Source organism: Enoplosus armatus, chromosome 10, assembly GCF_043641665.1.
Source record: "Enoplosus armatus isolate fEnoArm2 chromosome 10, fEnoArm2.hap1, whole genome shotgun sequence".
In the NCBI taxonomy this organism is placed as follows: Eukaryota; Metazoa; Chordata; class Actinopteri; order Centrarchiformes; family Enoplosidae; genus Enoplosus; species Enoplosus armatus.
This window is the reverse complement of record NC_092189.1, coordinates 8,915,285-9,059,463: the sequence shown is the minus strand read 5'-3', so window position 1 is coordinate 9,059,463 and position 144,179 is coordinate 8,915,285. Positions and strand designations below refer to the sequence as shown.

The following is a 144,179-nucleotide window of genomic DNA, read 5'->3' as shown; positions in this document are numbered from 1 at the left end:
AGAAAGTAATATACAGCACTACTACAAAAAAATGAGTGATGACTGAACCCTCCAGCTCCTGCAGGCCCTCTTCATCTGCACTTTAATGGACCACCTGACAATTTCGACCTACTGTACTTTGGAATACACTGCCCATGTCTGATAGCAAAGTGATTTATTGTTTACCTTTATGTCACTGGATTTAATGGATACAAATTCCAATACGCATACGCAATTTTCTGATGAATTGGATATATTCTTGAGCCAACTACAACAAGTCTGGGAAGGACTGAGTCGACAGTTGAATTACACATCATAGATTATCAGTCTTATGTCCACTGATAACTAAAAGGCCAGGCGGTAATGGAGGCGACATCCAATCAATTTTTGTTTAATGAAAGAAATTTCTTACAAAGCACCACAGATATTTACAAAACAGAAATGTTATGGTCAATAAATTAACTTGTAAGAGGATGACACAGGGTGACATTTGTTGTGTTATTGAAGGAACATCCAGCTAAGACAGTTAAGATGGCACAGCTGATATTTACCGGCACTGAGTTTCTGCTAAAGGTCAGTTTTGTTTCACTTAGGTATGGAAAGACATTGAAGAGATGCTAAAAGCCTTTATATAGACTGACCTTCATATGCTTTAGGCTGAAGTTACTGATGTTGCGTGGGTTTTTTGTAGGTGAAATGCAAACAAAGCGCTCCAATCTCAGCTTGGGTCCAGGAGGACAGAGGCGGGGGAGTTAACTCTGCGCGGTTTGGAGAAAAGGCTGCAGGGAAACAGTGATTAATCCTCCCTGCTCTCTCACTTCTGCCTTTGTCCCTCAGCCTGTTTGCAGTAATTCCCGTTATGGATCCATTCTTTCTCATGGTTTGATCATGTTTTAAAAAACTGACCAAGTTTCCACAATGTTCTGAACACTAGTGGGCTTAGTTTCCATAGAAAGAGGGGGATTTCCAAAGAAAATGTGTTGTTCATCATTTTATCAGTTACAAGAATCAGTTTGTATGCTATTACAAAGGCATTTCAGGTGCCATATCTGCTATGGTTGTAGTGATTTAAAATTAAAGACAAACATTTACTTACCCAGCTCTGTCAAGCGGTTGTTGTGGGTAAATAGGTGGAATGGAAATAACTTACTCACTTAATAACATGGTTGCATCAGTAGACTTTGGAAAAGTTTATGACCCACACATGTGGAGCTTTGCCTTTGGCTACTTGTGGCATATAAAAACACATAACAGATGTTAAACATATAGGCATCGTAATCATAACACATAGCAGACGTAAATAACACAGTCATCAGATATTTCAGTCCACATTGTATGAATATACAAATAAAAAAATAAATAAAAGGATAAAAATAAAAGTGTGTATTGTCAAGCAGGGATGTATATGCAGCTATATTGCACATCACAACTTTTGGGAATTCAAAAACTGCACTGCATTTTGGACAAAGACCTTGATTTCCTTAGTGGCTCTTGACACACTATATTACCTGCCTGAGGAGAACTATACAAACTGTGAGAAAAGAAGATATGTCATCAGTTTTTTTCCTGCTTTACTACTGGATGTGGGCTGCATACCAATTTGTGAGCTGTGAGACACAGGAGTGATCAAAGGGGATGTTTTATTAGACATCCATATTTAAAAAGATACTGTATGTAATGTACCATCAGTCTGACTGATGATATTAGAGCCATAAATGTTTAATAATCTGTGTGAGAGGTATCAGCAACTTACTGTTCAATAAAAATACAGTAATTTACACTGACATGGTTACAATTATAGACCTGATAATTCTTGTAATACATTACACTGTATTATCTCTCCACTGTATGTAGAACAGAAATTCTGAAGGGGAAATAAAAGCCCTGTCGCCTGTAGGGAACGAGCGTAGCGTCTCTCACCACGCTGGGCTTTTCTCATCTAAACACAGCATCATGGCTGACTGCCCATCGCCTTTTCACCAGGCACGCCAATGGAGAGGTGCGCCCATGTGTGGACGGTTGTGAATGGGGCGTAGGTTGGTGGGAGTCTTGAGGGTTGGGGGATGGAGGATGTCCCTTGAACCTATTAATAGCTCTCTGACAAAGCACCTCGGGGAGATATCACACGCTCTGCTGGCCTCCTGCACAGAGAATCCTCTGAGTGGCTCTCCAGAGATGGGCATTCCTTACGGACACACAGGAAACACAACCCAGTTGAAGGGCATCATATGGTCTTTGAGGAGAGCGAGTTGAGTGCGCCTGAGTGCAGTTCATAGCAAGTGTGAGGAGATGACTTGGTAGGAATATACTGTAAGCACATACCTACGAAGAGGCTTCAGATGTGACACAAACATTCCCTACATCTACTGTATTAGCTAAAGAGCAAAACGTGATTTTTATGGAGATTTTGAAAGAGTGATAGCCACGCTAGCGGCTCTGTGAGGAAATACACAGCGGTGCTTTGAGCCGAATTCAAAACATCAGCATGCTAACATGCTCACAATGACAATGCTAACATGCTGGTAAAATGTTTACCATGTTCACTGTCTTAGTTTAGCACATAAGCATGCTAACATTTGCCAAGTAGCACTAAACAGAAAGTACGCTGAGGCTGATGGGAATGTTATTAGTTTTGCAGGTAGTTTTAAGTCCAAAGTATTGGACAAATTTAAATTTTGACCTAATGATGGCGCTACAAGAAAAGTCACGGGATCATTAAAGTTCTCACGAGAAATGTCTGTTCCACATTTCATTGAAATCAATCCAACAGTTGAAATATGTCATTATAAACCATAAATCTTGACCTCACCGTTGAGTTCAAGGAAACTTCAGTGGATCACTAAATCAGTAGGCTTCATTTTATGGGAACAATTAATGTCTGTACAAATTTTTGTGTCAATCCATGTAGTAGATGTCACGATATGTAATTGAATGAGTGAAACCTTTGACATGTTCTTGCTGCTAGAAGAAAGGTCAAGGGATAATCAAAATCTTTAGGATTCATTCTCTCAGCAACATGGACAGCTGTATCAAATGTCATGGCAATCCACCCAATAGTTATTTTACAACAAACCAAAAATGTCAACTTCATGGTGGCACTAGAGAAAAAGTCAGGGGATCAACAAAGTTATTACAAGTCATCCCCGGGGGACCATGAATATCTGTACAAAATATTTCATGGCAGTGCATCCAATAGCTGTTAAGATATGTCAGTCTCCAACAAAGGGGTGGACCGACTGACTGACCGAGATTGACTTTGCCATCCATAGACACACTGCTAGCATGGCTAAAAACTGTATTTCTATGCTCAAATACAACAAAATACACTGTATGAAGCTATTTCAACCATGTGTTGTGTGAAACTTAACATCACATTGCAATTTTGTGGCTAAAAAATGAGGGAACAGTGGTCTATATGATCCAAGATTTTAGCTCTGGTCACTGAGCTACACAGCAGAAAAATTAAAAGGAAATTGGTGCAAATGTCGGTGAGGATTTAAAAAAGAGAGGAAACACAGGACATTTAAAATGCTACAAAGAAAGCTGCACTGAATTGGCAAGTGGGCTGTCAAACTGCTCTTAAATGATCTTAGGACAGATAACCTAACTAGATGTGAGTGAGTCAAGGACACCTTCATTAGCATTCAGATCCCCCTTCATCAATGTAAGACGTGTTGATGAGTTTGACCCGGGGCTGGTAGATGCCAATGATTTCCTTCATTTCTCAAGGAAAGCAGTCTCAAGTCTCTGGAGTTAGAAAAGAGAGTTGCTGTATGGTTCTTCTATTATTAATACATCTAAGAGGAAAAGTCTGTTTTCAAGCTTGTATAGTGAGGTGAAGTTTGCCAAATTATCCCCACTTGAAATTCAATGAATAACTTATGGCTCCATCAATATCCTCACTACTGAGCACCTCCTATTTTCTTTTCCAAAATAAGACTTGTTAAAGCAAACAAAAAGATATGAGGCATTAGCTATGTTTGAAATATTTAAAGAGAAATTCTGATAATTGAACAGATACTTGAGCTGAATGGGATGTTTTTGTGGAGAGAGGAAATGAGTGGACGGAGGATTCAACCTTTAACTGCTCTTTAATGAACTGGTTACACGTTGAACTCTGTCATGACCCCCATTTAATACTATCATAAATTTGATTGGACAGCCATCTTTTCCCATTATGACCCATTAGAGAGGTTTACAACAGCAGAGTGACCAGAGACCAGAATAATAGCTCAACTTCATACTAATAACAGCTAACTACATTTATCTTGTCATCTATAAAAATGTATCTGATAACATACTGGCGCTCTCAAGCCTGTAACAATGGGCTTACCAGTAAAAAACTCCTTATAGCTTTACAAGACTGTTATTAAAGGTGTAGGTGATGTTGGTGTTTAGGACAGAACATTTTGTCGTTCGAGTGTTTGGGACTGATTACACACTAATTTGATGCAAGATGGACAGCTTCTAATAAATCATCCATTTTATTATCATTGTAAAGTAGCTCTGGAAGTGGCCTTGTAAACTCTAAGCCCTGATTCGAGGGCCCTGACCATCTGGCCTGTGTGTCCTGCCTGTCAGCTCAGCAGAAACCAGGGGATAACTAGGAGCATTCAGGGGGCACAGAGCCACGGACTGCCACTGCGGCTTACACCATGCATGGGACTTTTAGCTAGACAGGTGTACACGCTAGCAGGCAGCAGCTGGTGATCATGGAAATTGTTCGCTGCGATAGTAGAAGTATGCTAATTATCCATATTCTTCCTCTTCTTGCGGTGCCATCACCAGTATGATCTGTTACTGTGCATGATGTCTGTAGCTTTCAAGCTATCAAAATGATTTCATGTGAACACAGACGCAGAGGAATAAAGAGAAACATAACAGAACATGTCAACGAAGATGTGATGAATTCAGATTCCATAGTGAGTCAATTATGAACCTGAAATTGCTCGAATCACAGCATAGCATACACTGTAGCAACTCAATCAGCCTGATCGACTCTAATTATTTAGCAGAAGCTGGTGCGTTATATTGCATTAACAAAGAATCTTAAAAAAAAATGTGATCTGCTTTTCTGAAATTATTCTCTCTAAGTTTCTGATGACAAATGCTGACATCTGCTGTTTGCTGTCATGTTTGGACCAGGTTACATTTTAGCAACAAATGTCCCGAATAGATAGGTTGTTACACTATAAAGGAACAACACTTGGGGAGGCCCTAGTAAAAAAAAGCATTATCAACTGATGGAATTTATCTATTTAAATTCCCTTATTGCCATTTTGTCTTTCATTAAAATCAACAACTCTTAGAGATACAGACTAAATCACAACGGCAGCATCTTGCAGTCGGCTAACAGACAGCCTGTGCTCTCTGCTTGCATGACCTCAAATTTAAACATGAATAATTCAAAGCTGCCCAAGTAGAGGTAACAATACAGATGTTACATTTCAAAGAACCATTTCTCTCTGTTTTTCTCAAGTCTTAAAAAATCTCTGTCAACAAAATTGATTTTTTTGTTATGGAATCACGGCACTGGTTGTTGGATTCAATAATGAAAAATGATCTAATTGTACCTGTCTCCTGAAGTTGCTGAAGCATCAGCTCCTGTACATGCTGTGGTTGAGTATAAATACAATCTGTACTCAATCAGTCACAACCCCCGGAGCCCCAACCAACACTGCTCAAGTTGTGCTGAGCATCTCTGGGCCGGGAGCCAGAGCTCTCTAGACACAACATTGACAGACAGCTCCAAACAATGCCACCCTGCATGGCAGCTGCCATACACTTGCCAAAATCCCAGTATAGCGAAGCCAAAGCCCACTAGATTTCATTCTCAGCATATCACCAAAGAAAAACATGCACAAAATGTTTGGTCTACACTATATCAGAGCAGTATTTTAGACCAACACCAAGTTAAGTCTATAGTCATGCATGACAACTCCAAGTCTCAAGTCTTCATTATCAAATTGTCAGTCAAAAAGTCTTATAGGTCTATTAATGTTGACTTTGCCAATTTTGCCCAGTACAATGTACAAAACCACCAAATACGTCTTTTTTTAGGTTAACAGTGGTGCATCGAACATCGTGTAGCAAGTGATGAATGAATGTATTTTTCTGTGTCAAGTTATTTTCTGAGAACACTGAAAGCAAATGTTTAAATATGTCTAATGGTGCAAAAAGCCCTGTGGTGTGTTTCTGTCTGTTTGGAACACAGCAGTGTGTAAACGTCAATGCTCCTGGGTTTACACCCCAACACATTCCCGCCTGGTCTATCCTGCACACCCTTAAAAATAAACATGCACGAAACCCATCCAGGCCTACGGCGCGTGTGTGCATATTAACTTCATGGCTAACTTCCAGCTCAGTACAACACACTAGTAGAGCTGAGCAACATGACTAAAATAACAACATGTTAATATTTGTAAGCCTTAATGGTATCAGGATTTTGTCAGCATAGGCTTTACTTGTTCAAATTCAATTTGATGAATGTAACGTTAGGCTTACACCTAGATGATGTATATTTTTGCTAGGCTATGTCTTCTTTTATGATTTGATTAGCTAAACTCAGCATTTTATGAAACATAATCCAACATCTACAACTGTGAACAAATATGAGTCTAAAGCCCTTCTCATGTCAGCGGACGTGCTAAATATCTATCTATCTATAATGCCATGATTTAAGACTGTACCTATATTATAGCGGAAATACATTAATAACATATAATCTAAGAAACATAAATAAAACCTCTATGAATACCTAAAAGGAGGAGGTGCCACATAAAGAAGAAATCTGTGCATCAGATTTCACTGCATGTTATGTATATAAGAGAGGAAAACTATTATGCTACTCAATTGCATGTAATTAATTTTATAGTGAGAGGCTAATTTATCTCATCTGAATTTAGAGTTGATGGCAGCTGGTGCGCATGCGACCATTTATTTTTAGGCTATGGAAACATTGGCGTGCCCATCCCCATTACAATATCAATTTTTCATGCACTGTTCATAACAGCAAAACTGCATGTGCAGCACTGTTTGATATTTGCTGCTCTGGGCTGCAAAATCTGATCAACTTTGTGGCTTCAAGTCAAGTGTCAAAGCCAAAAACTGGGCCAAGTCAAGTCCAATAAGTCCAAGTCTCAAGTCAAGTATCCAGCTCTGGTCTAAATGATACAGTATGTTCATGCAAAGACAAAAGAAACAACAGTAGATGATTTGATGGACTGACTAAAAGATGGACCCGCTGAATGATTGCAGGTTTCTGTTCATGCCCTGGTTGTCATGGATGTCTTACCATCGTAGACTCATAAGTCTTCCCTACACTCTGAATTATCATGGTAATAAAGCAATTAAAATGTAAAATAGTGGAATTTAATCATAGATGTGCGCGGCAATGTAGACTGCAATGTCAGAAGTAATGTCTCTAGATTAAGCATGCGACAGCCCTCAGGTCACAAGTCAAAATCAGACTCACTTTCCTTCAGCTCTCTCTTTTCTTTTTCAGTAATGTGTTGAAACATAGTGAATTGATGAAGATCTTCAAGCCCCCGGGGCTTCAATTGTGCCAATAGATTATTCTTCCTTACTCCTGGTCAATATGTAGTTAATCCAGCATGAAATTATATTTTGTTCGCGTTGAAAAAAAGAGAGTGCTTGTCATCATTTTTGAATGTTTGTTCCATCAAAATGTAAGGCTTTATAGATAAATACTTGCTCACAGCAGGGTTGGGTTTACTTTATTTCATAGCTGTCACCAAGCATTATGCACCCTTCCATCACCAACGCGGATATGTTAAAGCTAATGGATCAACACTATCTAACATTTGGGGCACTACACCATCCAAAACTCCCACCTATTTAACTGATTTAGTATCTTGGCCACATCTTATGGGAATTATTTAAACCTTATTATTATTATAAATGCTGGAAGAGGTAGTAGTCATTGTACTATATTGCATAATAAGCATGTACGCAGTATCATAGCAGTATCCATGTAAATATTAAGTGGAAAAGCCATTTTTATTTAAATGAAAACTACAAGCTGTCCTTAATTTTGATGGAACAAGCGTTTCTCTGTATCCTTGTTCGGTGAGCCCATGCAGTCATTAGCAGAACTGGAACACTCCAGGTGATTACATTATCCTTTTTACCCAGTATATTACACAACACTGGTAATTTAAGCATCCATGTACACGCTGCAGGATTATTAGTTTTTATCTAGAATAGGTATCTGAAATCAATTGAGAAAAACAATGCAGCTAAGTTTGTCCGTCCTGGGACTCTGACAGTTTTTAAACTGAGCTTTTGCAGTCTGTACAAGTTATCTGATAAGCTTCAGCAAACAGCCTAGAGAAGCCCAACGTGCCATTTTTCTGCATTAGCATTCTGTCCGCCACAACAATACTAACTGGCCAGAGACAGGAGAACAAGAAGGGACTTTCCAGTGCTTATTGTAACCCTTTGCCTTTTAATAACTAACAACCAAAGTCTGCACATCCATTCCAAAGTCTTCTGGCAATCTAGCTGGTGACACAGCACAATAGTGAAGTGGCAGGTGATAAATGGCTGGACTTTGCTGGACCCTATAGTACTATCTGAAGCTTGTATAGACCCAAGGTGCTGTAGGCTTTTTTATTTTTATTTTTTAGGGTTGAAACGAATGTTAATAAACAGCCTCACCTGAGCACACTCACCAATCCCGTTTAACATGTAGTGATTAGGCAAGCTTAGCTGGTTAAGCCTAATCCTCAGCGTTGTAATCCTTACTGTATTTCAACATATCACACATTTAATTTCCAGCATAGGGCAAGATGTTGTGCAGCAACAGAATATGCACTGGAAATTGTATTCAACAGAGGGAATTTATATTATTATTTGCTGATGTTGGCACAAGAAGCTCACAGGCAGGAGATTCTGCATGTGCTGTATGTTTAGTCCTCTTTACAAGCCCATGAATTTCTATGCATAGACTGAATTCATTTAGCTTTGTCAGTGTCCTCTCTCCCGTTATGACGAAGGACCATGTTAAAACAAATGTAGCCACATCAATAAGTAATTACACTGTTTCTTCGCCTACACTACAGGGTCCCTAAAGAACAATGAACAAGAAGAAACATTTCAGTGAATGGCTGTGAATAATATCTCAAGAGGTACAGTAATGTAGAAAATACACTTCAAATACACCATTACATAGAGGTTACATAGCTGTAACCATCCACTTTCCCTTTATATCAATTGTAAGAAACCAGAGTACACAGTTGGCTTTGTTGAGAGAAGCAAGAACAGGAGTGTTCAGGAGGCTCAACACGAAGCACCTGAAATCTCACACCCACAGCTTCTATACCGGCTTCTGGTACCGATCAATCCAATACTTATAGTACCTACAGCACACCACGATTACTTATAGCTACAGTCCACAGGATTGTAGTGAACTAGCAATCGCAGTTTAATGGGTCGGCCAACCCTCCTGGCTTGAACTCAAAACTTCAGAGACAGTATTTTACTGCCAATCACACATTAATGGAACAGATGGCTCGTTGACATAAAACAGACATTCAATAGTTCCAAAACAAAATTAACTGAGGCTGGGGGAGTATTTTGCATGAAGTGACCTGCTCAGCAGCAGAGAAAGTCAATATACAGAGAAAAGTAGAAAAGTGTTGCAGCAGGAGTGTACATATTTCATTGGAACTTGAATACTTGGTATTTTGAGCATGTATTGGTCGGCTCAGCAAGTATGAAGGACATCTGGGGGTTTTCAGCATGCTATAATTTGAACTGCAATTTTCCAAAAGTCACATCTATTTTAAACTAAACATCTTTCTTTGCACTCCTTCCCACTTCATCCATTGTCCCTGCTTAGTTTAGGAAGCTGGCACATCTTACTGTTTCCTCCACTGGTCTTGAATCACTGCCAATTTCCTTTTCTTGTATGGATGCTTCTTTGTTCCATTCTGGTTTGCTTATGCCAAGACCAAGGCCCCCATGACCTTGCAACACGTGCCCTATGATATACCATGTCTTAGTGCCAATTGTGCTTGCTGAGCCGCTTCTTATGGGTTCATTTCCTACTCTGTTAAGAGGATAGCTGCTGCTCTTAGTGGCCTTATGCAGTGCATGCGATGCAGAGAAGATCTGCAGCTGCACATCTGTTTATAAAAGCTGCGTGGTTGTCCCTTCAAGTAGAAACTGAAAGTCAACCCAATAAATCAAACGACAACGTCTTTAGCTCTCATTAATCTGTCTTGGAAATGCAAAGCAGTTAAGAAGTGCATGCCAACATACATGTCAGAAAATATTACCAATCTTTTTTGTCAAAGCAGATTAGTTCAACTCACGTCCCACGCTATCAAGGGAGGCCATCTTTCATTGTCTTTGATTCTGTAATCTGAGCTTTGAAGATAGACATCAGTAATAGACCAACAGGCAATAATTTTACACCACGTTCTTGAACTCTTATTGGAGGAAGAGTGTGTTGTAATAAATCTGAAATTCATTTCCAAGAAATGACATCCCTCAGTGTTACCTGTTAAGAAATTAAGTCATGCTAAGTGAGGGTTGGTATTCCCCAAGTGTATCCAACCTTGGTTTAAATGTGTTCTGGATTTATAGGGATGAATATTAAGTCTGATCTGACTTCTCTGTCCAGATACTGGGGGGAGACTGTAAGAGGAAGTACAGTAGCTCAGTGATAGATGTGAGATCAATGAGGTAAACTCTAATTGACTGTAATACGTAGTTAATGTTAAAAACAACTACAGTGCACTGATGGCAGTCCTCTGTGCTTTGTACAGTTTGCTGCCACTATGAATAGTTGCTATTTGAGGTTCTTGTAAAGGGTTGAGGTAAAGGACTTTAGCAATTAGGGGACAGTAAGAAGAAATATGTTCTGTTGCTTTATCTTGGAAGAGATGGGAGAACTGTTCTCCACTGAAAGGGCCAAAGCAATATGCTGCATCTCTAACAGCTGAACCCAAGAAGCCATTAACAAATATTCCTCCAACATGAAGCTTACACTGCAACATGGCCAGCCAACGATTAGCCATTGCCTGAAACATCTGCTGTTTACTGGAAAGTAAACCATCCATAGTATGTATGCCGTGTTCATGTCTGATCGTGTTTTTCATGAATATGGACTGCCGACTGGGGAAATCCTTTCAAACACAACCTCCCAATGGCAACAATTCAATTTTAACATGCTAATGTTACATGCTAAAGTCAGCTTGTTCACGTCCAGACATTCATGTTTACAGGCAATTTGAGATGGTGGCAGAGGAAGGTATTAAAAATCAAAGTTATTATTTATACTCACACTAACATTATATACATACAGTGATTTTTGAGGTGGGCGTTGCAATGAAAGAATGCTTTTATATTGAAACAATGAAATCTCATTCTTCTTTGACGTGAACATGCCAGAAAGCAGGTAGTCAAAGTAGACAATGAAGTGGGTGTGCAACACTTAAACCGTTAAATGTGATAACAGTTCAATCACAGCTATTCAAAGCTGTGGAACTCCAAAGTGAGTGTTTCATTGTGTTCAAAGAACATGCTTTAATTACTTAATCGGTCAGTGTTTGAAGATTGCCTCAGCTTTCAGTGTGTGATTGAGAGCATTGCACCTGGCAAACTAGAGCTGCATAAAGCCGATGCAGTTCAGAACAGAATCGTTGTCATGGCAAAACCCATGAAAATTAGGTCTTAAAAATCACCCTTTAAAAGGGGCCCTGTGGAGTTTTCTTGTAAACAAACAAATGTTATCTTTACATTTAGTGTTACTCAACAAACCTCAAACTGAGGTTTAACAAAAGCGTCACGGGCATTTCCCTCCTCATAAAACACTTGCAAAACCGATTAGCCGAAGTGTTTTAAATCCATCATTTTGAAATGATTAATCGATTATCTAAAGAGTTGCTGATTAATTTTCTGTCAAACGCCTAATTGATTAATCAACTTTAGCTCCAGTGTGGAATGTTTAGATCTGGGCTCTTCAAAATACAGTTGACTCAGATGAAGAAGTTGTTGCAAACGAAAACAAACCAATTCTTTGCAGGTGCTGGGTGACAATAATCTGCCCAAAAAGACGAATGGAATCTGGTTTCCAGTGCTTCTTTTATTCCACATGAACCTGACAACATTACGACTGAACACCTGAGGAGGACGGCTTGTGGTTGAAACATTGTGATGTCCTTGTACAATAAAAAAGAACTGGAAACAAGATTGCAGTATGCAGGTTCATTTTCCATCTCCATCAGACAAGACAGATCCAGACCAGAACGTGACAACATAACCCTTCAGAGTCCCCAGGGGCAGAGGGGCAGTGACTGAGCAGCAGAGGCAGCTGTTGATGATACACAACTGCTCAGCAACTGGACCACCCAGAGTCCATATCACAGAGTTATAATAATAAAGCTTTAAAGCTAAATCACGTTTCAAAGTTTGATGCTTATCCCATGCCCTGGGTTGAGGAAGTGGCTGTTATGATGACGAGGCCAAGTCTTTCAAGGAGAACCCTTCATTCACCAAACTGCAATTTCTTCAAATAAACCCTCCTAGCCATTGTCCAGAGACAATCGGCCGCCTTCGTGTTTTTGATTACTGTATTGCACTTCTCTCACCACCAACCCATTTCCACCCACAGTCTTTCAGCAAGATTGTAGCCTGTTGATTCACAGAAGATATGATGCAATTTCCTGCACCATGCCTCAACGTGCTCCTAAGATACGGCTACAAAACCCGTCTGACCGGCTCTGCCACTTCATGAGTAGTGCCAACATCTCCACCACCACTCTGTGCATGCCTGCCCTGGCATGTTGATAACACTGTGTAATAATCAAAACAGTAAAACCATGGTATCAATAATTCTACAATGTATGTACACCACAGGGGCCTATTTTCAACGTAGATTGAGTATGATCTTAAAAGCATTTTCTGTTACAAATCAGGAAAAGTAAATACAAAAACAGAACCTTTTTTACTTCTATGCCGGCTAATTCCTAAAAATATAACTGACCACATTTGCTTGGTTTATTTTTGTAAAAGGAGACTGATACCACTGGGCGGCACACAAGGGCTTGCAGCTGAACCCCCCCTCTCCCCCTTCCTCTGCCAGTCCTCCACCCCGCTATGGCTTAATACTCATTCTTACAGGAACACTGCGGCTCTTAGTGCCCAACCAGCCAGGCCAGGGTGGGGGTGCACTGCAGCACAGAACAATAGTGACTCAGATTTCCCTCTATTATCTTGGAGGAAGGACGACAATTTTGTTTTAAGCTTTTTCTTTGACATTGGATAGTGTACGACACTGCAGTATTCCACATATTAAATAATAATTTGACAGCTGAATTAAATTCACATGATAAATGTTACCTCTATTTTTTCTTAGCATATTTTAGATTATGGACAGTTGGGTACAGTACTTAAACTCACATTTTAAGACTATGAAAAAGATGCATGCTGCTATATGGTCACCGTTCTGTCCATGTGCTTGTCTATTTGTGTACGTCCATACAGGTATCTGGATTTACACGTCTGTCTGTCTCTGCTATCAAAACAAAATCATATTGCCTCTCCTTCTAGACATAAAGTTGCCCATGCAGTTTGCTGCTGAAAGAGGCCTTCCAGCTTGGAGGTTAATCTGGGATTTGTGCAACTGTATGAATCAGCATTAAGCCCCTGACATTGACATAATAGTGAGGTTGCGTTCTCAGACACAGTTTAACAGAGTAATGGAGATCTCATTGCTGATGTCCACGGAGCCCCGTCTGGAGGAGGCCAGATTGCTGCAGTACTCAGTCTGCTGTCCTCATCAGTCCTGCTATCAGGCTGGACTGTTGGAGCTGACCTCCATGCGATATCAGCCCCAGACGTACCACCGCCTCAATAACTGGTAGAGGAGAGGAGAGGATCTTACTTCTCCTTAAAAGTGAAAATAGAAATATATATGAGCCATTTTAGGGTTTGACACTAATGCCGTATTATTTCCTCAAAGAGAGATTTATGAATAGTGTAGATAAAAATGTACAATTATAGCAAAGACATTGCAAAGGGATTTACTAAGCAATAAATAGACACCAGACAGATGTTCTATCTTAGTATCGTAATACGTATATGTTTGCCTTTCCCTTTTTTCATTCACCATCTCTCCTATGATGATCCTATATGAAGACTTAGCATTCATGTGGCGAGAGAAATATGTATTTGATCAGTGTAAATCATGCCATGATGTACGCCACTGCATGTATTTGGAAGAAACTCCACTTAAAATGATGAACCGATGTGGCTGGAAAGGTCTTTCTGGGTGGGAGAGATCAAACTCAGAATTAATGCTGAGGTGGTTCAGTCAGGGAGTGCTATGTGGGAGGTGCAGCGATTTTCATTTCCAGAATCAATTCAGTCGGCACAGTAGAGGGATCATGAACTCGCGGACAATTATCCCGCTGATGACAAGAGTCCAGTCGTGGCTAGGTAATGGTGTTTGGTTTCATTCTCTGTGAAAAGCCTAAAAAATAAAAGCTATAATCGCTCTCACGCAATTACAGCCCAGCACCTCGTTTTCCTGAATGGTCTTCTAAATTTACCATCGAGGTTAAACTGGACATTCACCCTCTTATTGTTTTTATTTGTCATTTCTGTAAAAGGAACAGGAATCATTTTTTTTTAAATGGGGGAACTAAAGCATTAACAGACTTTAATTAAACTCTAGAAACACAGCTCACCATACAACACAAATTGGTTCAAAAGCAGAGGCGCTGGAGATATATCCTCTCCTAAAACTCTGACTGAAGTATACAGACTGAAAAACATGCTCATGTGATCTAAGTGGATTGCATCGAAAATCAAAACAGGGTCGGTGCCATATGGGAACTGCCAAAATTAAATTCTGTGCCTGCAACAAGATTTTTTCTAATTAAGCAGAAAATGTGTATTTAAAGGGAAATGTATTGCTGTAATTTTTTATGTTTAAAACAATTATGTCATGTGCAAATGTAATTGCTTAAACATTGTGTGTCTTGTATGTATTTGTGTTTTGGGTAGCATGCCAGGAGCAAGCAATCTGTGTGTCCGACTTTCAGGTTATAATAGCATGAAGCAGATCACTTGCTGACTGCTTATGTACTGAACAAGCTAATGTGTCTTAGTTGTGTGGCCAATCCGGGTCTATTAGCTGCAGATTAATGCACACAGCCCACAGTCTGTATTTACATTGTTGCTTTCAGTATTCTTTGGTGATGAGCTGCATAAGTGTGTTGTTGGAACAACAGGTGATGTGATTTTATCTTTTTTGTGATGTATGGGTTAGGGTTAGGGGTGGTTTGTGGTGTTTTGTGTGGTCTGTATTATCAGCTCTGGTTAGGTTTACGGCTGTTAATTACCTAGAGGGACCCTAACTTGTTGAATATCTTGATATTCATTCCTGTTCTGTCTTCAGTCTGTAAATCTACCTGTACTGTAGCTGTAGCTCTCATGCATTTTTTTTAAAGAGTCCACCCCCGTGTCAAACATCCACAGCCCACCCTTCAGAATGGTAGTGCGGACACATTTTAAGTTGGGGTTGAAAAAAACAAACAAAAAAAATGAAATAATGTGATTCACCCATCATTTGGGTGCATATTTCCACCTAAAACCAAGCGTAAAAACTCACAGCTACATTATTCAATTCATATTTGTCAGTCGCCAAATCCTCTTGACCAAGAGTTACCCCCAAGGGGCAGCCAACAAGAGTGAATCGTACTTTGTAAATAAAAGTAAAATGTGATTTGAAAAACTGAAAAAAAAGAGTCACTTTAGAGTATTTTGTAGACTAGTGGACATCTGCTATGGAGTTTGTGAGATCTGATAGCCAATGCCCCTAGCTTTAATTAGCTCACAACACTGGGCATGAACATTATACCAATTATCCTTCTTCAGGCATCCACTGGGAAGAAACGTTACCCATGGCAGGTTCTCTATAGGGGATGCTTTGGCAGCTGCACATCTAATTACACCTATGGGGAGAATATCTTGGATATCAGAATGGTCCAATTTATGCTCATACTGGGCAATTAACAGCCCCTGTATGCCCACGGCAAAGACTGAGCATTTAGTTTTTATTAAAAGTACACAATGTACATGTGTATTAGAAATTCAATCTGCGGTGAGTTACGCCTCCTATAGGAAGATTTCTGTGGACAAGTGTGACTGATGCATATGAGGCTTAACCTCCTCTCAACCCTGCATGTAGTTTAATTGCATGAATATTTCAACAGTTACTGCAAGTCCTTTCACATGTTGTATCAGCAAGATCGCAAGTTTTTAGATACCCGCTTGAATAATTCATTCACACACAATTTTGTGCAGTCCTCTCTGTTTCATGTAGTGCTTAGATATTGGACAGATCAATGGGCTTTTTCCTGTATTAATACCTCACGTTATCCACATTCTATCTATGAAGTTGATATCTTTTCTCTACTTCTCTTTGTAAAATATGAAACAGCACAAACAAAGACATACACTCATGCATATGCCAAAGTGAGTGGGCCATGCACAGATATCCACTCTCAAAGGTCAGTAGATCTGTCTATTAGACTTGTTTTCAAATTACCTATTTGGCCAAAACAACAGCATGGAAAATGTGAAACACAGTATGTCACATTTCCATACACCACAAGTAAAGCTGTGAGTTGAAATGTGAGCTGCAGATTAGACATATACACCGTTTTCAATATTTTCCCATTCAAAGTAATCAGAGATTAAATTTTCAAAAAGGTCAGCTAGAATAACACAGCCCACGGCAAACTTGAGGCACACCGTTTCAGAGGGTCTATGTTCAATAATGTATGAATGCATGCTGTTTCATTAAAGTATATCCCAATTCAGCGATGTCTTTGATGAATATCCCATTACTGAGATAACCCTTTTATGCAAATAAAATGTCAGTGTTTTGACTGTTTTCTGGCCAGAATTCAGAGTGAAATGATTCAGTGCCCATTTTTCAGCTGGGCGGCTTTGAGACCGATTGCACACCACAGTCAGCCTGCTCCTGTTTTAGCATTACTAATGATTATTCTGTGCTTTGTCATACACTTGCAAGCAAGATTGGACCAGTCACTAATTCATGATAAAGCTCATACATAATATATGTCTGTTTTTCTTTGATATAATAGATGACTGTCTAACTGCAGTTACTACAAGTCAGTACGACTAGATGGTAATAATCTTTATGGATTTCTAAAACATTTTTGGTTATTAAATAGCATTTATCAATATACAACTTACTTTTTACAGTGCACTATGATATGCCCCTGAGGATATTGATGTTTACCAAAATACTCCCATTGTAGTTTGCTTTAGGTCCAATGGTATGTCAGTATACCCATATGGATAAGCCTCATTTTTATTTAGCCTTTCAGCTGCCATGCTTCGGTGAATGGAAAGAAAAGCCTCTGGGAACTCAGAATACAAATGAGACTGAAAATGCTTCAACACATGCCGTGTCAGAAATGATAAGTTTTAATATTTTTCCCTTCCAGTTTCCCGGTGCCCTCCTACACTTCAGATTACTGACAGGCCACTTCATATTTCCAGATTTTGAGCAAGGTTGCAGGCTTCACCTATAGAAGATGACCAAAGGTGACATCCCTTTGATAGAGAGGGTCATGGTCTCACCTGTTTCCCCCCCTGCCACTTGGCAGCTTCCCTTTTTCAGCAGCATACTGTAGAGTTTTTGCACTCCTGTCTTGTGCGCGTAACCGCTGACACTGAGGCCACTGGCCCTTACTTGTTTGTTTTTAAAGCAGTTGCTGGAGTGAAGTCAACTCTAACCACTGAATAAACACAGAAGTAGATGCAGATGCTGTAAATATTATTAGCAAATATCAACATAAAACATACAGATGTTACTATACACTGAAACTTACTAGTACATTTATATTCCAGAAGTAGTGTGCAAAATAGTGTGTCTACTATAGAATAGTATCGCGTATTTAACACCGAGACATGTGAATTAACCTCAAGTTCGTCCAAGTAACTTTCTTGATTGGTCAACAAGGAATTGAAAATGCAAACCATACAATACCTGATTGCTTCATGGTCATTTAAGGCTTAGGGGGAAGGCAGATGAGATCAATGCTGTTCTTTCACAGGATTTAATGGAGAATTAAGACATGTTAAGAAATGTCCAACATCTCCCACCATTAAAAACTTTGGGGCTTGTGTAGGGAGTCTGTGTGTAAATAAAAGAGGGCAATAATAAGCTCCCTAGTCCTGATAATTGCAGTCAATTTAGCTATGAGTAGATGTGAGGGTGAATGGAGCTGGTGTTATCTACATGGGACCAGCCTGTGATAGTAACGCAGAGTCCCTGGGTCCTGGGAGACTAATAACACAGTAGGATTACTGAGCGCTCACTCTGCTTGCACCAAGGACATTTGCCAATAACAACTTTATCTGCCTCCTCCATGCGCCTTGGGTTCTGGCATTTGTAACTGCTGGAAATTAAGAATCGCTTTGTTTTGTCTCCAAGCTGGGGATTGCTGACTGTGGCTGTAATCAAGAAAAAAGAAAAAAAAACGATTCTTTCAAAAACCTTTTTTGATAAAACCTTGAGCAATTTCATCATGTCACTGTCATTTTGCCATGTCCTTATCAGTTGATTAATCAGGGACGGTTGTCAGCCGAAGACAACCATTTGAGGTTTGGAAGGATTTTCTGTATTTCAGACGACTGCAGTCCTCATCCCTCGCAGGGATGTCATTACTACACCACCTACTAGCTTATTAATGGGGGCTGACAAAGGCCTACAAATCCTGATTGCAGACATTTAGCAAAGCCATTTTAACCTCCATCATTTCATGCTTGTCTCTCATAAACCATTCCACATCTCTTCAAAATCTGCCATTGTAAAATACAGTACATAGTTATGATATGATGTGAATACTTTTTACAGTAGCATTAATCAACATGGCCTCCAATTTGAGCTGAAACAATTAGCTGATTACTTGATTGGTTCAACAGAACATTTATCAGCTACTATTTTGATACTTAATGGTTTCAGTCATTTTCCAAGCAAAAATCTCTGTGCTTCCAGCTGTATGATAATAAATCTATCATACGTATGTCATAAATTTTGGGGGGATTTGGACTGTTATTCAGACAGAACAAAGGGTGTGAAGATACCAACTTCAGTCTAGGAAATTATAATTGAATTTTTCACTATTTTCTGACTATTTTACAATACAATTAATACAATTAACCTATTAATCAATTAGTCAAGAAAATAATCGTCAGGTTAATCAATAACTAAGTTGCAGCCCTAACATCCATCTCAGACATTCAGCACTCTGAAGATTATTTCCATCATGCTGTCTTAACCCACTAAACAATCTACTCTAATAGCTATACACGTCAGGTCTTCAATTGAAATAAGCACACTGACAATTTAACGTTAAACAATGGCAACAACCTGATCACATTTCCTGTGTGTAATACATGTACATCTTCGCTCTTGTTGCAAAGTGTGTCTCTTTTCCACGTTCTGCTACTCATCATGATCCATATTGCATACTGGTGCCAAACAACTCAGGCTATTCCCTCTACCTCCCATACCTAAGGTAAAAATGCAGATGTCCCCCCTTTAATTTGTGCCATTGTGCCACACTGCATGTTAAGAAAAATGTTGCCTCTCTTCCCTGAAATGAGCCAGATGCTCCTGACATTGCTGCACCATAGGGAACACCTGACATTAACACAGTGTTCTTCAGGGCTGTGTTTAATATGTATAGGAGCCCTTTTCTCTTTTAGCAGACAGACCCCCTCAACGGTGTGCCTCACCGTCTCACTAGCTTGAAGAGATGAATTCAAACGCTGACCCCCATCCAGTAGCTAGCATGCACACGCCTGAGGTGAGGAAGTATAGCACAGACAGAAATGTTTTGAAATGCTGTCAGATGGATTTAAAATTGTTTAAACACAGTCATCTCTCACATGTCAATTGTTGGTGTAGAGTTCAAACAGTGTAGTCTGCCTTGTTCCTCCCAGGCTAAGCTAAGTTTACAACGTAATTGGTGCCCAGGGCTCATCTCGTCTGGCTAAGAGATATCAAAAGGGATCTCCATGGACAGGTCTCAGATTTTTTTTCCACAATTAGTTTCCATAGAAACCATAGAAAATGCAGCTGCTGTTGCACTCTAATTCTTCTGGGAACTTTCCACCAAAACAGTCAAGAGCAAAGTCAAAACATTTTGTTTTAATCTATAGTCTAACCAGCCAATTTTGTATCAAAGAACACAGCAGCCCATATAAGTCAAAGACACACACACACACACACACGCACAAAGCAGAGTGACTGGTATTTTACTAAAGTTGTTTTGGTGGCTTGGGGGGGGGGGGGGGGGGTAATCTTAAATAGCCAAATGACTTAAGGTGCCACGTGTGGAAGATAGCAGTAATCCATTACTGCTATAGATTTGTCGTTGGGGTTGCAATATATGTGACAGCGAGATGTTCAAGTACAATTCAATTAAACCAGGATCCTCACTGTTTTCCCAAAAGGCATTTGGCTAATTTGAAGTTAAGTCTATTTGACATACACAACTGCCATAAATGATTGTAAGGCTCCGCTCGATGTGAGCTTAGTGTGTGGTTAGGCTGCCATGTCACTGGCTGAATAAGTTCCTTTCAATTATAGTGACATAAACTGTCTCAAAGATGATAAGAACCTGAGCATATGCCACTGAATAAAGTGCTGGAGGTTCACATAGTAATGTATAAGCTATTCTTTGTCTCACAGTGAACAGACAGCGCAGTGAGAATTGGAGCTTTTTGTCATGTTTGATATTAAAATGGTACGTAGGCACAAATTTCATAGTAAGGGCATCTGTTATACTGCAGACCTCTTCCAGCAGTATATAAATAGCAGTACATCAAAGGGCAGTATGTAACAATAGAGAGTGGGCATTTATATACCATGTATAATATGGAGGTTTGTGCCTACTTCAAACAAGACCTGTCACCTCATGACAGTCTGGTCTACCTAATAGCTCAAAATCTATTACTCACTGTAACCTTCCAACCTGCTCAAACATCAGCAATTAAAAACAGACAGCATGTGGGTTCAGAGTAGCAGAAGACGCATAGTTAGCAAAGGGAACAAGGCTGAATGTTAGACCCAGAGGAGCTGCTGTAAAGTGAAAAGCGTTGTACAGATACGTTGCGTAACGAGGATGAAAGGGTGGCATGAAAGAGACATTGTATGATGGCATGAGATGAAGAAACGCAGAGATGCGAGTCCTGGCTGGCTTGCCCAGTCAGAGCTGACGGGGGCCTGAATACTGGAGCTTGGTGGCTATTCCGATGCTTGTTCCCATCGGGGATGGGTCTTAGCAACATGCCATAGGACATTATTTCATGCATCACTGAGCTTCCTTGAAACTAATGTAGCCAGTTCTTGATTTTTTGGCTTCTGCAGAGCTGAGTTTTTATAGAATATTTCGTCGCTGAATCCATGTCACCTCAATGTACCTAACACAACATTTTACAAACTTACAATGGAGATTCTTGTTAATCATTTAGCATCATTTAGCAAGGACTATGTGGTAAAAGCACAGCACTGGAGACTGAATCCTCCACTTGCTGCATGTGGAAACAAAGATAATGTAAATTAGCATTTTACAGGTCCTTTCTTTAAACTGTGAAAGCCATTATAACTCTGGAAAACAATGGACCTCTAAGAACAATGGTTTCAGCACAGTAGCTACACATAAAACTAAGTTGAGACCAGTAATTTGTGGTTGTAATTGTATGCTGTCTTGTCCAGTCCCGATTACTCCATATGAGCCTGCCTAAAACCCGATGCCTATCTTTTGCCTTTGCCAAAACACTAGGATATTTTTATCACACAGAATAATTACTAGTGTGGCAAATTGTAGATTAGTTATTTATTCTGTGAACTGTGGTCATTATGTTATTGTCACAATGTTCTTTATCTTGACAACACTCATTAGCTCCATCCTGATCCACAAAGAGTGTGCTCTGCTTGTGTGCATCCATCATTGAAACCTTTTAATATGGTGGCAAAAAATAAACTGGAAATCCCAGAATGAGATCATAAGACAAATATATTGTTTCAGTTTCGTACACGTTAGGGTTAGGGTTAGGCCAAAATCAAACATTTACCCTACATTATAACTTCCTAATTCTAGTCAATACTGGAAAACATCTGATATCTGGGTTTTAATATTAAAATGACTAACACAGGGCTGTAATATCATCATATCTACCTATATTCATATTGATAACTGGTTTAGTTTGACCTGATGGAGAGCATGCTGTATTTTAATGCTGCAATAAATGTTTACAAAAGCAACCATGTGTCCAACCTTTCCTGATAAACCTCTCACCTTTGCAACACGGAATAACCTTTTCCTTCAGAAGGCACTTAGAAACATGGCTGCTCTATGAGAATTTATACATCACTTGTGTATTTTCCTCCGTTTTCAAGAGCTGAAAGTATAAAGAAATAAATAAATGCTACGGCTGTAAAAGATAAGCCTGTTCCAGATAAAGTATACATTTCTTGCCGTGTTCTTGGAGATGGACCAAAGGCTAGCTTTGCTCCAGGTAACTTAACATTACTTTCATGTAAGTGGGTTTCAAAAAGGAGATACACACACACAAACAAACACAGTTACAAACAGAGAAACAGGGAAAAAAACAGTCTTGGCAACCCCTTCTGCTCTATTGTGATGCAACTATTGCCCTGACTGCAGAAGATAGTGTTTCCTTTAAATGTTAATCATTGGGCCAACATAATTAGCCGCTGGTCCAGTGTAAAACCCCGTGACAAATGAAGAGCAGGACTTTCCAGTGGAGAGTGATTGCACTTGAAAGTCTGGAAGATTACCACACATAAGCATAGCCTCAGATGAAATTTCCCGGTTGGCGAACTTGATATTTGCTATGCAATTGCCCCAAAGGTTTTGAAGATTTAGCAGAGGAAGTTGTGATTGTTGGACAGAACATCTACAGAGACGTTTGTGTGAAACTCCACTCACACACTGTAGACTTATTTGAATTCATAGTGGCCACACCATTTGCCTTTCCGCACGACTTGGGAGAAAGAGAGGCTTGATGAAGTTTTAAATCTTCATGTCCTTATTTGTTTTGTCATTTAGGAGTGGACACATCAGCAGATAATGACATTAAAATAAAATAAGACTCTCCTCATTTATGTTCTTGTCATTTTCTTCACCACAGACATTTGTTCAGACCCTTGAGATTTCAAATCTCTTGAGGCCTCGTTCGTTAAATTAATTGTGAAGACTCAGGCCTGCTCTTTCTCATGATAAAGGGAATTAGACTGTCAAACAGCAATATCCATTTGCAGTGTCTCCCTGTATTGATTTTTGAATTTTGTTGTGAGACGCTGCGACAGACTGTGTCTCTGACTGAGAAAACCAAACTGTCATCTGGGATACATTTACCAACTTCTGACGTGGTTATCTCTATATACTTATATTTCTCTCAGGGGAAATCAAAAGAAAATGATTAGTTGAAATGATTCAATAACTCCAAAGAAAAGGACGTTAAACTAACTGAGGATTAAGGCATACATCTGTGATCTGATCCATGAGCTGCATTCACCCTCAGTTGACTGTAAATAGTGCAGAACCTCGTGACCTGGGTCCAAATTGCTGTCTGGGTATAAATATTGATCAAAGAGGCAGGCACTTCCACCGGCTGACAGAGTTTAAAGGCAGGACAAGCCAGACAAAGAGAAGTGAACAGCTATGCGGATGAATATACAAGTGCCCCACACACACACGCGCACGCACACACACGCGCACACACGCGCGCACACACACACACACACACACACACACACACACACACACTGCACTGTGAGTTCAACAAGATAAAAAGCACTTCAATTAGTGCAAGAAATATTGATTGCTATGCTTTTCTTCATGTGCCCATTGTAAAGCGGGACACGCAGAGCTCCAAGCCGATACAGAGAAGGTGGGTCAGGTATCTACTATGGAATCTCAATTTGTCATTGATACACACAGCATGCACCCCGTTGGTTTTCACCAAATTCATTACGTACAATTAAAAAAATTCACCAGACTCACCAGGTCCATGTTTATTAATCTGAAACCGTCTTGAAGACGGCTTTCCCTCCCAGCCGTACATCGACCATCACAAGATTGTATGGTTTACACTTATGAAAAGCACTCCAGGGTCGCTGCCGCCTACATTTTGCGTTGTATGCATTTTCCGTGACTATTTTAGCAACACAATTATTAATGTGACAGTAGTGTTTACACATGTCAGCATAAATTATTGACATTTGCACACGCTCGGCTATAAATAGTGTTGCAGGAGAAGGGTTGGTGCCTTCCCCTGGCTGTCACTGGCCACTCTGAGTTTATACAGTACAATAGTAAATAAACATACAGGCAAGGAAGTGCTTCTCTCACACTATTCATCTGTCTGTGTTACTCACATATATTACTGTACCTCACACACATGGGATAAACTTAAATGTGTCTTGAACTTCTTTTGTACATAAGTTTTCCACAAATACAGTTGAGTAAAATTATAGCTGGAACGATTAGTTAATTGAGATACCGTTCCAACAAAAATCCCCAAAATCTCCAGCTTCTCAAAAGTGAGATTTTGCTGCTTTTCTTTGTCTAATATAACAGTGAAGTGAATATTTTTGGGTTTTCTACTGTTGACAAAACAAGCAATGGAAAAAGTCACTTTCAGTTCTGCAGAAATTGTGATATAGAAAATTGAAAAATGCTCATTTTATAGGCAAAATTATTGATCAATTTATCAGGAAGATAACTGTCAGATTAATCAATCATGAAATGAATCTTCACCAAAAAAAATTATTTTGCTTAACCCCAACCCCAGCCAGATATATTAGCCAATTTCAGGTTACCACAGATATATCACAATGTGTCAGCTGATAAGTAAAAAGATACTGCAGTACAGCAAAGCCAAAGATATGTTTGAGGTCATTTAGAAACAGTGTCACCAGTTTGCACAGCAGATAGCAGACACATTTATTTTATTTATTTATTTTTCCCCCCAAAGATACTGTTTATATTATGTGTTTGTGATAAAATATAAATACTGCACTGTGATTGGCTTCCAAACCAGTTGTGATGTCACAAAATTATACTGTTGCGTATCTTAAAAATCAGATTTACGGTGAGCAGAGAAACTTTCTCCCTTCAGCAGCTGAATTTTACAGTCTCAGCCTTCATGAGTCAAACTCTGCACAAACCTCATTCTGCACCATGAAGGTCAAACATCCAAGAGATAATGATAATAAGCTAAACACATTTTGGAGTGAAGGGGAACTTTTGAACTTTCAATGACAAAGTGATGAGATGGTATAACACTTGACAGTTTCAAGTACATCTACATATCTGTAGACCATGAAATTTAATTCTGCTCTTAACTTTTGATTCCAGACAAGGATGAATACAGTGTCATCCAAATGAAGAAAAATATATTTAAATCACTGGTTCTCTCTCTCCTTATCTTGTGTCTTTCCCTCTAACCCTTTCTCATCCATCATCATATCATTTATTTGCCTCAACCTTTCTTGTTCCCTCTCTGTGCATCTTTCACTTTGCTGCCTACTCACTTCTGCAGCCTTGGTGAGTGAAGCCAGTCAAAGCCTGGGGATCTCTGGAAATCCAAACAGATTAGAGAGTAAGAAGGACCTCTGAGATCCCAACTTTTTATCCTCTCTAAGGTGATGAATGTCAGCCTCGGTTTTAGCCGCGACAATGACATACATTACAAAGGGGCATTCCATCAGACCTGTTCATCCACTGAGATTCATTTGCAATGGTGACCATATTTGAGATATTTATCACAACTACTATTGGTCTTCAAAACAGATTACACCTGACACAGGCTTTCCTCCAAAAAATGTTAACAAGCCCTATCATATTCCCTCGACTACAATTACAGGTCTACTGGTGAGGATGGATGCCGAATCAGTGGCTGCAGTGACAGGCTATGCTGAGGAGCTGCATGTTGTAATGGTTTACCATTGCTCAGTGTCTGTATGAATGAGAGAGCGTGCCATTAGCGCCACAGGCTGCCCCATGTTGGTGTCTCCAATAATGGGCCAATCAATGGGAACACAGGACTCAGGACTTGAGAGCACAAAAACAAGGAAATGTAAGCATTAATGATGTCCATCCAAGGCTCTCGGACAATGAGTGGGCTGTATGTTTTCACACTGTAAATATGTGATAGACCCTTTAGTGTACAGAACAGTGCACATGAGTGTGGTGTTATTGAAGATGCATATCCGCACCCATAAGAATAAGAGCTTATTGTGATATTACTAGGAGGAATTCTGCATTGCGGCATTAATATTTTTGGTCTATTGAGAGTGCCAAACAGAAACTGAAATCTGAAAAAGACGTGTCCATGCGCTCCTTTCCCATTAGGATTTTGGAGGATAGGCATTCGAAACTCTCCACATCCAAGAACAGATCCCAATTATAGATCTGGGCTGTACCCGTCTCAGTCTACTTTCCTTCAGATCATACTCTGGAGTGCATGCATTTTCTCCCTCAGCAAAACAAACACAAAGCACATTCACATTCTAAACTGCTCGGGGTGAGGACAGCAGCAGCCGGAGAGAGCAAGAGAGAAGGACTATTTGAAATCATGTCAGTATGTTCTAGTTGGGAGATAGTTTTACCCAGAGCTCCCCGGCATAGGAGTGAGAGGCCCACCGCAAGGATGCAGCTTCAAAGTGAATTACTGTGTGAAACTACCATCTGTTTGCTGAGACGCATGAATTCTGCACTTTAAAAAAGGCTTATTTTAAGAGCAGGATGTTGTAGGCTTTGATGTCGATAACATGCTTATAATGCTTTAAAAATCTGAGTAAATATAGATATTTGGCCTAAATGATGAATTCTCGGACAGCGCTTCACTGCAAAATAACAGAAAAAAGCAGAATAACAATTTATTTTTATTATCATCTGGCTCATTTCTGTACTCACATATTTCCTGTACAAAATGGCACCGGCCATCCTTGTTACACAGCATTGCTGTATTGGTGCAGCGGGAGCTTATTTAATTTGAAATATAGGGTATGCTGTCGAGATCTCTCTGGTGCAATGAATGAGTTGGTTTTGTTCTCACTGGAACATCCCTCTCCTCTCCTTTTTTAATTGAACAATCAGCTTGTAAAGATAGCAGATCTGTGTCACCTCCCACTGGTAGGACTGGACACCAAGTATCACTGTCACTTTGGGTCATCCATGTGTCAAATAGAGCGGCAACTACAGATTATTTCCGAAAAAATGGCAATCACAAGTTCACAAATCCTGAGGTTACATGCTCATATTACTTGCTTTGTCTGAGATGAGATATTCATTTGACAACAATAGAAATTTGGGGAAAAGCAGGAAATCACATTTATTTCTCATAAAATGATTGACTTCAGAGCAAATCTGATTACAGGCCTTCCACATTCAACAACTGCACAGCACCATGGTTTAAGGGAGCTGATGAGCTGAGAGCAACAACCAAATCACTGGGCAATCCAAAGGAACTAACCACTAACTACTGAATACACAGCAAAATCAAGCACCAACACACCACATAAAGCAGGCCTCATGTCTCCTCAAAGCACCACTGGCTTCTTATTACAGTACATCAACACCATGGACAGCGACATTGTGCTGACAAGCCATACAAAGCGGTCAGGAGCACAATTTATACAACAATTCACGGTGGAAGATAAAGATTTACTCACCATTAAAACAGATGACCGTTTCAGGATAACATCCAGCATTTCTCTCAAAGGTCAGCTGCACTTACTGGGCCCTTTTTCTCTGAGAAGTGTGGCTCCTTGATGTCCAGTGTCAAAATGTGTCCATCCATTCATATGCAGCATCTTCCTCGGGGCTGTACTCCAACCAGTCTTAATCCCACTATTTGCTATTATGCACTCACGGTGCCTTTTACCTGTGTGTACACGGGCTGCTTGTAAATAGACGTAGTCTGGCGTCAGTCTAAAGGATGGGGCCTGTGGTGGCCAACAGTCCAGGAGCAGGAGGAGGGCGGTGGCTACACCTGACCAACTCTAGCCGCTAACGTGTTAGCATCTCTGTCTCTGAACTAGACGGACTTTTCCTCACTTGTTGCACCCGCCTCGGCAGCAAACACCTGTTTCCTCTGGAGCTGCAGCATATAGTGTAGTCCGACAACTTTAAAACAATTATTAATGGCGATTTTTTTCTTTTTTGTTATATATTTAATCAATAATCAATAATATATATATATATATAGATAGCTAGCTTGGGCCATGTAGGCGTGTACGTTAGTGAACCCACTTCCTGTCATTAATTAAGAGAGAACAAAACCTCACAATCTGAGGTTCCGCCTTGGCGCACCCCACCCGCAAATATTTTAGCATTTTATTATATTTATATAGTGTGTATGTTTCTGAAGTGTGCATCCAAATGTGCATAATTCACATGCTTAACTACATAGTTCAACTTCATTTGGTAGCCTGTGGTTTGAGTGCAGAAACGAGACTGTGGCACGCACAGATAAAAGAAATGTATATATCAGTAGGAATTCTTAACGAGGTGTTGCTTTGTGGGCCAGTTCAGTTCAGTGTAGGGAACTGATATAGAAATAACAATGTTTGCTTGGAGCAGGACTTGAACAGGACTACTGTACACTGGCTAGATGTTTAAAAGAAAAACATCAGCTACATCGAGTACAATAAAAAAAATATGTCTTATGTCTCATGCTATATAAGACATTTTAATTATTAAAATGTCAGTAGGGTTTTTAATTGGACAGTACTTGTCATATCACCTGTGATCACTAAACATATGCTTAAGAGTTAGTGGCGTACCAGGGTGTCCTTTCCACAGTGTCTGTTTGCATCACTTGATTATGCAGGTCTTAAGAACTTAGTGCTGCTTCAATTGAACCTCCATCTTTAAGCATATGATGGGGAAAAATAATCACTGGATTATGAACCAGTATATGCGCTCAAGCAAGTCATTTGGATAATAAGGAAAAACAAACACCACATCCAGTTTAAATATTGGTCCAGCTTTACTGTACATCAACAAACTTGCCTGGAAGCAACAAGAAAACCTGAGTAAGGTTACGTGAATTTGAGACATCTGGGTTTTTGTCTGCAAAATATTTCGTGAAGTGTCAAGCAAACAATATTTCTAAATACAGCACTTTATTTCATGGAGTAAAGAGAAGATCAAATGAACTGCACAGTTTGTCTCTCAGAATTAATAGGCATTACATTGTGGATCTCCCTAGTGATGCCAGCAGCTCAGTGCCACTGCAACACCTCTGCTGTGACTAATCATTCTTTTCTAGCAGCAACAGCCGTAAGGCTTCAAGCATGCATTGGCAATTCATGGCAACACTATGGAAAATGGCAAGATAAGACCACATGCTACATACTGTATAATGTGCTAGTAGCAAGGTTGTTTGTCTGTAACTGGAAAAGAGGAAAATGAAGATTTCTAAAAAATAATACAAATGCAGTTTCTCACAATTGAAACTGAATTGCCAAGGGAGAGTCAACCCCTTTACATTGAGAAGGGAAACATTATTTAGCAGAATGCAGTGATTTACAGTATGATGTACAAACAATTTGATAAAATGTGCTGGGAAATGCTCATAACTGCCAAATGTATCCGTAGTGCAGAAATAGGTGGCAGCAGGGGGGTGCCACCCTGGAAACCTCCATCTACAATGAAAGTGTCAATCAGTGGAGGATGAAGTTATTTGAATGAAAGTGTTTAATTTACAATATAATGGCAGGTAACAAAACACAAATTGCGTGCAATAGTCTTTTCTTTAGAGGCATACAGGATGTAGCCTGTTTCATTATGTGCTCTTCAGATCCATTATTTTTACTCTGGCTGCCACAGGGAGGCGCTGTTGCACACTCGCGGACGGCAAGCACAGTTTCAAACGGCAGGCTAACCAAGTTATGGACATATGATCCCTCAGTGGTGGAAACTGACTACAGGACTGACATTTCACTGTGCTTTTCAAAAAGAAGCAAATGAAGAAACTGACACCTGACAAGGACTGTGGAAGGACAGATTTAGAGGAAAACAAACTGAAATTACCGGACACTGTTGCTAGCTAGCACTGTTACTGACAGTAGCCCCAAATGAAGGAATCAACTGTCCCCTAGCAACCAGCTAGCTCAACAACTGCACCCATGCTAGCGTAGTTTTCCAGTCCCAACTGAGATGAGCCAAGTCTCTATGGTGCCCTGTGTGGTGGCGGACGCCTGCTTGAAGGTAAGACATCTGGCTCTGCTAATGTGTGTTGATGTTAATGTTGGTTTAATGAGGAGTGCAACTGCCCGTTGAACTCAGTGATCAATGCTTTGTCAAACAGTAAGTAAGCAGTCTGTGTGTTGTTGAAGGCCAGGGGTGCAGGTGCCAGTCAGTGGGATTCAGGGTGGATTGAGGTGGCAGCAGCATTACATTTAGGACTTTTCAGAGAAAGTCACCTACATATTGACTGGTGTGCATGAAGCAAGTTGTTGTGTCTTCTTTGATGTTAATTTCCGTTATTAAATCCTGTATGAATGTGTACCGGTGCTCATATGTGGTGAAGCTTTCCCTACATACAATGCAGCCATTGAATAACGTTACCATACTCTATGTGTTTTTGCACTAGTATTTGTTTTGTTTAGGCAAAGGGCATATTCACCTCTGAGAGGTGGACACTGCAGGGATGAAGTTAATGTTTATGTTTCAGTGGTATGCTAGATAGTTATGGTGTGTAGGCAGACATTTCCCACATGCTTGCATTGCTGAGCAGAGCTGTATATACTGTATGGAGTTGTAGTTGACTGTGCTCAGTATGGCCATGATCTATTCAGATCTCACTGAATGGCCTTTGGGGCAAATTATGTTTCATTTAGACCTTTTCCAGCTTTTTGTACTTCTGACGCAACAGTCTTTTCAGTGTCAATTATACCTTTTATTAAAACCACCTTAAAGGTCAAGGCTGACAATTATTGGAAGAAGATGGTGTTTAGACCTGTCTGTCTGTGACTAGATGACTCTCACTGATACAGATGGAGGAACAGAGTCTGTAGAGAGCCTACAAAACGTCAGTAGTGGAGACGATAAAGCCTCTTTTAGTTAAGTCTGGAGTGCTAAAAGCAGTGAAACTGATAGTGTAATAAAAAATTTAAAAAACACCAATCACCTACTTTGGTGGAGTTGTGCAGGCAGCTCATGCTACAGCTCACTCCTGCTATTGTACTTACTGTAGAAGACATTGACGTGCCAGTTGAAGTGCATTGTTTGCTGCTCCAGCCCCTCATCTCTAATTATAAAATGCCAAACTTCATTCTGTCTGGTTCTCTTTCTCGTAGGTTGACAGCAAGGCTGTTCATGCTTCATAGCACTTCCCCCTCTCAAGCTATTTCCCCCATAGCCTAACCTAATATTGACTGGAATGGGAAATTCAAAGCTGCTGTAAACATTCAAATGTCTGACAAGTCCACTTCCAATTTCACAGATACAGGCCTGCAAGTTATTATTGCAAAACAAACTGCAATCTTGCTGTGCATTAAAGAGAAAAAGACAATACTGTTTTGCTTTCTGTGCAGGGTCTTCCAATCTTGCACACCAAAGCAGCAATATTTTATGGGGAGAGCTGAATCAAAATATCTCGTTGATTCGTGTTTTCTCAATAACACACTGTTTTACAGGTTAATGCACTGCCTCTGCAGGGAGTTTGTTGAAAATGATGGTAATAATTGGCATTTAAGGAGCCAATGTTTACCTTTAAGGCTTATCTCAGCTGGGGTCAACGCCATGCCTCGCTACGACTTGAGTGATTCTGGCCCTTCTGTACTTGCAGGCCTTGGCAGGGTCAGAAAACCATGTCAATGTGTCTCTCAGTTTAATTCTATTAAGCACAGGTTCAAGCTCCAAATTAAAATGCAAATTACCTCTGTAATAAAAGTGAGCGAGAGTACAGGCAGAGATAAGCTACATCCTTCCCTTTCATTGCCGGCGCTTGTGAAGTGCAAACCTCTTTTTAATGTAAAACTTAATTTAATTCTGGAGAACAAAGTGCCTCAAAACACATTGTCTCACAACAGGTCCTGTCCAACTTAAGTCATGTTTGAAACAAAAAGGAACGATGGCTTCAAAGCGTGTATTGTGTCTTCTCTCATCTTTGGACTGGAGATATTCTCTGAATAACATCTTTAATTCAGATGACTTTGTATCTGTCATCGGGATTTATGTAGAATATAAAATAAAATGTTACTCACTGTATCTATATATCCTAGAAAAACAAATCAAATATGACCTGAAACTAAGGGTGACCTGAGCTCTCCTCAAAATAACTACAGTACAACTGCTTCCTAGGACGGTTTAGCTGCTTTCTGACATGCCAGCTAACAATAATGATGAGTAGTAGTAGAAGCAATGGTGCTGATAAAAAAACGGATTAGTCAAAAACATTAATCTGCACTTCAGTAGGTGGATGTCGTCTATTTGTGAATGCATTTTTGTGTTCAATTGTCAAAATGTGAGCAGCCGTCCTTCACTTTGTTTTGCCTCCTTGGTTCCCTGTTCAGCGAGAGCGCTGTACCTTCTGGACACATGTTACCCAGTATATGAGGTGAATGTGAGTATCAAGGAGATAACAGCTTGACGTCTCGCTGGTCTGTTATCACTGTGCAATGCTCCAGAGCAGCTGCAGGAACAGAAGTCTTATCAATCCCAGAGTTAAGGTGAGAGAACAGCAGGAGGATGAGACTTGGAAACCAACTTCCGGCTCCCCCCAGCGACACCCTCTGACTCCCCACACGCAGATAGTCCGACTAATATTCTAAAGGGCAGACCTTTGCATTCCTGTAAGGGAAAAAAAGCAGGGGGAAAAAACAGTGTCATAATCCGAGCTCTTTAGTCATCCAAGGACGATTAGCATGGTGCCCTACGACACAGAAGGTGACGCAGACTCTTTGACGGCTCAGTGCATACAAATTAGGGCTTTTGCTGTACAAGGTAGACAAACTGTACACCTCAATTATAGGTCACCTCAAATCTCTGGGCTGAAAATAAATGAAGTAATTAAAAACAGCAAAACATGCCCAGCATAAACAGAGAGGAACACTATGGAAGACAGAGAAAGAGATTCGCAGGCGCTGCGTCATTGCATTCAGTGTACGACTCAAAGATGGCCTCACCTTGGTTACGTTACACCAAGAATACAAGGAGGCGTTGCATATTGTTCACAGTCACATTGAGTTGTTGAAAAATTCAGTATAGGTGCGTTGAAACGAGCAGGGCATTTAAAGCGAATGAATTTTGTTTTATAAATGAACATCTGGCCCTGGGCTGTTCTTCACCTTTCTTGTGGATGCATTGCTAGCTGAGCGGTATAGAATACATAATAGATAACTCTTGTACTCTGACATGTTTTGGCCTATATCATGGCCATGTGTGCTTGCAGTAGTTGCACGTCACGAGCTATGTGAAACGACAGTCAACCAAGCATTTCTGTATTTACTTGGTGCTGCAATGCCTCCTTTCTTTTCAGCTGTGTGTAATGGATACCAAGGTACCAGAAAATATGTTTTCTACTGTCAAATGTCAAAATGTCAAGCGCAGACATTAGAGTGATGAAATATTCCGAGATTATATAAACGTGTCTACCATCAGAGATTTTACATTCAGTTTATACAGTACTGTGGTAGCTATCTCTTTAATTTGAGCCAATTTAATTAGGCCATTGTGGATAGTGCTAATCAATGAGCAGGGCTGCTTTGTGGCAATATTAGATTTTTATGTGATTCTTGTATAAACGTGATTAAATTGGCTATTTAAATTGCTGGATTAACCAAAAACTCACATTCCTGTCCTTTTATCTTATCCATAAACAGTTTCAGAAATGTTACTATATCACAATATACAGTATCGGTATGATGATATAAAATTTTGAAATACCGACGGGGCAGTGTTCAGTGGAAAATCCGTACTGACACGTGAACAGGTCGTGTTGAATGCTTGCTGTTCCATTTGGATCTCGTTCAAAGATTTGAATTACTGAGCCAATGAGTCTTAAAACAGTCTCATAGAAAGGGAGATTCTTGGGGGTACAATACCACAAGGAAGAGTCGTGTTTTAATATAAGTAGTCAAGCTATTCGCAAGCACTTTGCTTTGTACAGTACACATTTTACAGTTTTAAAGTACGAATAGCTATAGCATCATCAACATAATTCTCCTGATATCGTTTCCTTTGGATGCTCAGTTACGGTGCGGCCATCATTGTGTTGCAGGAGACAGCAAAGCACTGACCGATTTCAGCTCCACTGATTTAGCTTTGCACTCCTGTGACATCGTCAGACTCACGATGAGCAGTTAAAAAAGAGAAAAATGGATCTGAGTCGATGCAGCAGAACCAGCGATATTGTCTATTTCATTGCATTCATTCATCTTCTTTGTCAAAACCTGGCGCCGCCGTTACCCATAATGCAACTTGGTCGCCAACAGTTACTTTTCACACTATACTTATCAAATTGAAAATGAAAATAAATATAGAAATAATGAAGTTAGTTTAAAATTGAATTTGTTTTGAATGCCAAAGAAGGGGAGTAATTTCTAATGTCAACATATTTCCTCATCATTTCTAAGTTGTTCCCTTCAGTTCATGTTACGAATGAAGACGTACAAAATAATTAGACTAAATTGCCTCAACTGTTTTTCTGAATGAAATCAAGCTCTCTGCTGTGGCGTTAACCTTACCACCGCATGACCTTCTGTTCATATTCCAGCATTCATTATGAAAGGCTCGGGGAAGTGCTTGCTCATAGGGTTCTGGTATTACATAAGTGACTGTGCAGAGATTGAGGACGAGCCAAAAATTAATCGGCACGATTAATTAGAAGAGCCATATGGTCAGCAGTGTCTCAGTGCCATTTCCAGTTAGACTGCTTGGGAGGTGCTGGGAGGCCTGCTGACATTTGCACAAAGTCTCTGAATCCAACATTCGTGTTCGGCTACAGTCTCTCTCTCTCTCTCTCTCTCTCTCTCTCTCTCTCTCACAAAAATATTATTATATAGGTCAGATACACTATATTTTAACTGCATCACCAATATTACTATATTCCACTGTTGCTTCAGTAAATCTTTCCCTCCAACAGTCATTTATCATTCAGCCATGAAAGTTTGTGATGTGGATACAATATTTAAAACATTGCTGAGCACCCAGAAAGAGACAAGTCATTAGAGACCAGACTTCAAAAGAAGTCACAGGTTTTTTTCTCTCTCTTCTCTCCTCCATCTAGAGACAGTGTTTGAGTATGTATGGGGAAAATGGAAATTGAAGTTAATAACACCAGAGAAGATTCAAGAGCTTACTTAATCAAACTGACAGGTGATCGTACACCGTTAAAAACGACAAAGCAGAGGATGGCACCAACACACTCCTCAGAAATTAGATGGATATTGTCCCACCTGCCACGGGCTGCATGAGTCATGGCAGACGCTGGTTATATGGCGAGCGTACTGTGTACACACAAGTCGTATTAATCATGCATACATTCCCATAGGGAGTATATGGAGTTTTCAGCTGAACTCTGCATCTTGCTGCTGATAAACACTTCGCTTTGCCAGAGGTGCAACATGTAGGAAATTCAGAATAATCATATAAGCTGCGCAGTTGTTGCATCAAGCATGCATTTGCAAATACCTGTGAATGTGCTGTACTGTTGCATAATGGGACAAATTTAATAGATACTAATCAGTACGGTTATAATGTCTGTGATGATGTTTTGTTCAGAATCACACACATTTTACGATTAACGACACAACTATGAAAAAGAAAACATGATTTTTGAGTGAGAAACAAAGATGACTTAAGGTTAAATGTGACAATGTTGATGACGTAGATTTAACTGAACGATCCAAGCCATTTTTGGCTGATGTACAAAAATCCATCATAATAATTATAATAAAAATAGAGGCATTGTTGTTGTTGTTGTTGTTGTTGTTGTTGTTGTTGTTGTTGTTTCCGCTGCTGCTATTTAGATTTCTTTTTTTGACCGTGAGAAAGCCTGCCAAGCTCCAGTCAATGAGTGATGACGTCCTGGCCTTCAGTGTTGGCAGTGTTCAGAGTTGGCTCTCATTCATCAGTTAGTTATAGTGAAGCACTCAACATTGAAATGAATTATGTGGTCAACGTGTTCGAACTGCTAACATGAACCTTGATGTGCAGTCAAATTTTGTGGATTTCTTACATATAAAATAATTGTAATATTCATGCCCGTACTTTGTTTGCTGTTGTTACTTTATAGGTTCATGTAGTTTTATAAATGAAGCGTCACACTCAGTGTTTGTTTACAGTGACTGTGCCCTCCAAGGAGGCGACAGAGGCAGAGAGAGAGCGCTGAGGGAGGCAGCTATAAAGAACGGGCTGGGTTTCAAAGCAGCAGCCAGCCAACATGTGAATCACTATGATATGAAATATGAATTATATCAACAAGTTCTGACACACTTTCTCTCAGAAATTATTGTTTGTCTTTGTATCTTTTGTTGTAAACATGTTTTTATGAACTAACTTTCAGGATAATGTAGCTGACATCGTAGCTTTTATTTTGTAAATCAAGTGCTTTTTTTATCACAGCAATGTAAGTGGACAACTCTAGTCTACTGTAATATAATATCGTATTCTCTTTTATGTTTGGAACATTTTCCTATTAGCTTTTCACCCAGGCGCATTGTTATAGCACACAATAAGTGTGTGCCTATGTGTAAAAGATGAGTATGAGCATGTTAAGACATACCATTTTACATAATGTATAAAACACAACCTATTGGAGATTTTGGACTGACATGTTAGACAGCGCTGTCCACCACCATCATCAAAACACCAAATGATAGAGTCTCTTTTGGGAAAATGGTGTTTAATTGCTCCAGTAGAGCTCCAGAGACTTGGAGAATCTATGACAAGGAGAACTGAAGCTGTTCTGGAGACCACACAGAGGCATGTGTTATGTTGTGTTGGTTTTCACTTTAATTTGTCTCCCATCTGTGCGTTGTGCTATAACAACTAGCTGAGATCAAATGCTTGATGCAATTTTAGGTGTTTCACAGATTTATCTACTCACACTACCTACTGCCGAGATGCCCTTGAGCAAGCACGAGTGAAGTTGCTCATTTGTCAGCGGATCATAGTGTCATACTGTGGTTGTACTGGGTGTAACTGTAACTGCTGCTGAGTATGCTGAAAAAAAGCAACCTCATGATCTCCATCCAGGGCGTTTTACTAGACGCTGTATTATGTTCAGTGAGCGTTCAATACAAACAATTTGGTAGTGTTGTAGTGTGTGTGTGCTGCCTTGTCTTTGCAAACAAGTATTTAGATAAGGTTTGCTAGTCGTTGGTAAGTGTGCTGCCTTTGTTGGGTAAGATTTGAATGGGGTGACCATCTGTATAGTCTCTAGCCTGGTACCATTATTAAACATTTGGTATAACTGAGGTTAAGTCATAATACATGTTTTCAAAAACCTGTGTTTCCTTGGAAATTCATCAGTGTATGTCACAGTGGTAAAGGAATTAATGAACAGGGTATTGCTTATATACAAGACAGTGTTGCTCACATAGTTTAGCTCATCTACAGTGTGGTTAAATAAATGAACAGAAACGCCAAATTTGATCATGTTCAGCAAATTGCAATGCCGCAATTGAAAGCAATGTCCTAACTCAATCATCTCTCAGAGGAGCTAGTGGCTTATTATCAAATCAATTAACAAATGTCACACATCAAATTAATTTATCATCAAAGTTCAAATAAAAGAAAAGAATCCCTGCAAATAATCCGGTATGGTCAGACTGATTGCAGAACTGGTGTGCAGTGCTACACTGATGCTGCACTGAATCATAGTCACTACCATCCCTTGTATTTATCTTATTCTAGCTAGTTGTGGAAATAGTCAGACCAGATGAGGACTTGTCAGACCAAATCCAAATATGCTGATTTTCCGTGCAGTGATTGACAACAGCTCCTAATGCCCTAGGATATTCAGTCCTCCTACCATTCCAGGAAGATAGGATTGAATGACAGCTTTTCTCTCTCTTCAACAGCATTTTACTTATTAATCACATTGAGAGTATGAACCGTGAAATGAAAGCCATCCCGCTAAACTACTCCGGCCTTGACTAAATAAATGGTCCTCCAAGGGAAATAACTTTTCATGGGATTGGTTTGGTGGCAGTATTCTGAGACTATGCAAAATACCCCAAATATGCTGTAAATCAAACGCCGACATAAACCTCGGAGAGAATTAAACAAGCTGCTTCTTTTTGCACTGGTTTCAAAGAACTTCAGATTACTGGAGATAATTTTCAAAATTACCAAAAATAATCAAAATAAGCTTCAACTATTTCTCAGTACTCATGCAGTGAATGTTTTTTGTCGAGGGGTTTTTGTGCTTTTCTTTCTTGTTTTATACATATAGCCTATTGTTGTGGTCCCGGAAAACCTGGCATGCTTGTAGTTTATGGTAAAATCATTGATCATTAATAAAAAAGACTGAAAACTGACTTTGAATATATGTGGTCACTTTTGGCTACAAGGAGTTTCTTTTACTTTGAAGTTACATTATATGATAAAGGTCAATGCAAAAGTAAGACGGCAAACAGAGGTAACAGCACATGCACGATGCTGAATTTATAATGTACTATGTGTATCATAGCGGCAGCTAGAGACCACTATGTTTAGAGTCAGCAGACCAAAGTTGAAGCCTGACTTTTAACAGCATCTCCCTTTGTTACCACATTTTTCATAACAATGTAAATACAGTAGGGCCTAGTACTGAGTGGGGCTTGGCATCAGCTTCGCCATGCTATATGAAAATGAGTCAGTTGCATCTTTTGATTCATTTAAATGAGCTCAACGAACTGTGAAATATGTTAATTCTCTTCATGGGGGCCTTTTGTGTTCCACATCCCTAAGGAAATGGCAAGAATACATTTCAAAAGTTGGACCCACTCAAACTTGGTTCCAATTCAAAAGTGATGTCACTCTCTGGGCACGGTAAAGCATGTCCTTATTTTAGGTGAGTTTCGCTTCACTGATCCTACATGGCGCAACATAAAGGCAGTTAACGTTGCTCGTTGAACACATGGTGATACTCAGGGATTAACAATATATAAAAATACAGGCTCCTTCAATTAACAAAGCACTTAAAGTTAGGACACAGTGTACATGCTCTCGTATACTGCCTAACTGGGCTGCTATATTTGAAGCTAAACACTCAAGTTTAAAAATAGCCCTGGCCATATCATAAAGTATATCACCATATGTTGTGTGCGTGCGGGTGGGTCTGTATCTTACTGCATATCAAACTACACACACAACACCAGTCACTACTGAGCTGCATATGTTATGTGCAGTGTAGAATTGTACCAGTATTTTATTTAAATTCAAATTCACATTTAATAAAATTATGTAATTGACCAATTTTGCCACCACTTTATATGGTGCATAGTTTAACTGAGGATCAAAGACTCATTGTACCATATACGGTATCTGTGGACATTGTAATGCGCAAAGTGTTTAAGCTGTGATTATAAACTATGCATGTCCATGATCAACTCTGACATCTATAATTATCATTATATAATCCATCAAAGAAAATGTGACTCTTCTAAGACCTTTCATCATTTAGTTCAAAGAAACCACGTCAGCCCCATTTGATATGTCTTCCACTTTATCTGATGGCTCCATTTGTAAGAGGCTTTAAAGCTATGTAAAACTCACTTTAGTGATAATAACACTGCTTCTCACTTAAGGTCCCGTTCTCATCACAGTCCCCTGTCAAAAGTATTGTTTTGTTGTTAACAAAGCCACATTATCACACCCTGCAAGGACAGTGAAGTGTAAACAGACTTAAAGCTGCCGGGGGCAACAAAAAGGGTTGATGGGGAACACAAGCATTTATTTACGTTTATTTATTCTAAATATGGGCGACCATATTGTTAGTTAACGTGATTTCTTTTTCAGAAGTATTGACTTCATATAAAAGTTGGAAATATAATTGCTAGTTTGATTGAGAGACAGTAATGCTACCATGTGTTTTTGTCACTAAAGAAACTGTTTACGAGTCTCAGTGATTTCAGTCAAAATACAGCCTTTTGAAATGCCTCCTTCAGTACAAAGTGCAGGACATTTCAAAGGTATGTTTGAAATGCTCTCACAGACTGGACTTTCAAATTCAACTCTGAATTTCCCAAAGAAAAACTCACTTTGCATGCTGTTACATGGTTATCACTTTATGGACTATAACCTCTCACCAATCAGGACCAAAACTGAATGTTTCCTGCATGTTCTCAGAGCAACGTGTACAGAATAAGGTGATACAGTTAGTTTGCTAGTTAATTAATTACAACAGCAGGCTATAGCTCAGTAGCCTCTCGACAATTTAGTTCTACATTTTTTGTGTTAAACCAGGCCATTTCAGAGTTTATTTGCTCGTTGCATAATGCTGCATTATTTATCTGATTTGGCTGAAAATAGTTACTAAGTGTGTATCTTCTTGATATGTACCATGTTTGTGTGAATCGGTCAACAAAAACATATTATCGAAGACCATCTAGGGAATAAGTGTACCTCGTTTTGCAATTATGACATCATGTGGCAAAAGAGTATCATTCTTTAAGTCTCTATGACTTAGCATCACAGGCCACCCTGCAGGTTTGAAACCTGCAGTCTTCCATCGTGAACTCTATGAAAGTGGCCACAACCAAACTGTATTTTCACCAGATATACCAAAACCAAAACAGCCCTGTGCATCAGCACCTTCATCACACCAAAACAGCTGGAAATAATTGCAAGTCATTAATTTTTTGAGAACAGTTAGTTTCTTTAATGGAAAAAAGACAAATGACCTTTCCCGTCTGTGAGAATATTAATGGAGATTTATACCTTTAGGTAACTTTGAGTCCAGCAGTCTTGATGAATGTACATCAGAAAGCAATTTGGGGAGCCGTTCTGAAAGTCTCAGGTTTGTGCTCTTTCAGACTCCTGTCACTGGAGATGAGAGTGGGCTCATGTGGTGCGGTCTGTGAAAAGCCAAGACACTGATGAAGGAAACAGCAGGGGCCACACACTCTACGTCCCATCTCCATGGTGAAACATATTAAACTCTCATTTACTGACAAAAGACATTCAGGCCTGCTGTTAGTCACACTAGTGCTGCAACAAGTAGTGGCAGAATGAGAGATGGTCTCTCTTTGTCTTAATCACCGTTCAACATATCTGCCCTTTACTTTAAGCTTTTCAGCCGCTTGAAGCCTAAAACATTAAATGCAGAGAGGACACAACATATCACAAAATCCTTACTGAAACTATTGCAATAACCAGCAGGAAGGTACAACATGCTGCTGAGCACTGTGAGTGTTTTCTTTTTTTGCATGGTTCACATCCAGGAAATGTAAATTTGCTCCGCACATTTTGGTTCCTATGTTGATAGAGTTGCTGTTTTCCATTTCAAACGGGAATTAGAGAGAGAATCCTTTTAACAGAGCAGTCTAAATTCCTACAGTACAGTAAGTGGTTTAAAAGCTGTGGACGGGGATAAAAAAAAGTGACTGTCTGTTTAATGGGTGGATTTTGACATAGAAACACCCTAATCTGCTGTTACTTCTGTTGTAAACAGGACAGTTTTGTCAAAGGAAGCGCCCTCATTTTGTGCTGCTGCTCCTATAACTGATCAAAAGGCTGTCTGGTATTTTCCTAAATGCACGTGTGCATTGGTTTTAATGGCAGAGGTCTTCTGTATAGTCTAGCAACTTCAAAGCTCAGTTTTGTGTTAAACAGTTAACTCTGGAAGGGCATATCCAAGAATCATGTCGTGATTTATTGTCAAAAACACATACAACACAAACCTTTTTCCTTCCATATTTCACCAGATGCATAAAACATACTGTAGATGGTGTGCCTGACAAAAACCTTCGCTTACAGAGGGAAGTTTCTGCTGTATTCGGCCATATTTTGAACGCAGCGTGAATGTGCAATGTAAGAAAACAAAAACAAGAACTGGAACTGCAGTATAAAGTGGAAATACCTCAAAATCTTACTACAGTATTTAGTTTCATTCCACAATTGCATACGCTACAATATTTATTACATATTATTCTTATGCCTACAAAAGTCACAGATTCTTCTGTTCTGATCTGTGGGCAATGGTTACAAAACTGGGAGTATGAGTTTCTAATGTATGCAGAATATTACAGACAATCAGTCTGTGCAAACAGTTTGACAAATATAAATGTTTTCTTTCTTTTACCTCCCTAATGTCAAATTGTTGGACTACTATTTACTTTTTGCATTCAGTGACATTTTCAGATGAGGTTTCCACTGAATTGGAATAAAGCTGTCATAGCTTTGTTTTCCTTAAAACCACGACAACACATTTAATTAAGTCCTGTATATAACAACATTAATTCAGTTAATGTCAAACAGTTTTCACAACACACCCATAAGCTCCCATATGTCCGGCTCGTAACCAGCATATGCTGAGTTGTTGGAAGACAAGTGTTTTTTCCACAAGACTGCCATAGCAGTGTTGCAGTTCTTCCGAGGTCCATAAACTCCAGGACTTCTTACTCTCCCAGGAAAATGCATCTTTAAGGTAACTATGTATATACAGCTGAGGGGCATTTTAACACAGACAAGCAGCATGCAAAAAGATAATAGACATTGTTTGGTTATATGGAGTTTGAGATTACAATTGCAGCATAAATGTGCAAATTCTAAAAAGAGAAAAAAACAAAAAAACAAAAAAACAAAAAGATATAGCAACAACAAACATCAAAATGCTTCTTTTGTTGTTTATTTGGACCACTCATATAGACCACAGAGGAGACTCTGATCATTCAATAGTTTATCTTATCTCTCCTTGTGCAGGCTCACGTCTGCAAGGTCTCTAATTCTGCAGAATAGTGCAACACCAGTATTTTAAGACAGCCTTGATTCACCGGAGTGCAATGTGTTCTACAGCATGACCAGAAACTTTGCAGAAACCTTTGCAGAAACATTTGTTTCTGCAAGATAAACACACACAATAGTCAAGTTCAACAATAACAGGCTCAACAATAAGGAAGCTTTAAGGAGTTGTCATAGAGGGAAAAAAAAAACTCAAAATGGCAAAAAATTCAGGCGTAGAAGGGCAAAGATGCCAGAAAGTGAAGGCAAACACACATTTCTTAGATAATGATAATGTAAAAGTTTGCCCTCTTTGAACATGACAAACTATTGAAAAGAACAAAAGCTCTGCTGTAAACAAGCTGCCCCCTTTCTCACTAAGTCACCCTATGTTTATGTAACATAGCATATTATAATAGGAGAGTAGAGGACTAGTGTTGAGACTCTCTTTATTGCAAAAAATGTCATGTAATTTCAACATTTCCTTGACTCAAAGCCCAGTGTGTAATCTGTATTCCAGGCTGGAATGGTTCAGTGGTATTGCCTTGTCTTAAGTCATTCACCTTGTTCACAGCAGCTTTGGGTGACAAACCCAAACGGAGCATAACACACCGAGGACTGTTGCAGGAAGAGGGATCAGTGCCCAGGGAATGAAAGCTGTTCGCTTCAGACACGCTCATGTCAATGAACTGTGATATCTTAAAGACGCCGAGGCCCCACTGGACACAGTTTCAACTGTGTGAAGCCTCAGAGGGAAGCCAGGCCTGATGACTGCCAGTTGTCATTTAAAGGATCATGTAAAATTCATAGACTTGGCTCTCTTTCTGTAAGATCTGTAAGAAAGAGCACACACTTAGAATAGCATGTTTGTTACATGAACGTGCTTGTCCACTGCTGATTGGATTATGTGACCAGACAATTCATTTTCACCTGTTTGCCAAATAAATGATTAGCTAACTGCTGAGGTTGGGTGACCTTTCATTAGAGTTTACACAACGTAAGTCATCATCAACAACATCAAGATTTGTTTTATGGCCAGAGAACACTGACAAGTTTATTTTTCATCTGTAAAATGTCCCACTCAGCACGCAGCTCTCACACACTTGTAATTAACATGAGATACAGTATAAAGCGTTAACTCGTGAGGAAGTCAGGTGTCGTTAGTCCGTGTAGGGAGGCGGGCGGGGTGGATGGATGGGTCAAAGCATCAGACTGTTCAACTGACAGTAAACTTTTTTTTTTCATTTACTTTTTAAAAGATGAGAAATATGTTTATTATTGTTACCATGATGACAAAGCCTAACCTTAACAAAGTACATATCTTAACCCAAACCATGATCTTTACCCAAACCTAACTAAACCTTAACCATAGTGTTGTCACGTCATGAAACAGATCTAAACTCCATGGCCTGAGTTTCCATCATGTTACACTATTTTAATACCTTATTAAACAAAATTTTTAGCCCTGTGTCCTTATTGTAGTGGAAATAACTGCAGTATTTCATTTTTGAGACATAATGCTTGTATTGTGACACGTTTCTGCTGTCATTATGTGAACACAGTGTGTATTTTTCTTGGTATGCCATCCTGCTGTGTGCAGATTATAGTGTTCAGATGGGATTACATTATATTTCTAAGCTTCAGATGACATCATTTGTCTCTTTTAAAATAAGGACAAAGCTCCATAGTGATAGGTAACTTTGCACCTACTGATTTAATGGCCTTAAATCTGGTCATTTAGAATCTATTATATACTGTTCCAGTGCATAGCAGTGGGTGGCTTGTGTCATACAGTTTGTCTTAAGTTAATTCAGTGGAAAAACAAAGGTGTTGCAATTGGGGCCCATGTAGAAATAAATCATTTTATAGTACGTCGGTGTTTTGACTCTGCCTTTAGAGCTCAGTGAAAATCCCATTACCAATTATTGTAGCTACCTGACAAGTTACCACATGAGAGTAGAGCCTTTATTGTAATGTGGGTTCATTTTTTAGACAAACATTCTGTAGCAACAATTAGAGGCAGGGCCAACTACTCATACAAATGACTTATTAGCTTCATAGAAGCAGGACCCACTTAAACGACAGCAACATCTGAACAGCAAATATAAACATTTTTGTGATTATATTGTGTTGGTTTGATTTGTTGGGAGCAGTGACTGCAGAACTGATGAAATCTAATTGTTTCCTGCAGCCCCTCAACCACTGACAGCTCTGAAGTAAGTGAAATTTTGAATGCAGACGTTTTAGTGTAATGGGGTATTTTTACATGGTGGTAATGTTCATTTTAAGGGATCAGAATCCTCTCTGCACCACTGGGGACAATGCAGAGCTATGGGGCTGTCTCTAAGGGGATCCAATGTTTTTGTTTGACGCCACAATGCATAGTTACAGTGTTCAGGGCTGCAACTATTATTCTTATTATTGATTAATATACCAATTATTTTCTTGACTAATTTATTATACTGTGTTCCATAAAACATTAGAAAACAGAAAAGCAGCAAATTCTCACATTTGAGGATGTGTTTACTATTTCTTCTTCTAGCTTTTTTGTTAGCTGAAAGAAACAACTAAATGATCAGGCGATTATTTAAATTGTTGCTGATTCATTTTGTGTTGGTCGATGAATTGCTCTAAAAGTGTTCATTGCATAGTATCCACTTACAGTTTTGTAAGCAGTAGTGTCTCAGTTTAGCAAACAAACCAAAAAACTTAAAACATTGGTTATTATGATCATAATCACACAGTAACACAAAAGTCTGACCATACTGTAGGCCTTTATGCCTTTCAGACTTTCATATAGTTCCCTACTGTAAATACTGTGTACATACTGTGGTCCATCTCTTTAGAAAGTCTGTGTCTGAGAAGCTATCGCCAGCACAGTATATTCTGCTCCACCTGTTTCAGATTTCATCGAGACAGACAGATTTTCTGTGGCAAGCTGTGTATTTATAGCAAAGAGAAAAAAAAAGCTTAGTCAGGACTCCAAAGCAAAAGAACAGACTAAAATATCCACATATTTAACAGTCCTTGCCCACAAAGCTCGATCATAGACTTTATACAAAGTGTACGGCCGAGGCTGAAATCAACTAAAATCTGTAAAATGAAAGCCAAAGCTTCACATAACACTTTGGTTACAGGTTTGTGTGTTTTTGTTGCATTGATGCAGAATAGACTCTTTGACAGCAGACATTTTAACTGGTCATGGGGAAAAAGCTGAGGTGATACTAATAACATTAACGGTGGCTCTGTTCTATTCAAGTGTCCTAGTAAAGCATGTCCCTGGAACTGAAGCAGCTAAGTGGAATTCAGCCATTGTTCATTATTTACACCTGTGCTTTTCCTCGTTGTGTGTCCTCCGTGAAAAACCATAGGTGTTGTATTGTGTTTACCCCCTAAAATAATTAGTTTTACTTGCAGCTACTTGCATTTTTACTGAAAGATTTATTTTGACATTTTAAATGTAATCATTTTGCATGTTACATAACTTTGCCCGTGATGGGATGATGTGCTGTCATACCTCAGTAGAGTCTGTATTATTTTTATTGCAGCAGCGATCTGCTGCCATGTCTCCCTGCTGAGTGGGAATAAACAGAAAACCCATCTGATGAAGTGGAAAACTTAGTAGTAAGATTAATATTGAAACGCTGAGGAGGAAAAGTACACACTTGGAAAATATCCTTATTTATTTATTCTGAAAATTTGCTAAAACTCGTAAACATGAATGTTTGTACTGAGTACAGCTACCATTCACTCAGCCTGCAGCGTTCCCACTGTCTCTTGACAACATCAGAAGGCTACACTGAGCAAAAACTGTCTGCTTTCAGTTCCAGGACATTTTCTGCAGGCAGGTGCCCACTCTGGAGTTGCAACAGCAGCAGCCTCGATGGTGCTCAGGGCTACTGCATGGGCAGATTATATAACGTCTTAATACTGTACAGCGAGGCAGATGAATCTCTTAGTGATGGTGTCTGTTTACCCCTTGACGTAGATACAACATGATAACTAATAAGCTAGACAAACAAAACCAACACAAAATTCAAAAGAAGCATAATGCCTACAGCACATACAGTAATATTAACATACAGGGGTGGGTGATATGACCAAAATCTTCAATCACAGTATACATAGATTTATATCATGGTAATGGTATATATCACAATACAATTCATTGTTGTGGTTTAAAACAACATACTGTACTTCATGCTCTGTATTTACAATTTCCCTCTGCTCCTCTCCTCCTTTTCTCTTCTTCTTCGGTGGTTGGCAAACCAGCTTACAAACTGTCATATCGCCCAACCCTATTAGCATATGTGTTTCTCGTCTGTCAGGCACTTTTGAATTGAATTAATTCTAAAATGACAGATCAACATGCATTTTCTCGTAGTTACTATAGAAGGCTGCAGGTCAGGGCCACTGGTAAAAGCATCCGATTCTTTATTCCCAATCACTGAGTGTTCCTGCAGAGTAGTGTTTTTGTTCGTAGCATCTCTGCCACCAGCACTTTTCCCTGGAAACTCACACAAAACACACACAGGCAACCACACATAACCTCGACTCCTGTGCTCCAAATAGTCAACCACCAGCAGTCTGCAAGGTGACAAATGAACACTGTCACTTGGCTAAACACCGACTTGCACTTTTGTTACAGTTATGTACTGTAGTTCAGTGTTTTGTTTTGTTTTTTGTGTGTGAAATGCTCAAAATATCACACTGAGATTTTTCATACAAAACCCTAACCTTCCTCCAAATTCTCACACACCAAACAAAGATAAAAATACAGACTTTGCCCTTACCTGCGTGAAGATAGGGTTTATTTTAAATAATAGTAGGATGTTGTAGCACTGGTATCTAAGTGTGCATGCTACAATAATAGAATACATTTGACTAGATAGAGAAGTAGACCTGTGTCCTTCACGCCACCCTGCTTTGTACGTCTATCTGAGGGCCATTAGAGGAGTCGCTGAGAGAGCGAATGTCACTCTGCATTAGTCCACCAGTCTCGTCCGTCCATTCCATCTTGTCTGATAGGATACAGTCAATATTATAACCTGCTGTGTCAAATCTGAAATCACATAGACTGCACCAAGCATTATCGCCCCTGCACTGATCCTAATCACACTAATGCATTCTGTTGTGCAAAGGCTAGGACATAATGTCTTCGTGAAAATATCAATATGGCCATACATGAGGGTCCTGGTAAATCACCATATCTGCTGATGGTCAGTGTTGCACATGTCCAGACAGCAACGTGAGCTCCAGTTCCCGGAAAATCACAATTTATCTTAAATTGAGCAGAAACTACACAGAGTGCTGGCTCTCCTCCTGATTGACCAAGAGAGAAAATTTACCAATGTACGGTAATAATTCTGCATGTGTGACAGTTGGACGTTGTCGGTGTAAAGGGCACAAGGGCACATTGTTACATGTGATGAGATTTTCTCCAGTTTTTCATTTTGTCAATGTCTAATATCAGAGCTAGCTGCACACGCCACTTGAACCTGTCACTTCACTGCATTGTGGGGGTGTTTTATCAGTGCTGTGATTATTATGTAAGATCTTACCGCTCCACTTAGATCCTCTGGGGCTGTAGGAATGATATACAGTATGTGGAACTCTGTGTTACTGGTGTTTAAAAAGACCATTTGGGTTAAATCAGGTCAAATTATTGTTGCACGCTGTCAGACTTTTCGCACAGGACGCCGATTACAATGGTAACAGTGGCAGATTTACAACTCTAAATTCTTATTAATTTTAAAAACAACGGGTCCTTGATTCCAGACAAAGGTAGACAAAAGTAGGTTTGTCATCTCGAGCCATCGATGTTGTCAACTGAAATAACTGCTGCTGGCAGATTGTATCAGCTGTAGCTAGCTAGCTAATTAAGCTAACGTTTGGTTCACGAGTTGGCTGACAATGCTGTCTTTCCACCTGACGTGTTTTGAACACTGTAAAAGTGTCTTAAATATACACTTGATAACTATATACTGTACATGATATTGTGCTAAAAGACTGAGGCTAAAGCTGCTTGACCCTGGCAAAAGGTTAGTGTCCTCACCCACCAGGTGTTGATCCATGTAACAGCATTTATTTTTCTTGTATTGCAGTGGAACTAGTAAGTCCTAGTGTTAGTCCGAAGTATGATAAGCGTAAGGGTTAAGGTTAGATTTGTGATTTATCAATCATATTATCAAATAGTATGGTTTCCCAACCTTACAAGAGAAAAGGCTTTTAGGATGAGGACTAACCAACGAGTTTGGTTATCTCAAATAACCATGTTTGCTGGGGTTGCTTGAGTGTCAAACTCCCCAACAGAGCAGGACAGAGCAGCTAATGTTAGTCTACACTCTGATGTCCAATGGCCTTGGCCTTGGAAGTAACGCTTGGTTACTTCTGTAATTAGTAAGAAAATCAGCCGGACATTCTAACGTTTGCAGCTTATGTAAGAGCAGAAAAACACATGCCTTACATTTTTGCATTTTTGGTTTTGGAGAGGATAAAAAACACCACCATCCAAACTCTTCATACACAGAGTATCGCTCTTCGTACTGTTCCTTGCACACCGCTCAACATGTGTAGAAATCCAAAGCTTGACAGGTCCGCTGTGCCTAGCTACGCTTACTAAGCTATGATTGGACAATTGTTGTTTGCGGGATGACTTTAGCAAATTATGGATCTTTGAATTCTAGTCCTCTAGTACGATTAATTCCTAAGTGACACAACATGATTAACTTAAATAAAAAACGGTTTCATGGAATTGCATTTGTGATAGTTAACTGTAAAAACTAAAAATACGCATTTGGCTATATTCCAGTATTTCCTCCGTCTACTACTGTATCTTCAGTCCGACATGCTGCCACAGCTTCCTCTAAACTAAAGTGTTTCTAAATGATTATCTAATATTTGTGAGATCTGTCTCCACAGTGATTAGCTCTTTGAGAAGAAATTACTTAATTAGCTTGCCCTTTCCAGGTAACTTAACCTTTTAAAAATGTCAGGTGAAAAGGTTTTAAAATAAGTGTGCCATATTCTCAGAAAAGTCCTGTTTTAGGGGGCTTGTGATGACCTATAGAAGTATGGCAAAAAGAGAAGGTCTGACAGTGATGAATCTTACAGCTCAGAGCAATTTGTTGTAGTTCAGATATGTTCTTGGGAACCCCTTTTAAAGCAGAACTCCCACTGAGCTGGACTGACCTGTCTGTGGCCTTGTATAACAACCACCTGTCCAGACTTTTTAACAGTGTTGGAAATGTGTCATACTGTATTAGATTGGTGCTCAATATGGTGCTTTATTTCTGCATAACATTAAACAAAAATGTGGGTTTACTAGATGGGCAATAGAGGATAAAGTATAACTATCTGCCTCGTTGACAGGGCCATTTGTTTGCTCTGAGGCAGATCAATCTAACGCTATCTTCTCTGGATTTCCTCTGCCTTTGTTGTCACCACTCTAGCTGTCTTTAGTAATCATTAGCTTTCATGTCAAATAAATGAGCTGTTTTATTGCCAGTGTCGCTGCAGCTCCACCACTGGTCAAAATAAATGGAAATGAATAAGGGTTATTTTGCAAGGACATACCGTAGACGCAGAGTAAACGTGGACGAGCAATAAAGGCTTCTGCCAGAGTGAATTGGATCACACTTATGACACATCTAGAGCACTTTATCGGTAGAGGAAAAGGAGAAAATATGTGAAAATTTAATGACTCTAAGAGGAATGTGGTGTTCAGGAAAAGTGATGTGAGAAATGTGATAAACTGCAGCATGTCTCGGAAATGTCAGAAGTGCAGGATGTTAAAAATAACAGAAATTGTGTCAAAGAAATCTTGTTTTAACGTGGTCAGTGTTGAGCTTATGATGTCAGTTTAATTCAGTTATTTAACAGCTCAATATTGCAAGCAGATAATTTTTCTGAAAAACCACAGCGTGCACACTCACCATAATAGCTCTGTGTTATCAATTAAACTGCAAGCAGTATTTGTAATCGTGATGAACACTTAAGAGCTTATAGAGTCCAGCTGTCAGGTGTGTGCTGTATGTTCTAGACATACAGTAGAGCATCTGCGCTTCTTCTGCTGGCATCAGTAAATAATGCACTCCTGTGCATCTGCAGCCCGACTTAATATATAATTCACACAACGTATGCAGTGAGGCAACCCTTATGCCATTCACACTAGAGATGGGAGCACTGCTTAAACCTCCTGCAATATGTTGCTGCTGACTTTTATTTGCTCCTTAAAGCACTTTGTGGCAAGTTTGTTTTGTCAATAGAACCATTATCATCAGCTCTGCAGCTCACCTATATTACCTACCTATGGTCTATCTTCACATAAAGTCTTAATGCAAAGAACACATGACTAGTACTGTGAAACGTTTGCTAAGAGAAACACTAATAGAGGGAATGATGCACATAATGGATGTTTTAAGGCTATAGCTACTCCTTCACATTATTGTATCTCGTATGAGTCACTGATGGAAACCTCTCTGAGATGGCTCTAGCTCCGGCTCTGCTACAATATTTTCACACAAGCATTGCAGAGACGGTTTTGAAGGCCTTGTATTCCGCAGGTGGTGTTTATAGACCGGTGGTGGCCTTGCAGATGTCCTAATATAATTATAGCATGAGATGTCTGACGAACTGAACAAACACTGAAACCTCTCTGCGCTCCACCGCCACCCGCTGCTGCCACTGACAGCACACTACATGAGAATATGCAAATATGCATCAAAAACTGGGGAAATTTCCATTAAACTTCATATTCCAGGGTGATGTTTCCAGGGTGATTTGTATTTTGAAAAATACCCCCCCCCCTCCCCCTCTTTCTCTCTCATTGGCGTGCAGACAAGCTGCCTGGTCCTGGCCTTGTCAAGCCCTCGACAGCATCATACATGAGAAATGTTGCAGTCGAGACTTGTTGGGTTCTGTTCAGTCGGGCAAAAAAGGGTTCATTTCAACTTGCACTGCTAAACTATTCTGTTGAGAGCATTGCATTAGCTTGATTATAGTTTTATCTGTCAAATGAATGCGCAGAAATAGCTGACATAACGTTATGTTGCAAATCCAATTTGGTATTGATTGACAGTGCAAGATTCACCAAGCGCACATTATGGCTTCCTGCACTATTAGAGCATATGGCGATGTTATTTACATTGGAAAAAGGGGGCATTTGCTGGGAGTAATTAGTTAAGCTTCTCTGACTTTGGAAATTTAATTGCAGGTACAGTAGAACCGGCAAACAATGGGATAACTGAAGCATTGCAGCCTGCACGGGACTAACAAACAGCAGGAGCCTCCCTCCTGACAAACAGCACCAGAACACACATACAGACAGACGCACAAACACACCAGCATGGACATACACTGAAACACACACAAAAATAAAAAAAGCATACATCGCCTCCTGACCTCTCGATCCTTTGATCCATTAATGACATTCCGTATTCATACTCCCAGCTACTGAATGTTTCATTATAACTGCAGAGATGTGGAGTGCATTATTAAGAAGTATGGCTCAGACTATCTACAGAATGTTTATCATTTGTCTTGTGCTGTTGGCTCAGTGTGCTGTTCCTATGAAATGCTTGACCTTGAACGCTGCTTTCATGCATCCCTGTACGTTGCAAATCAAAGCATAAGGGACTACCATTAGGTTCATATCATGAACTAACTGTGCCTGCAAACCTGTACGTCTGTTATATAAAGATAAATATTTCCTTGCTTTTCTAATGTGCCTGTGGTTATCATTAGCCACAATTTAGGAACATGTGCACTTTATGCTGCTCACCATGTTTGCTGTTCAGCCTACACAAAACCTTGTGTAACAGTGTGGTTAAATCACCTTAAACTGTAGTATTTACCCACAGAGAATATCTATCATGCATTATAATATGTAAGATTGATCTGTCTTTGCATTAGCAGGTTTATCTTAACAGCCATAATAGCTCGAACATCAATCACAGGCACAGTGTTGGTAACGTGACACAGTGGACACTGGTAATTATTTAAAAGGATCACTGGCTATTAATGGTAGTTTGGCTCACCTTTCCCATTATCTGTAGCAACCAGTTTGTTTTCCTCTCAATTAGGCACGCAGGCAGTGAACAACACCCATCTCCTATTACTGCGATATGGCAGCAGAGGCCATGGGGGAAGGGAAAATAACAAGCTGCTGTTGTTGTTACCACTGCTGCTGCGGCTGCTGCTGCTTCTGAGGGATTGTTTTTAGCATTTTTCTTGGCCGCATTTCATTTCTTCATTCTCTCCACCGTAACTTGCCTCCGCTATTAAACCTTTGTCACTCCCTTTTGGAGGTCTAAAATGACTGGGTCACTGAAACCTAACCTGAGTCAGAGCTGTGATGTGGTTGTGTTTTTTTTATACCTCTTTGCGGTGCAGAGGGCATTAAGCAGAAACAGCAAGCCTGGGATATAATGAAGGCATCTGAAATTCAGCCAGTGGTAGACAAGTGGGATTTGACATGTTCCTTTCGCCATAGCTATTATAGGTAGTTCTGTTTGTTCTTGGTCAGACATTTATGTTATCAGACAGGTCTTTGATAACCACATACAGGATCTGAGATTCTGTTTTTAGTCTGTTGGCTAAAAAGCATTGCCTGGTCTGCTACAGTGGCCACATTAGGGCTGCAAAGAATATATGACATGATATATCCTTTTTTTTAATTAATCCATTATCACTAATTCTATAAATTGTCAAAAACAGTAAAAAATGCCCAAATTCTCAGACTTGGTCTAAGACACATATTTATTTTTTTGCCCAACTAATAATGCTGAGATATTGATTTCTAATGATGTAAACAAGAGAAAATCAGCAAACCCTCTAATTTGCAGAGCTAAAACTAGCATTTTTAGTAGCTTAAACTAGCAATACTAACTTTTTGCAAATGTTTTTAAAGGTTTAATCAGTTAACACATTAGTGTCCATAATGTTTCTGTTGACACACTGTGTAATCAACTGATCATTTAAGCACTAGACCACATATAACCTTCTGACCGCCACACATACATTGATGGCATGTGTATGTGAAATGCCCTGCCATTCACCTTGTGCACATGTGCATGAGTTCATGAACATGTTTGTCCGGTACATATATGTGTGATAAGTGCAGGCGACCAAGTTCCGTGTAGCTCAGACCTCATGTGGTGAAGATGTCGTCCTGCCACGCTGCGCTGACTGCTGCGATCGCACGGTCCTGACTCCGCAAAGCCTGAGGCGAGAGAGTGAAGTGTGTCAGCCTGTGCAGCTGATAACGCCGCCTCTGTCACACTCAGGCCAAAGACTGTTTGCTGGGGAGCCAAAGCGCATGATGGGTTTGTGACGCACCACGCAGTGCCATTCAAATGGTGAAATCGGGGCAAGGCACTTTTTCCTTCATCCCTTGAACTATATCACGTCATTTATCTTATGCCACATGGTGCGCTTTTCATTTTCCTCATGGGGAGTTCACGGCGATTCCTCCCGAACAACTTTTCCATCACAATGTTCTGCCACTTGACATAGTTTTATCTCACTGGAGATTTTTTTTTTTTTTTGACACTTTAAGCGAATGTGATTTCCACATTGTACAGTGTTTGCACAGAATGTTTTATTCAACTAGATTTGTTGTTTCTTTACATCTGTGTGACACTGCACCACAATGGTAAGTGCTTCTCTATCTCCTTAGGCCATTGCCTTCCCGGAGTCTCTTTCATGGGAAGAGGCACTGACAGAATAAAAAAGAGCTCCTTGAGAGCGCAGTCTCTTATCAGCCTCCAACATCTGGCCAAGACTGATGGGCTCTTGGAATAGCTCTCCAAATCATTGAGTTTGAGCTGCATAATGCTTGTTTAACTGCATCCTTCCTACAATACTAATTCACCCCCTCTCATTATGTATCTTTCACCAGAGGAACCCATTTCTATGATTACTGAATTCAGTTCCTCAGCAGGGTAGGATTGATGTGAGGCAGTGCACTAAAAGAGAGATTGAAAGGTGAGTCAATTATATGTGAGCACAGGAAATGAAATATGATTGACCAGATCATACGTTGCAAGTCAGAAAAATATAGAATTTAAATCTTTAAAACACGAAAAGCAATTTTCTCTGACATGCAGACAATTTCTACAGAAAATTAGTAAATTGAAGTCATCATGGTCGATTTGAAATGTATGGCCTTGATGCATTGCAGCCCATTAGATTAAAGCTCCAAGGTAATCTGCAGCAGATTTAAGAATTTATCCAAACACCTGGTTCTGTATCTGCAAGTCACTGGATGCCAAGCCTCTGATCACACACGCAGAGAGTTTGAGCAGATGTGTCGCACTGAGCCAGTTTTGTTCTTGTCTCACAACAGTGTGACATGAGCAGGATGGATCAATCAATTATGTTCATGTTGATCTCTTTATCACAGAAGAGTTATTTTATTACCTCAACATAACTTACCTCAAAATTCTTGTGATCATGAAATAATCATTTCATAACTTATTGACCAAAACTGCTTTCGTATATTATTCAGATAAAAAGGTGGTTAACAGTCTCTATGTCTAACCTAGGGTCACTATATTGAATATTTCATGGATGTGACAGGAATTTTTTTGGTGCTGCTGATGTTTTTTTTATTTATTGGGGGGTTTTTTTTGGCATTTTTCCCCCCTCTTTTCCCGGTTAGTAAAGGCCAAATCTCCATATCCGCAGAACCAGCCGTGGTAACACCCACCGCTCTCTCAGGGAGGGTGCAGACAGCCATGTGCTTCCTCCGACACACGCAGAGTCGCCGGCTGCTTCCTTTCACCTGACAGCGAGGAGCTTCACCGGGAGGGTGTTGCACATGCAGAGGTTCAAAGAATCTCCTGCAGATCTTAACCCAACTTCCCACAGACGTCCTGACCAACCAGTAGGAGTCACCAGTGCGGCTACAAAGAACACTAACTATTGGGTTTGGTGAAGCTGGAAACACTGGAGCAACGAATTAAAGCTGAATGCTGCAGCGGTGGTGCACCACACGGGTGCCCACCAATGTTACATTTGGGCGATAATATGGGCTTTTTCCTTCCCTTGGACTCACAACTCTGCCTCGTTTGATTGACACCTCTGTAACCGATGATGAGCCGTTGTGGGCTCAAAATGTTGTACTTTTTCTTACTGTAACAAAGTTTTAAAGGGGTCCTTGGGAACTTGAAATCACTGCACATGTTTTGTACTCAGCACCTGGACAAGACAGATGTGTGTGCATTTTGCATGCTTGATTGCTTGAATGACATGGGCTCCCAAGATAACTCTGAGGGGTCACAAGATGATTCAAGGACTGAGAAAAAATGAATCTGTCTGTTACACAAAATGTTTATTTCATACAATATTGCTTCAATTTTTGCTTTCTGTCTTGCGAGATACTTTCACTTCCTTAGGCCACTAAAAATCCTTCACATGAAACCATCTGAGAAAGGAAAAATACTGTTTGTTTATTATTTTTTATTCATTTATCTGTACAGTCACAGTGTGGAGAGAGAGAACCGAAACATGAGGAACATTGCAGTTGTGGTATGTGGTATATGCTGTAACCATGAGGCTACCAGAGCGCCCTCATGCTCACGTTCCAGACCATGTTTCGTTTTCAACAGTAAAACGCCCCGCTCAGCACATACTGCGGTCTCTTTAATAACCAAATTTAAAGGATTCTCATCAACTCTCAAATATCGATATCCATATTGGCCTCAAAAATCAGTGACAATTTGGGAATCACTGTCATCAGACAAGTCTCTACCTACTGACTATAGGTGGTATAGGCCACATTTCACATGTTTTTATCGTGTGGTCACAAGAAGTAAGTTTGTGTGAAATTATTATTCTGTGATCACTAGAAAAAACAAGCTTCTTCTGCCAAGACGACAGAATAATTATCCAGCAATCACGAGCAAATCAAACCTAAAAATAATTACACCCCTGGCCCCCGGACTCCCATAGAGGCAGGGACTCTCTCATTTTTTAATAAATGTTATAGATTTTAACATATTTGCTCACGTATCCTCAAAGAGGTGAAGATGGAGATTTCATCCTGTTGTGTGAGGAAGAGAAGGCAGGGAGCAAATGAATAATTCTGGCTGGTGAGGCTTGCACTGCTCAGAGCTATAGCCTGTGAATCATCATCATCATGAGATAAAAGGCAACATCTTTTCATCTATTTTTCAGTCTTTTCATTTTGCCTGCTCGAGTAACGCTCCTGCGAGTGTTTTCAAATCCAAAAAGGCATGTCGTATAATTATTTGTTTTCATATAGATCGTATCTGTGAATTTTTACACCAAATTGAATTCCCGCAGAGGTTGAGCCTAGAGGATAATGCGGCATGGCCACTGTGTCCTAATTGCAAATAATGCAGCAGAATCATCACCATTTAATATCAATTATATCAAGGCCTTATCTCAACCACTCTGGCTCCCCTTGTAGCGAATAAAGTTTTTTTTTTCTTTATGGGTTTTGTTTGAAATGATACATGATTAGTTCAGTTCACTCTGCGAACCAGCATGCTCTGTAAATGGCTCTTTTGGTATTCTTTCAATTAATTGTTTTGCACAACATTTGAGCAAACCCACGTCACAGGTGGCCTCTTACTTCCACCGCAACAACCGCCAATGGTTCAGATTCAGGTGCGATGTGATGAGAGTTTGTGGAAATGGCAGACCTGAGAAGTCAGCGGGTCACACTTTGACATTGGTCATTATGAGTTCAGCCGCTGAGGTCACGCAAACCAACGTCCTTATGACTCTGACACAGGAGCTGTGGAGAGCAGAGAATCAATGTGATGTCATCCCAGATTCATCCCCAGAGAGCCACTGAGTTGTGGGAATAGAGATCAACTTTGACCCCTTGTGGACAGGAAATCTCCCCCTCTGATGACTGGGTCACACCACATCATTACTTGACTGGCATGTATGATTAACAGCCTGGTTGCTCTTGTGTAATATGATGAAATATAAAAGTGACAGATGATACAACTCATCCTGATTTCTCAGATCTTAAACATTAAGCCATTTTCTGTTCTCTTATATGTAACACACACATCCCTGTATTGTGTATGTGTCAGTGATGCTTGATCAGCTGTAGCAGAGCCCTCACCTCTGGCTCCTATAGTCACCAGTCATTCATTGTTCTTTAAGATCAGGTGACTTTTAGCGCTAAAAGTTTAAAACAGGACAAACAGTCTGTCCCCGTGTTAAAGGGAACTCAGTGTGTTGCAGTATCAATAGCCGAAGCCTCAGCCATTTGCAATGCAATTAAAAACTCAATTTTCAAAGCGCTTTGCTGAGGGTGATGAATGGGCCAGTAATCCCTTAATTGTTCTCTCTGAGGCAGAATCACAGGACTGATAGATGTTTCATTAGAGACGGAGTGGAACTTATAAGTAAATAAAATGAGATGCAGATTTTACTTAGAGATATCAGTGAGTTGATTATGGCCAAACCTCCAAAAAGGACTGAATGTGTTTTTTTAATAGCCTATGTCCGGCGAGGTGAATAGAAAAATACAATGAGCCAAAGCTCTGTTCAGTCACTTTCAGGACCACAGACAGTTCTGTTGGCTCTGTGTCCCTGCGTCCCTCCGCCCTCATCTGCACGTGTGTGTGTGTGTGTGTGTGTGTGTGTGTGTGTGTGTGTGTGCGTGTGTGTGTGTGTGTGTGTGTTTTCATCTTATATCATTATTGCTTTACCTCTATCTAACACTTGAACATAAGACTGCAGTATGAATGAAAAAGATAGACACACAAACTTTTCCTACTGTGGAAAATAAACCGCAGCTCTGCATGCCCGCCTCTGCGCGGGTCCGGGAAATGTATATATATATATATATATATATATATATATATATGTGTGTGTGTGTGTGTGTGTGTGTGTGTGTGTGTGAGCAGCAGCTGGAAGTGGCCCGGCTGTTGGGAGTCATTGGCCACCTGATATTGCAGTGTTTTTCTATTGATTCGACCAACAGAAGGCTAATATTGACAAGTACAGCGCTTATTCCGACCCGTCGTAATCTAGCGGGCTGACGCTTTTTAATTTAACGTCAGATCAAGTTTGACCAACATTGGCCCGCCGCGACGGGTCCAATCGGAGTTCAGATCAGCCCCCCCCCCCCTCATCCACCAGCCCACCCCTCCCCTCTCTCTCTCTCGCTGCCTCTCGCTCTCCCTCTCTTAGTTGCAAAAAACGCTCTGCAGCTGGGCTGCACCTCAATGAACCTAATTGGTGCACTGTGAGCGACCATCATCTATCCACTGGATTTCCATCGCGCCCGACTTTCCTCCAGAACATATGAATTTGCTCAGACAGACCCTTTTAAGGAGTTGAACAGATAGGTCGGAGAAAATGGCACAGCGCGTGGTTTTGTTCCTACTGTGGCTCTTTGACAGATCATCCGCGGGATTTCCCAATCAGATTAATATCGGTAAGTGTTTTTGCTGCATTTGAAAGGCTGCAGGTTGAGGTTTGTGTGGACTCATCAAAACGCATGATTGCATTGTAATACCGGAGAGATCTGCACGGAGCGCGGAGCTCTGCGCAATGATAAGAGACTAACTTGATGTTACAGATGCTGCACGCTTAAAGCCGCTGATTCCGGAGAACTGTGTGGATTAAAGCCACATCTAGTGTTGTCTGTGCCGCTGAAAGCAGCGAGAATAAGTGTATAATAAGGAGGACGGGAGATGGTCAGTTCCCCCGCACGATCTGAAGAGTTACAGACAGGCGCACAGGTCAGATATGCAGGATAGTTCATACAAATAACAGCCAGCCTCCTTTACATTACAATGGGAAGTGTAGAGTTCTTCCTCACTGACTAATATGAGGTCCAAAAGCTGACACGAGACTCGTGCGACTGTGAAAGCGTTGTCTGATCTTGGTTTTCATCTCTTTTAAGGGGGACTGTTCATGCGGTCCACGGTGCAGGAGCACAGCGCGTTCAGGTTCGCTGTCCAACTCTACAACACCAACCAAAACACCACTGAGAAGCCTTTCCACCTCAACTACAACGTCGACAACCTCGAGTCGTCCAACAGCTTTTCAGTCACCCATGCGTGTAAGTGTGCTTCTATTTCAGTCATGTCCAGACCCCCCCCCACACACACACACACACATACACACACTTCTTGTCTTATTTATGTCTAACTCGTCCAGTATGGAGCTTATAGAGGCTGCATGGCAGGGGAGGCAGTCAAGTTCATCTGGCTCCACTCTGCTTCATAAAGTCTCAAAGGGAACATTTACAAATACAGATTTTTCTAATGTACACAGTGTTCTTCCAATGTTTATCCTACATCATTTTTCTTGAGTTTTACCACAAAATGCATGCATCCTTTTTATTTTTTTTTTAAGAAATATGTATTTATTTTTGCAGATAATAACAGTAGCTATGGTTGGAAACACCACATTTACAATGTTTGTGACTGTCTCTGAGATATTTTACTTCCACATTGTAAAAGAAGTTCCAACATGCTGTTGGCCTATAAATGCTGGCCTTGAGAAGGAAAATGCAGCCAGTTACATGAACCCTGTGTCAAGGACTCGGAGGGCCCGGAGGACTCCATGTGTTGGATGGAAACAGTGGATTTTAAACAAGTGTTTTATGGATGTCTTTGGTTTCCATCACATAAATAATTCACTCTTCAAGAAGAAAGATAGAAATTGGTTTTAAATCTATTATACACAACACTTGATTTTTTTTCCCATGCCTATCTAAGGGCCCTATTATGTGGCCACGGTCCATCCCATTGTGCAACTGGTGCAATGGCTGATCCAATAAATATCCTCTTTTTTTTCTATAACCCCTTTGGCTACAGTTTCTTGAAACCAGCAGAAACAGAGTGGACAGAAGGGGAAGAAATAGAGTCAAGAATGCCCTTTTGTGATGTCAATTTAAATGACGAGTTCAGTTTGGCCGAATGGCCGACGTCGGAGACACACAGTTCTGTCTGACTGGTGCGGTTCAGTCCCTCTAACCCCTGTGTGGCTCGCTCATAATGGCCCCTCTGACTCTCCTTGTGCCAGAGCATCTCCCGCCTGCTCTGACTCCCCAAGTGTTACAGCGCATCTCCCCCAGCATTGCAGAGTCAGCTCATTAGCACCCAGCCCTCATAGCACCTCACCGTGCTGTCATTGGGTGAAAGGGGGGGAGAAAAAAAATCCATAGCTCCCCAACCAACGGCAGCAAATGAGTTGGGCTCAGACCTGCAGAGGAGGTGGGTCTGAGCAGTGAGGGAGATGAGGCAGAGCGTCATATCAGAGGCAGAGCAGCAAGTGCCCTAACGAAGGCATCCATAAGAAACAATAAGCAAATGAGAGTGAATAAATAATAGATAGTGCCTTGCAATTTCACGCATGTTGAAGAGGAAGGGAAGCATAGGAGGAAAAAGGCTTGATATCAGAATCTAATTAAATTCAGGGGCAGACAGAGCTTTAGTGAGAGGAAGGGGTTCCTGTGGGAGCCGTGGCCCCGTTTCTTGTTTCTTGCTGCCACGTCTTAGCATCTCCATCAAGAGCACTGTCTCAGGACCGCCTTGAACTTCAGATATGAGGCAAAAACCACAAGCTTTTAATGATGCGAAGAAACCAGTGCTTGAAAGAAATGTATCGTTCAGTGATGCAAAAATAGGAGAGCAATTGTCAAATGTCATTATAGTGTTTGGTGAGAGCATGTCTTTTGCTTTGATGTGTGCATTAATAATCTGCTCTGCTTGAAATTTCTCTTCAGTGCTGAATGTTTAGCCTGCTACATTACACAGAAAGAAGTTTTTTACACTTAACACACAAAAAGTCTTCTGCTTAATTGTAAAATAATCAATAAACTTTGAGCAAAGGCTGCTCTTAAAACTCTCTCAGAGGCAGTTTTCCTCCGAACCTGATTTGTATAATGTGTGATCTGAGGCTTTTTATTTCAAGGTAGTGCCCTGAGACTCCTGTCAAGCTGAGCTCGCAAACCGCAGACAGCTCATGCTGAGCTCACAACAGTCCACGAGCACCTCAGATTGTCTCTACCAATGTAGTGAACAAAATAGAGATGACGGTTATTAAATATCACTTATCTGCTGACTTCCAGGCCTTTGAGGCTTTGCCTCTGGTGAGTGAAGACCTCCTGTGTTCTGAGTTTCAGATTTGTCAGCGCTGTTGTTTGTTCTGCAACCTGTCACATTTAGTTAGTGGACATTCAGATTCCCTCTGTCATCAATAGCCCCGTGTGGACGACTCAGACATCTTTTTTTTTTTTATGATCGGGCAATCTGAACTAAGATTTTACAAAAGTGGCATTTATGCAGGTTTTTGGGGAGTAAATCTATTTTGAGGCAAGCTTCATGGCTTGATCAAGATGGGATCGGGCTGGCCTTGCAGAGTTGCTGAAATGACAGCATTTGATTTTGTTTCGTTCGGACTCTCCTCTTTTCTTGTTTGGCTCTAGTGTGCATTCTCTCTTTACTCTGGGACACACACTGCCAAAGCCCTCTGCTCTGACTCATCATGTAGATCACTCCCCCTCATTTGCTGTGCGTTCTTTTAAAAGTAATACAAGAGGAGGAACATGCACGCAGTAATTCGGGTTTAACTTGCCGGAGTCTGTTTTGCTTTTTAGCAACACAATATGGAAATTCGTAGGTATGATGAAGGCACAGTCTTGTGTCAGAACAATTTCTTTCAAGTCAGTTTAAAGCCTTATGCTATTAATTGAATTAGTGACCGGCAGCAAAACAATGTGTGGCTTCAGTAATCCTCGAGGCTTGGCTTTGTACTGCAGAGGCACAGTATTTGCTTTGGTGGCAAGGCTGTTGTTGCTTTGAAGTGACATCAGAAATTGTGAAATGTGTAATTACCAGTGCAGGGCCCATAATAGCTGTGGAAGCTAGGAGTCAGGTATGCTCACAGAGAAGACGGCCGTAGTTCAAAGCAAAAGGGTACCAGTTTGAAGAAAGCAGAGCAGACAGCATTAATGTTCCTGATGGTCACGGCTAGCCAACTTAATGACACCGCCATCCTTTTCTCTCCTGTTTACCCTTCTTCTTCTTCTTCTTCTTCTTCTTCTTTTTCTTTTTCTTCTTCTTCTTCTTCTTCTTCCTCCTTTACCTTAGGCAAAAAAAAAAACATCAAGCTCCTTGCCATGCTATTTATTAGATTACTCGCCTTGATTCCTGTTAAAGGCAAATTTTGCAATGCTTGGCTTTTGAATCTCATCTCCCTATTCCTCATTCCTCATTCTGTCATTAAGCTAATGGTCTGTGTCCCCTCTGCCAGCCTTTTTACATGTGCCTACTCCTTTTTATTGAATCCTCCAGGTCCTTAAACCCTGGCAGTAGCAGATGCTTCTTTGGCTGCACCGTCCAGCCACCGTCTCCCACCGCTGTTAGCTACTGTAGATGAAACTGCTTTGGAAAAAAAAAAGAAAGACAGGATGAAACGAGTCACTGTGATTGCGTTTGTTATTTCCAAAGGCGAGAAAGAGGAGGGACAAGAGAGAAAAGCAGAGTGACTGTAAGGTGCGATGTGTCTTATTGTAAATGGAGAAAAGATGAGGTTAAAGGAGTAGTTCGACATTTTGGGAATTATGCTTCTTTGATTTAGATGAGAGTTAGATGAGAAGATTAATACCACTCTCATGTCTGTACGTTAAATATGAAGCTGGAGCCAGCATCCGGTTAGCCTAGCCTAGCACAAAGACTGGGGACAGGGGGAAACAGCTAGCCTGGTGGCTGGAAAGGTAGCACCTGCAAGGCTCACTCATTAACATGTTACATCTAATAACCCTTGTTTCCAGTCTTTATGCTAAGGTAAGCTAACCTGCTGTTGGCTGCAGCTTCATATGTACCATACATAAGACATGAGAAAGGTATTGATGTCTTGGCAAGAAATCGAACAAGTGTATTTCCCAAACTGTCGACCTTTAACACTGCTTCAAGTGACTAGCAGTTGACTTGTGTGCTGCTGGAAGTTCATACTGCTGTATTGACAGTCTGCAGCAATGTGCAGAAAAATGAATGGTCGCACATGATTTATGTGCTGTATTCTGACTGGATGTTGTATTCCACATGATGCAGCGTGATCTGAGGTGATAATGTGTGAGCTATCTTGTGGTGGGTTCAGTACATGGATCAGAAAGTGTGTGGAGCCCATTAAGACGCATGGCAGTTACTTTAAGGGTCAGGAAGAAAACTCCAGCAGATGCTTGTATTTACATGGATGTGGCATATCAACATCATTGATTAGGATTATCATAAACACTCAGTAACATAGTGCACAAGCCTCATTTTTGTCTAGACACAACACATCCTTAGAAACATCTTCCTCACTGACCTTTACGCCCACCCAGAGAGCGCTAGCTCTGCTCATGTTGCCCAGAAACACCAACAATCTCTTCACACCGCCGGCCTACACTATGACTGAGCACATGTGGCAAATGGCATATGTTGGGAAGCACAGACGAAAGGGCCCTTACCAAATCTTCACATGTATTGTTGTGTATAGCTTTTGGGGCTGTTGTTGGTGGTAGTGGTGTGTGAATACGGTAAACAAAGCGACAGGCAGACATGTTTTTGCAGCGCATGGCCTGACAGAGACAGGCTATGGTCGAGAGAAGCTCCTTAGGTGATTGTAGTAGTGCCACACTTCTTGTCCTTGCAGGCTGTAACTCAGCTTGAAAGGTGTGACTAGGGAAACATGGCAGGGGAAACTGATTGGCGGGAGAATAGAGGCAAAGACTGCAGTAAGAGAAAGCAAGAGGAAAAGGAATTTGATTAAAGACTGTTTTAGAGCTTGCTTATATAGAGAGTGTGTAAGTGTATGAGAGAGAGAGAGACTTCTCCAGGCTATGGGGGTTGTACCGGGACATGCCATCACAGTCCAGCTGTGATGGAGGCACAGATGGAGGTTTGTTTATGGACGCACAGGCATGTGCATATGCATGCATGTGTGTGCACATATGCACAGAGTCACACACACAGACACTGTAGGCGTATGCAGTCACACATGCATAGACGGACACATCCCGGTTTCCTCTTCCTATTTGTTACTGAGAAAATCTCGCTGTTTTGCAGCTGAAGCTCCCATGACACACTTCATCGTTCATCCAAAAGTAAAGGTCATGGTGAAAAATATTGCTGGCTCACCCTGTGTCTCTTCTCAAAAAAGAAAATACCATTCTTGAAATATATTCAGGCTTGGATTTGCGTCAAATGCAAAGAATAAAAGAGCATCGAGTTTGATAAGCACCATGACTGTGCAAAAGCCTCTGAGAGAAACATGAGCCACCATGCACTAACGTAACAGTGTGATTTTGAGGCCAGCAGGCCAGGCGGTCTCAGAGGCCTGCTGGATGTGGGTCTCAGTCAGATGAGTGGTACAGTAACGGCCCTGGATGAGGTTACATGCTCTGGGAACTACCAAGGCCTCTGAGAGGGGAGCAGAAGAGTTTGACTGACAGCACAGTTCAGATAGAAGGATGAGGCACAAGTCATGATCTGACTTAAGCTTAAAAATGTCTGGCAGAGTCACAGATCATTAATTTTTTTTTGGAACACTGCAACTAGACAGTCAAAAATATCTCCATAAAACTAATATTATAATTGTGCGACAGTAATTGCTACAACATTACAGCAAAACACTGCATGTCTCGCTGATATTTAGTGCTGATGAAATACTAATAACGTATCTACGTTTTCCTACAATTTTCTTAATGTCTTGCTGGCATGATTACAATCACTGGTACTGTGGTGGTCACATGAGGTCATAGCTTTTTTCATACAACAAACACATAAAAGGCTGGAAAAATTCCAAAAGGCCAAACCTCCAAAGGGAACATTATTTTGACCTAATTTTCTGGCCATGAAATGCCCTCCTCTCATTTTTATTTATTTATTTATTTATTTATTCATTCTAAAGTCAAGCACACGGCTGAAGTAATGAGATTCAGAATAAAAACATAGAACACACTCCAAGGCAGATTCAACACAATGAATTTTTAATCAGAATATCAAAAGATCCTCTTAAACCCAACCTGAGGAGAAGTGTTGCTGTCGGAGTGTTGTTTGTCTTGGAATCAATGACGCTGGCAGATGTTGTTTGATAGAACAACAGCTTTCCTCCCTCGCTGCTGTGGCAGATTCAAATCTCCATATATCTTTCACAAACACTGGGAATTTGGCCAGTTATGGAATATAAAAATATATTTTGTAAGGACAGATTTTTTGATTTGGAAGATCAGTAAATCACATCACAGATTTACATTGATACTTTTTAAAGATTTCTCCAGCACTGATATTTATCAAACTTCTTCATTGTGGTGTGTTCAGACCTGCTGTGGGGATGTTGGGGTCTTTGAATTTCTCATTGATTTCCTTTATTTGCTCAATTTTTGGGGGCAAATGTGATGAATTGCAAAGAAGAGGGATTAAAGTGAAATGATTATTGATAAGCTGTCATGGCACCCTGAAGATATCATCACCCTACAGCCCGCAGTAATTTCAAACAGGCAACACAGCCAATATATATAATATAGTATTGTATTAACATAATAACTGATGTTCTTTCTATAATATATACTGCAGTAGTTCTGGGATTGGCACAAATGCTTTAAATGTCTCATGCAGCGTCAACACTTGACAATTACGCTTCCACAACTATAAGTATTTATGCCGCAGCTGAGCAATAAAAACCCTGATGTACCCGTTTACCATCCAACCAAGAATATGTTTAAGAATAATTTGTGACACTGACCCATATGTGAGCTTTATGGGGAACCCATGAATGCAAGGCATAGATCAAGCCCCCTTTTTTTTCATCAGCAGACATGATGCAACATGACAGCCCATCTATGCTCCGCACATCTGTTCACCACTGTTCAAATAATAGGGTGGTTTCTGAACTATAAGTCAACAGTGACAGGCTAAGTCTGTGTTCTGTTATTGAAGATGATATCAGCGTTGCGTAGTGATGAACAAGAGGAGCTGGCTGACCATATAAAAAGCTGCGATAAACACTACGAGGGACCACACAGGAGGAGACGCACAAAATCGTAGTGAGGCTTTGCACACATTCGTGGCCGTGCTCTGCATGACGAAGAAAACTGTTTATGATAAGAAAAGGCCTGTGCATGTAGTGCATTTAAAGTAAACTGAACAGGGGGGGCAAGCTGCTATTGTGAACTATTCATCTCAGGTGCATCTGGGATATGTCTGCCAGCAGCTCAGCTCCGTGTGATGGCTGCTTCCCATTTTGTTTTCTCAATGAGCAAAACCTCTCAAGGAGAGTGGGATACATCAACTGTGGCAGAGATTATTTGTCATTTGAAAATGTAATTTACCCTCATGCACCAGTTGCATGAAACAGCGTAGGTAAGAAAGGAAGAGCACTTTCAAAACTTGATCTCTGACGTTGCAGTCAGCATTTTTCACTTTTACTCCCCCTCTCTGTCTTCTATATCTCTCTCCTTATATATATTTAATCTCTCCCTCAAAGCCCATTACAGCTATGTTCCCGCAGCCATTGCAGTCACACTCAGCTAGCTATTGGCCGTTCACTAGGCTCCCCTACAATAGCCATAATCACTGAATCAGTAATCCCCTACTTGAGCTGGAATAGCACATCCGCATGGTGCCTCATCGGAAGTTGCTGCATTGGACCAGCTTCACTGGGTCCAAAGGAGAAAGAGGGATTTCTGTAGTCTTCCTCAATAGGAGCTGCTGACTGCATTGTCCTGACCAAGGTCAGACAGCTTATGAAAGAAAACACTTTTGAGCCTTTTATTATTTCTGAAGAGCCCAGAGAAAAGCATTAATTGGCACCTATGTGCTGTCTAATCTTGTCGTCCCACTTGGATTGCATTATCGGCTGTTTATTGTTTTGGTCTCCCTTTGTGTGTGTGTGTGCGTGTGGCGGAGTGTAATTTCTGTGCTAAAGACAGTCAAAAATGAAGAGGACATCAGGGCGGCGTTGTGATGAATACAAAACATCAACGGGGAGTGTCACGATGCACTCTTCCAACTAGTAAATATTGGATCACAGTGCGACGGGGGCTTCCAGCTTCCAGCTCTCTGTCTGCCGACTGAGCAGATTGATCCGCACGTTTCTGGCCCGTTTCAAAAGAGGCAGTCGCTAGCAGAGCCCTGCCAAAGCTGCATGTCTGTGCAGAAACAAGGGCTCCATCATAACTGATTGCTTGTGACAGTTCACAGTCGCCGGGCCACTGAAGCATCATAACCTTGTGAAACTAGTGTATGGGCACTCTAGCATACAGGCTGAAGGAGAGGAGGAAGAGAAAAAGATATTAGCATATTCCTTGAAGTGATACAGAGATGCTGTGGTTAATATTAAACACATCTGTAATGCAAAGACTTAATGCAGACCAACACCTCTGGAAACTGGGTGGATTTATAGACAATTACGCCATCTGTGATGGCAGTTGTAGATCGAAGACCCCAGCAAATGTCAGAGCAGGATCTGTTGATGTGTTGGAATACACCGCTGATCACACTGAAACAGAAATATCTTCTGGCAGGCCGGAGGAGCAAAACAAGCCACTCCAATCACTTCATCTGTGTTGGCACCATAACAAGCGGCAATATATTTCTGATTGTTCAGTCATTCACACTGAGTCCATGAGTTTAATCGAATCTGCGCTGTAAAGAGCAGAATGATTATCAAATGGCCATCAACGATGAGTGTGGAATTATTCAGTTGTAGGTGACTATAAAGCTCCAAGGTGCTTTGACTTGTCTGCTGTGTGGTCGTCAAGGAGGCGGTTGCTGTCACTGTCCATCAGTTTGTCCAACTTGTATTAAGAAGGTGTAATTATAGGTGTGAGAGAGGAAAACGTTTCGTTGTGACGCGGTGGTGTGGTCTTACTTTACATGGTCCTTACCGTGCTTCTCCTGTCCTTCAGTGCTCACTATCCCCATGAGTGAGAATTAAGTGAACATGATGTGCTCGCTCAACCATGACCCTCCTCTGTTTCGCCCTCCAATGGTTAATTCGGAGAGTGCCGTTGTGTGGCTCTTGCCATTTCACACATGGCTACATAAAACCTGTGGGCGGTTGCTCCGAGGCCGCTGTCCGTGTTTGTGTGTCCATGCATGACTGTGTGATGAAATATTGAAGTGTTCTATCATTGACCATTGGGTGGCCGCCGGCGCGATTCCCGTCCCTCAATTTTATTTTTCTTTCCGTCTTTATCTCGGTGGTGTGGCTTTCTTTTCCCCGGCATGGCGTGCAGATCAGGAAGGCAAGCCTCATCTGGACCCATGACAGAGCTAATCCATCGCAGCTGCAGAATGAAAAGGCCGTTTGGAGTGAATCCATTCCAGAGGCCTCAATGGGAAGCTTCTCTCAGATGCCGGTGCCCTTTGCAGCCCTGACAGTGCTAGAAAATGATGAAAAAGGACTTGGGAGAGTTCAGTGGCTTAGCTATGTTTATGAGAAAAGGGAATAGTGGAGGAGAGAGGCACAGGCACTGAAGATGGAGAGATAAAATGACCAACCACTGTGTTTGTGTATGCATGTGTGTGTGATGTGTACTGGATTGTAAGTACACAGCACAGTAGCTCTTCCTCCATCTCTCCACATAACCTGCCTTCTATACCGAACTGAAGCAAGCTGAACGTATGCTGTCTGAGCATGTGGGAGGTTAAATACACCTCTGTAGATGAGCTGCACACATTCAATAGCCGACCCACAATGGCTGTGAAGTGGACAGTGGCCCAAGGTAGCATGATGTCCACTTTGAAATTAACTTACCATAAAGGAACGGAGGAATGGTCGAAGGGAATTAGCTCGTTCTAGTGTAAATGGACAGTGAGACTGAATAACATACCTTCCTGAAATATGTCAAGGGCACAGAGTCTCACCAGTTCTCTTGCTTTCTTCTCAACACTTTATGCAATGTATTTTCCTCATTGTAGTGTTGCTGCTGCTGCTGCTGCTGCTGTAGTCCCATCCCTTAAGCTGTAAGGGGATAGACTTTGGGTCTTTTATACATAAAGAAGCTTAAGTTTGGAAAATTGCTCTCAAGTGGCCGAAGTTTGTGAAAAGTCAGTGAACATTTCACTCCCACTTTCTTTCAGGGGTTTGTCTCAGAGTAAAGCTTTTTAGCCCTAGGACGCCCTGCAACTGAATGAAATATTTAGGTGTAATGAAGACTCTTGTTGCATGAGGAGTTTCCCATTGTAGAAGTTGTGTAGCAGCCATGTTCTTTTCACAATCCACCAAAGAATGCAATTATCACAAAATGCTCGTAGAGTTTAAAACATTTATATAACACAATCTAGATCTTAAAGTGCCAGTTTTGCCACCCACTTACCTCCAGTGGTATCTAACAATGCTTTTATTATACCAGGGCTGGAGATATCCATTGAGATTTCTGCGTCTGCACCCATACAGTGGAGGTAAATGAAATGTTCCTTTAACTCTGGATTACCCAGAAAACACGCTGTTAAAGGAAAAGTACGCTTTATAACAACTTGGGTTTCATATCTATCTATTATAATAACGTTGTACTCAACACTGTAAAAATAGGTTCATCAGGGCAATAAACACAAGCAGTCAGACAGGTTTAAAACAAACTGGGATTAGTCACATTTGTCTGGATGAGAGTGAAGTTGTAGCAGTGAAGTTGTAACAGTAAAAATACAATCCGAACTGTTTACTGTTTACAGCCCAACTTCTGGCTTCAACTTTGGCCTACTGTACTTGCTGTAGTTGTGCGCACTCACATTTTCCTGTTCAATAAGGGATTATTTGTGACATTATGGGTACTCTCGGTTTTACCTCCAAAGAAAGTTGTAGCTAATCTTACAAAACCGTTGGCTTGTTTCCGCTCTGTATGATCGTCTGGCAGTTGTGCTTTTTGCCCCTTTGGACAAATTTTTATTAGAGTTACTGTGTTCCGAGATCTTAGCAATTACCTTGGTGAGTACACTGTTATCGTAACCCACAGAACCAGTGGCCCAGAGCTATGAAAATAAAACCCAGTCTGTGATAAACCATAGTTTCCTCTCAACCATTTTTATTGACTATTTCTTTGGCTGGGAGAAGTTTCAATGAAGACTTGTTTGTTTAACGTGAGGCCTGTGAATCATCAGAGTAATCAAGACATTGTGAATTTTAGTGCTGTGAACACCATAAACAAAATGAAGGCTGATATTTCAAATCAAATAATATATGCAAATGATATTTAAACTGTTTGTATGGCCTAGATATCACCAGAGATAAGTGAGAAAATATTTGTAATTAGGGTGAACCGACCCCATCTTTATCTATTTAGCTTAAAGGTTAATTTACTTTGAAGCATTTTGCTGATCCCATCCATTTCACTGTGTCTTTATCATGCTGTTATGAGACTGATATCTCTAAACCTGGGACTTACTCTGACTACAATGCGGCACTGTGACCATATCAGACAAGATATCAGACTGACACCAAATTAGACTGACATTTTTCTTATTGGCGCCGGTGCCCAGCACATATCCAGACAATGAAAGGTCCACTGAGAATGAAATGGAGCACATCTTTTCATCTAATGCGAGAAAACTTCTTGCTCTCCTCTCTCCAGGTGACTATATGAAATGGCTCTAAAGTGAAGCACCTTGCTGAAACTCTTTATTGGTTTTTGTGGGGAAATTTGCTTTAGAAAAGTAAGGTGAGCGAGGCATATTCAAGGGTTTGTATGCCGGGGCCCTCACATATATAGGATTTACAGCTCACTCTCTGACCTGTTTTCCATCTCTACCACCTCCAGCATTATCATTCAGGGACGGAGCGCCATCTCAGCAAGGGCACTAACAAGATGTTAAAAAGTGGCACTGGACTCTACATACTTAGCCAGGCCTGGATTGAGGATGAGAAGGAGAGGGAATTCTTTAAGTGATGTCTTCAAGGTTAAACAACTGGTACCATCTCCCGTTCTCATTGGCTTCTTCTATTATTCTTCGGAGAAAGGCAAAGAGCTGGGAGAGACTGGTCCTGGAGAGGTGCTGTTTGAAATTCAGCCCTGTAATCAAGCTTCACAATGCAAATCCCTCAATGGAGCGGCTCGGTTTGTCTCGTCGCCATAGGATATGAATTGTGTCATGTAATTTGATTAGTGACACCGGGGGCAAAGGCTTAGTTTACATGCGCAGGAAGTGGACCTCATGAGAGTGGCAGATAGTCATCCCCTGTGCCCCGTGCGGCACACTCTTGGCATGTGCATATAAGGCAATACACGAGACATACAGATCAGAAATCTCCCTAAAGGACAGAAACAGCCAGTCAGGAAGCATTAAACTCAGATGCTTTGCACTCTAACTGGAATATGGAAATTTCAAGACTCCTCGCTGTCCCGTCTTAGAGATGAGGAGAAGCAAAAATGACAAACGGGAACTAGTTTAGTAAAGCAAGGCCGAAGAACAGATAGAATTGATGTGTACAGGAGGCAGGAAAAACAATCCAGCGTTTTGACATTGATGGAAAAATATATGTGCCTGCCAGACATCCACAAAGTTTACCCTGCTTGTTTTTTGTTTTTTTCCAATCATCCAAATAAGAACAGGAACAAGAGAAGGTTTTCAGCTGCCAAGTATTTCCCCTGCTGTGTAGAATTGGATTCAAAACAAGTCGGTCGGGTGCAGCGCTCTACACCTGAAATATCACCACAAATCTTTACCCGGGCGAGCCCAGCTCTCCTGCAGTCATGTGGAATAATTTACAGACATCTTCTTAAACTATTCCTTTAATCTCTTTGATATGGCGGAGAGTTTTCTCCTTGTGTCTTCTGTTCTTAATCTGTCATGAAGTCCTAAAGTGAACTGTTTCCTGTGATTCAGCAAAGCTAATCTTGCCTGTTTGTTGTGAAGGCAGAGCCCCAGACCACTTCTGACAGCAACAGTTTGAATGTTTGCTGTTGTGGTCTGACATGTTGAACTCTGTCTCCCTTGTTCCTTTCCGCAGCTGTCCCCAGCGCACTGCCTCTTCTAACTAATCTCACTCCCAGCAGCCGAGATGATGATTAGGCCGCGTGTGTTAGGACGCGCTGGCATGCCTTCAGTGGCTGTCTGTCCTCGTGCGGTCGTGGCGCAATCCACACCCCTCTTCATCTGCGATCCCCGCGCTCCTCCTCGCTTCATGCTCCATTCTCTCCCCTCCCTCCGTATTCATCTGCAAAGAAGAGCGCGCTTTAGGCCCGCAGTGCTGATTGGGAGGATTAGTGGTGTGTGAGAGACTTTGTCACCAGCTTTCTTGGAAATCCAATTACAGAATATCATAAGCCATACATGTTTCATACTCTGCTGAATCCTCCTTAAAAAATGCACACGGCGCGCACTCCAAGGGTCAGCGTTCAGAGGCTGTCGAGGCTCGCTGTGTACCGTGGTGACATCTTCCTGAAGGTGAGAGGAGTGATCATCTTTGAAAGGATAAGACGAGTCCTGTAGCACTCCCCCTCGCCTCTGCATTGCAGCAAATGGTGGACCGCATGAGCCTGTCGAATAAGGGATTGTTATTTGTTCAACGTGATGGGCCCAGGATCTCGGAGCACGGCGCTTGAGGTGAAGCGAGGGCCAAGGGTTTAGGTCCGTTATCTGCTTGCATAGATAGACCTTAATTGCATGTGTCAAGGAAATGACATGCAGCAGACGAGGGTGTGCGAAGGGAGATTTCTGCACGTATCGGTTGAGTCCTATCAAACTGATTTTCCCCAGAGGTATTCAGCGAACCGTCCAATCTCGTAGCTGCCATCACAACACTGTTATCGGAACTTCTGAAATGGCCAACGTATTGAACATTTGAACAGCATTCTTGTTCAAACCTGCTGCTCTTTTGCTTCGCATAATGATTTCTGTTGGTCAAACAGAGGCCATTGTCATGATAATGAAGACATCAGCACATGTGCAGGTCCTCTGTTGGCGTGTACTGTAGGTCTGTTTGACCTGCGCAGTGCTTTCAGCCCCGTGTGTTGCTCTGTGTTCAAACAAAAGCATGATGGTAAGACCTTGAGGGTGAAAATATCTGTCAGAAGGAGATGGAGTTGAGAGCCATTGACTCCCTCGGGGATCGCTCACCAGCCACTCTCACAAGTACACGACTATATCATCAAGATGGCAGGTGGAGAGGAGAAGGAGCTGCTGGTTGAAGGGCTACAGAGAAAAAACAGAGAGGAAAGAGAATAATTAATGAGCACCAGTGATGGGGAAGTACGTGCTTGTGGACCACATCTGACCTCAGTAACTCTGGTCCCTGGATCAGTTTCTCATCTTCAGGGCACTATGTACATAGTAACGTGGAGCCGTCAAACCTTCAATGTGTCAGGCATTATTAGTGATGAAATGTATAGAAGGAAAAGAAAGAAAGAAAAAAATTGTATTGGCCAGATTAGTTATGTGTAATTTAAACAGGTAATACTGTGATTGTGAGCAATCAGCCTTACATGATCTCTGTTGGAAGGAGAAGCATTATTAAAGTATAAATGACATTTATTATGAACATTTATCATGAACATTGAATATTTTAGTATTACAGTGTTAAAAACACAAGATATCTTCATCAACCCTTAATTTCATGTCATTTCTCTACAGTCTTTCACCTGCCATAGAGCCCTAGTTTTATTAGCATTTCAATTTTAGCCGTCTTATTAAGAAAGACTTAAGATTATTATATTAACCATGATTGCTGACCTTTGTAATTCAGTCACATCTCAAAATTGATCACAAAACATTCAGGTTAATTGGAATATTGGGTCAATTTAAAAAGCAGGCAATTCTTGTTTGCATAAGTAATCCTCTCTTGGCTTACTCTGGCAAACCTGCAAAGATTTGACAAACAGAGAGTCATATCACATAATTGTGATCAGCTTTAAATTCTGTCTTTCTTGCTAACAGAGTAGAGGTCCAGTCACATCTTATTAGGAGTGACTGGGGTTTTCAGTTTGTACACGAGCCCTTCCATCAGAATACTCCGACGCAGTATGGTATGGGATAAGTGGTTTTTCCTATGGATGCCTTTTAGGTCCAATTCTTGAAGCTTCAAAGAGAATGTAAATCATGCTAACTAGAGTTTGAATTTAATGCTTTCACACAGATTTCCATAGTGTCCTTCTCGATTGGATACACTTCTCTACATCGAGCTCAGAGGGAAAAAAAAGAAATTTTAATTTTATACTTTGACACAAACATCTATTAATTCAGAGGATATTCAACTACTGTAGTTACCTGGTAACTAAACAACTCTGTGAACAAGTTTTCTATTGGAATATAACAGTAACCATGATCAGTTTTACACAAACCAAAGTAAATATCCTAACTTTAATTAAAACTTAATCACTGTGTCATGCTGGTAAATGCTTATCCCATGCAGTTTTGCTGGATAGCATTTAGTTTTCTCACAAATGATGCCTGTCATATTTTAAAGTTCTCTGCTATGTAGTTCTACTAAAAACATGAGCAACGGGGGTGTCAAAAAAATCACTTACACTTGTTTTGATATTAAAATGTTTCCATATATTTTTAGAAAAAATAAATGTGTTATTTCTCACGATACATTTGGATCAGAATTCTAACTGTGAGCAAGAAACTTGACAAAAATCTCACACACGCGATTGCCATGTTGGAATAAGATTATGTTTCTTCAAATAGTTGACCTCTTGTCCATCTATCCAGGCAGGGGAGGAAAAGAAATCTATATGCTTCTCCTTTGTGAGGAGGCAGCACTTCAGCCCTCTTTGATAGAGACACACTAATGTGACCATTAAAGTTACAAGGCAGTAACCTTTTTTGATGTGACTTTTACTAATGCATCTAGCAGAGAAGGAAATGTATTGGGTGTTCACAATCTGCAGTTGTATGCACAAGATAGATGCTATAAAACGCACACATCCATTTGCTGTTATTAAATCTATGCTTGCTCTATTGGGACTACAATAGTACAAGCACCTACATGTCTTGAGGTGAGTGCAGGGTTTATTCAGTCAACAAAATCAACGTTTGAAATAATAGAAGGAAAATTGATGACAGGAGCTGAGGAAGTTAGAAACCTGCCCTCAGTACGTGGAGATGCTGATCTCTTGGTGGGTGAGCTCAAGGTCTAACAAGCCTTGGTGACGGGGCATCCCCAGGCCAAGCTCCTTATCCCCTTATCATCCATCATACACTGTAGCAGTCAAACACACATGTACAATGCGTAAAGAGACACATGCACAGATGCACCTCTGAACTCACCAGTGGATCGCTTATACTTTGTGTTTTCAAACCCAAACAGCAGATGAGGTACTCAGCAGTGGGGACTCCTAAACTGGCAGGTTGAGCACAGGGCGGGAGACAAATAGATAAAGAGATACTCCTTAAAAAAAGTGATGCATTAGATGTTATCACCTGTAAAACAGCTACAGTGGAAAACGCTTGTAGTGATCAGGTCTGTCAGGGTCAAATTGATTACAATAAGCGGATGATAGTTCTTACCAAATTTCTTTTCTATTTCTTTATTTGTCATGCAGATAACCATCTAATCGACATTTGTATATTTATAATGTGACCTGTGTTCCATTGTCCTGCATTACACCTGTAACATTTTATACAGTATGTGTAAACAACTTATTTTTGTTGTTTTCAATTACTGTTTGCATGGAATCAAAAAACGAAACAACAGATTTTTGTTACACGATAACGTTATCATTTCGTCAGGATACAAGTCCCCTGACAGTTGATTAACAATAATATTAAAAGATTCTGTAGCCCTGCTCTAATGCAAACTACTGCATACCTTCACTGTATGTAGTAAATGTGTGTTTTTGTTTGCTCCCTTTCCACAGGGGTGTCATTGAAACCAGCAGATAATTTGAAGTGTAAATAGGTGCTAGATGTTGATGGAGCAGGACTAGTAACAGCTTCCTTTTAACGTTTCACGGCACCGTTGCAGTTGAGTCGTTCTTGAATCTGGGTCTGCCATTTAAGTTAACAGTTTGAAGCACTTCACATCTCTATATGACAAGAGCTGATGCAATCCCCCAGGGCACTTACGCGAGCTATCTCCCAGTGACAGCATCCCGTCTTTAGAGCAGGACAGGCTGGTCCTGATGTAGGCTGAGGGGGGGAGGGGAGGGGGTATCAAGAAGAGGAGCTACGAGGACCAGAAGGAGAAGGGGACCAAGACACAGGCAGGAAATGGAGGACGTGTGGCTGAGAGGAGAAACAACGGGGCCAAAAAGAGAAAGAGAGAGTGTGGGTTTTGTGAAAAAGACCAGGAAAACAGCTAAAGAGATACGATCATCGCTGACATTTACTGTTCCCGGCCCCCTTCCCAAGGCTGTGCAAAGCTCTGGCTCATGGGAAAGAGCATGGAAGTCCAAATACTTTGAGTGCATGAAAAGGTTTTTTTTTTCATGAATTAGCCCAGCATGCCTGCAGGATACCACATATCCCTCTGAACTAGCATTCCAGGCCAGCCATCTCAAGTGATGCATCAGAAATGTAACATCCCCGTAGCACTGCCAAGTGTCCTGATTATAGAAGGGAATGAGGGCGGCACACTGTGTGTGTTTGACCAGTGAACTGGAGATGGGATGCATGGTTCCCTGCAGCAGGAAGGGGGAGGAGGAGGCGGAGGAAGAGGAGGAGGAGGGGGCACGGTTAGCTGCAGAGGAAGAAAAAAAAGGGAAAATGAGAAGGAAAAGAGAAGGAGCAGATAAGAGAGAATTATCTTTGTGTTGTTTACCACTCAGTCCTCATGAAAGCTGCTCTAATGACTGTGTGTACATGCACATGGTTGTCTGAGAACTTGTGAGTAAATTAGAATTATTGAAATTCAAGGTGACACTCACAGAATCATTGAATTATATGAACTGATGTGTTGTTTCTTCAGAGTTGGAGACAGGTTCTGCTGCCTTATTTCCACCTACAGCACAACATTTATTTCATTTTTATTTAATCACTGGGAGGAATGAGGCCGGGGCATTTTTCTACAGCAGCTCACTCTCTCCTGATTCTACAGTGCACTTCCAACAGTCCAACACCAATCTCTGCTCCACCGATGGAGCTGAACGATATTATGGGGGAAACAATGTGAGAGGGGAAAGAGAGAGGCACTCAGGTGGAGAGAGATATTGCCACGCTTGAAGAGGATGTACGCTTTGGGGGATGACCAGATGGCTGAGGCAAAAGACGGGCAACGAAAAGGAGAGGTCAAATATAGTGGTGAGGAGAGAGGCGAGGAGAGGAGAGTGGAGAGAGACTGCGAGGCGCTGAGGGTGGGGGGGGGGTCAGTACTGCATGGAGAGACATCTCTGGGAGAGTGAGTGAAGTGTAGGAATACATACATAGTGTATAGTATGGCTCTTTTGGGCTGCAGGATAATCCAGAACTTATTTTCAGAAACAGTTAAGGTCTGAGTTTGACCATTGATAATCACAAATAATAGGAAGCTCAGTACATAAAGGAAAGAAATTAAGACACAGTTCTTTCTGTTTAAACTGTAAGCATGTTTCTTCTATTTAAGTTATGATTAAGCTGAACTCTTGGTACACTTTCCTTTTCACTGCAAAGAAACTTTAAATTCCTCAGTTTGACTTGGTCAATATGTTTCTACTGATTGCTTATTTGTTTGCTATTTCCTATTAATAAATGTGCCAGTTTATATGCTCCGCTCATTTGTTCGGCTGTCTTGTTACTCACCCTTGACTGAAAGAATTAGAGTTTATTAAAATTTAAAAGGTTAGGAAATATACACTGCACCCACAAATTAGCGAGGTAGCAAATTGGTGCAGTTTGTAATGAAAATGTAGATTAATTAGAAAGTTACAATCTTATACAACAATGTGTGATTTAAAGAAGTGAAACCACTTGCTCATTCCTCTCAGGTGATCCCGGCTGTTGGTGATAAGAGCCAAAACACTGCTTTGTTTTTCCTCCACGAGTGAAAAAGCAAGTTGTTTTCCACTATTTTCTCACTGCAGTTGGTAAAAATGATGGTTGTGGCTGTTTAGCCGAAAGAAGGGTAACTTTTTACTGATGAGATGACACATTTGCTAAATCAGTCATGATCAACGACACCACTAGCTCTACCTGAAGGTTCCCTGGAGCTCAGATTTACTATCACCTCCAGGCTTCAGTATATAAACACCTTCAGAACCCATGAAGCCTCAACATGCGTTAGCCTCTGACCATGGAAATGGGCCAGTAGTGATTAAGAGTGAGAAAACAAGCACAGCACAGCGCAGCTTACGGCACGCCATTGAAAATCAATAACACTGCTTCCATTAATTGTATGTAGTGTTAAACTAACTGTGGCTGTAGTATGGCTATGCGAGAATGGATTTTATTGTGAGGAAAGGAGTGTGCGGTTATTAAGGCGGGATGACTTGTGTTTGAAGGCGCAGGAGTTGCAGCATGCTGGCAGATCTGGTGCAGTGAGACTGGATAGCGTGTGCCCCCAAAACAGAACAGGTCGCTGTTTGTCTAAAATATCTTTCTAAACCTCGCCGCCGTGGGAGAACCCACCTGGAGCTCAGATCACTCAAGATGGCTCAGCTCACGAGGTCCCTGCATCACGCAAACCTTTCCTCTGCAATAAGGTGGCGACCCTGAAAAAGGGTGCATCACAAAGACACTATCACTAGCGGGGGCAAGACAAGAGCACAACGGAGGTGGGTGGGGAGGGTAGGGAGCACCATATCTGTTGTTGAGGCTTGGGCTTGCTCAAAGCTAGACCTAATAAGCAGAGGACAGCTGAGCAGAGAGAAAGAGGCTGCCAGATCTGGTCCCCTAGGATAGGTTCTGTGTCAGTACTGGCCCAAATTAAGAGGGAGTGCAGAGAAAACTGGGCCTCGACGAGGGCTGGAACTCCTACTGGCGACCATTCAGTGTGGGAGATTGCACCACTCACCCTGCAGCACTTACCCACAATACTGCTGTCCATCTGTTGATTCACTTATCAGGAAGCAGTGCTGTATGTGTGTGTGTATGTGTGTATGTGTGTGTGTGTGTGTGTGTGTGTGTGTGTGTGTGTGTGTGTGTGTGTGTGTGTGTGTGTGTGTTGCTGAGAATGGATGCTTATACCTTGGGAGTGGTGTCTGTACCAGGACAGATAGGGAGGGAATAGAATTAAAAAGGATGAGGCAAATCCCACCAGTGACTAGATCTCTCATTCAAACAGCAATTGTGCTTAAGAGCCGAGTATGTGAGCACTGTCATGTTGTCCTCCGAGTGAAAGGTTAGCACATACTGGAGCACCGTGCATCACAAAGAGAAAAAGGAGAAGAAAAAAAACACAACATGGTTATTGTGTATATGTGTGATTGCATCTGGCGCTTGAACTGTCATGTTGGTGATGAATTGTGTGCCAGTTCAGCATCTATTACCTCAGAGAATGCTAATTCCTTATCGAGAGCAGTATTTAAACAAGAGCCTGAGTCTGATGTATCCCACCATACAGACTGAATATCCGATCACAAACAAATATTTAACATTCATTTCATAAGATTGGATAGCGCCTTCCCCTCCTGTCATCCAACCATTGTACTGGAATATTCAAAGTATTTACGGATGTTAAGAATGCTTGATTACCCAGCGGGAACACTTGAGAGTCAATCAGAATGAGTGAAACAGCCATTCATGATAGGGTAGGAAAAGCAAAACACACCTGTAGCTCAGAATGTTGGTTTACACATTAATGGCTTCTGACTGAATGGAAGTCGCTCCTGCCTGACAATTTACGCTGTCCCTCTAGAGTGCATGATGAATACACAAACAAATGGAAACGTGTCTTTTTGCCTCTCAAGAAATGTCATCAGATGCACACACTGATAAAAAAAAAGAAAAAGAAATGCTTGTATTACCGAGATGTTCATTCCCCGAAGTGGTTGTTATAGATTTGTCACAGTGAAAAACATTCAAATGATTGTGTAACTGTTTATTTTCTTTTTACCTTTTGGTGTCGCAAGCATCTAGTTTTTGTGCAGCTTGTCAAAAGGGTTGTTTTTTTCCCTCAAACGTGGACCTTCTGGGTCATTCTTGTGCTAAAATGGGATTTCTGTATGTATACCTTAACACATGGTTTGCCTTTTTACTTAGATGATGTCCTCATTAGATTTCATTTGTCATCCAAACTATTCAAAGACACCAAGTATGTAGCTGTAACTGACATCGTGGCATCGGCAAAAAACAGACTTGTTGTGGGTTTAAGGTCACTGAAAGTGAAACTGTATTCACTCGTAGGAGGCAACACAAGCGGCGACAGGCTGCGGTAGCGCTCACAGCTGCTGTGAATGCTGCAGTGAGACGTTCACTGTGGATGAGGGAACAGAGCGCTGACTGGTGGGAGCTCCTGGTGGGAGCTGGAGACCTTCGGTGAATGGCATGACATCTCTGTCCTTTGGCTGCCACTTTTTCCTACCAACACAAACCCACACTGTACCGCTTGCATTTACACCTGCAGACATCCTGCTGACATCCTGTCACAATGCGGGCCACTACTACCAGAGCCGTTCACTTTCTGATGCAATGTATGCAGTCTTTTTGTGCATTGTGTACTAACATGCAATTCTCTTATTCAGAGAGGTTATCCAGATGCAGATGATGAATGTTGACACCAGGTGTAAATGGGATTTTATATTGCGATCACTAGGGATGGGTATCATTTAGGGCTGCAACTGAATTCTTTTCCATTATTGATTACTCCACTGATTATTTTCTCAGTTATATGGGCACTTCAGCACTTTCACTCAAAGTACAAAGTACTCAAAATAATCAAATCAAATCAAAGCAGCAGGGGCTGAGATATTAGTCCTTAGTGTGGGTCAAATTCTAAAAACACTGGATCATACAATTCCCATAATGCAACTTGATGGTGTCTATTAGCTTACTATTAGCTTTTGATGTGTCTATACAGAACCTGAGTTGCAGTTAACACCAAAACGTGACTTTTTTTGATGCAGTATTTTGAGAAAAATGAAAATATTTTTCTAGAAAACCCTTTTTTGTCATTTAACAAAAGATGCTAAAGTTCTCAAATGTTCAGTGTCTAAACACAAGCAGCTGTAATTTGTCTAAATACATTTTTCTAAAATTGGCAAAATTGTGATTTAAGTCAGGAACTAACTGATCAAAGAATAATGCAGGTGCAATAATAAGTCTATCAATCAATTAGTGAATCATCAGAAAATTAATCAGCAATTATTTTGATATTGAAATATCATGGTTTGTCAAGTGCATTGGGTTCACATCGACCCTTAATTGGCTATTAGTGGTGGGACAAACAACCAAATCAATCGATTACTTCCTAAAGTGATGAGTAACACATTTGTGAATGTGCATATGCGTATTTTGCTGAATAATGTCTTAACACTTGTGTCCTCTTGCCCTCTGCTGTCCCCTGCAGTTTGCTCCCAGTTCTCCCGCGGAGTGTACGCCATCTTCGGATTCTACGACAAGAAGTCCATGAACACCTTGACCTCGTTCTGCGGCGCTCTGCACACCTCCTTTGTCACACCCAGTTACCCCACCGATAACGAGGTGCAGTTTGTCATCCAGATGCGCCCCGCCCTCCGTGGTGCCGTCCTCAGCCTGCTCTCCCACTACAAGTGGCAGAAGTTTGTCTACCTCTACGACACAGACCGAGGTAGGTGACAGCGCAGGCCTTGAGTCAGGGCTTAAAGCTTGAATTACAGCGTGGGACCACAGGAAATGTTACAGTGAGTCAGAACAGCCGCTGCACACCAGGGTTAGCGGAGGATAGATTTACCCTGTAATACTTCATGAAAACCCTGTAAATGCTTGAACCGTTAACACCGCACTATTTCATACAGTAGCTTGGTGTTATGTAAATGTGAAATATATTCACTATCAGCTCGTAACACTTTGTAATAACACATTACACTTAAGAAGCGGCGTATCTTATGAGCTATAACCTTTGGATTTAGAACAGTTGGCTGGTTGGTGTCACTTAATCTTCTGTTTAATCATGTTGTTGATATTGGCTCGTCTTTCATCTGAAATGAGGTATGTCACAGCTGCTGCTAAAATGTTTTCTACAGAAAACGGAGTCTCTGGCTGCCTGTGGGGGCTGCTTATTGTGTCGCGTCAATGAGGGTTTTTTTGTGTAGTTCCCAGATTGCATTGCATTGTTGACAATAGACACTGGTTTAATGCAGCAGTGTGCCGCGTGTGTGTGACGACCTGTCAACATGGTGAAGTGTTCATTTCTGGGTGTTCTAATGTCAAATGAGAAAATGAGCTCATTATCCCTCAATAGAATAATGATCCCCTCCTCCTACAGAAACTTCAATTTGTTCAAACAGCACCTGGGCAGGAGGGAAGGATATGTTCAGGATGTGACAGACAAAGACACAATATGTCTTCCTCTCTGTGAGGGTGCCAAAAAAGGTGGCTACTTATTCTCCCTGCACTGTACATAGCAGTTTGGATTTGCTATGTTTATTTGCTCATTATAGAAAGGTCCTGCCCTCCAGATATGCTGCAAGTAACCAGCCTTCTCTGCATTGAGCTCTCTCTATGGTTCTTTTTTCTGGTCCAGCCTCACGCCCCTGCCTCTCTGTGTCTCGCTTTGAGGCAGACTATGAAGTGTGCTTTAGCGCAGAGTCCTCTGTCTTTGGGTCTCCAGGCCTATAGGGTCCAGAGCTGAGGGCCTTAATCCTCCACACAGCCTGCAGATAATGTGTGGTTAATTAGGGTCACTCTGACTAGAACACTCATTGGATCTTCCCTGCGGACGCTAGCAACCCACACGTCCTTCAGCACAACCAATACTGCCCAGCTACCAGTCCCCATCCCTCTGCTTTTCCTCTTATGTCTGGCAAGTGAGACTGTCTGGGACACATAGCGGAGGTGGGGATAAGAGCCTGAAATACAAAAACAGAAGAGGTGATAGAGAGAGAAAGAGTGATGACAAATAAACATGTGCTTTAAAGAGAGAAGAGGGACAGAGGGCAAAAGAGGGCGGGAAAGTGAGAAGGAGGAGGAAACAAAACACCAATTCAGTCTAGCAATTATGGCAACAGCAGGAGCGTGTGATTTACAGCCTGTTACCTGTGTACAGACAATTCCCTGTGTACTGTACATCCCCGTGCTGAGGCCCATGCCAAGCCACTTTTACCTCTCTCCTTACTGCCAGTGGTGTAAGACGATCCCTTATTAGTGGGGGGACATTGGCCCCAGGAGGGGATTAAAGTCGTTTATTGATGCACTCCATCCAGCACTTTGGGCGGCTTTGACACTTGGCTCATCAAGCAGACAGATGTGTCAGAGAGCCTCTACCTCCGCTTATCAGGTAGTGCAGCTCCCCTGGCAATATGGACACTGACTGCTGGCTAAACCAGGAGGAGTGACAAGGGAAAATAGTCTTCGAGGGTGTATGGTTTTTTTTTTTACCCTCTGGCTCTGAAGCAAAAGGAAAATTGATGGACAACCGTCTGTGTTCCTTATTTATTTTTAGTGGTTCCCAGCTTTTTTTGTCTGACGTACCCCACAACCCTGTCAGATGAGCTCAAGTACCCCTTTATTGACCCCACCCGTCACCTTCCAATTGTTTTTATTTAAGTTGATGTTAAGTTACGCCCCATAAAAGTGAATAGTGATACAATATTTATAACTGAATTGTTAAATGTTTAGGTTATCTTTAGCTAAACATTTTGACTGTTTATCCATTACTTACAGGATTTGTATTTTCCTCCTAAATCATTTAAATCAATCATTTCTATTTACTTCAAATCAGTCGAGCTGCTCCACAGTCTTTCCACGTACCCTCTCACGACTGCAGAAGTACACCCTGGGGTACAAGTGCCCCTGGTTGGGAATCACTAATCTATTTTATATCCTTTGTTCACTCTCAGTGATGCTGCTGTGGTTCACCTAAATGAGAGTCAATGAAAGATCATTGTCTTGCACTCCAGTGTGTTATTGCCCTGTTGTGATTTTCTTGCGTTAGCGTTGCCTGAAAAAGACAACTGACTGTGTTTAGAAAAGGTGCTTCGTGATCAATGACCTTAGATGTAAATAATCTTTACACAAGTAAAAACAACAACAAAAACATGTAACGTACTGTCACGTGTTTTTGTTTTTTACTTGTGTCAAGATCCCTGAAAGAAGCTGGCTCTGATAGATTTCTATTTTTGCTGCAGATAAACCGTGAATGAACAAATAAACCCAAATGACAGATGACCTCTACTGATGATATGTTATGTTGTGATGTATTATTTTCTTGAGTGCCTTTTTCCCTTTTAATTTGTGTTTGATAAAAGCATTGATCATCGGCAATACTGGAAGCAACTTTGTAATTATTCTCCAAACTCTCCTATTAGGGAGTGAAAACACAGCGCATTCACTAGCTGAGTTCCACCAAGAGGTTTTATTCAGTCAATGGAAAAGATTAATTACAACCACACTATTCATTTGGCTCTGTTATTGGGCTGGCAAAAAATGCTTTTAGGCCTTAGTGCAGTGCTTTCAGTCGGAGAGTGATGGTCCATATGCTTCAGGCATTGGAGGGAAATGGATGTAGATTTGTACCCTTAATGCCAATATTAGACAGCTGTTTGAAAGCAGACGTTATGATGAAGGTACTGCACTGGAAGCAAATGGAGCCTCTGTAGGCAGTGTTATACCAGCTTAATGAGTGGCTACTCTTCTTTTATCTGATGTAATATATTGACGTGGTACCTTATGCGTGCATATGTATGTGTGTGTGTGTGTGTGTGTGTGTGTGTTAATGCATGTGTGGGTAGAGAGAGATGAAAGATCCAAACAGATATCACCACTCGTTCTTTTGAATCAACACCCAAACATCACATATGGCTGACCTGGAAAAACTGACAATCCTCCAAATCTCTCCTCTCTCTGTTTCTCCCACGTCTTAGCTCTCCAAGACTGAATATTGTTTGTTCTGTCCTTTCAGTTTGCATTCACAGACAAATTTCCCCTTAAAAATCTCTGGCTATATAGGGTGAAGGTAGATGGATCTCACCCTTTCTGTTCTGGCGGTCAGATATGGGCAGATAATTGCCAGGTCTGTGCAGCAGAGACAGATGATTACAGGCTTTATTGTCTCTCCCAGGCACAATCAACCCTGATTCAGCAATCTCACCTCTACTTGATTTATGAGTCGCTCTCTCTCTTTCCCATACCCCTCTATGCTTACATGCTTTTAGCTTTCTCTTATGTCCCTTCTTTCTGAGTGTCTGCCGTTGAGCTAGCTGTGATTGCAGTAGTACAGCAGTCACAACCTTTCCTTCCTTAAACGCTGCAATGTGGTCAAGAAAAGATGAATTATGAAACAAACGACAAGTGGTTTGTCAGCATGTACAGTTTGCAGTTTGCATTGATAATAGAGGCTGATTTGCTGCTCAAAATGTTTAGTAATTGTTGAAACAATTCAAACAGAGGTAGACAAAGGCAGGCTTCTTATTTCTACCCAGCGACCGTCGGGTTTGCGGACTGTAATGACAACTGTCGTTAACATTAGAGTTGGTTGAAAACACTGTGTCCGACTGACTTCTTAATGTTTCCAGCTGCTCCTTTTAATACAAGAACCCTGTTAAAAGGGGTAATACATACGCACATGATGGCCACATACATGATATTGTCCTCAAAGACTGAGGCTAAAGCTAACATGTCACAGGCAAAAAGTCAGCATCCTCAGCAGCTGATCCATGTTGACATGGAAATAAAGAAACTAGTTTAGAGGAAAAATTGAAAGAAAATTAAATACATTTAATGGCTGCTTATGAGGATGTCTAACTGAGAAACTATGAAGTCTAACTAAGTCTAATCTGCTGGACAAAGCTGCTAATGTTAGCTTAACCTCTGATAGCATCGTGGACCAGCTTCCACTGGGTGGGTAAATACAACATAGTGGATGTGCTCGTACTGAATGGGCATTTTTTTGTGTAAACTACAACCACACAAACTAAGGCTGTGTTTAGACTGACATTAGCCCTAATGCTTGGTTATAGTGTAGGTAGTATGCTAGTTAGCCAGATATGCTAACGGTTGCATCTTGTGTTCGAACAGATAATCCTTTCCTCACTCGTTTTCTGTTGTGTTTTTCGTGTTTTTGGAAAGGCTCTAAAAGGACACCACCATACAAACACTTTAAATACAGAGTATCACTCTAACTGTAAATCTTGACAAGCCTGCTGTGCCTAGTTACCGATGCTAAGCTATGATTGGACAAGCAAGGAGTCATTTGTATGTCTATCCTTCCTTTATCACTCCATCAGTGTCTATATCGCTCCCCTGCCTCTTTGTATTATTTCTAATTTGTCAGTCTTGAGAAAATCCAGTGCACCTTGAACTGAGCCGCAAGACAGAAATGAAACAATGTGAATGAAGATGTGAATATGACTGACTGAGTCCTCTGACAGTGTGAAAGCACTTATTTTTTCCATTGACATGTTGCAGAGAGCAATGCCAATGATATTTTGTGCTAAGGCTTAAAGCTGCCACCTCTATAGATCCATGATGGTGTTTAGCCTGTCTTACAATATCCATCGCCACGCTAAGGTGTTGATGACATACTAAGAAAAATTCCGGGCTTCCATCATTTCTTCGTCCAATCAATATTCTGAATTTGATATAGTTGGGAGGGAAACGATCCAACGCGTAGCTGCTGCACAGAAAGCTCAGAGCTATTTACTTTTATCATTTAACTGCTGACAGTTGAAATAGTGTTCGATGTCATAGCCTCATTATAGCACCACAAAGTCAAATGTTCTTTGAACAAAAATCTGCCAGGTGGAAGCTGTATTCCAGCATTCAGTCCAAAAATACCTCCAGGGCACTTCTTTCATTCACTCTGTCAATATCTGCAATGACCCCAACTGCAGTGGAGTCAATTCAGCAAACCCATCTGGAACAATGAGGCGCATGTACAGTATTGATCATTGAAGGTTGCTGCAGCATTTGTAACCACAAAGGGAACAGATTATTATTAAAACATGCAAATATGTGCAAATTCTGACCTACTATGTGGTCTCCAAAGTGTATGCAGGCATTTGTACAGTATCTATTTGAGTCAATTGTCTGTCACATTTATTGTTATTGGTCTTAAATATCAATATTGAATTAAAAAGCAACTTACCGCAAAAAAACACAGGAAGTTGAACTACACAAAACATGTCCTCAAGAGAAATACATTAAGTTTTTAAAAGAGAAGTTATTTGGTCCTTCATTATCACTCAGAAAACAGTCTAAACTTAAACCTAAATCAAACAAGCCAATTTGGGCTTCTCACAGTGGAGCAATGATACGCTTCTGTTGTTTTTAAACACAAATAAGTTGATAAAAAATGTGTCCTTCATAAAAACAAATAAAATGAGTTAAATGTGGTTCCATTATTTTTACAAATGAATATATGGTTACGGTAGTTAAAGTTTTTGTGTTTGAAATGTGCAAAGCAACTCAACTACAACTCAAAAGGATCAAGAAACAATCAAAAAGTAATAAAATACTAAAGTAAAAATTTCATAGCCCAAGCACCTACAGATTGTGTACATAAAATACTGGTTTAGTAACTGCAGCAGTGAAACTATAGGTTGTTGGTGAACTGAATAATAAGGTAAGAGACTGTTCAAGTTACATGTAGGTGTAAATAAGTAAATAAAAAGGCAACATAGCAAATTTTAGCAGAAGCAGGCAGGTTTCCCCTCACCCTGCAACCTGACGCGTCCTTTTACACTGAAGGGTTATGTTTATTTCTTTTAAATTATATATTAATGTTACATTTAAAAACAACTTAGCACAAGAATGTTAACCAGACACATTACATTTTTTTAGAGAGATACATAATTTGCAAGTTTGCAGTCAGCTAATTTGTAGTAATTTACTGTGTGCATTTCCAAGCAAAAAGCCCCTCAGTGACTGCACAATAAAACAAAGGATTTTTAAGTTCTTGTTGTGTATTGAGGGTCTGTCGGCTCAGACACAAGATCTTGACTGCATGTGACAAATATGACTGAGTGGAACCAGTGTGACACTGACAGGACATGTGCACACTGCTGACATGCTGCTTGTGCTTGTGTAGCATTTGAGTCACATGTAGTAACGGTGTAGCCAATGTCTCAAACAGCAGAACTGATTTGAGCTCTTCAGCACACTCACATTAGACTTACTGTTAATTACAGAATTAGAATTACTGTTTTTAAAAGGCTAATGTGCAAATAACGTGAATCATTCAAATACAGTCCTGCCCCACTCATTGAAGTATGTTAAATTTCAATTGACACATTTTAATGTGCAGTCTTTCATTTTATTTCATTTTATAAGTGATTGAAGGGCCAAATTGCCCTCCTTAGCTTGTTATTTCAATTTCAGTCTATTGGTTCAACTGTTTTAATACCAGCCCCGATGACATCTTGCCTGTCAGAGTTGTAATTTGTATGCCAAATACTGTTGGTACTTACAGACAGCAAGTGCAGACGAGATTTAAGTCTGCTTATATGCTTTTAGCTTTGTTTAAGGTGCCTTCTTCCTCTAGCAGTCACAACCTTTTCTTCCTTAAATGCTGCAAAGTGGTGGTCAAGAAAAGATGAATTATGAGTCCATATTTAATATAATCATACAGAAATTGTGCATTGATTTGCACATGTACTTGATTTGTATGAGTTTTTCAGATTTCTTAAATTACATGGAAGTGGATGAGAATTTTGAACATGTGATTACCTCTGTAATGGCTGCTAATGTGGATGGCCAATAAGATAATTTGCAATCATGCTAAAACAAAAAAAAAATCCTCAATCTGATTGATAATATTCTGGTCGCATCAATCAAAGACAATTTGGCTTTGGAAAACCCTCATAATTCACCACAGAGACACTGTTGATCAGCTGTTAAACAGGCAGACAAGATAACTCCAGCCTGGCACGACTGGCAGAGTGATGCGCCAGCAGGGCCAAGAGGCTTGTGAATAGGAGGACTGGATGACCACACATAGTTAGCCTAATTTCTTCTAGTTCCTGCCAAGCCACTGTTGACAGAATGATAGAAAGACCGATATGATGGGGGGGGGGGGGGGGGGGTCTGTGGGGCAATTAGGCAGAGTCAGATACACTAAAGTGAACCTTGCTCCCTATTCTTCAGCAATCCCTCTAATTGGCTATCCAGAGACAGTTGCCTTTGTTCCCTAAAAGAGTCAAATAATTAATGCCTCCCGCTGCTCTCCTGGATGCCTTTGATGGCAAACCAAATCAAGTCTGTCCTTTAATTTGACTGTAGTCGTCTGGCATTGCTCTTACTGTTGTAAACAACAAAACAAATCAAGCGATGTGATACACTACCAAATGCATCACGGGTAGTCCAAACTCAAGTGATTAAACACATGAAGACAGGCTTGAAATGGCTATTGTTTTTTCTTCTTCTACATAACCAGCCAAGAAGGTGCGGTGACTTGTTTTCATGTGCAGCGTCTCTGTAGTTTGCACTTTATCTTTTAACCACCATTAGTGTGCAGATGTCTGACAAACCAAAGCAATATTGTTCTATTGTTATACTACAAACCATCAGCCGCTTTTTCCCTTTCAATTTGTTACACAAGTAATTTTTATGCCACTCTGACACATTTCACACAAATAATGTCTAGTCAAGTGCAATATTGTCATCCCCAATTGTTGATTTATACTCTCGGCTCACAATGTGAGATAATAAGTGTGAATGCCAGCTCCCCATCGCAACCATGTCTATATCATAGACCGCAGCTTGTTTCCTCGGCTTTGTGGTCTCATCACAGCCACTATAATGGCACATCAGCTGCACCCAGCTGAGGCTTTATACACACACACATATGCCTCTTGTGCTTTAGTGGCCCTCTCCTTCACGCCGGCTTCATAACAACTAAATTATGCATGCATCAGGAGAATAAATCAGCTTGGACACGCTGACAAGAAAGGGCACATCAGAGAAGCCATAAAATGCACAAGAAAAATAATATTAAAGAAATATGGATGAAGCTATGCATCACTGGCATTTCTTCTCCATTTTTATTTTGCCCACATAAACACGTATCACTGCCAAAGTGACATCCCAATATACAGATAGTCCAACCTGCAGAAGCAACCTCTGTAATTCAGTAACCCCTTGAACAACCTCAAGCACCTGTGCCTTGAAAAAAAAAGTGATAGGAGAGCCATCGTCTGTCACAATAAGCACACAATAAACCTCTATGCTCTCTCAGTGTCCTCTTTTAACTGAACCTGGAATAAAGCCATTTTAACACCTACCCACTGCTAGCTTCAGCAGCCATGAAATTACTGCTGGGAGCCTCTTTTTCTTTTTTCATTATAACAAAATGTCCTGGCCTTTGCTTCAAGCAGCCATAGTGGAGGTTGATTGCTTTGATGTTACAGTATGTCAGAGGGCCAATTTGTTTATAGACACATCAAATAATACATATACAGTGTGCATGTCGTTCTCAAGAGTAAAATAATATTTGGGCTTTTATCATGAAAGTCCCTCTTTTTGTCTTTTTTTCCTTCAGTTTGAGCTGATCAGCACTTTTGTGCAGCACTTGATCAATCCCTTCACACACACACACACACACACACACACACACACACATACAGTATATGTGTTTGTTATTGCTCATGCCCATCTGTGTGCATTTGCTGATATGTCACAGTATGCAGTGAGAGAGAGAGAGCGAGAGAGCGAGAGTGAGAGAGCCCAGGGAACAAAGACAGACAGGGGGAGATGGAGAAGCTCTGAAAAGTCTGGGGGTGGATTTTCACAGTGGAAAAGCACTCTCTCCTCCCTCCTGCATGTATGCTCTTCTAAAGATACAGACAGCATGCTGCTTCTGTTTGATTTGACATGCGCTGTCTTTTTGATTAGGACAACTCTTGGCAGTGAAACTGTTTTGGTTATAGGCCTACTGTAAACACCACATCAAAGCCATGGCTGCACACTTTTGGGCCACTTTGGCATTCACTTCACGGTGAACGTTGCGTTTCTACCATCGAGGTAAACCGGGACAAGTGGAGGAGCACATACTGATTTCACATCAGCTATAACATAAGTTGAATAGCCCTTTTTTGAGTCTATATTTTCGTCTTCTTTTAATTGTCAGGAGTAAAACACTTTCCTCAAATGCACCTCAGTTGCGTTCTTCATCAATCATCAGACATTGTTTGCCTGTTTGTATATAGATTGCTGGAGAAGTCAAGTGCACAGGTCATATAATCCCAGCAAACCACAGCCTATTTTATATAAATTGTGGGCCTTTGCCAGTTGACTAATGAGAGGAAAAGCCTTCTTCCTCTCTCCAGCCCAAGACTTTGATCTCCACTGCACAAACACTGGAAGGATCCTCAGAGCCCTGTGAGCACACTTAGCCCAGAGGCAAACACTCACCAGGCCCTAAATACTGTAAGTATTTATTTTGGCTTCCTCAAAAGACAGTGGAGACAAAGCATCTCTGGGAATATTTATAAATTAGAACATACTGTACATAGGGATGCAGTTAATGAAGAGTGAGAGTTTGACAGCTTGAGGATTTTAAGTAGACATTTCTAGTGTGCACGGTGCAGGGAGGTGAAGGGAGCTCTCAACCGTTATTTTATGACCTCCCCACTTGTAGTGGCCGTAAATCCAAGTTTCTTGTGGATTTACTCAGTGCAGTCACAAGTCTAGGAGGCGGGGACAATATTGAATGAGGGTTTATATGATCTGATTTAGATCAGGACATCTTATCCAAAAGTTACATCTCAGATCTTATTCCATGTTTCACACTATTAACATGTTATAACACAAGGGAAAGTTTGTTTCTATCCAAGTCTGCAGACGCCTCTAGATCTTAATTAGTACCACGCTTTTCCTAAACCTACATCATAGCACTATCACTAATGAAAATACATGTACCTGTATTGTGGCACATAATGATACCAAATATACACATAACTTTAGCATAGTGCACAAATAATATACTATTAACAATGTACATAAAACGATCAATGATATTCATTTACCAAACCCAAATATGTGCTTAGCTGGCTCTTACACCCCTCATCTTATATGCATGTGATACACTATAATATAAGTACAAACAAACATCATATAATCTAAACACATATACCTGAACTGTTTGGCAGTGTCTCTTATTGCAGTGCTGGATTACCCCAATTGCAAAAAAAACACCACCTATATATTTATATGATGGAAGTTGTGATCTAATTTGCCGTAATAATTGTCTATAAGAACTCTGCCTCCACCCCAGTATAATGGAGATGAATTTCTTCTGTGTACTTTCTGAAACTAAATGCGTGGCGGCTTAATACCACAATCTAAGTGATATACATGTGTTAAAAATGCAGTATATAAATAGTTTTATATAGTTTGGGTGAACTGACCCTTTAAGGAAATATGGTATGTTGCAACATATGGCTACAAGGAAATCGCTGTGGTATCTGTAGTTCACGCTCCGTCTTTCTCTGCAGGTGTTCGGTCCTTAAATTCGGCATCAAGCCAACCCCACAATTATGAGTGAAAGCCATTATCTTTGTGGTTTCAATTCAGTTGCTTCTGATACCCTCTGAGACACTGGACAGTGCTCAGCGGGCCGTTTCGGCCTGCCAGAGACCCTCATTTACCAGACGATTGGCAAGTTAGAGGGGAGAGCAGCCACGTTTACTGTTAGCTCAACAACCACCGCCTCTTTTTCATGTGTGTGCTTTTAGATTTTGATCCTTCAGAAATGAGTTCAGGTTTTCTTTGTGCCACTCATTTCTCAGTCTTTGCTGTTAGCAGCGTAGAGTCAGTTGCTTGTGGTTCCCCCTATTTATGGTCTACCGCAGTGTAGTTGATGCTGACTTATTTACTCACATTTCATTGTTTAATTAGATTAGTAGATTAGATTTTGTATTGATGTGGATTAGTGTAATACCAACGATGATACAGCGTAATGACACACTGTAATATAAGCAAGTGGTACAGTTGTGGCTCTAAAGCTGTCAGTCCGTTGTGGCTAATGCCGAGGTGCATGCTTGGAGAAATTTGCAATATGGCCTCTCAGATTTGCCTCGTTAGCCTGGATCAGCTGTGAGATATGAGAGAGGGTTTGTGAGTGAGAGAGAGAGAGAGAGAGATGGAGGCCAGTGACACTCTGCATCGTACCCTAATGAGAGGCAGGGAACCAAAGGAGCTGGGCAATGAGATTAGATGCAACTCAATTCAATTACTGCTGAGCCGCCACGGGTGACGCTTCAAAACTCATCCTGTTAAGATCCGGTTCACAGACGAAGAGGAGGACTGCAGCTCTTGCTCAGCCGCTGCATGCTACGCTGCCACAACATCTCATTCGCAACAGCTTCTGATTTGTAAGCACACAGGGCGTCATTAGGCTCCGTCGGGATTTGATAGCAGACTCCGCAACGTTCTGATGTAGATTTAAAGGAAAACGCAGAAATAATTGAGTTTTCAACCCATCGCAGCCGTTTATACTCTGCTCCACAAACTACAGAGCTGTTTCAAGTGTGTGTTTTGGATTAATGAGGAACTTCACGCCCCGTTTTAGCTCGAACACTCCACATATTAAAAAAAAAAATGCATTCAGACCCGGACCCACACCCCCGCGGGCCTGCCCTCACTGTTATCTCACAACCACTGGCACTCCCAATCCCCCTCTCAGCTCTTTAATAGTTTATCCAGTGTACAGTCTCAGAACAACTTCCTTTCTGCGAATATTAACTCTGCCTCTTTCAACTGAAGCCTGTAAGACTGATGCTGGAATGATGCTTCTGTGCAAACATCTCTATGGACCGAATGCGAGACACAGGGCACGAGGCTCGAAAAAGACAATGAACTATATCGAATGGGACTCAATTGATAATGTAATAAAGTAACTGTACATGTAACTTACTAACTCAAAACAGTGGATTTAGTATTAAGTTACAAACATAATGTAACCCACTGCATGTACCATGATGCACTTAAAGGTCCCATATTATGCTCATTTCAGCTCTATATTTTTATCCTGGGACACCAGTAGAGTAGCTTTGCATGATTCACAGTTATAAAAAATCCTTATTTATCTTCTACTGGCCCTTTATGCAGCCCCTTAGTTTATCGTCTGTCTGAAACAAGCTATTTTAGACAAACTGAACCAACCTCCAAAAACTTGAAGAGTAGTCCTGAGCAGAGCGGTCGAATAACTCAGACAGACTGAGTGGGTGGATGAGAGCGTCCCTGTCCTTGGTGGGCCTGCTGTGCCTGGAGCAGATGACCTGCTGGGGGCGTGGCTGAGTGCGGTGACTGTATAGTTGTGACATCACAACCTTACGGAAGTCCTGACGGCTCATTTAAAGGCACAGTGTCTGAATGTGGGCTGTGTGCATTTCTCCGTGGCCTGAGCATTTTGATACTTTCACAGTATTTATATAGAACCTAGACCTGCTTTATGATCAACAAAGATATGGAAATCTTTCTACAATATGAGACCTTTAATGCAATTATAAGCCCAGTACTGTTACTACTTATAATTTACACACACTTAACACCCCACCTGAACCATGTACTGTACTTGCTTTCACTATTTACCACTAATTACCTAACTTACTTTAAAGGATTCAAAAGTTTTATTTCACGCACACAAACAATATGTGTAGTGAATTGCAGGGTGGTATAAGAAGAATTTAAAAAAAGAAATATTAAATAAGAATGTTGCAGTATATATAAATGTAAAATGCCATAATAAGTCACAACTTCATGAAGTACTCAGTAATTACCAGACACTGTAACTTAAGTATGAATATCAACACACATACTGTATATACCATGAATATCGGGTCCTGAGTGTCTTGAGTTTACATATATATACCAAATGTGTACAAATATACACTTTGTACTATGCTACACTGTATGTTTCTCTGTTTACAGTACACAATGTGACTGGCGGCAGTGAGCGTTGCAGCATGTTAAAATGCTCCCTGTCTCAATGGCATGATTAGCTCTGAGGAGCATGATCAGCAGAAGATGCTGCATGCTGCTGCCGCATCTGTACAGCGGGGATTTATAGGTGGTGATAAGGAAATCTTGTTGTTGTCTTCCATAATTTATGTAGTTGACGGTATTACATTTTTAGATGCAACACAGCTGTGGGGCACCTGATGGCACAGAGGTGGATGGGATTTATAGCTTTTCTCCATGTCGCAAATAAATATCACTAGCAAAAGCATTTATGGGGGTCTCCAATGCTGTTTGGGAGGTTGAATGCATTGATTGGCTGAATCTGAAATGGAATCCAATCCAAGAAAGGTGACTTGCAGATGTAAATCTATGCAGTGGGGCTCGGGATAACAAGTGTATTTATTATTTCTAGTTGCTGTTAGAGATGAAAAGGGAGCTGTCAGTCTTGTCGCTGCAGTCAGATTAAGTTGCCCTCAAAGGATTTTGTTCATTTTCCATTTTGAAGTCCAAATCACTAAAACATAAACTTTTCTGCTGACTGTAGAAAGAAAAAAAACAGGAGCAAAAAGTAATCCATTTCTGGACGGACTATTTACCACCACCAGATCCCATCTCTTAATTTCCATACAAATGTAAAACTAGGCAGGCATGGAATCTTCTGTGAATCTTAAATGAATCCAATTGTTCCAACACAGTTCAGGGTTTGCCGGAGGCAGGAGGAGACGAGCACCGCACAAATCAGCAATTTCAAAATAAAAGCCCTCTGTGATTCTAATCTGATTGACAGGACATTGTTCCCTTCCTTCCCCATAGAGTTATCATAATTCATGTTTTTCTTGCACCTCAGAAATGGAAATTGGAAATGCACAGACTTTTTTTTAGACGGAACACTACAGATACTCACATATATGAAATCCCTGGAGCATGCCCCTGTGAGCACTTGTATTTTATTATGCCTTTTAAAATACATGTTATAGTGTCTTTCAAGCAGCACTGGAATCAGTGATTGCACGGATACTTGCAGCCTTGAAACAAATATCCACACTATCATTTTAACCCATATGTTGACTTGTCGTGCACCCAATGTGATTACCGTGAGTTAAATGGTTCATTGGCATTTTTACCTTCGACAGTTCCCAAACCAACAGAGACCACTTTGACCCAGTTAATCTGCATGACATCTCTTAATGTGAGAGGCTTTTATTGCTGGGAAGACTGCCATGCTATCCAGCTGGCTTGTGGTTGGTGAGGTTCTGAGCATATGCCTGAGGAAAATGAATAATGCATCCATGTTATTCAAACCTCCATTCTGTAACTTTTGCTTTAGGTTGGGGAGATGTGAGGAGGTATAGCACATGAGAGACTGCTGCTCGCAGTGCTCATCTAAAAATGATGATACCTCAGAAAAGCTTCAGATGTTTTCACTCAGATGAAATTGTGGCTTTTGTCCAGGTAAAAAATCCAAGTACATTCGACGATTTCATGCCTTCATATTCTTATTGTCCCACGGTGTTTCACTTCAGATGTATTGCTACTTTAATGCAGTTCTGCAACCTAGAAACCACAAAGAGACTACACGTGTACCTCTACATGCCCTCAACACATCTTCTGAACTCAGCGTTGTGGTACAAGTTATGTTCATAAGCTACAGGCTGAACTCCTCGGAGATGTGACCTGATAACTGGGTTGCCAGATAACCTTGAGGTCCGGCAGGCGGATGTCTCCAGGCAGTATGCCGTTGCTCCTCTGGACAGATGACACACTGTGCGACGGCCTCCGCTACTTGCTGTGCCGCACGCCAAAAGATCATCTGGTGGAGTGCAGACACACGCGGTGCAGCAGTCTCAGAGCATTTACAAATCAAGAAAAAAAAGGGCTGCTTGACCATTCAGACAAAATGGAAAAAAATAAAGGAAATGCAAAAGCAGAGAAATGAAGAGAGTCACAAAGTGGTTTTCTTGTTATGGCTGTTGTTGTTTCTTTGGTCTCTATGCTGGCTTTGTTGGCTGTCTGCAGCCGGTTCATAGAGATAAGGTTGTGTGGAGAAATGGCTCTCAGTAAAATAAAATATATGACAAATGTTTACTTTGCCCACTGCTGTTCAGAATGCATCAGACAATTTGCATAATACCCAATCACATGCAACGATATTAATCGTCATATGAAATCTGTAAGTGTCTAAATGTGTGCCCCATATTTGCTGTTGCTGCAGGTTTTTGTTCTTTTTCCCATTTCTGTATCAGTTAACCACATGACGTAGGATGAAAAATGAATAGAGATATGGAAAAGAAGCTCATTGTACATACAGTTTGCAATTGCATTGTCCATGGCTTAATGGAATACCAGCAGTGTGCTTGATTTTCATTAATAACCTTCATGTTCATTCTCGCCCGTTGCACATTGGAGAAGAAGTTAAGCCATTTTTATTTCAGCTTGTGCTACGTGCAATCTATCCCTCCAGAAATAGGACTACATTATTCACTCTGTGGTATGTGATTTGACCATAGTGTTTCTGAGCGCTCTGTTAAATGAAAATATTTCACGTGTGAATTAATCATTAGAAGGGCTCATTCTCCATTCTTCTGGTAGCATAATGATCTCTTTCCACCACTAGCCTGGATGAATCTTTCATTGTCTTTATCTTTAAATGAGTTGGCACAATCCTCCAAGGAGACACGGGCCACCGATGTGTTTCACCGCGCTGTCAAAGCTTACATGTGGCTGAGCTAAATGCCATAATTTAATTGATGCCAAGTGCAATAACATCACCCACTGATCTTTTAATAATATGGAGATACGATTCCTGTCCTTTCACTTAATTACGATATTGCCTTCTCAATATGCAAATGTAAATTCACACACACTTTCACAATGGCACACAAAGTCTAGACTCTAGACAATATTTTAGTGGGCCTGCAGACTTTGGATTTGCTATTTTAGATTGTAATGAGATGGCCTTTAACCTTCGGATTCAAGCATAAACCTCTCTAGAATAAATTAGCAGCCACTCAGTTCTTGCATAACTGTTGCTGTGTGCCAGTCTCTTTTGTGTCTAGTCCTCTGGGTCACTTTCTCTCTCTCTGCATCTCTCCCCCTCTCTAGGTTTCTCTATACTGCAGGCCATCATGGAGGCAGCAGTAGCCAACAACTGGCAGGTGACCGCTCGCTCTGTTAGCAGCACGACAGACGCAGCAGAGTTCAAGCGCATCATTGAGGAGATGGACAGGAGGCAGGAGAAGCGCTATGTGATTGACTGCGAGGTGGACAGGATCAACACCATATTAGAGCAGGTGAGCCTCAGACTCGCTGTACATGTGGCAGCGACTGTAGATTATATAACCAAACACCTACACTGTCCATCTAGCACTTTTGTTGCTTCCTGAATTAGTCACATAATTGCCAGGCAGATTCAATTTAAAAAAACAGCAAGTATTAAAGGGCCACCAGTTTGACATGCCAAAGTCCATTTAGAAGTTGCATTGAATGCTACTCAGCGTCACTCTGGAGGAGTCTCTGTCACATCTGAAAAAATGACTCAAATGACATCACTTTGTCATCTTGAGTGCAGCAGGGAGTCTACAAAATCTCAACAAAAACTGGGCACGTGGAGTATTAAGGATGTGGTTGTTTACCAGGCAAGGAGAATCTAACAAAAGCAATGCTCTTGAGTTGCATTGTGGGAAATGTAGTAGGGACTAAAAGTAAATTTTGACTATTGCCACTCTAATCAATATGTTAAGGTCATGACAAACCCACAGAGAATTATCATCCAACTCTGCAGTTCCCCTCAACTCTATAGCTCAGCGTGTTTTAGCGTGTTTTGGTTTGAAGGCCTGCAGCTTCACTGTTTTGGCTCACTTCACTATTTTGGTCGCAGCAACTGTTTTCAGAGGGAAAGAAGGCTCTGAAACCCAATTATGCGCGACTTGCCCAGCACCAACCGGCACACTGACAAAGTTAGCACCTAGCTGGTGAATATGGCGGAGCATTTAGCAACTAAAGAGCCAGATTATTCCCTCAGATCAAAACAGAGCTAAAAGAAGAGTCAGTATTGGACATGTGAATGGCTATTCGATGTGTGAATGCCACTGTTTGCATATCAGCCTTTTAAGGTACTGATATGTCAACGTTTTCCCACCAAGTAGCCAAAAATGAAACTCTATCTGTCTTTATGCTTGAAGCATGTTTAAATTTGTTTCATGTGAGTCCCGTAACTTTACAGAAATGTAATACTAAATTGCTGGAGTGGCTCTTTAATTTGGGGAATCATTCAGTCTATAATTCAGTATCTTAGAATATAGAGGATGTTGTCAATACAAATGTTATGTGTGATCCTATTTGTGTTATCCTGTTTACTAAGATCTTCTGTAAACTTTGGAACTCTGCTTGTTTTGTATGTGACTTTAAGTGGCTGATATCTAATTTCGGAGCAAACTTATACCAGTTGCGTTTGTTTAACCTCATTAAGGTTTAACAATGTGTTAAGTTGAATGTGAGACAACAGTAATCCTACCCGTTTGGGGATCTCAGTTGTTTGGTTGCTGAGTTTGAGGCCGGCTTGTTTGAAAACCAGTGTGTGTTGAGGCTGCCCGATGGCCTGAGGTTGAGAAGTCTGAGCGTGAGCGTGGAGGGACCACTGATGATGCATCCTTTTTAATCCTCCTCTAACAACCCCAAACCCCTCCGTTCCTCTATCACGTCCACTGCCTGAGGAGGAAATGAAAGGTCCACCAGTCCTTGTAGTAGGGGAAACACAATTACCATGAATAGATGAGTGGCTATTATGCCATGCATCTCCTCTGTTCGCCTGCCTCGCTCCACCCTACTCCCCTCTGCCTGCAATCACCTCCGGAATTGGATTCTGCTCGTTAACATTCATTTAGATATTGGCTTCTCTCTGCCTCACAATATCCCCTCAACGACTGTTAGTTTCACTTGTTTTTTATGAATCTAATTTGATCCCAGAGTCATAGTTTTAAGCAGAATAGCTTTTAGTATTAATTTGCTGTGTCTAATTTAATTCTTGTGCTGCAAATTTCCTCCTTTTACAATTCAGGGACTATACGGACTGAAATCTATTTCCTTTTTGTGTCAAGAATATGCATCAGCTTTTAAGAAAAGCTTAGAATAGCTTAGAATATTCATTGCAAATCACATGTGAGGCATATTAATGGTTGCGTCTTTAATTGCTTTTTTTCCCCCTCTTGCAAACAATAATAAGGATGCAGGGAAATAATCTGTTTGATGTTCTCCTGTTTCTGTCTTTGTTCCCATTAATGAATTATTTCTTCTTCTTCTAGAGGGAGCTCTTTCCCTTCCTCCACCTCCAACTATCACCATCATACATTTTTCTGTCTAAACTTTGTTTTAGTGCAGAAGGGTATAATAAAGCTTTTAGAACAGCTAACCTTCAAAGCAGCAGTGTGCTCAATTTTGCCCCTTGTTTCAGTGACAACCTCAGCGTGGGATTTCTTTTTTTTGTTGGAGCTAATTGAAATAATCTGCCTTGCTCTGCCAATATGGATGAGTCACAGGCATTCAGGGAAGCTGCTGGACTTCACTCTGCAGCCGCCCCCTATTGGGCCATACCATTATACACTGAAACAGGGACGGACTGTCTCCCATGAGGGCAATCACCCCAAAAATGGTACCCGCTGTCAGCTATGTGGAAACCCGCAGCTTCTACCTGCTGTTGTAGTTCTATTAACCAATGATTGTAGACAGATAGAGTTTCATCTCTGGAGGACAAGAGTGAGAGGCCAGCGTCTGTGTGTCACAATGTCGACGTGTCGCTTCAATCCGTCAAGGTCGCTGCTGTTGAAAGAGGATCATGAGGCAGGACAGATCCAGCTAGCTGATTGCTGGGGGAAATGGGAATCAGCTCAGTGGCTTAGTTTTATGATTTGAGTCGGAGTAATCCCACCACCGAATGGATGTCTTTATACCAGGCAATGAAGTTCATGGAGTGTAGAGTTATCTCGAATAGGCAAGTGTTGAGCTTCCACAATTTGGTACAATTGTTGCACACAAAGAAAACCCTCCGTGCTGCCCTTCATTAGCACCACTTTTGATCCAGTCACTGCTAATGCTTTGGTGCTGCTGGGCCTTTGTTGCTCTGCTAGTTCACTGGACTGTTAGAGTTTTACAGTGTACTTACTCAATAACTGCACTAGAGGTAAACAATTCTATGCTACTTAATACTTCTATACCACTGGATTTCAGAGGGAAGGATTTGACTTTTTACTCACCAACATTTATTTGACTGTGACTATAGTTATCATATAGTTAGTTATTTCATTCAAAACATATGAACTATAACTGTAAACAACTATAAAATATAAAAGATATATAAAGCAGTTAACTTTAGCAACCAGCTACGACATTAAAATGCTGCTTACATGTATGCATGAGTAGCAATGATAACCCAATGACAGGCATGTATGCATGTATATTTTGCCTACTTCTGTGTTATATATTATTATATACAGTACATGTAGTATTTTTACACCGTAGTGCGTTTGTGTAAGTAAAGCATAGTACTTCTTATACCACTATATGTACTCCAACTAGGGGTCCAATTAACAATTATTTTCATTCATGATTTTTCTGTTGATAATCTTTTGTATAAATTGACAAAATGTTTGAGAGCCCCAGGTGGCATCTTCAAATGTCTTATTTTGTCCGACTAACAATCCAAAACCCAGAGGTATTCCATTTAGACAAATATAAATAAAACACAAAAGCAAATCCTCACATTTAAAGCGTGTTTTTTCAATCAGCTTCTTATTATGAGTGATGGGGTCTTACATAAGCACAACATTTCCTGTCAATGTTCCAACAGTTTTGTTTAAATTCTGTATTTAAAGAATGAGTTTCAGATTTTTCTGTATTTGTGTGCTTTTTCCCACCGCATTGGTAAGTGGGTATGGCTCGGCTGGAAAAAGATAATGTCACGGACCTGCGTGCACTAATCAGAGTTTAGCAACATTTTGATCAACATCTGATGACATTGTGTGATGTTGCCTGCACTGTCAATCAATTGTGATCAAACCACACCCACGCAGTCCTGATGAAGCAGATTAGCTGAGTTTTTGAGTGTTAAACTATTAATTAATAATTACTTTAACTTTGATTCTTGCTTATTTGGTCATGAATTTAATGTTATAGATAAATACTTAGAAGTTAGTTTTTGAAAAAGGTTTTCAGGGGCTTTAAGAAGCTGGAATATATATTTTTTTCATTAAGATACTGAAATGATTTTTTGATTGTCAAAATTGTTGCAGTTTCATTTTCTGTCAATTGAGTAATCAATTAATTGAGTAATTGTTTTGGTTGTTCGGGACAGCAACTCCTTTAAATGGACAAGGGCTCATCACACATGCACGATGTATCTCTTCTTCAGCTGTTAGCGCACTCAGCTGAATATCACTTTTATTAGCTTCATTTATCACTTGACATGATGTAGAAACACGGTAAGAAAAGTATTTGCATACTGCTGCATCAGGCGCCGTTTTGTTTGCTCGTAGCTGCGATAAGAGCAGAGTGAGTCTCACAAATTTGTTTTGGGATGCTGAGGAGATGCTACACCCGGGCTATTATCATTTTATGCTGTAACAACCACTCAGGATTTATTGTCCATAGGACTTTTCCATCAATACACTGCACTGCAGATAAATTAACCCAATGGCAGGCCTTCTCTTACGACAAAAACGGGAGAGCCTCTGCCAGCTCTGCTCTCTGAATCACATCCAACGAATGTGTTTCATTGAACCATCTCGGTTTATGATATTACATGCTGGGAATCTTGTGGCATTAAAGAAGGGCAGTATAAACAAGAACTATGATTGAGTATAAGATAATCATCTTTGTATTGCTACCACTTGTCATAATGATGATTTTTCAGTGTGACTGTATATGTGCTCATGTCTAATATGATCCATCTACGAGATTGCACATATAGCATCATATCTGCCTTTATGCTCCTTCCTGGCCCTCATCCCTCCCGGGATTTTTGTGCTGGAGTCTGCTCAGAGGCAACAACCTGCTCATCACTAGTGTAAAGAGGCGGGCAGAAAAAAAAAAAAGAAAAAGAACAGCGTCTGGGACAGGCCCAGGGCAGGCAAGCTGTTCAAAGACAGGCAGGCAGTGAGCGCTCTGCCAGCCACAAAGCTGCATTCCTATTGCAGGGGAAAGAAAAAAAACAATAAGAAGTGAAAAGGATTCACAGAAAGAGAAAAAAATGAGAGGTACATCTGGGGATTTGTTAGAACAACATTCTGCCGCCTGTGGAGGCATGAAGGGTGGCCATATTGCAGCCCCATGGAGAATTGGAGATTCTCCATATCCCTCTCTCTGCTCTTGAATGAAGAACTCGGAGAAAACCCACAGTTGGATGTATTATAGAATGTGAAATCTTTGTGTTACATCAAATTCAAGAAAGGGAAAGAAATCTGACCGTGCGAGATAAGAAGTCGTGGGAGAGGGAGAGAATGGGGGATAGATTGCCAGCAGCTGATAGAAAAATGTCAGCGATAAAAAGAAGGTCCTCAATCAATGTTGTGGATGACATGGTGAAAAAAGGGAGCAATATCAGCATTCTGTAAACTGGGGGATGACATTTGTATGCTCATGTAACATATTGGCAAACACAGATGTAACTGGAGGTGTTACAAAGTGAAATAAAATCTGAATAAATGTACTCTGGCTCTCTTTGATTTGAAGTTGCACATAAAACCCTCTCAGGCATTCAAAGCTCCTTGATTACTTTGACGCTGTCTTCTAGTAACTCTACCTGGCACGTCTCTCAATTTGTTCTAAAAGATAGAGGAGGCAAGAAAGTGAGCCAACGTCTCTACTGATATGAAAGGTGCTCCTCATCTCAACATCAGCTTATTGTCCCCGGGCTACTGAGAGGGGGGGGGGGGCTGACAGAAATATAGCCAAATCATTCCTACTCGCTGTAAAGCCGGGGATACGTAGTGCTTTAAAATCCCTGGCACCAACCCTGACTGTTGAGGGCCGTTTACTAACTGCGATTATAGAATTAAATGGGATTAAAGTGTTATCATTAAACAGAATGTGACCTGCTGACTCCACAACTGAATGAGAGGCTGAGACCGGTATGCTGCCACTCTGACGACTTGTAGTTATAACTGTATCAAGAAGACAGTCTTATAATAATTCAGGCTGTCAACCAGTGACACTCTTTTCCTTTATCAATCAAGCAAAATTACCCTGATCAGTTTCAGTGAAAACAGAGTAGGACATCTTACTGTTTCAAAGCCAAGTTTTGGCACGCAAACATGAGGGCGTGTCGGCTGCAGTGTCAGTGATTCCTTCCTCCAGAGGTATCGAGTCTCACATCGTTCTGTTATTTCAGCGCAATAATAGACATAATCATCTGAATATATGAGTCAGGTGTTTCTAAAATGATCTGCATTTGGGGGAAGGCCAACACTAGATGCCCCCGCTATCTTCAGGGGCATATATCACGACTGCCAAGAAAAGCGCTGCAGCCACAGCCACTACTGGCTGTTAATTAGAGAGTGCTCCACCAAGAGCACTTCTACCAAGAGCGTTGCAGCAGAAATGGAGAGGAAAGGCCTTTTGTATCAAAGCATACAGCTCAAATTCACCCCTCTGTCCCATCCTGTGTGAAGTGGAGCACTTTGGCGTCTCTGCAGCCTCTAAATTGTATGGAGCAGTTCATGCAGCTTGTTATTAACACTCTATTACTATTAATAATGCAAATATGATTGATAATGTTATTCAGGGTTTGAGCCAGAATGCACCATTGCAACAATGACCCCCTTAAAACATAAAATGTCTGGTCACTATAACCTCGACCCTGCGCCCACTCATCCCCCATAAAATCAAGGGCGGGATCAATGCTGTTAGCAGCCTTTTCATTATTTATTTTTTTAAGCTGTGTCAACGTTTATTTTGTGAGTCTGTACACAAGATGGTTTGTAAGAGACAAAAACAGCTAGTGTTAGTTTACCATGCAAGTCATTTTCCTGCCCCGTATGTTGTAGCTAGACAGCAATCAATGACGATACTGACTGACAACTAACACCAGCAGATAATAAATAATAGTTTGAATTCAAATCAATATCTTTATCATTTCAATAAAGTATTTTGAAACTTAGCAGCAGCTTGTCCTGTCAGTCCGTGAAATTATTACCTTAGCTAACAGCCAAAGGGTACACTGTTATTATTACCATGGGTAGAAAACTACATAGGAGTCACCACTAATAATTCGACCTTTGAATGTAATGATTAGAATAAAGAAAAGGCAATTTAAGGTATCATAATGTAACTATTCTCACCAAATGTGAGTTAAAGTTCTCAGTTGGAAAAAGGTAATTTGTTAGATGTAATGAAAAATGATGATAGTTATATGTCTAATATAATGTCTAATATCAGTGTTCGTGGATAATTCCCTCCTAAACACAGATTATCTTTATCGTTATACCAATGGTAATTATTGCTGAAATGATTATTTGACTAATGGAATACTCAATCTACAAGAAATGGTCATCAACAATTTTAATAATTGATTACTCATTTAGGTCATTTATCAACGAAGAATCTTTACATTCACTGTTTTCAGGTAGTGAGGACTTGTTTTTTCTGCGTAATTGTAAATGTTACATGTTTGGGGTATGGAGTGTTGGTGAGACAAAATGAGCCTTTTGAAGACATCACCTCAGGCTTTAAAAAATGTGAAGGTCATTTGATATTTTATATGAAGATTAATGTTTGCAATTAATTTTGCAACCAAATAATTAAATATGAAAATGCTTGTTATATGCTAATGGTTTGGTTAGGAGTCTGTGTGTTGTTTGAGTTTTCATAGCTCAGGAAGGCTAAAAGTAATTGCATCATTATTTGCTCCTCTTGTTTAAGCCTCAGTGAATGGTATGTTAGTTACAAACTCTGGGGAACATATCATTTTCAGTCTGCGTCTTCGGTGCTGTGGCAAACTCCACAGTGGGAAGGTCAAACCTGGAGGAAAACGGTCTGGTGTTTATTGAAAATGTGTAGCTGTAGTTTTACATTTAGGGCTCTCTGTCTAGCGGGGCTGAGGCACGCCGAGTCTGGATGAGGGTGAAGTCAAGGTCATCCTGGTTGTCTGTCCCCATCAGGCTTTTAAAGAAAACTCCAGTCTGCAAAACACTGGCTCTCCTTCAGCCGCAGAACAAATGGTGGTGGAGCTGGCTAGTGGATCGATCAGGAGGGTACACTGTATGAAAAAGAGGAATCACATTATTGAAGGGACAGCACACTAAACACATTTCTTCTCTTCAGTGTCACTGGGAAACCAAATAATTGGTTAGTAGGCTTGTGTTTGTACAAATGTGCTCTAAAGGCGATTAACGGCACCAGAAATCAATTCAAAGAGAATGGGAGGCAAAAAATAGAGGGTGATGAAAACCCAAGGTGTCTGAAACATTTTTGAAAGATGCTAAATCACCTGAGTCTCTGCTTTTGGTAAATATCCATTTTAAGCTTAAAATGATTAGCAAAACCATGATAGCAAAGTTAATGAATAGTTTAACATTTTGGGAAATACTACTTAGCCGTAGCTTAGCTCTGTCCAAAGTGAAACAAAAAAACATCTATCAGCAATTAACATCCATACAGCCACAGTGTTGGTCGGTAGACTTTTCTTTTTTACTTTTGATCTTGGCTTGCTGTTTCCCCTGCTTTCAGCCTTTATGCTAAACTAAGCTAATCAAGTCAGCTACACGACTGGCATCGTTGTTGTTCATGACTTACCAACCATCTGTCAGTCAGACTATGCTGCACATTTGCTTAAATGAATATATATTCATATTTAATTAAGTATAAATTATTGTCTTAACCGCTTTTGGAGGCCAGCCATCTTTTCACCCCACTGCAGGGAAACATTAGCCATGACATTAACATTTCTGTTTGTGTGCAGGTCAAGGTGTTGGTAGGCGTATTGTTGAACTATGAACAGAACCAGGCCAGCTGTTTCCAGTCTTTATGCTAGGCTAAGCTAATCACGTCTGGACACCAGCTCCGCAGACACGAGATTGGCATGGACGTTCTCATCTCGCTCTTAACAGCACTTTATAATTACTTAATAATGTATACAAGTAAGTTAGAACTTATGTCTAATTTGAGTGAATTCTAGTTTTGATGATAGTGTGCTATTGCTCAAATAATATTGGATTGTTGGATTGTGAAAGGATACACAAGACAATCATTTCTTTTCAACACTGTAAAAAGATAGTTATCGCCATCTGCAGTATCTGAGGGTTTTACGGACTGTGCAGTCAGCGGTTCATCACAACTAGTAACAACGAAATCTGTCCGTCTCGACTGGAGTCGGGTCTTGCCGTCTGCCTAATTAAAGAGGTTGAGGGGAGAGGTTGGTGTGATCTGGCCGGAGGTTCTGTGTATCTCTGTGTCATCAGTGTCTTGCTGTGCTTCATCCGAAGGTTGCTGCTTGTAGCCGTTGCCAGGCTGGCTGTGAGCTGCGGGCTGCGGGGTTGGGGGGGGGGGCTTTCTCTGCCTGGCTACAGGGCAGGTGTGACGAGGCGTACAGGCCAGAGTCAAGGTTAGCACACGCTGAAGGAGTGTGTTACCGTGGGGTTTGTCCAAGAAAATGCAGCCAGGCTAAAAGTCCCAAAGTCAGACTTGTGAACAATTACAGTGGGAGTAGCTCTCTTATCACTGCAGTGATTGTGTTGCAGAGATTTCTTCTCATGGAACTTTCTGTCACTTACTCATTAGGCGCAGATTGATGGATTCTGAAAGGCAACTCTGCATTATAATCAGCTCATTTCCTCTTTGTTTCTGTTTCATTTTCTTGGTTTGGTCCCCTCTGTCTGACATCCTGCAGAAGTTTAAAGCCTTAATGATGGGGGAAGCTGTCAGAGAAGGCTGACCCGCCTGTGCAGCTTGATAGCATGAGTGAGAGGCTTTGTGTGTTTGTGCCCCCCCCCCCCCCGTGTGTCGTTCTTTGTGAAAAACACAGCCGGCTTCTCCTCCCTTTAGTGGACAACCTTCAGATGTCCACGAAAGGGGGAGAGAAGTGGTTTATGTAGTTTGGGAGGGTGCTCAGTCCAAGCAAGGATGATTGTTAAATTGTTTGGTGCTACTGTATACTAGTGCACCCAGGTCAGTTCAAGTTCACCATAGCTGAATTAAAAGCCGTAACTGTAGTTGAAATGGGTGAAACTGAAAACGTCCTTCAAATCTTTTTGCAGCCTGTGATGTGAAGATACACGTTTGCTTGTCATCACTCTCTCCTACTCAGCGGGAATGTCGAAAACGATCCACAGTAACAAATATTCGACGTCCCCGGCCTAACACGCACACAAACAGATGATAAACTGACAGTTTGTTTTTGTGACAGAGCCGGAGCCAGAACATGTGCAAACATGCTGATTTTGCTGTAAACTTGTGTTGCTGTGTTTGTAGAACGCAGATGAAAACCGAGACGTGGTTGACAGGTTTCTGCATGGCAGCCGTTCAGAAGTCCATCCACAGCAGATTGCAAACTCATAAATAACAGACCTCAGGAGGCCCAGTTGAAAACCCTGTCCAGCGTGTAATGTGCAAAAAAAAAAGCCAGGACAATTTAGAGTTTCACTATTGGATTTATGTGCAGGCCCAGAACAAAAGGAAGAGGAACATCTAGAATAAAAGGCAGCATATGGTTGATACCACAGTGATGGAATGACTTAGAACACCACTTACTATTTTCAGACAGGCTGCGTGGGTTGAAACATGCTGTTATGCTCCGAAGGTGTGATATTTTCAAAGCAGAGTGAGATCTACATCTTACTGTCTCACTGTATATTCCTTTGAAATGTTTTTTTCCTATTTCTACCTTCTGTCCAACACTTGCTGAGGACTCCTATCCCTGCTCTTTGAATGCCTTCAAAGTGAGCCGAATCAAGGATGTCCCACGTTGTTCCTTTTTCTCCCTCATTATCGGCTCCTCCTTAATGAACGTTTCCTCAGACTGCTCCCTCTCTCTTGTTATTCTGCATTATTCTTGTTAGTCAGCTTCGCTTTGTTTCAAGTTCAGGACGTTACTGCATTCACAGAGATTGTTGCAGCCACTTATACAAGCTATGGCTCTTAGCTCTCATCTCATGGGTGGTTTACTGTATCGATGTTTTTCTCCCATAGGTTGTGACCCTGGGGAAGAACAGCCGTGGTTACCACTACATTCTGGCCAATCTTGTGAGTAACAACCGAGCCGCTCCCCTGGGAGGGAATGGATCCGGCTTTGTGCTGCATGTGACGGGACAAATGTGCATGCACAATAAGTGGATTATAGGCTTTTGTATGAAAGCAGAAAAACAGCCCTGTATATATTTTGGTTTTTTTTCTCTCTACTGTATATATAGGGCTTGTTATGTTTGTTACTCATGTCTTATCAATCACAACCTGGCAGCCAGGCTACATTGCAACCTAAATGAATGTATTCATATTTAGGTTTAAATTCATGTCCTGAGCATAGATAAACAGCATTTAACCTTTTTAACCATCTTTGGAAAGCAGCCATCTTCTCCTCCCACTCTGGAGAGGGAAATGTTCATTTAGCCTTGATATTAGCATGAGAGATTTAAAGTGGAGGCCGTCCCTGCTCTCACTTGCTGATCCCCTGCTGCTGTTTCCCCCCCGACTTTAGAAGATGTGATTATGCAGCAGTCAGACACATGTCCTTGCACGCCGTGACACAATGCCGCACTTAAAAAACAGCAATTTGACCATAAAAAGAAATAACTCCATGTCATGGCTCTAGGGTGAAGAAGGAAATTTAAAGGCAGCTGGAGCAGCAGAGGTTTTTGAAATGCATTAGAAAATGTGTTTTTTTACATGGCAAAGCGATCTGAATGAAAGTAGGCCAGCTGGTTCAAGTAAAATATTTAGTCTTCTACATGATCTGACACAAGCTCTAAAGTATCTTCTGGCAGGTTGTTTATCTGTAAATGAATTCAGGTTACACCACAAAGTGTGAAGAGAAACATTTGCCTCGGTGTAATGGCAAACACATGTTGCTTTTCTCATTGGTCGCAGAGTTCATAATAAAAATGCACCTTGCACACTGCCAGAAGAGCTGCTAATATTTTGTGGTGCTTCACCCCAGGTTATATTAAAAAAAGAAAAAAACCTCAAAGGAAAAACGAGACATGAGTCCTCCACTCCTTCCATTTCCCTTTTTTTGTCTCATCTCAGGGGTTTTCTAATGTGAGCTTGGACAAAGTCTTCGCCGGTGGAGCCAACATTTCAGGGTTTCAGATAGTCAACCCTGAGAACCAGATTGTGCAGCAGTTTATGCAGCGCTGGGAGCGGCTAGATGAAAGAGAATTCCCAGAAGCTCGAAACACTCCTCTGAAGGTACTTTGCTTGCAACGCCTTTCATGGCGCATGCAGAATACAACGATCATCCCTTTCTGAAGTGCTCTCTATCGGTCCCTCTCCTCCTCTCATCCTCTGTTTGCCTTTGTCATTCCCTCTTCCTCCCACTCCTCGCTTTCCTCCTCTTTGCTCTGCATCCCTCCCAGAAATCGATATATTGATAGGCGGTGCAAGGCAAGGTTACATCGCAGCTTCAATTTACATCTAATTAAACAATGATCAAGAAAGAAATGGATTTTGAGTGGCATTTAATTACATTTTTATCATGGTGCAGTGGTCAACAAACAAGTGGCTCAGCCCTCAGTGGTGAAAAGGTCAGGCGAAGATGGAGGGGGAGTGCATGCATCAATGCTCTATTTTCTCCCCAACTGCACTAAAAGTTTTGAAAGAGGTCCTGACCGTCAGACGAGTCTTGGCTTTTTTAATAAAATCTGTCTAATCAAGCTATTTTTTATCAAAGCTTGCTTGACCTGACCTAAGGCATTTTTATATGAACAAGAACAACATATGCAAACAAAAACAGTAACAGCACAGCAATATCTCTTTATCTTCTGCCTCTCCTCATGTGTTCCTGTCTCACTGTGTGTTCTGCTGTGTTTTTTTATTTTGTAAAGTACACTTCAGCTCTGACCCACGATGCCATCCTGGTGATAGCAGAGGCCTTCAGGTACCTGCGGCGCCAGCGAGTTGACGTCTCTCGGCGGGGCAGCGCTGGAGACTGTCTAGCCAATCCCGCTGTACCTTGGAGCCAAGGCATCGACATTGAGAGAGCTCTCAAAACGGTACGGCGGTGGGGAAGAGAAAAAGAGAGAGAGGGAGAGAGAGAGCTGGCAAGCTGATAACTAAAGAAAAGGCTAGAAGAAGTGAGGCAGAGATAGCAAGTGAGAGTGTGATAAAGATGGAAAGTGACAGAGAGAAGGGAAGAGAGCGCAGAGCTGTTCTCCTCCCTCAGCCCCCAGATATCTCTGCACGGAGCTCACTCAAATCCAGGCCCTCATTACCATAAAACTACATCTTTTATTAAAGCGTATCCAGTTCATCATTTGATTAACAGACTGTGCGCACTCCAGTAGCTCCATGAACACGAGCACCTTAATACCAGCTATATATGCAAAGTGACGGCTATTATATATTCCCCTGTGTCTGTCTGTCTGTCTGTCTGTCTGTCTGTCTGTCCGTCTGTCTGTCTGTCTGTCCCTCATGGCAGGTCCAAGTGCAGGGCATGACTGGGAACATCCAGTTTGACAACTACGGCCGCAGGACCAACTACACCATAGACGTGTATGAGATGAAAACAGGTGGGCCGAGGAAGGTAAGACGGGGCGGTGACCTCTATCAACTCTCATCCATCAACTGTCAAATCCAGACCTGATCCAAAAAAATCCTGGTCTTTATGAAAACACAAGCTAACAGCTGGCACACATCAAGGTTTGGTTCATTCACTTGTCACAATCATGGAATTCGGCCAACGTGTAATTTTAAATGATTTATCGATCATCTGTGCTAAAGAACAAAACTGAATGATGTGTTGGCCACATGTCCAATGAGGGAAACAACATTTTCAAACAAGCCTCCACCTCCATTTATTAAAGTACTTTTGCAGTCGTGAAGGACTAGCAGGGCTGACAGGACAGTGCAGAGTAATGCTGCCTTTGCCTTTCTCTGCCTCTGTTAGGTAGCAGCACTGATGAGCTATGCCAAGCATCACAAGCCCCACAAGTCACACATGGCCTGCGATCTGATAGCTAGAAATGTCCTATCAAAAGAATGATATAAGAGCATTTCCGTGCCATGGGATAGCAGATATTATTTGACAGTAATTACCATTCAAATAACCAATTACTATAAAAGGGAATCCAAGAATTCCTCTGGCTCCTCTTCAAAATGGTAATTCCCAGCGGTACATTCACATTATAACCGGTACCATATGATGACCTCTGGTTTTATTTCATAACCTCTCCAAGTTCCAAGCGACAGCTGTGAATTTCTCGTTAGCTGGATAAGAGTGGGCTCAGTCTGATGTGACGCGTGATTATGCTGCCTGCCTCCCAGGCCTCTAAAGCCCACACTTCAGTTAGCATCACACAGCCCTTACAGCCATCCCCGGTGCAGCCAATCAGAGATGGAGAGAGCGGGGACAGGGATGGAGAGAGAGGGATTGGGAGAAAGGAGGTCAGGGGGAGAGAGTGGGGGAGCGAGGAAAGATGAGACAAGCTGGGCAGCAGTTTGTCAGGACCTGGAGCCCCAGTCACCCCAGTGACAGTTAGAGGATGAAGCTTCTTAGCTGTGACTGTCACGAGTGATGTATGGGCTGATATCTGTCCCAGCTGCTCAGGGTGAGATCAGGACTTTGCCTCTGGAGCAGCACTCCATGACACAGCTCCCCACAGTCTCGTCCCCCGAGCAACGCTCCTCAAATATCACTGTCGGACAAAATCTGGGAATACACACTTAGAGCTTTCTCCAGTCTGGCAAGTGCACTAAGTACATCCTCGACTGTAGCCACAGTTTGCAGCTGAAGTTTGAGACGTTTGCTGCTTTCTAGCGCCTCCATTTGGTGTTTAAAAACTCTGCACTGTCGTACACCTGTCTGGCCCAAACATTTAAAGATCTGAGGCAAAAAAAAAAAGAAAAAAAGAAAATGCGGACCAGATGTGACGGGGGGGGGGGATCCTAGCCAGCAACAGTTAGACTATTGGCAGCAACATATGCAACACGTTTCATCGTGAGCCAGAGCAGCCATTATTTCAGATGGGCAAACAAACACTTGACATTGGTTTGACTTAAGCATCTGTACAGCAGAATACAGAGTAACTGCAACGGCAAGACTGTGCAGAAGAAACTGTGGAGCCACTGGAATATTATGCTAAATTATTAAACGTGTATGCAGTTCACAGCCCTGACTATCAATTATTTACCATAAAACCTGGGAAGCTGAAGGTGGGAGGGATTGAAGTTGTCTGCCGTATGCTCATGTAGTTCAGTTCCTGCACATTTGGTTGTTGGAACGGATGTAGATCATAAAAACCAATAGTATATTTTCATAACATCTTTGATCATGACACTAACTGCATGCTGAATATATAAATATCAACTCTTTGTTTATTCCTTGCTGAGATTACTGGGCCACTTCTGCCATTTTAATATTCTGGTAATTCGCTGCTATGTGGGTCAAACTTTCGGGCAGAGGCAGCTTTTAATGAGCCCTGCATCATTCCCAGTAATACTTAAAAGTGTCCCTGCTATATGCTCACTTACATGTCAGCAGTGGGTTGGAATCCATCACTAACCACCGTTTTCTCTTTGCAGATTGGGTACTGGAACGAATACGCGCGATTTGTAAATATTATGGACCCGCAGGTCTCCAACGACTCCTCAGTGGAAAACCGAACGATTGTGGTCACTACTATTATGGTACACTTTCCATGCAGTTTTAAATGTTTCACGTATTCTGCCACTCAAGGTCATGGTGTTGATTCCAATGAGTGATACATTCTGTCCTGGGCGGGTAGAACCACATCTTTTTTGTGTTGCTTTCCATCCACTCACTACATGTTGAAACAGTCGGTCCGAAGCGGGGGAGTGTTTCAACTGTATCCGTGTGGGTGTCAAAGCATTTTGATTTTCCATACTTCAGTGGCCTGTCGTAGCAGTGACATCACAATAATGGTATAAATGATAAATGGTTGACTCCATCAATTACAAAAAGCATACAAACGCATACGTAAGTAGACCTGTCTGTCCTCATCAAGTAAATGTTCAATGACACTTGGGATAGACTGGCCGAAGAATGGCTAGAGGATGATCCTGCAATGGTTTCTCCAGCTGGGCAAAGCAAAATAAACAGCATTGGAGGAGGGATAAGAGGGTGTGGTATTTTTCCTTGTTATCGCCTCTCCAATCTATTTTGTATTGCTCCCACATGTGTTCTGTGTTGAAGTATAACTTCCAGTCAGTGGTTTTCTGGGCTTTTTCCCAGACCAAAGTATGATAAACAAACAAAATACCTTAGATTTATTTATTTTCAGCTGTATTTACTCAACTAAATGTTTCAGGCTTATTGGATAGCTTTCATTGCAAATGTATTTGCTGACAGGGTAATGGCATTATAATTACCTGAAGCAGAACCTCACTCTCTGCCAACAAACATTTTAAAATGATAAAAGAACAAAGTGTGATGAGGATCTCTGGTATTTATGCACCGTTAGATTTCATTTGTATTCCAAGGCGTAAGCCGGTGTCACTCACTAGCAAGAGGAAACATTTAACATCTCGAGATGAGGAATACAGTCAGGAGGTAAACATGTGTTAACGGGAGGGAAACACTCAATGGCTCCAAGGTGAGGGGATACGTTCAGCACAGAACAAACAAACCATTGCTTTTCTACTTGCACTCTAATTGTGTGTGGCTGTAATGACAATGCCTGCTCTCCTGAGCGGTCCTATTGTTTGATAATGATGATGATGATGTGCTCAGTTAGAGAAAAGACGAGCTGCACCAGCGTTTTGAAAAGGAGAGGAAAACTAGCACGCTCCTGCTCTCCTGATGTAATTATTTCATTTATGGAGTGTTTTGTGCATTTTTCCAGATAGCAAATAACAGCTCTTTTTTAATTTTGTTTTTGTTCTTTTGGGAATGAAACAGCCTTTAACTGCGCATTGGTGCAATGTGCTTGAATATGTTGAGATACTCTGGGCACTCTCTGATCCCTCTCCTGTCACTGGCATTTACTTATGAAACCCATCCCCATTCCCATCCCCACCCACCTCTGAGCTGACCCACACCTTGCCTACCAATGACTCCCAGCTCTATTAAATCTCATTCTGGCCTCCTGTCTTCTCCTACAGAAATGAAAAAACTTTGCTCTCCCTTCTCCTTAATTTCCTCCTCCTCCTTTTATTATGCCACAGAGTTGCACCCTTGGGCTCAAAATGGGTTGGGTGCATTGGGCTTGGTGTCTGCTGGCTGCCACGGCTTGATGAAAGCAGTGTGACCACGTTATCACGCTGCTGTTATCTGTATATTTGTGCATTTGCGGGGCATCATCTGTGTATGCATGACTGCATGGATGTGGTTTCAGCAACTTATAATATTTTGAATCTCTCGGGGTGTGTGTGAGTGTGTGTGTGAGTGCACGGGGACATATGAGTGCATGTATGCATATTTCTGTATAACTGAATGTGTGCTAGGGCATGGGAGTGAATAAACCAGCGTGTGTTTGAATCAACAGGAAGCTCCTTATGTGATGTACAAGAAAAATTATATGCATCTGGATGGGAATGACAGATATGAAGGCTACTGCGTCGATTTAGCATCTGAGATTGCCAAACATGTTGGAATTAAGTACAAACTGTCTATAGTAATGGATGGGAAGTACGGAGCCCGAGACCCCGAGACCAAGACGTGGAACGGGATGGTGGGTGAACTGGTCTATGGGGTGAGTACTGGGAGCCTCGATTTCGCTGATTACGTGACAGTTTGCAAGGAACTTCAACATGAGAGGAGATCTCATTTTTCTGTCTTAAGGTTATCACCAACCCGTTGTAAACTCATCAGCTCTTGCCCAGTTCAAAGTCTGATGCTGTCTCAGGAAGCTCAGCTGTGAGTGAATTTGTCAAATGCAGCCTCAAGCATTGGGGAGTTGGTGATCATCTTGAGACGGAGAAAATGAAATCATTTCTCAGTGCTGTTCATTGCAATTAATCCTTCTTGCTTAGCCTAGAAAGCTCTCTCTCTCTCTCTCTCTCTCTCTCTCTCTCTCTCTCTCTCTCTCTCTCTCTCTCTCTCTCTCTCTCTCTCTCTCCCTCTCCTCTCTCTCTCCCTCTCTCTCCTAGTCAAAACAGAGGTAGGTACATGAAAACAATGAGTCCATATGGCAAACACACTGTAATCACTTTGATGAATGAAAGATTGTATGCCTTTGAAGTGATTGTGTAATTATGTCCAATGTTTGATGTGTGTGATGAATATTGCCACATTGTAAATTCACAGCTGAGAAAATCTGCTTTCGAATCAACAGCTAAATGGTGGTTTGCGGTTTGAAACAACAAGATCCATATGTGTTGTGCTCCATAAAGGTTGAACCTCTCACATTAGGGAAGGGTCATGCCGTGTTTTACATCTGACAGAGCGCTCGGTCTCTCTCGCAGCACCTCAAGCATTCCAAAATTACTCCCACCACCCCCCGCACCCTTTTTCTCCCCTTTCTCCGAGGCCACAATAGTTGAACAGGGGCCAAATACAAAATGCATGAGGGTTAGGCTTCCTCATCTGTTCAATTTCCCCACTATCAGCCTGAGAGATTGCTTGGTTTGATGTGCTATCGCCACCAAATTATCTTTCAAATGGGAAAAGTCCACTCCACTACAGATGGAAGGTGAAAAAATATCCCATCCACGTGGCTGTCAAGTCTTTCTAGGCCTGTAATTTTACAGCAGGTGAGCCGAGACTAATAGTTTTGTACATTTTGACCTTTTGACCAGTAAATTAATTTGATTTTAGTTGTCTTTTAAAGGTTAGGCCCGAGGCTGCTCTTTATTGCTTTGTTTCCCTCGCCATTGATTGAGTGCTGCTTACGCCTGCACGAGGATTAAATGGTTATAGCCCTTCACAGTGTTGTGTTGACAGGGTAAAGAAAACAGTCATGTTTATTGGGTCTATTTGTGTTGCTCCTAGTTTGACCTTGTAGGAAACATTTTCTGCCCCGCGCTGCCTCCATTCCAATGTTTTCTCAATTTCAACATAGAAAAAAAGACAATACAGCACAATACAAAGAATTGCCCTTCATGGAGTGGCTCCTTTGAAGAGAAGCAGTTATTTAATTAATCACACACACACACACACACACACACATACTAGCTGCAGTAACACTGTCTAATGTGATTAATTATTTTCTTCTGCTTTTACAAAGAAACCCATTGTGATTTCTAGAAAGGCAGCACCACCTCCATGGATGTGTTTTGATAACATAATGTGATTGAAGCAGCGGAGCAAAGGAGGGAGATAAAGAGAAACAGCTTGGAGAATTAAAAAAATAAAGCTAATGCCAGAATAAGCTGTGTTTGGGAAATCCAGCCTACTGAATGTCATGTGGCTTGCTTTGTGTACTTTGTGTACATCAACCTCTTTACATTCTGCAGTTTAAATTACAGCCATTTGTTGACAAAGGTTACACTTGTTATGAGGACATCAGACAACTCACTACTTTCTTTTAATATGAAAAATTAAACATTAACAATGTAAACAATTAAATTAGTAAAACAGCTAGAGTCTCGTAATAAGGTGTAGCATAAAATGGCTTGTTTTAAGGATTTGTACGATTGAAAAGTGTTTCCCTTCATTTATCTCCTTGGGTCCTGATTAAGGAAGCGTTCGGTCAAACATGACTCAAACGCCCATCTGCCTCGGTGGATTTTTTCCAAGCTGTTTCTCTGAAAGTCTTGCAGTGGCCTCATGGGCTTTTACTCCTTCTAACCTCCCAATGTGGCAATATTTCAATAAAAAATCTGATTAATGTTTAGAGTTTGAATCTCAGATGTGTTAGCTAACTTCCCAGGTCATAACAGTGTACAAATGCCACTCATGTGTGATAACAACATTGTTTTGTTCTCCCTCTCCAGCTCCAGTCTTTCACACATACATTTAAAATGACCTCAGTTCTTTCTGCAGGTCATGACTAACGCTTGCTGTGCATGTCCCTGTTTCCAGAGAGCAGATATAGCTGTTGCACCTCTCACCATTACTCTGGTTCGAGAGGAGGTGATAGACTTTTCCAAGCCCTTTATGAGCTTGGGCATCTCCATTATGATAAAGAAGCCGCAAAAGTCCAAGCCTGGCGTTTTCTCCTTCCTGGACCCGCTGGCCTATGAGATCTGGATGTGTATAGTGTTCGCCTATATTGGGGTGAGCGTGGTCCTGTTCCTGGTCAGCCGGTTCAGCCCTTATGAGTGGAACCTCGAGGAACAGGATGAGACCAAAGACCCCCAGACACCCCCCGATCCTCCCAATGACTTTGGCATCTTCAACTCTCTCTGGTTCTCACTGGGCGCCTTCATGCAGCAGGGCTGTGACATCTCCCCCAGGTGGGTCAGTGGACAACAGAGACGAGTGGAAAGAAATAGACTACTACTCCATGAAAGTTTAACTGCAAGTGATGAGAAGCGTTCTTAATAAGTACACAGGGTCACTCAAGCGTCCTCTTCCTTTAGGTGTTCATTATTTGAAGCTAAACTCATTTCACATTTATTGCAGCTGTTATATGTGTAATTGAGTTTGTCAGTTTGTATGCTGAAACTATCATCAGCAAAATGGTTTCATCAATACTTTCCTCAGGCTATGAAATGAACTTTGACCCTGACTGTTTCACAGCCAATTAAAGACTTGGATTAGAGAGCGTTTTAAGAAACACATGTACTACTTTCCTTGGAAATGTGTTATTTTAGAGTGCTGACACAGCATCAGGCTGATTTACAAGGAAACTCTGATTACAGATGCTGATAGATATATTAAACACAACTGGTAGATCTTAGCAGGCTGATAGGCACCACATGCCACTGTGTAATTACAGCTCTGTGTTTCCCTGTCATCCACCTCCCTCTCCCAGGTCTCTGTCGGGCCGTATCGTCGGTGGTGTGTGGTGGTTCTTCACCCTCATCATCATCTCCTCCTACACAGCCAACCTGGCTGCCTTCTTGACAGTGGAGAGGATGGTCTCTCCTATAGAAAGTGCAGAAGATCTGGCCAAGCAGACAGAGATAGCATATGGTACTCTGGACTCAGGCTCCACAAAGGAGTTTTTTAGGGTGAGTAGCATCAGAAAACTGTTTGGTTTCACATACACGGCTTCTTACTAATCAACCAGTGGCTCCTCTGCTTTCAGCTCAAATGGCCAAACATGCAAAAGGCCTAAATATTTTGCACTCCAGCTTGTTGCATCACAAATACTACTTTGTGTAATGTCCTTGATAAACTCCTCATTGCTGCTTTTCCATTTTGTACCTTTTGTACAGCACTCTTGACCCGCACAAGATTGCTTCAAATGAGGCATGTTGACAGAGAGGCAGTTCTTGAACTCTTATGACATGAACGTGAAATTTATGCGGCAGTACTGCAGTGTGCAACCTTGAGGCACTGGGGCTGTCAGCAGAAAGTGTGATAACAACGTGGAAGACTCAGAGGTGATAAAAACAGGAGGCTAATCAAAGCACCCACATCAGGCTCAAACTCAGAAGGGTCAGCTCATGAAATATAATTAGCTAGCCGGCCATGGCTGGCAAATTGGACCTGATGAAGAAGAGCCCTGTAGGTCAAACAGAGCAGTCTGAAAGACGGTTCAGATGGAATAAGCAATATGTCCGTCGGCATGAGGGACTAGCCTGGCAATTAAGTCATAAATTAACTAAAATCTGAAGCAAAAGTATATTAGAGTCTGAAAGGCAACCACATGCTCACCATGCAGGAGTTGAGCAGTGCTGCATATCTTTAAGGCAATCAACCTTCCGCTGGGAAACTTCTAGATGTCTTAGCTTGTGGCATGAGCAGTCCAATCCTCTACATTTGCAGAGCAATAAGTTGAGAAAGGATTAATGAAACAGCACTCCGCCTGTGATGACGAAAAGGCAATATGACAGTCTTTTATCTTACGCTCCCTCATTACTCATCAGCAGGAGAGAAACAATTCATATGCTTCACAGCTGCAGCCTGTTGGCAGAAAGAACAATTCATTTGTATTACCCCTGGGTTGAATTGCTCAGAACAACAAAATGCAAAATCAAATCCATGTTTTTTTTTCAGACAAAGAAGGACAAGATCGAGTCTGCAGAGTTTGATATTTAAAAGAGTTTTGTTTTACGGCTGTACTCTCTCAGAAGCTGGTTGTGAGAGGCTGTATACTGTGAAGATAACATATCCTGGGGAACGTGGCACATGACATGCATGACAGCAGCGCTTTATTCTCCATACAACACCTCACAAAGCCTGTCATTACTTTTCCTTTCATCAGAGATGCTGCATCGGATGTATATATACAGTATATGTCTTTGTGTCACAGACATGATGGATGCCAATTACAGATTAGGTTTCCAGCCTGACAAAGGAGCCACCACAGGTCTGCTGGAGGAAACAATCCAAGAGGTGGTCGGGGAGGCGCAGTTTCTTCTCTATTCTGTGTAATGAGTGTCCTAGTTACATCCCACAAGTCTTCAAATAGGAAATGACATGTGTGAACTGCTATTGCGAGGGACTTTTAATTAAAGCTGTAGAGGGCTGACAAGGAAAAAAACACACTGATTAATATGAGTTAAAGTTCTATTTCAGATGTGTTTTTCAGGAAATACATTCAGGCTTAATTAGACCCATACGGCATCAGCCAGCTGGAAATTTTAAATCAAGTCCGGTGTTACAAACAAGACATATGTCATCATCTCTGCCACCCCCGGGCTTAAATTTTTGATGAATTCACCTGGTTTATTTTACAAACCTGCCTGACAGGTAGAACTAACTCAGTAATGTTGTTTGTAAAATACTTTTTTCTGCTCCCTTTCTCAGCAGAAAACAAAAAGTAAGATACAGCAACATGGATATGGCTTGTGATAATGAGCTAAACTTTCTCACTCTCATTTTGATGGTTTCCATGTTTTCAAATCAGTTGAAATCTCTTCTGCGGCATTTGATATTCCTTATGATAAGGCTGTTACTTTTTAGCTCCTGGAAAATGGACAGTTTAGACATACGGCTCATTACCTGACAGCAACAGTATTCAGTGTGTGTCTTTATTTGGTGGTGGAAATGAGGGAGAAGCTGTAGAGGAATTTTCAAAGAGAGAGGTGCTAGAGTAGATCCCCCTCAGAAAGCCCTGATTCTGCCGCTCACAACCAACTAGGACAGCTGGCCTGGGAGCCCGCCGACGTGCCCAGCGGAAGCTTGATTGGCTCACGGCGCCTGGCAGTGCATCTCTACCCGCACTTGGCTCCTCTTCCCCCAGACTACCCTGCTCATTTGGGCACCCTCTTCTCCTCTGTCTCCAGCCTGTCTGTTGCTTTACCTTGAGACAATGTGAGATAGCTTCAAGCTTTGTGTTGCTCTTCCTCGACGTAGCAGCTGTCATGTGCCGCTGCACCGCTGTGATTTGTTTCCTCATTTTAATTCCTGTCATGGATCTTTTCATGCAGTCAGTTGAATATTTGTGTTTTGGATGATTAGAAAATGATGACTTGCACCGGCGAGGGCCATGTTTTTCCTCTTGATGAGGTTTTATTCCATCAAAAGGCTTGGCTCGGTTGCATTTTGAAATGTACATTGAAGGAGAAGCTGGATCGCAAAAATGACTGATATGATAAAATGGACTGATGTGGCTGTTTAATTACGTGTAAAGACCGGGGTGAGACCATCAAAGACAACCACACTGCTGTCCCATCATGCACCTCATTAAACAGCGTAACAATGAAAGAATGATAATTGCGCAGAGAGATGAGACCACAGCATTGTTTTCTGTTCCCCTCAAAAGATTATACATTACCCAAAGCCTCAACAGCAAACATCATTCATCTCACTGATCTGCAGGTGTGGTGGAGATGGGAACAACAGCTTGAGTGCAGTCACCAATGCATTTTACTAAGCATGAAAATCAATTTCACGTCTCAGCTATTGTGGCGCAGACACTATAGCTTCTTCATGGTCCAACACAATGTTTAATAAGTGGCTTCTTTTTTTATGCAGAGCAGACCTGCATTAGGCCAAGGTTGCATGAAGAGGAGCCAGCAATGAGATTTGTACAAGAAATTCTTAGGTTGCCCTGCAATCATAGGCAGCACACTGTGACACAATTCCCCGAGCTCTTGTCACTATGTGGTTCAGCACAGTGCTGAGTGAAAGGGAGGCAACTATAAAGATTAGACCCTGTTTGCATAAAAGAGAAAGCTGACAAGAGTGATGATAGACTTGTGCGAGATAGGCGTAACCTCTGAGGGAATGCGCTGTCCTCGGAGGGCCCTGTCGAACTTTAGATGAGCAGCAACAGCAGGCGGGAGAGGAGCTATTGGAGTCCAGCAACGAGCATCAAAGACGAGCAATTGGTATTCAGGGCGTAGCGTATGGCACTTCAATGACAAAGTACACCCCCACAGCCTCAACTTTCATTTTCTGTATACTTGAGATACAGGTAGTCCTGGCATGCATGATATTGGGGGGGAGGAGCGGTGATGCCCACAAACAAAGCGAAAGGGAAGTAAAGTAGAAGGAAATGTAGTTGGTGGGTGTTTGGAGATGGCATTTAGATACGCAAGCAGTGGAGCGTATGTGGGCGAGGCCATAATGAAAGCAGCCTGCGACGGCGAAGGAAGAATAAAAAACAGGCTGCAGTTCGGAGGGCAGTGGGCAGAGGCCTGGAAATGCTGCATAAATCTGAATCAATACAGATTAAGTGGTTATTTAGAATGGAGAGGGCAATTGCTTTGACTTTGGACTTTAATCACTTGTCCCTTCTCAGACATTTTAATGACATTGTTGGAGACTTCTGGAACAACAAAATCGCCAATCTCTGGATTTACTAATGATCTTTGACATCTCTAGACTGTGAAGAGATACCTACAGGGTAGCCTGTGTTAGTCTAACAGAGTTATACTTGTATCCTGTAAGGCCGTGGTAAGCAAATAGTGGCCTGTGGGCCAAAACTGGCCCTCCACCGAAAAATATTTAGGTGGGAAATAAATGGTTTGCATTCAAACTTTTACATTATTTTTTTTACTGTACTATAAATACAAGGCTCATGTAAATCTCAATAAAGTGACCTTGTAATAGAAATAATAAATGATAAATAATACCATCCTTTTACTGTAAATGTACCTTGTTAATTCAAACACATTTTAATTCCACGGCTTTAGCATATTTGACGTAACTCTCATAGTACAACACAGGACAAACGTTAGCATATGAGTCATTTATTAGCACCTACGTATTAGCGCTTAAGTTTTAATGGGGAAAATGACATAATGCAGACATAATGCTAAAACCGTTACATACATGCATTTTATTCTCATAGTGTCATGTTCAACTGCTCCAGGCAGCTGTTTTCACGAAAAAGCTCTAAAAACGGACTCAAAATTAGCTGCTAGCTGGTGAACATAGTGGTGCCTGATATTTCCCCTCAGGAGTTGGAGGAAACCAAAACAGAGCTTAAAGTGAGTCAATATCGGACTTACATTCACCAGGTGGCCAGAAACCCGCCTCTAATGCTAATGCAAATGTTACTCCATATCTGCTGGATGTGTAAATAGGCAACTGCCAACACGTTCGCCATATAAAAGTATAAAAAGTTGATAATAGGTCAGTGTTGTGTTTACAGCTGTTGTTTTATTGCAACCACCGCCTCTATAAAGCTATGTCGGCCTCCCATTGAAACAAACAAAACAAACAACTGGCCGATGCTTGTACCTAATTGCCGACCCCTGCTGTAAGGAAGCCTTCATTTGTATGTGCATGCATTAGTGTGCCTGAGTGCCTGCGAGTTCATATCTGCATGTGATTTGGCTGAATCGAAGGTTTCTCCCCAGAAGAATAAATGAGCACCCACCAGTTTCCCTCTGACTTCCCTCTAACCTTGTCTTGCTAAAGGCAAGTCCTGCTCTCTTTATTCCTCATCTTAGGTCGCCAGGCTGGAATGACAGACCTGCATTTGTCTTTATGTTTATTACGAGACAGCAGGAAACTCACTGCTGCTGACAGATTTGCAGGAGGAACACCTACACAGATGATGTAACTGTGTCGCTTAGGTAGGAGGGCTGGCTGAGATCGACTATTTAGGTACTTCATTATGAACAGAGCAACATTATGATAGCTTTAGTATAATTTGAAGACATTTAGAGGAGGAGGATTATGCTGTTTGCAAGTTCCCCAACATATTCTTGTGGGGGGTTTTTATTTTATACAATAGCTATCAGATGTAGCCACTCCCTGCTAATTGTCTGGAAGCTAATTTAGAATATAGCAGTATGTTCTCAAAGGGCCATTATATGGTGGAGAGGAGAGCCACATGTATAAAGCTGTATTTATGGCAGTATATAATTGCTCAACAAATTGTCTGCTCATTGATGATGGACTTCTGCAGTCATTATTCCCTAATTGAATTTTAAATGACCACCGTAGACCAGAATGTGAATGATTACATTTTAAAAGGAGATGAGAGTAGACTTCCAATGCATTATGACATGTTCATGTGTGTGTCTTCATGTCTGTGTGCCAGCAGCCGATAATCAAATATCTCTCTTTCCCTGCTGGGCTTGCTCACTGTATCTTATTTGTTGTTCTCTGCCTTAAGCGACTTTAGTTGCAGTGGAATCGGCCTATTTAGGTTTTGGTCGCACTCTGTCTCCGCTCTGATATTGATGAATTGACTTCATAAAGCACTGAGGCAGCACACTCTGTCGTCAGTAATCAATGCCCAGATCCATTCTATTCTCTTCATTTCTGGAGGCGTCTGGAGCTTTTTCCCGCTGCCAAGCAGATGAGCCCTGGGCTTTTGGGGAAATCGTCCTCCAAACTAGTGTCCTTTCCATGATGTCTGACACATGCAAATTGAGCCCATTTAACGGGATCGTCAACAAAAACATAACATCTGACTCTGACTGCCTGTGTTTGCATTAAAATAGGATGGCCACTGCCCCAACTTCAAGGCTTTTTCATCCGAGCAGAGAACATTCATCTTGTTGACTTTTTAATTTGTGTTATGTTGCTGTCTCATCTCATCCTCACCCTTGGCCTGATGCTCTATGACAGATGCCTACAAACAAATTCCATATGATTACATAAAGCGAGTAAAGCAGTTTCATTAGGTCAAGGTTAATGCTTTTGTTTATTAATAGAAATGCATTAGAGATGAATATGTTAAGGGGGCTTTTACTGATTCAGGACGGCGATGAGTCTGTGTAACGATCAGTATGTTTGGGCAGCCACAGAGCTCAGTATCCCCGTGCACTTATCTAAGCGTACTTTATCTTCAATTTTCAATAACAGAGCTTTAGAGTACATGATTTTTACTATTTTTTCTAACATTCCTAGTTTACTGTATAACCTATCAACAAACACTACAACTAATCATTGATTGCATATTTACATTATTGATTAACATTAGCATTATTCTTTCAATTAAGTGCATTAAGTCTATAGAATGTCAGAAAATAGTGAAAAATGACCATTAAGATTTTCCAGAGGCCGAGTTGACATCTCCATGTTGCTTGTTTTGTCCAACAAACGGTCCAAAAGTGAAGAAATACCTTCAAAACTAGTGACATTATAAGAAGGCGAAAATGGTACATTATACCTAGTAAACATCAGCATGTTAGCATGTTAGCGTGCTGATGTTAGCATTTAGCTGCTAGTGTGGCTGTAGACTCTCATAGTCTTGTTGCTTGATAAATGACTCAACCAGTTATCTAATGAATGAATTGATGATGATAATGACTAATCACTTCACATCTTACTCTTGCTAAACTGAAGACTGGAAAACACAGCAGGGAAGTATCTACAACAGACGTTGGCGTATCAACAGCTTGTCCATATTCCATACACAAACCCTTTGGTTGACAGTAGATCTTTTGATTCTGCCAGTTCTTGAAAGCCACCCAACCCCTTCGTCTTTCTCTGGCCTTTACTGAAAGAAAGTTGGTTTTTTTTATGTGGGATCCAGTCTGCAGTACACACAGTGCCACTCGGGAACTGGCTCATCACTGCTTGGACCAGGATCTATTCAAAGTGTGAAATGCCTATGCCAAAATAAATCCAGCGGCATTGAATAATTTAATTGATGCTTATTATAGATAGCGCTCAACTCCCACAGATTTTACAGGCTCAATAAGCCTGACCCCCAGGCGCTGGGGAAATGCTCATCTGTGTCACTTTGTGATGGGTTGCCTTATGCCTGTGTAACCCGCCTCCTTGTGCACTGTCACAGTTGAGATGTTACATTAAGGACAGTGTTGTTGAAATGACTGACCATAATAAGTTCTACAAGTTAAATTAAGACTATAAAACAAGGCTCACATTCAACTTTTGCAAGTTTCCTTATAAAAGATATAAATACCAACAATTCATCGTGACAAAAGTTTAATTATTAAAGATATTTTTTCATAACCAAATCCACAAATGCCAGTATTTCTACTAAAACCCAATTTGCATGACATTTGTACTGTACAGGTGATGTGTGATCCTCATTCGCACTTGATTTGAATTTGAGCCTCAAGCTGATGCATTATATTTGAAGAGTTTTATGCTGATGAAGAGAAATGGATTTTGTAAATTCTTGTACTTCGTGATCTTGTAAAAGTCCACCAGCTACATTTTCTGGAAGTGTTTAAAGATATCACGCTGCCGCTTTCCGAGATGTCTATAAATACTTCATGATGCCTGTTTTAAATGAAGTGATCATTAAGCACAAAAATCCTACAATAATCCATTAAATGCATATGACTTTGTTTGGATGTCTAAACTACTTCTCTTCTCCTTTTCTTCTCTGCACAGCGATCCAAAATAGCAGTGTATGAGAAGATGTGGTCGTACATGAAATCTGCTGAACCCTCAGTGTTTGTTAAGACCACGCCCGATGGCGTAGCCCGGGTACGAAAGTCGAAGGGCAAGTTCGCCTTCCTCCTCGAGTCCACCATGAACGAGTACATTGAGCAGCGGAAGCCGTGCGATACCATGAAAGTGGGCGGGAACCTCGACTCGAAAGGATACGGTGTGGCGACGCCCAAAGGCTCAGCATTAAGGTGGGTGGGATAATATAACAATATTCTCCATGTTGTTATAGTATTCCACCTACCCTGATGTCCCCCTGTTGTCATTCTCTTCTCTTCCTCTTCTTGTTTTTGTTATGGACACAGAGGTAACGGTAGTATGCTTTTCAATGCACTTGGATACAAAGGTTAAATAATGCTAATCAATGTTTCTGTAGTATTTTCATATCTATGATAAGAGTTGCTCGTTTCTAGTCGAGGAATCAAATCCAGATAACAAGGCTAAAGCTAACAATCATTTCATATTTATGTCTCTCTTACTGTTGCTTTTTTCTCTCCTTCGATCTCTCCTTCTGTCCCGTGTGCTGTCCTACCTGACTGTTGTGTTGTCACTTTTAATTTAACAGTTCAATGGTTTTTCAATTTAGCCTTTAAAAGCTGCGCTGTCACTTGTGACGAATGTTAATTGCATGATGTTTGTTGTTGTTACTTTTTCTTCTCAATGACAAGTGTCCCCATCCCGCACACTTCAGTTTCTAAACTACGTAACCCTTCATGCCACCTTTTCCAAGATTTAACACTGTCTTTACCTTATATGAGCCTTTCTTATCTCTCCATATTCCTTAAATTCTTAAACAATTTGTCCTTTCCTAGTCCATTCTGATTAACAGATACTGTTAAGTGCATAAGCCCCTGCTTTGACAGTGGTAGTCTCACTACCATTACCTATTATCATTATGATGCTTAGTACAATTATTACTTTGCATTAGATTTCTCACGGACCTGTGCATTTTCTTACAAGTTATGTTTTATCGTTTCAAGAAATGCTGTTAACCTGGCAGTTTTAAAACTGAATGAGCAAGGCCTCTTGGACAAATTGAAAAACAAATGGTGGTACGACAAGGGAGAGTGCGGCAGCGGGGGAGGTGACTCCAAGGTCAGCCTCGATGTCACCACAATCGGGTACCATAGTGCAGAGTAATCGGCAAGGCTGTTACAACTACCCAACCATAACCAAACCAACTGTCCGCCCCAACCAACCTGCTGCTGCCCCGCGGCAGATTACCAAATTAAACTTCTAGTCTGACCAGAAGGTTTAACAGCTCAGATCAAAGTCAGGAACCTTTGCTTAACAAACAGAAAAATAACATTTGTGGTTATTGAGACTGTAATGTTCATAGCAAATAAGAATTAAGATTTTCTCTGTATGACGACAGACGCTGAAGTTACTGGAAGACTATTAGGTGAATGTGGCTGCCCTGCAGTTGTGAAAGGTTGAGCTTTTATTTATTCTCCCTTACACATGTGTAGGGCAGATCATCAAGGCTTAGATATTTGGAATTTGTCTAAGTAGCTTTGAGTTTTGAGTAAAACCAGTCGATGTAGTTGAAGTTTGGCAGTGATAGAATATCTGACATTGAAAAGTTTGTAACCTCCAGCCTTCCCACTCCTGAAGAGGAACTTTGCTAATCCTGTAAAATACATGGCTTTGTAGTACTTCACTGCACAGCTGCTTCACATCCATGACACTGGCCCAGAACCCGTGAGCTTTAAAGCCAACATGATAAATTCTACTTAACGGCAAAAAACCTCGAAATGGCTGCTCAGCTGAGGCCGACAGGGAAGCAAGGGGAACAGCGGCGTCTTGAGGGGACTAAGCATTGCAGGCAAACGTGAGAATTCTAATTAAACAAAAGACCTATGATTTCTTTTTAATGAGTCATCTGATAAACCTCCCGTGGTTTGATTCCACTACATGCAGTTCCTACCCCAACTCATTAATAACCCAGCTGTGACCCTTTTGACCATCAGATCTTTCCCTCCTCTTCTGTGGTTAAATGATGAGTGATTTTTCCATTATGGCAGCTAATGGTGCAAAGTGTGAAACCCCACTCAACCATGAGAACTTAATGTAATGCTACTTAGATCATTGTGCTATTTTCACTACATTACAGGGCCAGCAGTCGCATTATATTCTTTACAACGCAGGTCACTTTAATGACAGATGATGCTGCCGGCACACATGTGATGATATAGGTCAGGTAATTGGCGAGATTACAGACAAGCTGCAAGGTCTGCAGATTGTGTTATTACTTTCCTAATGTCGTGGATTGGCCAAGACCACAATGAACAGTTAATCTGCAGCGAGTCACTTTTAAATAAGCATCAGAGGCTGCATGAGGCATAGATGAAATAATGTCTTGCTAAATGCCTGTGGTTTCTTTCTGAAAGGGATCCAAAGGTTCAAAAGTCACCTTTTCCAATGTTTGCATTGCTAACATTGCTATGTTCTGTGGTCGCTGAGCTCAGGAGGCCTCCCTGTGCGACTGAGAGCTCAGGCTCAGGAGCCGTTTGAAAGCCCCTGTCTCTTGTGCTGTCATCGATCTTTTATCATGCACAGGTATGTACTGTCTGTCTGTTTCCTGGCTTGTTTTGGCTCCCCAGGACTCAGTGGAAAGGCCCCCCGATTAGGTGGAATAAAGTGGCCTGGAGCACTCTGTTCCAAACAGTGCATCGCTTGGCGCCGTCCCGCTCACATCTCCGTTTTCCAACAGACATCAGGAGATGCACATAATCACGCACACAGTTGCACGCACACTCACACTCTCTCTCTCTCACACACGCACACACACACACACACACAAACACACACACACAGTTAACACAGCTCTCTCCTGCCCTCAGGCACAACACAGTGCAGCCTTGATTGAGTTTCAGACACAGAGCATGTTACAGTGTAATTGCATTGTTAATCAATGTCTCTCCGAGCCAAGACAATGGTCTGGTCTTCACAGTCCGTTTCTCCAGATTGGCTATGAGGGATATACAGTGGTGTAATCTTCTTCCAGTGCATTATGCATTGTGTGAATCCCCTTGGGGGACATTGTTCCCAGGGAGTAGTCAGGTCACTCATTTATCGATTCACTATTTTTCTTTGTTTCTGATTTGCTTTACACTTTTATACAGAGAGATTGGCCTGAGCCACAAATGATCTGCTGTTATATTAAAACTACAGAATGTGATCTTTAGCCAGCCTTTACAGTTTTTTTTTTTTAGTAAAGTAATTTAGCGCAATAGAATATTATGATCATTTATATTTACATACAGTATTGTGACATCATGATATAACTCCTAGAGATATCAAACAGCACGAAACATCTGTGTCAGACATTAGATTATGCAGCTACAGGAAAATATGAGAGGAATTATTCCACTGATACTTTTGAGCTTAGTCCTGCAGCTCTGTGCAGTTTTTGGTTGGGACACACTTCATCTGACACTAATCTGGCATAATTGGGAGATAAGGTTTTCTTAGCGATATGTCGGAACAGAAAGCGCAATAATTAATTAAGCTTTCACTTTTGGGCACAGTTGCTTGGATATGAAATTGGTTGTAATACCTCCAGAATTGATTGTTGTCATGCTGGTGACAGTAGCGTTAGCCATCGCAGGATTAAGCTGATGCTGTGGAAATGGAAAGGTAGCGTCTGTCACTTTTTCTGTTTGTCAAGACAAAGCTCCTGTTGGACTGAACTTGTTAAATGCTGTTCAGAAAGCCCCAGTGATCCATTACCTGCGTCCCCGCCCCCCCAAACCAATGTACCCCCATGCCTTTTAATACTCACAGACTTGCAGATTGTGCTTTCAGTACCTGCTCGTCGCCCTGTTAACAGCGTCTGCCGATTACTCAAAGCGATATGGGTAGGTCCTGGCTTTAGACTAGGGGTTATAAAGGTAATAGGTAGAATGCCTGCTATCTGTGATGTTGACATAGCCAGGAGCCCTGCTTTATCGCTTTGTAAAATATGTAGTAGTTTAAAAGTTGAATAACATAAAATAACATAATATAATGTTATTTATGTTATTTCCCACGTGAAGAACTCCTGTAAACCTTGCAGTATTGAAACTCAGTGAACAAGGCATCTTAGACAAGCTGAAAAACAAATGGTGGTACGATAAGGGTGAATGTGGAACCAAGGACTCTGGAAGTAAGGTCAGTCGCTGCAGGTCTTTTGTACTGATTCCAAATTGCATTTTGACGTACTGTTCATATGCAAGACAAGACTTCTCTAACATCTATAGTGTACATTTTTGTTTATTTGCTATACATATTTTTTTCTCTTTTTTTTTTTTAGTCTTTCAGTTTTTCTGCCACAAACTGTAACACAGTTTATGTGTGGCTTTGACACAAGGCACAACTTCCCCAAGTCATTTTCTTCTTTTTTTATGCCATAGAAATGAGACACTTTTTTGATGCAATTTAAAATGTAGAGACTTTTTGTGAAATCTGTAATGATAATGCTGTGGGGAAATTGCTAAAGTGCCTTTCAGATAAACTATTTCAATTGAATCACAGCAGTTAACAGTTGTTGATAAATGCTATTTTTTTGCTCATTTTCACTCTTGACATTCATGATACTTTGACCATTATGCTGCTGTTTCTATTTACCAAACTGTTAATGAAAATTTGATTTATTTGTGTTGTTACTAGTTTGCATCGAGATGTGTCTATTAGATTCTTTGGCCTCCTGTGGTGTGATGAACAAGCAAAGCCTCTTATTGTGATGAGTTACTCAAATTCAACTTCTCTAAGCGGCGGGAGCGCCATAGGGTGTCCTCTAAATCTTGCGGCTGCTCGGAGTTTGAGGTTTTAGGCTCTGTTTGCACATTACAAGAAGCTAAGGAATGTAATAAACCCACTATTTAACCCTCTGAGATACCGCCGGAGCCTCAGATTATTGGTTAGGGTTGCTAGATAGCTTAATGATATCTCCATGCTCATAGGGTTAAACTGCAAATAGTAAAACTCTAATGAACAAATTTTTAATGAATATGTTTGGTAGGTAAGCAGCAGCAAAATGGTTTAATCTTTAGTGTTTTTTTTTTTTTTTTACTTTAATGGAGCTATCATTCATCTACTATGAATTTGACTGTACTGTATGACAATGTTGCCATGAGAGTTATACGTACATGTCGCTAAGAGGATTTAAAAAGACAGGGATTTTCAGAGCTATCGACCTATGCGATACTGACCAGCTTCCTAACATGGTCAAGAGCAGAAGCCTAATTTTACATACATGCAGTGTTAGGGAAGGAAAGCTCTACATTCACCGGCAGATAGAGCCTTAAGAGTCGGCTTCTTTCTCCTTAGTGGAGAATGGTTTTGACTATGGCAGTCTGAAGTTCCTTACAACTTTGTGACAACCGTAGGGAAATCAGTTCAGTTTGAAAGTCTAGCCTTAGCACCTCATTACATCTTCAATTTTTGGTTGCTTGTAGCAGTTAGTATCCATAATCTGCCATACGTAGCACCAGCAAGATAGAGTATGATGATTTGCTAAAGCAGTTTTAAGTCGAGGCAATGTGAGGCTCAGTTTGAAGGATGCAGGCTGCATTTTATTCTGCTGCCCTCGCTCCACTGCAAAACTCTTAACTATGTTATTCACTTTCCCCCAGGACAAGACAAGTGCTCTCAGCCTAAGCAATGTGGCTGGTGTCTTCTATATTCTGGTTGGAGGGCTGGGGCTGGCCATGATGGTGGCTCTGATAGAGTTCTGTTATAAATCACGGCAAGAAACCAAACGGCTGAAATTGGCCAAGAATGCCCAGAATTTTAAGCCGGCTCCCCCGACCAACACCCAGAACTTTGCCACATACAGAGAAGGCTACAACGTATACGGAACCGAGAGCGTTAAGATCTAGAGGTACGTCGCCTCTCCTTACCGTCCACGCAGCCCCCGAGCACTTTGGGGGGGATGAATCATTTAGCTTCCTGTCATATCAGTTAGAGTAAATAATGCATCTGTATGTGTTGCTGTGCAGCCTCTGCTTGTGAAATTGCTTACGGTTGTCATGTTGGGCACAACAGAACACGCATGCCCACTCGAATACAAAACTCTGAGATATTGTTTATGCCTTGTAACGTATAGCTGCATGGATAGTGCTTCAGGCTACACAAAGGCTGTAACACACGATCCAAGCAAGTTACCAGATACACAAGCTGTGCAGAGTCATAGAGCTGCTGTATGGGGCTATTTTGCACTGTGTCAAAATGTGGCATGTTGTTAATCTGATCTTTAAAGGGGCAGTTCTCCCAAATTATAAAAAAAAAAAAATATATATATATATATATATATATATATATATATATATATATAAATTTCTCACTTCCCTCTGGTATCCAGCCTTGCTGATACTTTTGGTTGCACACAAGTTTTGAGATTTCAGCCTCCATCTCGATACAAAAGAGGTGAGTGGAATTGAATCTAATGTCCTTGCAGGATTAAAACATTACATTTAAGGCAGTATTGATTGATTTTTTTGTGGCCACAGAACAATCTGTTAACACAACATTTACATATTATCACCTTATAAAGTCGAAGGTGCTGGCAAACAGTTGCCTGTTTACACGGACAGCATTAGTGTTCATTTTAGGTCGTTTTTATGGCCACCTGGTGAATGTAAGTCCAATGTTCACTCTGTTTCGCTGTCCATCAACTCCTGAGGGAAATATCTGGCACTTTAGCTGCTAAATGCTATGCTGTAAACTATGTTCACCAGCTAGTGGCTAATCTTATCTGTCATTTTGCGCTGGGCAGGTAGTGTACAGTCAGTTTTTAGAGCTGCCTGCTGTGTCCGAAAACATTGATGCAGTGAGAGTGAATCAAAGCAGTAAAGTTGCGAGACAGAAAACCAAAACAATGAGCTGAGGGGAACTGAAGAGTTGGGTGATAATTCTCTATGAGAGACCCCTGTCACATTACATGTAGTCATTTAACCCATTGTTAATAAAAACATATTAATTAGTGCATCTTAGTGCAGTTTCTTTTTAGAAACCGTGTCCCTTTTACTGCCTTTACACAGAACACACTGTGAACAGCTTCCATGGGGACTATTTCTTCTGTAGAAGCTTAATAGGTAGTTCCACTGAAAGCTCAATTGCCCTTTAATACCACTAGAGGTAAATGGGAATTTGCAAAATATCTCTATACAGCAGTTCTGCAGCATTGAACTCAACAAAAGAGAGCATAGCCTGAGAAGTTTTGTTTGATTGGATGGATTGCATGTGTGTTCTGTTACTTCCTGGAGTGACGTGTTTACCAAATTACAGCTGTACAAAAGAACAACATCATTTAAAGGCCCTGAAAACATTTTCTCAATCAGCGGTTTACTTTGAGTGATTGGATCCTACGTTAACACAGTATTTTCTGCCAAAGTAGAAAAGTTTTGATTATTTACGCCGGAGACTTCTGGTCTGCTCACTGGTTTGAAGTGGGCTGCATGCGTCAAATAGTCAAATTTAGCTTATGTTGCCGGCACCACACCCACACAGTCCAGATGACGTGAACTGTCAAACTCAAATACATAACACTTAAGGATGAATTACACTGGGGAACAATTTGAAAAAAAAATTCTGTTGAGTGAGATTTTTATGCTGATTAAAACTAAAATTGGCATGCTGATTCCAAAATTGCAGTCAGTTTTTTTCTAGCACGTCAAGTTTTTTCTCCACAGCTTACCCTCCAGATAAGCAAAATTCCACTGATTAGCTGTAGTAAGACTTGCCAGCTGATTACGATTGGACTCATCTACAGCTACGTGGCAACTTGTTTGTGCAGTCACAATTGAGACAGTGCGGTGAGAGGTGTGTGCAGCTCCCAATAGGTCAGTACTATCACACACATATCTGTTAAGTACAGTATTTTTCATATCCTTTAAGAAAACGGGGATCCTATAGTTCAAAAACTTGACGTGATAGAGAAAAACTGAGATCAGTTTTGTATTCCGCACCCAAAAATTAGTTAAAAACAGCTGTCAGACCTAACTCAACAAAAATTGTGTTCCCCAGTGTTATCTGAACTTTAAATTCAGTTGTTGCTTATTTAGTTACAAATATTTGGTGGAAAAGATTTGAAAAGTTTTCAGGGGCTTTAAAAGAGTTTTATAAAGTAGCCATGTTTCTGTTGGATGGCAAGTCATCCTTCAAGTTTAGTCAAATAAAATCACCATTTTCACAGAATTTTTTGCATTTGTATGCATTTTTAATTTGAAATCTTATATACACATTTTGAAGTATTGACAGTTTTAATTCACACTCTCGTGTTGTCACCCAGCATGAGTCACACACGGATATTTTTTTCCTGGCAATCATACAATCCTCAACTCTTCCCGTGTTTGCCTCTGCTCTGTATTTCAACACAGGTTTAGGAAACATTTCCATTGTCCCTTACAACTGTGACTAAACATCTATGACTGGACAGGATAACGGGGGGGGATTGAGCTCCAAGCCAAATCCTCTCGGACACGGCACGATAATCTGCAATGACGACACGACTGGACTGGTCACGGGAAGAGCCGGCGCGGTTCCTCTCCTCTCAGTGCCTTATGGAACTCTGAGTCCAATCAATGCAACTCATTCACAATGATATTGCTTTTTGCTTGAAACTCATACAAAACAGAAGAATGGTGTAGTGATTCAAAATACATGTGATATATATATATATATATATATATATAAATATATATATATATATATATAATACATTTGACATGTTACAATGAATGAGAGAACTAAAGCCATCATTTGCAACCCTAAGCACATTTTGAAGTGCCAGAAAGAGGACGAATCTTATATGACAAGTGTCTAATTGGTTTCTTGTAATCAATACGATCAGATTACGCTTCATCCTTCTGCTGCCAGATTTTCACTGGTTATATGTGTTCAAATAATTTTATTAGATCTACTCAGTGCACTGTAAGACACTGGTTATTAGACAATAGCTTTTATACTGCTGTTAAGTCACTTATAGTGACCATGTACTTGTTTTAAAAGACAGATTGATCTTATTGGAGCGAAACGCCATTTAGCCCAAAAACAATTACGAGTGTGTTGTTTGTACTCTAAACTCTGGTGCTGCTGCCACTGTCTTCTGAACGTTTGATGGGACTCACGATGAAGATGAGAAGATGATCTGGTTTGGCTTTGAATGCACCACAGAACCAGGTCATGATTCGCACTTCCAATACTGCCAAGAGTGTGTTTTGTATGACAAAGAGAGTGTGTAAAGAAAAGTGTTCATGGTTGAGTTAAAAAAAAAAATGAGGAAAAAAAATCTGTTTGTGATTTGCAGTTTGTAAAATATCAAAGGAGCACTGACTCGCTAAGGTTCATCGCTCCGAAGCGGTCTTTCCCTGAAGTCTGGAGTCGTTCAAGTCTTCTGTACATGAAAGTAAAACCAAACAGAAAGGGTAATTCAATTGTAGATTAACTGCAATCCAATTAAAGGATAACAGTAATGGCTTTTAAACTGTAGTATTTTGGATTACCTTACCATTTCCTTTTAACAATTGCACATTTTACAATGAGCTGTGGTTTGCCTTTAATTTGATTTCCTTTAATGAGCATTACCGTGTTTGGTGACTTCACTTAGTAAATGAAAATGAAAAATATATGAATACAACGGAAACTAGATTTATACAAGGTTATACCAGGGAGAGTCCTGAAGCTTAGCACATTTCCATATTGCTGTAATCATTTCCTTTCTTTCAAAAAGACTGTGATTCCATAGGATTTAGGAAGATAATTATCTAATCACCTGAAACTATGGGTGGATAGTTTTATATATATATATATATATAATAAAAATAAAGAAACTGATAATGTGAAGTGAGGAATGAGTTGACAAAGATGTGTACATTTAGATAAATGAGAATTATTTATATTACACAATGAAAGACTGGTTTCCCTTTTAATTTTTTTCCTTTTTGGGTCTTTTTTTTTCTAAGAAACTGCATGTCAAATCAGTGATGCTTGACGAGCTCTGCTACTCACAAACTGACCTTAGGTTAATGTTAGAAATCCAACCCTGGTTATTCTTTTGTAAATCCGTTTCAACCTCTTTTCTTTTTTGTACGCCTCACCTTCTGCAAAAAAAACAAAAATCGCCAGGCATTAAGTAGTGGGTACAAAAGAGCAAGAGATGCATGCATAATTTGCTAAACCTCGTTAGTGAGGCGCTGTACAGACAATTTTAATACATTTTGTAAATAAAATGTACAGAAAAGGTCATGTGTCTGTGTTCATGTCATTTTGCAAACACTGTTTGAACCTGTGCACACTGAATAAAAACACTGTGGGTGATTTTGTGGCCTGCAGGGGGTAACTGGAGCACGTCCCAGCTCAGGTTAAACACACTGCGAACTTAAACCCCACTATCAGTCTGAGCAGCCCTCTGCAGACAAATGAACAAAGAGAGGAGTTTTTCCTGTAATGGTCTAATATTGAGCCGTTAGTGGAAGTGTGTGTGCATGTTTTGGATCAATAGTAAGCACCATCTGCCTCACTCACGCTCTCCTGCCTTGCATCCAGTGATTGAAGGCTCCATTGACAGCTTCATCTGGCATGGGATCTCTTTCTCTCTCTCTTTATAAGATGCATTGTGACACAATCAATAATGTATTATTATAACCACCAATTGCTTACAAAACATACTGCACACAGGACGCTGTGTTGCTTCTAATTCCACTTGTAAAGCTTCAAAACTTTATTTTGGGGAGGACATTTTTGTCAGGATTTACTTGAAGTTAATACAGCAAAGGGACAGTTAATCATTTAAATCCTGCTTCTTTCCACAGTGTAAACTGTCCATGTACAGTAACATCAGCACAATGCTCAATAGATTGCCCAGACAGTCTGTGTCATGTTACTGGTCACTAGGTCTGCATTGTGTGGTAAAAAATGAATTCCTCCTTCCCAGAGATCCAGCCTGCCACAGCTCAAATAACAAATCCAACGAACATGGCAAAAGACCAGTGTGTTTTTTTTGTTTTAGTTTTTTTCATTTTTGGATGCAGACACAATGATTCAGGATTTATTCACTGCACCAGTCCCGTGGAACAGACTCAGGCTGTATGAAAAGCTACTGTATGATCCAAACAACCCATTTCTGACAAAGCATGAAAGGATATTGCTTTTTTGTTCTTCCTTTGCTCCACTGCCTCTCCTTTTTTTTTTTTTCTTTGTTATGCCTGGACTGCTTTCAAACAGGAACAAGACAATGTGGGGGAGTGGTGTGCGAGGATGGCACTGCACTGCAGTACATGATGCTCATGAGACTATTCTCTGGAATTAGTTTACTCACCTATCACAGTGGTGGCGTTTGTCCTGCAAGATCTCTAGGAGGGAAAAACAAGAGGCAACAAGCAATTAGGAGGAGGCCTTTCATTCAGAAAGTGACGTGAGGAGAGGTACCGTTAATCTAATCACAAGAGCAGGAGAGCACATTTCCTTCCCCCAGAGGACAACTAATCATCCCCCACTGCTTCGTCGCACACTTCTTACACACTATGCGAATGTAGGCTGGCTTCTCGTGCTCGCTTTCTCTTCGGGGCCTGTGGCTGTAAGAGTGAATCCGAACTAACATGGGCTCTGTCACCAAGGGGAGGGTGGCTGTATATATGTGTGTGTGTGTGTGTGTGTGTGTGTGTGCGCATGAGAGAAGAAGAGAAAGAGTGTGTGCGTGAGAAAGAAAGAACTCAAAAGGCTGATGGAGGACGTGTCACAAGGAGGATACTTTGATTACAGCCACAGAGAAAAAAAGAAAAAAAAGCTTTCTGGTTCACTAGCTCCCTCACTTTGCAGTGTACCGCAGTCTTTCACCCTATCTCTCCCTCCAAGGACACAATGAATAAATCAGATTCCAACTCAGTTGTTCCATTTCCTCTTTTCTCCACTTTAGCTCTTCAGCTATCTTTAAGAGCACCTGGAGAGAACTGCACTCGACATTCAAGTTCAGTTGACATTGATCAGCCTCCCAAACATGTTCCCTATTATGTAAAAGCGATGTTCAAAGACATTATTATAAAAAGAGCATATTTTTTGGGTTGAATTAGGACAAAAGTAGTGTTTCACATTTATAGCTATTTAATCTGTTTGCCATACTTCCCTCATCAGTTTTATTGAACATTTCCAAATTCTGCTTTGCTGTTGATGAAGCTGCTTAATGACTGCAAAGACAACAGAGATGCAGTGAGATGACACATGGAGTTCATATGTGAAGCCTTTAGGGCATGACTGAAACACTAAGATATGAGGAAAACAAATATTAGCACAGAAACCCCATTAGCGTTCTGCACTGAATAAAGAAATAACAATTTACATGAACTTGGCCCACAACTCATTCTTCAACGTCATAACTGTTACATAAAAGATGAAGATTTGCCATGTTCTATAGGCATGTCCCCCATTTATGCAAAACCGAGCTTCTCCAGACGGCGAGTAATGCAGGTGTGACTCACAGAAACCATGCAGATAGCGAGAGGAGATCCTGTTACTGTTTGACTAAACCTGAATGGGCAAGACTCATGACTCAACTCTGAAGACTGATCGCTGGCGATGGATGTGCCAGTTCCAGCATCTGCAGAGGCAGCTGTCCTCATGGGAGTTCTGTGCACCACAGAGTCGGGGTGTTGAGTTAATCGTGAACGAACGCTGCAATGTACAAAACACATACAGACAAATGTGGTCCTGGCAGCACAAAAAAAAAAAAACCTCAAAGAGAGCGGTCAGATGAGAATGGTAAAACACATGTATGCAAGTAGCAGCTCAGAATATATAGAGGAAATTTCAACAAATCCTGCTTTCTGCTGCAACAGAACATGCTAATGAAACAGTAAAACTTGAACCTGTGCACACTTCAACATCACTTACCTTCCCAAAGTGTGGTCCCACGTCACAAAGCACATGGTCTCTCCAATTTCACGAAAGTGGCAGTGGATCAAAGACACATTGTCAGTGTTGTTTTCAACCTGCTTCAGTCATACCTCAGGTCATGATTTCTCTCATTTTCATACAATAAAACAAAAAGAAGGGGGAAAGCTGTGCTCAGGGAGGCTTCATAGAAGATGTTAAACCTCTTGCTCAAAACACAAAATATCTCGCGGCTGCATTACATTATTTATTGTTGAGGCTCGATAGAGAAATTGGTATCTCTTCCTCTGCAAAGATGATTTCTCTGTGTTTGAACTGGTGCAAAATGCTGAGTGTAAGAAACCTCGGCTATTTGATTCTGAGGGACGGACAGTAAAACCTGAATAAAGGCCACTGTAGCCGTGCTGTCACTTATCCACTAGCGTTTATAAGCAGCATATTAAGTAAACACATTATATGGTTTAGATCACACTATATTGCGGTTCTTAGCAAGTAAAATCTTTATATATTTGTCTACAAACTTCTATGAAGTATCTGTAATTGGCGTATAAACAGTTAATGATTGATTGATGTGTTATGATGTGTTCATTTATATATGATTCAAAATTTATAATTCATTAATGTGTTTTAAAAATTCTTAACTTAAGGTCCACTTACTACTCTTTTGTCTTCTGAAGCTTTCAGTCACATTCATCAGAAGATGGAGTTTGCTCAGTTGTCATATAAATAAATAAAGAACATGCAATAAAGAAATACTTCATTAATAAATGTAATTATGATACACACTTCATTAGTAAGTCACAGGAGTTCTTGTATTAATTGTTTATAAACTGCTTTTAAATGCTGAATTGGAGGAGTTCAAGTTAAGTGTTACCAAATTAATTTGCCAGTAGCTGTTCCAACATACTTTAAAGGAATAGTTCTGCATTTTGGGTAATACTCTTATTTGCTTTCTTTGAAGTTTGATGAGAAGATTGATACCCCTCTCATGTCTGTTCATTAGATATGAAGCCAGCAGCTGGCTAGCTTAGCTTAGCACAAAGACTGGAAACAGGGGGGAAACAGCTAGTCTGGCTCTGTCTGAAGGTAACAGAATCTGCCCAGCAGCAGCTCTAATGTTCACTTATTAAACATTATATCTCATTTGTTCGATCCATACAAAACCAAAAAGTTCACAGGCACTGGTAGACAGATTTTGTAACTGATGGATAGAGACAGATTAGCTGTCTCCCCGTTTCCAGTCTTTTTGCTAAGCTAAGCTAGCCAGCTGCTGGCTATAGCTTAATATTGAATGCATATAAGAGTGGTATCAATCTTGTCATCAAACTCTTCTTTAAATCTGCTCCGATGGTTCCCATGTTTTTACCAAGTAGAGAACCTTTGGGATGAGATGACAGAAAATGTTTCCAACATGGATGAAAAATCTGCAGGTACTGCATGACAGCCGCAACTCAGCATCCCTGTGGAGCATCTCTAGCATCTTGCTGTATCAATGCGTTGATGAATTCTGCTGCTCTGGAAGTAAAATAAAGTCCTGGGTACCAGCAACGTGCAAGTGAGCAACTGAGTGTGTTTAACTGATCTACGGCAGCTTTGACTGTTCATGTATGTCGTTTTGTGCTTTTATTAAACATGTGGAGGGTAGAGGAGAGTGTTGGATCAGAGAGAAATGAACAAAACGTAGCAGGGGATGAAGTCCTGCAGAGCTTCATTAATACGCCCCATTAGAACTGACAAGTAGCTCAGTGTGACTTCACATCTGGACATTGCTCTTCTTCATTATAGCTCAGGGCTGCAGCCTTTGTTACAGTAATACATTTGGCATACAGCTGACTGCAGAAATATCCCCTTTGAGATAGAATTCACGTTGACCCAAATACTCAGTATTATATATATATATAGACAATCAATAAACAGTTCAGTCTGTGTTTATGAAGCGAAATAGTTGTCAGTCATCAGCTGCCACCACGCTGCAAGTTGTTTTATTTTCTCACAAAAGGAAATTGCTTTGGTAACTGTTTGTTTGGGTTGTGCTGGTCACTGGGCTTCAGCTTTGGCTTTTGCAGTCTAATGTGTAATCCAAACATCACAACAGATTTTCTATGATGTTATAATCGCTCCCCACAATAACAAAAGGGAGTATGAGTCAGCTGTGGTCCTTCCCTCTAGAAACCACTGATTGGTTTTCGATGGAAGTTCAACGCTATGTTGTTGCTCAACTGCAGCATCTGCTAAATCACTCTGTTTGTCCAATGGGGGGGTGGGGGGGGGGGGGGGGGGGGGGATCACGTAATGGATTTTACTAAACTGTGGGGAATGATAACGTTCTCACATTTTCATAAATAAACACATCAGCCCATAGAAAAGGTCACTACAAAATGTGTTGACTCATCCGTGAGTCATATGCAATAATATCTGAGACTGATCCGGGCCATGTTTCCCAAGAGCATCTTGAAGCTTAGATGATTGTTGCAAATAGACTTACAATCACACTAAGTTGATCTTAGCCTTGAAGGAATACTTTGACATTTTGGAAGATACGCTTATTTGCTTTCTTGCCGAGAGTTAAAGCCCTTTTGCACAGAGAACGATTTGTAGGGCGAATAATTCATAATATTTAAAAACATGTCGTTGAATGTAACAACACACACACACACACACACACACGGGTGAAACTTTGCTCTGACGAAAAGCTGCATTCATGTTTTTCTCTCCAAGGTGGATTTTGGTCCAAACCAGGACCAGGTCCAAACCTGGACCAGACATATTGAGAGAATTGAGTTTTGTGTTGCAAAATCTTGTTGAAATGACAGACAGACCTGTATTAAATCAGCATCACAGTAGATGTGAGTACCTTTAATGTGACAATTTCTGCAGTGATTGTTTTTGGCATTTCTAGCCTGGCTTAGCATAAAGACTGAAACCAGGGAGGAGCTAGCTAGCTTGGCTTTCTCCAAAGTTCACCAAAGTTCAACACCTCTGAGGTTACATAGTTAATATGTTGCATCTCATTTGTTTGAGGACTTGTTAGGAGGGCTAGTATTTTAAAGCAGGCCAGCTTTTTCGCCCGGCTTCAAGTCTTTATGCTAGGCTAAGCTAGGTTCATATTTAGCGTACAGACATGAGAGTGGTATGAATCTCCAAAAGATATCTAACCTTTCCTTTAAGTTGCTCAACTGGTTACTGATTTGATTTGATTGTCACACATTTTGGGGGGAAATGATAAATCATCCTGCTGCATTCAACTTTCACCAACTTTTCATATTGAATCTTTTCAAAATTATATTACATTGCTTTTACATTTATGTTCATATAAGATTACATTAAGTTAAATTACATCTTATATAAATTCAACTTGTGTCATTGACAGCGTGCTTTGATCATAATTTAATCTTGATCATTTTTCAATGGTTCAATATGGTTCCTGCAGGAGAAAGTATTGAAACAGTATTTTGATTAGTTAGTAAGAACTCTATAAACATTAACATGACAGGAGATCAA

General features: G+C 41.0%; 1 protein-coding gene across 2 annotated transcripts; it reads left to right on the top strand.

The window, feature by feature from the left end:
* Nucleotides 1–59,312: 59,312 nt before the first annotated feature.
* Nucleotides 59,313–133,672, top strand: gria3b (glutamate receptor, ionotropic, AMPA 3b). Of its 2 annotated transcripts, none has more exons than XM_070913070.1 (15): nucleotides 59,313–59,391; nucleotides 59,863–60,021; nucleotides 82,311–82,550; nucleotides 98,939–99,126; nucleotides 110,009–110,062; nucleotides 111,062–111,223; nucleotides 111,859–112,026; nucleotides 112,452–112,556; nucleotides 114,554–114,658; nucleotides 116,476–116,682; nucleotides 118,953–119,326; nucleotides 119,848–120,046; nucleotides 127,755–128,002; nucleotides 131,849–131,963; nucleotides 133,427–133,672. In XM_070913070.1, exons 1-15 carry the CDS (start codon nucleotides 59,313–59,315, stop codon nucleotides 133,670–133,672), a joined length of 2,649 nt encoding a protein of 882 aa, XP_070769171.1. The 2 variants fall into 2 exon arrangements, with proteins under 2 accessions (XP_070769171.1, XP_070769170.1); XM_070913069.1 differs by lacking the exon at nucleotides 131,849–131,963 and adding an exon at nucleotides 128,792–128,906.
* Nucleotides 133,673–144,179: the final 10,507 nt, after the last annotated feature.

Coding starts and splice junctions, on each gene's coding strand:
- gria3b (XM_070913070.1), top strand. CDS start 59,313: ATGGCACAGCGCGTGGTTTTGTTCCTACTGTGGCTCTTTGACAGATCA. Junction 60,022..82,310: donor CTTTTCAGTCACCCATGCGT/GTAAGTGTGCTT, acceptor TGTCCCCTGCAG/TTTGCTCCCAGTTCTCCCGC. Junction 128,003..131,848: donor CCCAAAGGCTCAGCATTAAG/GTGGGTGGGATA, acceptor TCCCACGTGAAG/AACTCCTGTAAACCTTGCAG.